The sequence below is a fragment of the Ixodes scapularis genome, unplaced genomic scaffold, assembly GCF_016920785.2.
Source record: "Ixodes scapularis isolate PalLabHiFi unplaced genomic scaffold, ASM1692078v2 PGA_scaffold1__304_contigs__length_218370807, whole genome shotgun sequence".
Taxonomy (NCBI): Eukaryota; Metazoa; Arthropoda; class Arachnida; order Ixodida; family Ixodidae; genus Ixodes; species Ixodes scapularis.
Window position 1 is genome coordinate 138,066,895 of NW_024609846.1, and position 144,179 is coordinate 138,211,073.

At 44.7% G+C, this 144,179-nt stretch overlaps 1 protein-coding gene across 1 annotated transcript; it reads right to left on the reverse strand.

Annotated features, from left to right (window-relative positions):
* Window positions 1–45,909: 45,909 nt before the first annotated feature.
* Window positions 45,910–114,321, reverse strand: LOC8036616 (neprilysin-1-like). The gene is made up of 22 exons (XM_040215082.3): window positions 114,294–114,321; window positions 114,037–114,120; window positions 109,896–109,937; window positions 109,657–109,818; window positions 107,452–107,538; window positions 99,596–99,789; window positions 87,791–87,958; window positions 78,896–79,018; window positions 73,298–73,366; window positions 73,079–73,209; window positions 72,201–72,438; window positions 71,687–71,785; window positions 71,537–71,614; window positions 70,801–70,916; window positions 58,438–58,496; window positions 58,316–58,367; window positions 58,146–58,213; window positions 57,956–58,086; window positions 57,819–57,884; window positions 57,616–57,717; window positions 46,152–46,228; window positions 45,910–46,006 (listed from the first exon to the last, which is right to left on the reverse strand). The coding sequence occupies exons 2-22, from the start codon at window positions 114,107–114,109 to the stop codon at window positions 45,910–45,912; spliced, it is 2,232 nt and encodes a 743-aa protein (XP_040071016.1). The 5' UTR covers window positions 114,110–114,120; window positions 114,294–114,321.
* Window positions 114,322–144,179: the final 29,858 nt, after the last annotated feature.

Sequence of the window (144,179 nt, forward strand, 5' to 3'; positions counted from 1 at the left end):
TTTCCAGCGTCTCTCCTCAAGAACCGAGGCCCAAAGCGGTGTCTTGTCTTTTTGGAATGCCTCAGTGATATGCTGGAGACTGGACAGATCCCTCAGGACTGATGCCACGGTTAAATGACCTTCGTATATAAGGATGCTGTTGAGAGGAGTTAGACGCTGTATGGGCCGATCAGGATAACTCCAGTGCTGTACAGAGCCTTCGCTCAAATGCTGTGGTGGATATAGGCATGGGCAGAAAGAGGGGGTGTATTGGGTGAACTACAGAGTGGGTTCCGCAGAGGACGACGCCTGGAGGACAACCTGTTCGTTCTCACGCAGTGCGTGGAGATGGCACACACGGAGGGGCGAGAGTTACGGGCGACCTTCCTCGATGTTGAGAATCTAACAGGCTGCACTGCAGCAATTGTTATGTAACAAGGGGTATACCCAGGAGAGTGGTAGATCACTTGCAAGAAATCTACACCAATACAGAGGTGGTGGTGGAGCGGCAGGGATGCAGTCGGGGATGGTGGCCATGGAACGGGGCCTAGGCAGGGCTGTCCACTGTACCCCCTGATCTTCATGCTATCCCTAAGTGAACTGGAGGCAGTTCTACAGAGATGTGGGCATGGTTGTGACACGCCGTTCATGATGGACGGACGGAAAGTGCCCCAGACGCTCCCAGGTTTGCCCTACGCTAACGACATAGTACTTATGGCAAGCTTGAGGAAAGGTCTGCAGCAGGGGCAGATTTATGGGTCAAGCCTGGGGGAGGGCAGTAGGAGTTCGGCTGGCGGGGTGGTGTCTGCTGAGATACGACGTTACGGTCGAAACGTTGCCCAGATCTTTGCTGACCCAATATTTGCTGTCACCAAACTTTTGGCTGGTGTATATCAATGATTGTAACTGAAAAAAGTTGACCTTGGGGAGCTTTAAAAAGGGCAGTCGCCTGTCCCTGTCTCCCTCCCCCCCCCCCCACCCACCCACCCTCAAATCTGCCCCTGGCCTGCAGGAGCTTCTAGATGTGTGCACGCGACATGGGGACTGACTGGGGCTGGCGATTCAGCACCCAGAAATGTTCTGTGTGCACTGGAGGAGTCTGGAAGGCGGCCGGAGAGTGTGCCGGTAACGCTGTAAGGGAGGTGCATTCCGTTTGCATCCGTACACCGCGGGACCAGACTATGTAGTGGAGTATGAACATGGGGTGCGTAAGAAGGCGCTGAGAGGTTGATGCGTGCTCAAGGCCAAGACACTCTGGTCACTTAATAGAATGGAGGTGACGCGCATTCTCTGGAAGGCGGCGACGGTGCCAGCCTCGACGTTCGCTAACGCAGTGCCGTCCCTGTCAGCCGGCACACGGGAGTTCTTGGAGAGGTGGCAGCGCTAGGTGCGAAGGCTGGCCTTTGGAGCTCATGGGACGACACTGAACAAGGCGGAGGCAAAGCCTCGGAGAGGAGCGGTGAGTGCGTCAGATGCAGAGGTGTCTGCTCTACACTGGAGCGACAACTCAACAAATGAGGAGAGCCCGTGCGCTGTCAACCAAGTATGGGCGTCCACTGCCGTCTGTCAACAGGCTTGAAGAGACAAGCGTAGGATCGAGGGAGCTGCGTGAATAGGTCAGTGTTGCGGAGACCCGGATGTGGAAAAGGAGGGCAGCTGACAAGCCCACACTAAAGGCTTACATCAGCCACAAGATCTGCAGGGAGCATTTCTTCGACAACACACTGGGAAACTGCCTGCTATTTGAGACCCACTCCGGAACATTAAATATGAAGCAGTGGCGGGTGAAATGTGGAAAGACAAAGTGAACATGATGCGTCCCATTAGTGGAGAAGAGGAGGAGACAGTGGAGCACCTGGTGCTTTTGTGCAAGATGCTGTGGCTGTAGCAACCAAGTTGAGTGACCCTCAAACAGGCACTGGGCTTCGTTGGGTAACCGCCAGAGGGAGACATAAGAGCCAGTCATAGAGTTGGTAGGGGTGCGGCTGGAGCCGCATAATGGGGAACAGAGCGAACATAATTGAGAAAACAAAGCGTCGGCTGGAGAGTTGGAGAAAAAAATCTCGCGAGGGAGCAGGAGTCGGGTACTGCTAAGGCTAGGACGCATACGGCTACGCACATGGCTAGGACACATACGGAGGCAATCGGAAATCCAAATGGATTCCTTGTTTTGCTTTGAAAAGCAACTAATTTATAAATTAAAATAAATGGTTTCAAAGCACATACGCATTAATGTGTTGTCGGTTCCTCAAGCTGAGAGGGCGGGAGACCCTCAGCTTGGCATACTCCAAGTCAAGTATGTCCCTATTCAGGCAGTAGAGTTGGAAAAGGTGGTGCTTCGTGATGCAGGGCAGGCTCCCAGCCTTTTCTTTGACTTTCGCCTGCTCTTTGCAGCAGACACTCTCTGTGGTGGTGGGCATACTTGCACAGTGTGAATTGCAGCAGCACCTGTTTGAAGAAATCAGACACACATTACATTTGTGCACATCTCTATACACTATAGTCGGTGACAGGTCAAGAATGAAGTGGAAGCTCCTCCCACCCCTTCCACTTCAGCGGAGCTACTGGTGGAGAGGAAGTTGTCTCTTCTCCCGCGTTTGCTCTACTACAGTGGAAAGAGGTGGGAGCAGCTTCCACTTTGTTCTTGACCTCGGCAAACCTTACTCACGAGGGCCCTCACTCACCCTCATCTTCACAGGTGAGGTGAGGTGAGGGGAGTGAGTTTGTGAACCAGGAAAATTCATGAGTGTGAGGGTGAGTGAGGGCGGTGAGGGGTATGAGGGCCATGAGTGCGTTAGAAGCGTGAGGGCTGTGAGTGGCGTGAGGGCCATGAGTGCGTGAGGGGTGCGAGGGCGGTGAGTGCGTGAGGGGTGTGAGGGCCATGAGTGCATGACGGCAGTGAGTGGCATGAGAGGCGTGAGTGGCGTGAGGGCGGTGAGTGCATGGGGGGTGTAAGGGCCATGAGCGCGTGAGGGGCGTCAGGGCAGTGAGTGCGTGAGGCCCCCTTCAGTCGGAGCATCTTTCTCAGCAATTTCGGTGTTGATGGCGGGTTGTTCTCTAGCTTTCCCTAGATCGGCACGAATCGCCGAGATCGGGTCTGGCTCGAAATAAGCAAGCAACTCGGAGCGATTCGAAGACGTTTGAAGCGGCTGCATCCAATCAGGGACTCAAAATTTTCATGTGACACCTCGTGCCGGAGATGATGACACCGAAAGACTTGGTTCTGGTTTGAAATCAATCATTTTTGGAAATAAACTGTTTCAGAAAGGTGCATTAGTATTCTTGACGAGATTTAAATGCATAAAAACATGTTTATAACGTGAGATTGTGTCTAAATAGTGCAAGAAAAATAAAATTTTATGATGCTAATGGCAAATTTCAGCAATTGGTTGCTGCGTGTGATCGCGGGCGGCCCGTGTTGCTGGTGTTACGACGTCAAGTTTCTGGGCGAAATTGCCCCATCTGAAGCTGGCCTGGGTGGCGTGATTGCCATGAGGTGCGTGAGGGGCCTGAGGGGTGTGAGGGCCGCATGGGCGGTGAGTGCGTAAGGGACGTGAGGGCAGTGAGTGGCGTGAGGGCCATGGAGTGCGTGAGGGCTATGAGTGCGTGAGGGGCGTTAGGGCGGTGAGTGGCGTGAGGGCCATGAGGGCGGTGAGTGCGTGAGGGGCATGAGTCTGTGAGGGCCTAAAGGGTGAGTGAAGGGCTGAAGTGAGTGTGACCGTGAGGATGAGGGTGAGAAGGGGCTGAAGGTGAGTGTAGCTGTGAGGGTGAGTGAGGGGCTTAGGTGACTGTCACCAACTATAGGTTCAAATGCACGTAAAGGAATTAGCACATCTCTAGTACTGTGTGTGATTTGGTGGAGCATAGAAAAGGATTGTCTCTTCCTTGCTTTAGTAGTCTGATTGTATTGTTCAAATTACTCTTAGTTACTAAACTGACTCCCAGCTGGTATCCACATCCAGAATGCTCTCTTTACAAATACAACTAGCTGGTGCCTTGAGCAGACTTCTAATAGGTTTGGCAACACCCCACCAGTACCCAAGTAGCACGCAATGTTGTGCAAACATTCGCTGGATATTCTGAATGTTGAAGGAACATTAAAACTCCTTTCGGAACGTGCGAGGAACGTTCGTTTGCGAACATCGCCTCAAAGTGAGCTGCTCAACATTTTAGGAATGTTCGTTGGTGAACATTCGTAAGCACAATGTCTTCGGGACGTTACGTTTCTGACATTCGTATGCACGACAGACTTGGAACGTTCGCAGGTGAAGCCAACTTTACGGATATCTCAGGTTCGGTAGTTTTTGGAAAGTCAGCATAAGGGATCAGTTTCATCTTATATGAGCCTACCGAGGAATGTGATATAAGACGTAGAGGGAAAGCACTGGTTCTCAGAACTTGATCATGAACTAGGCACTCGCTGCGTATGTAGAGGGGCAGTATTGAATGAACCAGATTTTTAGTATCTGTGGTTTTGAAAAAAATGTTTCCCAGTTAAATGTGGGATGCCATATGTATCTGTTCGAAAGCTCAGAGTGAGTAATTTGTTATGTATACAGCGAATTTTGAATGGAAGAAGTTGACAAGTAGAAGTTAAATTTCAATAGTACGCACTCAAGCTGGTGCTCAGGCTGGTGTGCTGGGAAAGCAGCTAGCTCGTGCTTGCACCTTCTAAAAATTCCCTTAGATTAAAAAAATATCACCCTGTGTAAGAGGTTTATCACATGCAAAGAATGTTTCCTGAATGTAGCGATAAGTACCCTTGCCATGTTCCGAGGAGATTAAAAGGATGGCCTTGCATAAATTCTCAACATTTTAAAAATGTTGCAGAAGTCTTTCGATGTTCTTAGAACCTTGTTAAGATATTTGAATGGTGACTGAATGTCCTGGTAATGTTCTGTCGTTCTCAGAACGTTCCAAGAATGTTCCTCTGTAAATTTGCAACGTTCCAGGAATGTTGTGAATGCTCTTTGGGATGTTCCCGGAACATCGCATCATTGCCATCACATGCCAATGATAAGCATTTCATTTTGACATTTCGTGTGGTGCCCCGAATGTGCATCTCAAACATCGCGCAAAGAAAATTGATTGGATACGTCCGCCGTACCTTTAGAACTCCGCGTTGCGGGTACACTTTTGCGGCCGACTGTACGTCCAACGCGTACACCCTTTGTAGTACCCGATGCCGACAGCACGAGCTCACGGGTAAAATACAAAGAAATCGACCAAAACAAAATGTCGCCATAGCACAGTCAGCGCCACAAACGCCTGCTTGGGCACATTCTGCCACGCCCTCCTGAACAAAAAAGAAAAATAAACTTGTAGGACAAAATGGCCAGAGGTCGCCACCCTAAGCAAAGCGCACATAAAAGCACCCTAATTTGTCCTATGTCTTATTTTCCACGAGTTGCGAGGCCACCAGTTCGCCTGTATCTTATTTCTTACGACCGAAGTTAGCGCAACTCTGAAAACACGCGCATCCTTACCAGAGTGTGTTGTGCAGCCGCCGTCCGTCGTCGCGCGGTACTAGTACGCCTTCGGGGGCTGCAATATCGCTGTCGTCGGACGACGCCGATGGGTCGCAGGCATACGGCACTACTTTCGTGCTCTTCCTTGGCGGTTCTTCGTTCTCCTCGTCCGACGGCACGCCGCTGCCGCTGCCACTGCTATCAGACGTCGTCATAACCAAAGCACCAAAGCCACAGGTACACACCGAAGTCGCCGCCGTCGCTACGACGCAGTTGCGGAAGTGGACTGGGGGTGGCTGGCAGCCAGGTGGCCAGGTAGTGCGCAGCTAACTTGGCTTGATTAGTTAGCAAACTTCCAACGCGACGGGCATCCGTCAAAGCGCAACCTTCTTCCACGCTGTGGCGCGTCGGCAGCTCAAAATGGTCACGTCAGTTCCGTTCCGGTATAGTGTCGTCACTTCCGTTGCGAGTAATCCCAGAGGGCCTCGCGCTCGTCGGAGGCTTCTGGCGCTTCTGGCTCAATCGGCGGTCGTCATTCCAAGAAATATAATAATCCGATCTCCATCTCTCTACATGAATAGCATTTCTAGGTATGGTGCGGTCCCGGGAAGCTTGTCCGGGGCTTATTTTGGCAACTTCAGATATCGGTTCAGCATCCCTTTAAAGTAAGTGAGCAACGTGCTTACAAACTAGCCTAGCTCCTACTAAACATGACATATAAAATAAACCCCCCATAAATTGAACCAAAGTAAAAATTTGCATTGATTTGAATACCGAACATATCAAGTGCTTGAGAAATAAAACTAGCCAATTAAAATTGCACAACTATTCAGTGATATTAAGCACATTGGATTGAGCCAGATCTCCCTTAGTATATACAGTAGGCTCGCGATATAAGCATCTCCCTTAGTATAAACAGTAGGCTCGCGATAATTCAAACTCGGATATTTAATACTTCTGGTTAAGTCAAACAAATTTCAAAACTTTGGTTGACCCGCTACGTTTTCAATGTATTTATAAGCCGCTTAACTCGAACGGTGTTTTCGTGTAATTCATACTTTTTGTTCTCGCAGCACCATTGAGCGCACTTCTTTCGGAGCACCGGTGCACTGCGGAGAAGCAACACCCATGGAGCTTGCTTCCGCTGGTGTTGCTTTTCCGCAGTGCACCGGTGCTTGGTAAGAAGTTTGTTTAACGGGGTTAAAGCAGAGCAGAACCGTGTATAAACTGTTTTACTAAAAGAGTGCGAGAGATAAAAGGGGAAAGGGCTATCGGCGCTTTCCCCCTTGCTGGAGCGTTAAAGACAGTGAAAGCCCCAGATGAGAGGCTTTGCCAGTGTTCGGTGTAAGCATTGCCCGAACTTTGCTCGTGTTTTGTTCTCTGTTTTAAACTCCCAAACTTAATTAGAGCCACGGGCTTGGATGGCAACAGTCCCCCGGTCATCAAGACACCATTGCTCAGTTATACGGTGCACGAATAACGACAGAAAGCGTCGAATACTGTCCGAGAGCCTGTGTAGCTTGCACGAAATCCGGCAAGGCGAGTGCGACTGCAGTGTCTTTAAGCTCCATCGCTTTCCACATGACCCCGATTTCCGGCAGTAGTGGCTTGCGTCCCTAAATCAAAAAGTCTTTTCCCCAACGCCATCCTCTCGGCTGTGCTCGGTACATTTTGTGAATGGAGTGGGCATCACATTTAACGCTGTACCGTCGATGAACACGGGGTGCGCTCGCAAGGTGTGTGCAAGTCTTCTCCTGATATTTGCTTTCAGCTTGTAACATTTTGGAACTGAATTTATTTTAATATAGATATTTCGAAGTGGTGACATTGACTCAATTTTATTATCTACAGCACTTAGTTGAAGGCTGATTTTCGTTGCCAGGTGTGGCTGGCGATTGTCAAAAATTTAGTTCTATTGCTTTGCCTGAATCCCAATCTCCTGCGCAATACCAGAGAGCCATGAGCCCATGCTGACCGTCACAATGCGACTAGATTCCTCTTATTTTCAAAATTAGTACATAATGTAGCTGGAAAGAAACTTTCAATTTCTGTTGCTTAAAGTTGAAACATGCTCATGCATCACTGTTTATAAACATAGAAACATGCTCATGCATCGGTGTTTATAAACGTTTTATTTGAGGATCCCGTGCCAACGAGTGTGTCTCTTGTCGAGAAGTGAAAACAGCAAAGTCGAGATGGGCCTTTTGCCGGAGCGAGTCGGTCAATGATTCAACGATTCGAAATTGATGCATGAGCATATTTCAACTTTCAGCAACAGAAATTGAAGGCTTCTTCCCGGCTACATTATGTACTAATTTTTAAAATAAGTATCTAGTCGCATTGTGACGGTCAAGATAGGTTCATGGCTCTCTGGTATTGCTCAGGTGATCGTGATTCAGGAAGACCAATAGAACAAGCTTTTCGACAATCTTCAGCCACACCCGGCGGCAGAAATGAGCCTTCAACTCAGCGTTGTTGATAAAATTGAGTCATTGTCAACACTTTGAAATATCAATATTAAGATAAATTCAGTCAGAAAATGTTACAACCTGAAACAGCCATTATCTCGAGAAAACTTGCACGCACCTTGCGAGCGTACCCCATGTTCATCGACAGTACAGCGTTAAGTTCAATGTGCGCTCCATTCACAAAATGTTACGAGCACGGTCGAGAGGATAGCGTTGGAGAAAAGTCTTTTCAGTTTACAGAAGCAAACCACTGCCACCGGAGATTGGGGTCATGTAGAAACAGCCGCACTCACCTTGCCGGATTCCGTGCAAGATACATAGGTCCTCAGACTGTATTCAACGCTTTCTGTCGCTATTCGTGTACCCTAAAACCGAGCAATGGTGTCCCGATGACCGAGGGACTGTCGCCATCGATGCACGTTGCTTGAATTAAGTTTGGGAGTTTAGAACAGAGAAGAAAGCCCAAACGAAGTTAGGGCAATGCAGATGCCTAACACCGGGACGCAAATAGAGGGCTTGACAAGATCTCTTGGCCAACCAGAAGCCGAAAAGAATCTCCTAGCCGTGGTTTGGGATTGGAGGGCAATGTTAAAGAGCACCTCATGTTTAAGAGAAAGAAAAAGCCGCTCACCTGATGTGCATTTCTGGAAACAGGCTTTGACTAGCAATAAATTATTGCCTCAGGAATGAAGTGCTGCTTCAGTAATGGTTCCTGCACAAACAATTCAAGTGTAAGAACACAAGCCCCAAAATGTTCTTGCCATCCTCCTCCGTCTACTTTTTTGTGCATCTAATTAATTTCATCCCTTGGCAAATCCTAAAGATTTCGAAGAGCTTATCCTATGTCTTTCTCTTAGAGCCTAGTTCATGTTGCAGAAACTTGGCTGAGTGGATAAGCTGGAGCGTTCATTGTTCATTGAGACACTTTTTCTTTCACCCCATCCTGTTCTTGAAAGCAGAAAATCCTTTCCCTTGACCACGGTCATTAAGGACTTTTTACAGATCATACACAGGAGGTTGGCATTGCCAAGACAAACTCATGTCTTTACTTTGAGCATGGAATAAATGTATGTCTGATCTACGGAAAGTTCCTGTTATACCAAGGCTCGTACTATTCCGTTGTCAAAGGAGCAGGCATTGTTTATAAAAACTTCGCTTCATTACATTGTTTCAGAGAACAATTGTTCTTTTTTTTAATAGGGATCAATTAATCATATTAGGACAATTGTCAAATAATGGCAGATTCACGCGATAGATTGAATCGCAATTTTCATCCGTGGACCGTTTGTCACGTAACCATCATGTCGGCTATTCCTCCGATTTGCACCTCGTCAGCAGACGCCCAGACTTAAGGGCAAAGTGCCCTTCCATGCCCAGATTTTGAGCGGGTGAGTAAAGGCCCGTTCACACTCTTGCGATCGAGTAAGACCGAGAGAGACCAGACCGGTTTTTAAGCCTCTTGCGACTTCTTAGGACCAACTCCGCTGCATCGCATCCGGTCTTAAGAAGTCGCAAATGGCTTAAAAACCGGTCTGGTCTCTCTTGGTCGAAGTCAGTCGCAAGAGTGTGAAAGGGGCCTCAACAGTAAAAGCGTTTATGGTAGAGCACCAACAGCAGAGCAATATTTTTGGTTTTCGAATGAGCCAAACAAAGATAGTGCACTGTACTTTGTCCATTCGCTGTTTCATTTTGTCGAACCATTCTTATTTTCCACTCGTGAAAGAAGCTGCAAGAACTTTGCCCAGCCGACAAGCGCAAGTTCTGGTACTCCTCCGGGTTGGTGTCAAGAAGCTTTAGTGAAAACTTGCCTAGCAAGCTGCAAGCTTCCCTGCATGTCCATCCAGTTTTCAACCCAGCCAAGATCTTTCTTACGGCTGTAGTGTGCTGAAGAGTGGTGCACAAGCAAGCAGTGCGTGAAGGTATTTCCAAATGCCCCCCCGCAACACCAGGACTTCATCACTTAGACGCTGAAGCCTCCTGGAGCAGGACGATACTTGAGTCATATGGTTAGTAAAGCTAGTAGCGCTTCACGTTAAGCCTGTCATGATGCTTTGTCTTGCTCGGTATATAACAGCAGCACACAATACTTTTTCATAATAGCACAGTGATCGTAGTTGCAAACATCACTTCTGACCTTGGAAAACTGTGCCACAGAGCGATGTTGGCATTTTGCGGAGATGCAGGGCCGGGAATAGGTTCAGTTTGTCCTCGCTGTCATCTGCTCGTCTCCTCCGTATGGATGGGCTTGGAGGACTGATGTTCCGTGGACGTCTTGTCACTTGATCAATTTATCTGCGGATAAGTTCATGTGAATCGGCAATAAGTGGACAGCGGAGTCTGCGGTGACTTAAAGGGGTTATAACACGAAAATTAAACGGATCTATTATTCTTGAAATGGATTGCTCATAGACTACTTAGTATATACACCAAGTTACGCAATTTTAGAGCTCTGGTAATTGCACTGTTCAATTTACGAATTTGTATCATTTTCATCTGGCGACCAGGCAACACTGCCCAAGTTAGTCACATCATGGTGCCCACAAAGCATGTGACCATGAACGCTCTTTCATTCTAGGGGCCCCCATGATCGCCCAAGCTCTCCTCGCCGCGGTACGATCAAAACCGCTCGCGCAACTCGGTAACCCAAATGCTTTTCTCGCTCTCGCCGCCGGCCCGTTGACCTTCCACCCTGCATGCGCCTGCGAGATATTCCCGGGCGACAGTGACCACAACGAGTTCGTCCGTAACTCGCCGTCACTGGAGTTTGTCGCCAGCGGGTCGCAGTCAAAATGAACAGCTTTCAACATCTCTTGATAGCAATCATACTCATCGCTGCTGCAATCAATGTCGAACACTCTGACAAGGCGAGCGATGTCGTAGACGTAATCATCACAAACCGCATGCTTGAAACGTGGAAGGTAAACGAGAAAACTGAAGCTCGAGACGCCAAAATAGCCAAATCTGTCAGTGCGTGCAAGGAGACATCGCGCTGGAGGCTGGCTACAAAGCCAGCCTCCAGTTCTTCTTGGATCCGCCCCTCCGAGGGATTCACATTTGAGTGGATTTATCCACGAAACTATTGCGCCATTCTCAAAACAAATCTAGCAGGGTTACAGGAACATACAATAGGTCCTAGCAGTATAGCTATCTTATATTGTATTTTTGGCGTGTCATTTCACGCCAAACATTTTTGTTGACGTTGCCTGCACGTCATAAAAGTGTGTCTCGTATCCAATTAGACATTGTCGAAAGAACGAGGAAACTGCATAATAATGTCGCACACTGTTTACCTTCATAATAATGTCGCACACTGTTTACCTTAACCGTTTCTTTTTTCTTCAGTTTTTGATCCTAAGTTGTTTTTTCTATATTTATTGCACGTACAGCCCAAGCTGCACATGTCTCCACAATCAGTCGCCATCCTTAAAAATGTGTACAATAAAAAAAATACATGCTGCCATCTCTGAGCAGCACCGCAAACTATGCTCGGAACAAGCTTGGGATGTCCAAAAAGAGCCAAGGGGCGAGGTATAGTGCGCGGTTGAGTTACACCCATCCTAAACGGTTTAGGAACAACCCTAGGTGGACGAGCGAGGCTCGTCCAAAATGGGTTAAGGCGCACCAACACCTTCCACGTTGTTGAATCTTATGTAGTAGTATATGATCCTAAATTACCAGACTAGGTTACAGAAAGTAAAGAGTAAGAGGAGGACGGGACGTCATACCTTTTCATGTTCTCCTTTTTTCGCCAGTCCTGTATTAAAAGGTTTTCATAGTAAAAGTGACGGTTGTATTTTATCTACCCTTTTGTTTCTCGCAATCTCCTGCCTACCAACTCAACCAGCAAAGTAATGCCCCCCCCCCCCCCCCCCAACACACACCCAACCCACAATGGAATATTTTTGGATACAAGATGCCATGAATGTGCTCTGCATGTGAACCAAGCTGAAGGCAAATTTGCGGTCTGAGGGAATAAAGAGTTACAAAACTGACAAACATGGCAGTAGCATACTTTTCACTTTTGCACATGTACAAGAAGCGCTAATTTCTATTAGAAAAGCGGAAAAGCCCAAGGCTATCAGGTTACTCACCGACAGCAACTACCAGGAAGAGAAAGCGGGGGGTCATGATTGTGAGGGCAGCTGGTCTGTAATGCTTGTGCTTTCCTGAAAGTTGCAAGTAAGACTTTTAAAGAAAAATGACCCAAACTATTGCAACAAAATAGTCTTTCATTTCATTTCTCATACCAAAAAGGTTGGCATGAGGAACTTTGCCCAACTGACACGACGCAGAATCTGGTACTCATCTGCGTCGGAAAGCTTCTGTAAAGACGCGTCTACCACGCCGCAATCACTTTGAATCTCCAATGAATCTTTCACCCAGCAAGACCTTTCTTGTGGCTGTAGTGTACTGAAGGCACAAGTGCAAAGTGAGTGGAGGCATCTCCAAATGCCACTTAGCGGGCCCAGGACTTCACCGCCTCCACGCGGAAGTCTCCTCGAGCAGGACCATGCTTGTGTCTCTGCCATGGTTTGGTTTAGTAAGGCTAGTGGCAATTCGCACTAAGCCTATCATGGTGTTATGTCTCACTCCGCATGTAACAGTGGCACACAGTTCTTGTTCAAAGCAGCAAATGTCGATTTCGATCTTGGACAACAGTGCCACAGTGTGGTCACAAACATGTTCGGCTCGTCCTGGCTGTCATTTGCGTGTCTGCTCCTTCGTGTGGATGCGTGTGGAGACGGACGTACCGCGGACATGATCAATCCGTCTGTGGATCAGTTCGTCGTGTGAATCAGCCATCAATGAAGAGTGCTGTTCATTTTGAACTTGATATAAATAGCCCTTTTGCAAAATCCCCCAAGCACGAAGATTTGTGCGAGACTGTCCCTCGCCTAGCCGCTCTGCTTTGAGATTGCACTGCCTTGTCGCTTGCCTCCTCTTAATCCTCCGTTTTTCGATTCCATTACCTGTCCTTATCTATTCCAATGTATATTTTATTGCTTCTAAGCATAGGCGTAGACTTCGGGGGGGCATCGAGGCTCGTGCCCCCCCTGGTGAGATCCGCGGGGGGGAGAGGGGTGCAGGGCAGGGCCCCACCCTCGGGCCCTGCCCTGCCCCCCTAAGATACAGCGGTGTGCTGTAGCTTAGTTAAGTAAGCAGCAGTCGAAGGCATACGCTACAGTGCGAGTAAATGGAGCGAGCGTGGGTAGCCAAATCACAGCGCGCTCGGCTCTTGCATCACGATAGTTGATTCAGAGCTTTGCCTATCCCTATGACATGTGCGCGGCTGTTCATAAACGGCTCCTCTCGACTGTACGCGGGTCTAATTGAACCAACACAAACAGCTAACAGTGCGATAGGAATCTGTAGCAATGGTAGTACTCATACCGGGAAACGACGCGCGAAGCGGCGTGTTGTCCGTCGGCACTCCCATCGAAAAAGGCAAAATAAAGACACAAATACTATATATATACAAGAAATATTGTGCACAGAAGAGAATAGAAACCCTTAGAAGCGATAAAAAATACACTGGAATAGATAAAAATATGTAATGGAATCGAAAAACAGGATTAAGAGAAGGCAAGCGACAAGGCAATGCGATCTCAAGGCAGAGCGGCCAGGCGAGGACAATCTCTTCCACAATTCCTCGCGGGCGGGCCGAGGCGCTCGGGAAAATAGCGAATCGTCTATTAACTGAGCAGCACCTTTCTGTAGGATGGCTAACCCAAACTAAAACCCCTGGATATGTTTGTGTTAGTTCCTTAAGTGGTGTGAAAGTGCCAGTGCACGAGGCCCGTGCAGCACTTGGACGCAAAGGGCAGTGTAGCCCTGAAATGAAAGGCATTTGGAAGTGAGTTGCATGTGTCTCTCGCGTTCATACAATTCAAGCTGAACCGTATGTACGCGATTTAGCGAGCGACGGCAATGAGCGACGGAGAGCTCTCATTGCTCGGTTTTTGGATTTCTAGAAAGCTTTGCTCATCGCCTCGGTCGCTTGCTCCCGTCGCTTTCATGCGGCTTGCCTCGTCGTGCAGCTGATCGAGCGATAGCAAAAAGGGTCGCCATCACTTTTCTTGTTGCTCGATAAATTGCTTACATGCGTTTTATACTTTGTAGTTGTTGGCACTTGCCAAAATGTGAAGCATGCATTTTATTCAGGGCTTTGCCCTTGCTGACTCTCAGACTGCTGGGATAACTTTGGGTTCCAGTGAAATACGACCACGTGATTTCTCCCTTTGCTTGTGAGCTGAGGAGGAAGTAGTTTAAAACACTTTTTTTTTCTGTTTCTTTTGACACTAATCAATGTGCGTTTTTTTTTCTCTCCTAACCTTTACAGTGAAGTACTGCCAGAGGGTTAGTAAATAAGTGCCCCATACACAGAATTTGTTTTATAAGAAGTCAGTGCCCCAGTCGACAGAGAACTCGTTTATACTCTTCGCAAGCAACATCATCAATACAGACTTTATTTCTAAAGGTGCACGTCACGCAATGTTTCGAGTAGTTTCCGAGGACGAAAATCGAACTTGAATCTAACCTCGCACAGTGGAGGCGAATACAAGCGCCATCACACTAATGGGTACCTTCCCTATTGGAAAAACGTACAAGAAACAAACCTGCTGCTTGTACAGTTCTGGTATGACACCACCGTAGTTTCTTTGTGTTACGCATGCAGCTAGTTTGGTTTGGCGTTCTGCCTAACTGGAGATACCGGCACCGCTATGGCTCCGGGTCTGTCTATACTGGCAGCCACTTTGCTTGCCGATATGATTCGGTGTGGCTGGTATGATTTTGCGTCCGATGACGTAGGCGACTGCCGTCGTTCCAACGAAACGCTTATACCACGGGACCACCGGTATAACCAAATCATACATGCAGAAAGACGACCGCCATCTTCCAACAAAAACGTCCATCGTTCACCACCGCTATCGTTACATACACCATACATGTCGAAAAAGAACATAAGCCACGTTTACACGAATGCGACTTAGTCGTATTGAATCCAGTTGCCGCATTCAATATGCGGTCATGTAAACGGCATAATGCGCAAAGCGCATCGCATTTTGGAACGAGGAGGATTATCGGAAGGCGCTCGCTGCGGGAGCGAGTGAACAGCTGAGAACATGGCGGCGGCCAACCTCGTCGGCGGCGCGGAGAGCGGTCCCGCAATTTTTTTCCCGAGAACGCAAGCTTTTATTGCGATCATAAGTAAGCGGAATATAGCGGAGCTGCTCGGTGAGGGCGGCCCCGTCCAAACCTTTGCGAAGTACGACTTGCGCGTCCGAAGGGGTCACAAAGGCTTCGGTGCAAGCACGAATGACACCGAGAGCTCCGAGCACTGTAGAGCACTGCATGGTAGCGCAGAACGAGCAGCTCCTACCTCGGTGCAGTTCCTGGCTCCGCAAGAGCCTCTCGGACTCGGGGTCCGGTTGGTCTGGTCGCGATCGGCGAGGTCTAGCGCGGCGAAACGCGGAGGCTTCCTCAAAGCGTGCACACACACGTCGCCTCTCGTTCAGAGTGAACCGGCGGCCCGGCCTGGAGTCCTAAACGCCTTCCGTCTCCCAACTTCTTCCACAGCACCGAAGACAGCGGGCACGATCTTTACGTTCACTGAATGCGTCGAAAGGCCTCCACGTGCGATGCACCGGAAAACGTGGTGCGGCTGGTGCCGGAACGGAACTGCATAACTTCGAGCTTTGAGTCAACGTGCACGGCAACAAACCGATCGTGACACCAAGCCGCGGATACCTCATCGCCGGTCGACAGCGGCAAACGGCCCGTTGCTCGTATCGTGGGCCGTGACTCGTACTCGGCCAACTTGGCGTCTTTTCGTGGCCCCTTCGCGTCGTCGCAGCCAGCCACAAACCCGACAAACCCACCATCCCGAAACCGTAGCGACCGTAGCCTGCGTCGGAGAAAAGCGAAACCGAAACTTAAAGCTTCCGCCCAGTGGCTTCCGCTGCCGCGGGTTTTCTAGCTTCGCGGCTTCCACTTCCGGTCGTCGCGGAGATGGCGAAGATAGAGCGGTGTGGGGGTTGTTGGCTCGTTTACGGTTACGGGACAGATGTTTTGCGGTTCGTTTCTACTGCGTCTCTGGCTCTCAACTGGACGGCACCTCTCATAGTTCAACCAGGCGTGGTCAGCCTGCGTCAGGCCGGCTCGACTTGTCCGATCGCCGGACCGCAGGCGACTTCCAAGTACGGCCGTTAGGCCTAGGATCCGTGAAACGGTAAGCGAATCTCGTCCCGTTTTCGTTCTACTTTTAAATTACGTTAGGTGCGCTACAGTATAAGCATGCGTGCCAAGTGTTCGTGACAATTTTGAACTAGAATAATTGTGCTTCATTGCGGTCATTTGCCGAAAATGTAAATCGAGCAATGAACGAGGAGCCATGCTTGAAAACGGTGTATGTACGATGTTAACTTCTACCTGGGCGGCTAAGAAAAAAAAAGACTGATTACGGTTGGAAGCGAGGCTGGTCCCAATGCAATGGTAAGCACTTAGAGCGCCTTTCTGAACGACATGTTAGCAATATAGCGATCAACGAGACGAGCGACGGCGAGAAGCTACGAGAGCCGGCGCCGAGCGCCGAAGATTTCTCACTCTCGCTGCTTGCGCCGCTCGGTTCTTGGGCTTCTAGAAAACGTCGCTCATCGCCTCGGTCGCTCGCACCAATCGCTTTCATAATGTGTGTCTCGTCGCGCGGCTGACTGCCGTGTTTATTCAATATAAATCGACCTTTTTTTTTTTTCTTTTTTCCTTTTTCTTTTCGGAAATTGTGACTAAAGAATTTCGACACCTACATTCGCGACCAAATTTTGCGACCCTACCGGAGGCATGAAGCTATCGAGTCACCGAGCCGGCGTTGCCGTAGAGCCGCGCCGCTTCTTGTTTCAAAAAGCTTTTGGTTGCCGAAATGGCTCGGCGCCCGCGGTGGCCGGTCGCGCGTCGGATTTCGACATCGCGCCTCTAGCGTTCCCCTTGCTGGGCAACGGGTAAGGAGAGGAACGCGATGCGCCATGCACTTTACCCTCCATCCTCGCAAACGCGCACAAAAAAAAAAATGTTATTTTTGTTAGTTGCTTGAGGCGGCTCGGCTCGCGTGTTGCTCATGGCGACACGGCGGCTTTGCTTGCGTCTTTGTAGTTTGTCTTCCGTCGCTTCGCACCTTTTTTCGTTTCTTGTCGTCATTTTACAACGGTGTCAGTGAAGTATTGCTGCGAATTTGCGAGGATGTCTACCCAGCTGACGAAGCTTGGGACGATGATAACATGTCCAGAAGTTCTGACGGTGATGAAGTGTTTGGCATCGCCGCGTGATTTAGCTGAGAGTGATGCAAATAAAGGTTTTTTTCTTTCTTTTGCCCAAAATTTCCCCTGTTCTTAAAAATAAAAAAAAAAGATCGACCTATATTTCAATTCTTTTTTTTTTTTTTTTTTTTGTTCTGGGTGGATTCAATAAATAGGGTTCGACCTATTTTCGAGTAAATACGGTAACTTTAATTTTTATTTTGGGTTACGTCGGACGCAACTCGAATGCTTGACAGTTACGTTGGGCGTAACTTTAATTTTTATTTCGGGTTCCGTCGGACGTAACGTTAGACACTCCGTTACACTTAAGGAAAATAGGGGCTGCTGGTTCATCATATAAAGTTATAAACCAACCATTTGTGTTTAATTAAAATGCATCACTGACCTCAAAAAAAAAAAAAAATACTGCTATCCTAGAGTTTATGCTATAGGAATGTAGCGCTTCAGATAAATTTGTTAATTTTTACTTTTAGTCCCTGCCCCCTCCAGATACAACATCTGGCCTAAAGCAGTGTTCCGGATCTCCTTCCAAGACCTCAGGCGGGTCGTCATTCAATCCATGAGTCGGCGGCGTCTCATGGGCGTGTTGCTGGTGCTTACTGGATGGTGCTACCGAGGGAAAAGTGGTCGTGCTTGGGCAAGGCAAGTATGGCCGCCGTAATTATAGATATTGTTTTTACCTTTGCTCGAATCCACTTTTAAGAAATGCACAGTTCGCATGTGTGCATCTCTCAATGTTTTCACAGTCGGCTGTTTTTTTTTTGTTTTTTTTTAGTGCTCTAACTCTGTCAGCGCTAGTTTCTCTAGATCATGCAAATGGGATGCAACACTAAACCACATATGCTCTCGCAACAAACAGTGCTGTGCAGAAGCACAGTGGAATTTACTCTAGCTTTATAATGCAGCACAAAATGGTTGACTCCAAGTATAGCTACTTTTGTGACTCCGTTTAACCAAAAGCTCTGCTGAAACAAACTTGCCGCCTTATAGGTAGTGCAAAAGAACCTCGCGTGCCTAACCTGGAGAAGGGCATTTTTTTTCATAGGTCAATTTTTCCTTAAACCAATACCTTCAGCCTCCTTGAAATGTTAACATTATGTGACACACGGAAGAACAGTAAACTCTTTAATGTTGGCGAACCTTTAATTTTCGCGGCCTTTAATTTTGCAGAATTCAGTGGCTGCGATTATGTCCTCTGTGACCGATTCGAGAAGAAATAGGGGCCACGAAGATAAGGGGGTTTTACTGTACATCGGAGGAAAGAGGAAGTCACTTATGTTTGTATGCAGGAGTAAAACCAACAACAACAATCATGGTGTCGACACTTTGTAAGCCTATCTGTGTCTATTGAATGATATCAATTTTGTTTTAGTTCGTTAAACATTGTTGCCTGTGTACATTGTGGGATGTCGTCTTCAACACGAGCAGTGGTTTTCTTCTCAAGCAGGCAGCATGGACGCGTGCCGCAGCACAACATAGTTCATTTGCGGGTGGTACCGCAGGTTGAAGGATGGTTGGCACAATATGGGGGAATCACAATTCAATGTTCTACCTCGGGCGTAGACAAGATTTGCTTATTCTAAATCATTTTGTCTAAAAATCTGGGATTTGCGATGAATGTACCCGCATGTTTGGAAGGGCCAGACAAGCCTTGTGAGCGCTTCATTTTCTAGCGTCTCAGTCCTGAACCCACTCACGCACCACATGTGTAGATGTTCTGATAGGTCGGAGCACTTATTTGGAAAATGGTGAATGGCAACTGTTATCTTTATCAGACTTCTGTATTATGGTCAAAGTTGGACTGCATATTTGCAATACTTTTTCTCACTTAAAAATATGTCATACTAAAATATGTAGAATAGCCGATGACAAAAAGAGAATGGCTGGGCGTCCTCCAGCACGTGCTTGTGCTTTTCACCCCACTTTGGACAGATGTGCTTGCTCCAGGCTCATGAGGCGCTGAAACGTCATCGAAGGTAGCAGACGGGCTGGTGGTGGAACAACGGAGACTTCTCCCTGCCTTTCTCATGCTGTCAGTGAGCGTGTACCTCTATACTCTAACTTAGCTTAACCTGCACAGAGCTGAGGAGAATAGGCTTGGCGAGTGCCCTTACTGCATATGCTGAGGTAGAATAGCCTAGGTACAGCTGGGGCACTTTCTGAATCAAGAACATTGTGTATCTTACCTTCAAAAACACATCATTTTGGGGGTGCAAAAGGAATTGTAAGGCATATCTTTGTTTGTATTGTCCTATTATGCATCGCAGGCACGTAGCCAGGGGGAAGCTTATGAGGCCTGCCCCCCCCCCCCGATATCTTCCATTTTGCATGGGTCCTCCTCTCCCCCCTCCCCCTCATACAGCGTTTTGTCATGAGAGGCCCCCCCCTGAAACAAAATCCTGGCTACGTGCCTGACGCATCGACTCCAACTTAATGCGGAGTCAACCCACCCTGTTGATAAATTTAATGCCTGCCAGGTAATTTGTTTTGCATTCAGTTAATATATAAGTATTCAGTTAGGTATCCCAAGTCATTAGTCGTTGAGATGCAGTCTCTCTGCAAGTCAGTCATGTTTAACATTCCTAAAACTGCTTGTCAAATAATGGCACTGTCGAGGACATGTACTCGGCTCGAGCGATCGCTGTGCACAAGCTGGTCGTGTGGTTACAGGCAGCAAACATCCCGGTTGAAACGTCCTACCTCGCAATGTAGCTGAAGACTAGGTCAGGGCCCCACTCACAAACGTCTATACTTTGCATCTCTTTTAAGCTGGACCACTTTTGACACTACAAGCCATTGCAGCAAAAACAGTGTGAGACATGATTATAAGCTCGACGTACAGGGGTGGAAGCGCTGCGCCAATTGCGCCACCCTGCGCCAATTCACTTCCCTGCGCCAGCCTGCTCCAAAACGCCGATTTCAGCTTTTTTTGTGTGTGTGCGTTTTCTCTAAATTTAGTGGAAAACGGTCGGCCACTGGCCGCCATATGGTGTGTACTTTTGTTTAGGCGTCAGTGCGGGTGACTCGTGCCAACTCGACTAGGGCTCCGAACCACGTGTAACCGCAGGGCGAGGCGCCGATTTTAGTTCATCGAGAGTGAGATTTCGATCTTGACTACAAAGAGCTTGATATACGAACACATCGGTTTGGTTTCGGGCGTAGTTGGTTGGCGCGGTTGAGCGCGCATGCAGTTGTCCGTGGTCCCGATTTGCCGTGATCGTGGGAGTTGGTGCCTCGGCACCGGTGGGGGGAGGCACTCATTTGATCGAATGACGTTTTGGCGAACGCCCACGTTTCACCGAATGACACTTTCGCGAATAGTCGGACGCCGCGAAGCGGCGTTTTCGGGCGGGTTAAATGGGCTCACATTTTTGTAATGAGCCGCCACATACTGTCGCCGCGAAGCGGCGTAAGCGCAGCGCGGCGGATGGGTTAACACGCGCCCCCGTTATTCGCTAAAACGTCGATTCGCTCAAATGTCGCTGTTTGGTAAAATGTCATTCGCTCATGTGATATGGACCCACCATATTTTGACGCTTAGCCGTTAAGAAACACGTACTATGTTAGTTACGTTTTATTTTTCTTTGCGAACGCAGTTAAGAAACACGCGCTACGTTAGTTTTGTTTGTTTTTCTTTGCGAGCGCATGCACACGCGTCAACATGAGGAAAAATAAACGGTCTTTACTAGTTTTACCTGTTATTTGGTAGCGTACCATATTTGGACGCTTAGCCGTCAAGAATCGCGAGCACAGGCACATCCGTTCTCGAGCTCAATTTGTCTTGTCAAAACGAAACCAAAACCATCATTCTGTGCGCGAATGTGCACGCTGTCGTGTAATGTCTCCCGGCGTCAGACCACTGGCGAAAACAATACCCGCGATCTTAAGCGAGTTGCTTAATTGGCAGTGCTACCCACTTTTTTGTTTCTTTCCTTTAGCGTGGAGGAGTAGGGGTGACATCAGAAATGCCGTGCAACACTCCCGCACTGCCGATTCCTGTCGTGAACCCACCTTAACTTGCGATAGCCACTCTACTCGTACAAGTTTCGGGTATAGGTGTATCTGGTTTGGGGGGGGGGGGGGGGGGGTTGGGTAGGGTAGAGAGAAGCTGGTGGGCTTTTTGTCACGTAAGAAGGCAGCCTGCCCCGCAGGGATCAGCGCCTGATCAGCTACATCTCATTTTCAGTCTCGTTCAAACTGTCTTCTCTTAAAGCACGTCTACTGAGTGCACAAGAACTCATAAGCAAGGGTGTGGCAGTTAAGAACATTGACAAGGTGGGGAGTGGACACCTCCTGCTAAGTGATGTGCACTCTAAACTGCCCAAAGTACTCGAGCGCATAAAAGAAATTGACTCTGCTCTTCAAACTGTAAAAAAAGGTAAACCTCAGTTGTTTCTAATGTACATAGATTCAGCTTAGTCACAACCCTTTTTTTGTGAACATGGAAGCCTGTGGGCTCTTCTAGTCAATGTTTATGCTGCATATGTATTACTGGCTGTGATATTTTTAAGACAATATATTTTTCCATCTAATGTATTATAGATATAGCTTTGTATGTTAAGTTGGCTGTAGGGATTACTGTATTTTATGAACAGGGATTAAGAACATTTGTATTTTAATCAAAACAGGTCAGTAAGGACTGCTTAATTTTGAAACATGTTGCGGTACCTTAATTTTTGTTTTTATGGAGACACGCAATGCACAACATTTTATGGAGTACATAAGGTTGCAATGCTCTTCTAGTCGATGCTTAAAGCTGCATATGTACGAGTGACTGTGGTATTCTAAAGATATAAAATACACATTTAATTTTGCATCTGAATTTTCGTCAAATGTCAGTAGCCTTGTATTTTGTTACTAAACTTGATATGGGGCTTTTTAAGCAGTGATTGAACATGTGTATTCTTTATTAAACAAAAACTGTAGTCAGCGAAGGTAGTTTATCTGATATCCTGCAGTGGTTTAGTTATCTGGATACATGTTTACAATTGGTCTATTAAATAGACGGTTTTGTACTGGCGTGGCTCAAGTTGTGCTTTTATTGTCGGGCCTCCCATATAAAGTCTATCATGACTCTGCCTGCTGCCGGAATGGTTCTCAAAGCCTTTCCTTTGCCTAAATTACCAATATTCCATATTTCAATGCAATAGAAATAGAAAGGTATGTATGTATGTTGCTTGAAAATTATTCTGGGATGTGCATGCATATATTTTTGCTACATTTTCACATTTAGCAACAACAAATCACTTTTAGACACCTGTTTGACCTCCGTGACCTGCTCCAAAACCTACTTCTACGGCTACAAAAATTACTTTGCTGCTCCCGAGCTGCTCTAAAGCGAGCCTTTTACTGCTCCAAAACTGCTCCAAAGTGAGACTTTTGCTGCTCCCAGCCCTGCTACAAAAGGCTCTAGCCCGCTTCCACCCCTGGACGTACCATGGCATCCAACTAGAAGGTCACATGGCTTGCAGCTTCTGCCGTGGTTAACTTTAAACTGAGATAGTTTGGAATAATGCTCCCGGTTTTTAGTGTTGCCCGGCACGGTTAACAATTTGGTGATATAGTGCTGCATTGAAAAATCTGCATTCGTGACTGTATCACCTTATGAATGCATACTAGCTATTAAACTCTCCATTCTGCAGAGAAATGAAATGCACTTTGCTTCCAAGTGCAGCTACTTCTGAAACTTCATGGTATGAAGCACCTTATGGCTGCAAGCTCTGACCGATCTTGTTCTCTGGTCTTCGCAGGCCCATTGCAGGGAGTCACTCCGAGAGCCTCACCAGAGGTTCCTGCCCGTGGTCGTTCTAAATTTTTTTGTTGTAGGTATGCATCCTTCCTGTCTTTCCCTTAATTGTACTCGGGCGTTTTCTTTTCATTGTCGCAGATTTGCCTCAAAATTGGTTCAGCACAAAAATGGATGCTGTACAACTGTATCCCACATATTTTGTTCAAGATAACTTTTCTTTGCGAAAGTTAGATTTTTTTTTATGAAGGTTAGTCTTTTTTTGTTTTTATTCACAAATTTATTTGAGTTTCTATGGGCAACAACGTTATGCCAAGGGCAAGGACAAGTTCACTGCTCTAACTTGTTCTCAACTGATTGAAAGAAATTTTGTGTTAATGTCGTGAAACCTCTTTCCAGCACTTGCTTTGCAGCATGGAAACAAATTATACATGGGACATACTTTTCTTTAGACTGCTTGTTCATTCTGCAGGTCTGCCTTCTAGAGATGTCGTGCTACTGGAGAGCAGGCGAATTCGATTGTTGGTTTTGCCATTGCTTTTTTTTTAGCCGTTGTCTGTTTTGACTAGTTAGCTGAAAATAATGATCTAGTACCCTTTAGTCAGTAAAATAGATAGTGTGTGCTGCTGTTAGTGTCAAGTAGAGATGCACGCTTTTTAGGCATTTTGCACAGAGTGGTACCCATTTTTATTGGTTAGCCTCTTGGTGCGCCAACTAAACTCTTTCTATCCAGACACCTGCCCTTTGCTTTTATTTGGCAGGCTTTGGCAATAAAATAATACAGTGTTATTCCTCGGTGGCTTAAAAACCTAAAGAAAGAAGTTTCTTCATGTTTAAACACAAAGTTTTATAAAGGCAAAAATCAATTAAGCCAGTAGCAGACGACACATAGCCTCAGCAGTGCTTCGCGCCAACAGCGTTGCGTCAAAATAGCGGTCGTCTCCTTTTTGCTGCCTTCTCTCTCCCTCCTTCGGCGCTCTCCTCCTTTTCCTCCTCTCCGTCACGTTTGTCACCACACCCACTGGTTAAACTCTCCCACTATACGGCTCTGCATTGCAGTAGAAGTTTTTTTTATAGTCTTTAGAGTTAAATGTGAATATTTGACAGAAATCTCCCTGGTTGGGGTGAAAGAGGGTTAAATGAATGCATTTGATCATTTGCCTTAATTCGGTACCCATCATTTCAAGGCCTGTGTGGCCTTGTCCTGGGGTGTGTCTATGACTGTGGCTGTGAAGGAGCAGTTTTTTAATAGGTGCACGTACAAAGTATAAAAACAAAAGGATCTATGTGTTGATCACGAAAGAATATGCTAGCCATTCTAATGTAGCTCTGCCAAGTACTTGATTGTGATTTGTTTTTATTTCCAGCTACTTGGTTGCCTCAAGATCTGGAGATCCTAGTGGCCACAAGCTTGGACTCAATCTTCTTCTGTGGTCCGGCCAGGACCATGGGGGAGGTAATCCCAGCAACAAGAGCATCACAGTATCTCCCTGCCTGTGACTTTCGATTAGCATCACGACAAGGGAGTCCTCATGCCACCAAGTGTTAGGTATGCTACTCGAAATAAGCATTCTTACCTCTTCTTGAAGTGAAACAGCAAAAGCACTACTAAGCCTAAAATGCAAAAAACATTCAAATCTCGGGTTGGATGGAGTTCCAATTACAAAAAGGCGTCTGCAGACATGATTCACATGTGAACTTAAAGCCCACGGATGTAGGTTCGACAGAGTCACAGAAATAACTTCCCGCAGATGGCTTCGCTAGTGCTATACACAAACAAATTCTTAAAATAATCATTGTGTTACGTTGGTGTCATCAATCTTATGTACCTACCCCACCCAGCAGTCGGGAGATGTGAAATATAAAAAAATGGGAACTTGCACATTGTCAGCTCTGCAAAGATAATATATTGAACCGAGCATAGCACGTTCAACTTAAGAAAGCAATTCAGTGCAGGCCTAGTTTTAAGCTTCACATATTTGTTATTGCCCTTCATAATGAAGTAAAAACTGCTTAAGTTGTGGCCCACTACAGGCTTTCTATTAGTGTTAAAAAGTGTTAAGTCAGTTTAAACAGCTCGCTCCAAATATTTTCTTGAAATGCATAGGTTTATGGAAATTATTATGTGGATGTTTGCAGACAGTCATGGTGAGACCAATCTTTAGTGCCAAGTGTTCCACTTATTCAGAGTTGGTTGAGTCTGTAAATATTGTAGGTCGCAAATTAAATTTTTATAGTATGCAATGGGCACAATCATCCGTAATGACTAGCTCTACCTAGGGGAACTTCATACGTTTACTACAGCAAGATGGTTTCGCAAAACTAAGTATTTAGTTTATTCAACTCCTGCACTAACCTTATCTCTAGAAACTTTTTATATTCTTTACGATGCTGAGTTAGGATTCTGGAAGTAGTTTTTCTAGAACTACGCTAGACATTTCCAGTTGATAATTTTTCTCGCAAAGCATTCGAGAGAGCCAAACCCTGTAATATACGGATGGAATTCCAGAATGATGCGACTGGCAGTTTGAAACATTCGGCACTGTAACAGTAACAATGACATGTCACTTGCCTATGTAATGCTCATTGTCGCAGATCAAACTGCTTTTTCCGTCTGCACTCATTTTCAGTGGACTCATTCAGCGAACTCGCACCCGAGACTGCAGGGCTGGGTTCTGCGAAGTAATTTGCATGAATATAGATGCAACAGGTTTCTTTGAGCGTGCGTCTAACACGTATTCTTCATATTGAATCTGCTACTGTATTCATGACCATGTCCTTAATTGTATCCACATTCCAGCTTATTTTTATTTTGACATTTGAGTTTTCTTCAGTACTTTTCTCAACATCTGTGCTTGTTGGGCCGTACTCAAGACCATACATCTTGTCTTTCACTAATACATCAATATATAAAACTGTTGATGCCGAGTGAGAATTCAAGGTACCGAATCTGTCGTGCGAGTTAAATAAGAACCAATAAAAGCTCTACAAAGGAAATTTTGTTAAAGGAGGCTGTATAAGCACTAGAATAGCACATGCCATGCTAAAAAAAAAAATACAAATTCTTGTTAGGTATGCAAGGATGACACTGCTGTGCTGTTTCTGATGTGTCACAACAAAAATCAGTGCCATACAGTGTTCCTTATGGAAGTACAAACTGTCGAATTCAAAGCCCAGAAGTTTTATTCAAGAATGTTCCTCAATGCAAATGTATTTAGAGATCTGAGCCACTGACTCATACATGACTATGTGGCGAACATTCATTTTCATGTGCATTATAGTTTACAAGGTCTAGTCTGCATTGATTTATTGCATTCATGCTGAAACTGGGAGGGGTTCTCTGGGTATGAATAAAGATATAAACATTTTTTAAAATCAAAACATTTGAGAACAGACTATACGGCTCTGCATTGCAGTAGTAGTTTTATTTGTAGTCTTTACAGTTGAATGTGAATATTTGACAGAAGTCTCTCAGGTTGGGGCGAAAGAGGGTTAAATGAATGCATTTGATCATTCGCCTTAATTCGGTACCCATCACTTTAACGCCTACGTGGCCTTGTCCTGGGGGGTGACTATGACTAAAATAAGAGGATCTATGTGCTGATCACGAAAGAATATGCTAGCCATTCTAATGTAGCTCTGCCAAGTACGTGATTGTGATTTGTTTTTATTTTCAGCTACTTGGGTGCCTCAAGATCTGGAGATCCTAGTGGCCACAAGCTTGGACTCAATCTTTTTCTGTGGTCTGGCCAGAACCATGGGGGAGATAATCCCAGCAACAAGAGCATCGCAGTATCTCCCTGCCTATGACTTTCGATCAGCGTCACGACAGGGGAGTCCTCGTGCCACCAGGTGTTAGGTATGCCACTTGAAATAAGCATTTTTCTTACCTATTACTAGAACAGCAAAAGCACTACTAAGCCTAAAATGCAAAAAAAATATTCAAATCTTAGGTTGGATGGAGTTCCAATTACAAAAAGGAGTCTGCAGACATGTTTAACATGTGAACTTAAAGCCCGCGGATGTAGGTTCGACGGTGTCACAGAAAAAACTTCCCGCAGATCGCTTTGCTCGTGCTATACCCAAACAAATTCTTAAAATAATTATTGTGTTTCGTTGGTGTCATCAATCTTATGTCCCTACCACACCCAGCAGTCGGGACATGTGAAATATAAAAAAACAGGAACTTGCACATTGTCACTTCTGCAAAGATTTATACAGTAAACAGAGCATAGCACGTTCAGCTTAAGAAAAAAATTCAGTGCAGGCCTATATTCATGGTTCACATATGTGTAATTGCTCTTCATAATGAAGGGAAAACTGCTTAAGTTGTGGCCCACTACAGGCTTTCTATTAGTGTTAAAAAGTGTGGTAGAAAACAAGATTGCGCTTGGAAGACGGGGACATAGGAAGGACAGACACAACAGAGCGCTAACATTCAACTGATTTAATTCAAGAACCTCAGCGTAGAAACGGACTTTGTCACCGCACCACATCTCAACCAATCCGTTCTGCCACGGACCGCAAGTACGCCAACTCCTTATCCGCCAAGTCAATTGACGCCATACTGACACAACTTGTGCCGGAACTATTTATAGTGTCAGCCTCCATAATCTCGCTAACAGTCCTATCTTTGTGCCTCTCAAGAACAGTAGACGAAGCAAATAATTGTTTGCACCCGCAGTCATGACAGTGACACGACAGATCATCACTGCGAGTGCAAACCATTATTTGCTTTGTCTACTGTTCTTGCTAGGCACAAAGATATGACTGTTAGAGAGATTATGGAGGCTGATGCTATAAATAGTTCTGGCACGTGTTGTGTCAGTGTGGCGTCAATTGACTTCGCGGATAAGGAGTTGGCGTACTTGCGGTCCGTGGCAGGGCCACGGATTGGTTGAGATGTGGTGCGGTGACGCGGTGTGTTTTTACGCTGAGGTTCCTGAATTAAATCAGTTGAAAGTTAGCACTCGGTGGTGTCTGTCCTTCCTATGTCCCCGTCTTTAAAGCGCAATTATGTTTTCTAACGTACCGTACGAACTTGCCCAACAATCAGCACTTGTTAATAAGTGCTATTGTGTTTTAAGCAGCTCGCACCAAATATTTTCTTGAAATACATAGGTTCATGAAAATTATTATGTAGATGTTGGCAGACAGTCATGGTGAGGCCAATCTTTAATGCCAAGTGGTCCACTTATTCAGAGTTAATTGAGTTTGTAAATATTGTAGGTCGCAAATTAAATTTTTATGGTATGCAATGGGCACAATTATCCGTAATGACTAGCTCTACCTAGGGGAACTTCATACGTTTACTACGGCAAGATGGTTTCGAAAAACAAAGTATTTAGTTTATTCAACTCCTGCACTAACCTTGTCTTTAGAAACTTTTTATATTCTTTGCGATGCTGAGATAAGATTCTGGAAATTGTTTTTCTAGAACTACTCTAGATATTTCCAGTTCATCATTTTTCTCGCAAAGCATTCGAAAGAGCGAAACCCTGTAATGTACGGAGGGAATTCACAGAATGATGCGACTGACAGTTTGGAACATTCGGCACTGTAACAGTAATAATGACATGTCACTTATGTAATGCTCATTATCGCAGATCAAACTGCTTTTTCCGTCTACACTCATTTTCAGTAGACTCATCCAGCGAACTCCCACCTGAGACTGCAGCGCTGGGTTCTGCAAAGTAATTTGAATGAATAATGATGCAACAGGTTTCTTTGAGCGTGCGTCTAACACATATTCTTTATATTGAATCTGCTAAGTGTATTCATGACCATGTCCATGATTGTATCCACATTCCAGCTTATTTTTATTTTGACATTTGAGTTTTCCTCAGTACTTTTCTCAACATCTGTGCTTGTTGAACCATACTCAAGTCCATACATCTTGTCTTTCGCTATTACATTAATATATAAAACTGTTGATGCCGAGTGAGAATTCAAGGTACCGAATCTGTCGTGCGAGCTAAATAAAAACCAATAAAAAGCTATACAAAGGAAATTTTGTTAAAGGAGGCTGTATGGGCATTAGAATAGCACATGCCATGCTAAAAAAAAAAATACAAATTCTTGTTAGGTATGCAAGGATGACAGTGTTGTGCTGTTTCTGATGTGTCACAAAAAACAAAAAAAATCAGTGCCATACAGTGTTCCTTATGGAAGTACAAACTGTTGAATTCGAAGCCCAGAAGTTTTATTCAAGAATGTTCCTCAATACAAATGTATTTTGAGATCTGAGCCACTGACTGATACATGACTATGTGGCAAACATTCATTTTCATGTGCATTATAGTTAACTAGGTCTAGTCTGCATTGATTTATTGCATTCATGCTGAAACTGGGAGGAATTCTCTGGGTATGAATAAAGAGATAAACATTTCTTGATATCAAAACATTTGAGAACGGACAAAAGGAAGGATCTGAGAATGGTATCTTAGATTCTCCTTTTTCTTACAGTATATCTAATGTTCACTTTATTTCACCTGATGCATTTAGTTTTTAGCGCAGCTGTTAGCACCCGTTTCCGCGTTTCGCGGCGTCGCTGTCGGCGTAACCGCCCAACTAAACTTGGCAGGAAATTGAATTAATGTTGTGGTCATGTGACGTTAAAATTTCCGCTAAGTCTAGCTGAGAAACTGAGTGTTTTTATGGATGACGTGACACGGTCATGCGACGTCATTTTCCCCGCTACTTTTAGCGGAAAAACTGCATTTGTGTTGAGGTCATGTGACATCAATTTCCGCGCTAAATTTATTGGGAAACTTAACCCGCTAAATTTAGTGGGGAAATTTCCCCCTAAATGGGAGGGAGCAGAAGAGGAGGAGGGGAGGGGAAGGAGGGGCATACCCTCCCATCTTCCTCTTCGAGAGCTGTACTGTATTTTCTCATTACAGAGAATTGTAAACGTCTCATATTTCATCTCATGTTTTTTCAACTTTTATATTGCAGGTGCGCTTGCAGCACAAATCTGGGTTGTGCTGATCCTCTACGCACAAGTTAGGAACTCCTGAGTGACAAGAGTGGGAGTTTGGTCTGACAGCTCAAGGGACACCGTTGTTCAGTATTGAATTTTTAATTATCTTCTTTTGAGCAAAGTTAAGCTTTGCTGCATGCAGTTCTTCTAACAATAAATACCTGCAACCAAATTTACCAGGTCACAACATTTTGCCTCTGCTCTTAGTGCTCCTGGTGAGCCTCGGATGAGAGCTTACTGGGGTGCAAACATCATAATTGTTTGAAACCACTCACTGATGTAGAGACTTATTGACATCCAGCATTCCAATGAAACGCTGGATATCCACAAGTCTTTCTTGAACAATGCAAGCGGGAAAGGAACCATACAATCATATTGTATTGGGGGACATTCTACAGAGTGTTTTTTTGTATATTTTACAGATTTTTTTAAAAAAAGCCGTAAAAGCTACATTTACGCAGTCTGTACACGTGAATTATATGGCCAGGGCGGCATAGTATAAAAGGCTGATTTGTAATGATCCGTCGGCTTATTACAGAGATGTGCCAGACTTCTTTCAGAAAACTAGATGGAGGTTCATTCTCGCGTGGTTTTATCCCGCGAATCTGAATATCCCGTTCGTTTTCCACAAAGATATAACTAAACGTGAGAAAACACAAAAAAACATCCTACCAATAGTGACATCGTAAGAAGACCTTTCAGCCGCCAAGTGTATGTCGCTTAAGGGCTGCGCGTCCAGTCGCAAGTTTTCTAGGTATATTCTCCCGCATTGGCACCAGTCGTGACACATTTTTCTGCCCCTTTAAAAAATAGCATGTGCGTGCATAGCTTTCATAGGCACTGAAGATGCGTGAACAAAGATTTTGAAAGCTCCTCTTGTGACGTCCCTCTCTAGGGAAGTGCTTTCAAAGCGCTTTAAAAATGACTCTATGCAGCCTCGATTAATTAAATTAGCAAATAATTTTGATATTTGAGATTCTGGAGGTCAAATGAAGAAGATTTAAAAGTGTTTTCTCAAATACAAAACCGCTTCAGCCTCTCTCTAAGTATAGTATGTTCCTAAAATTTTTAATCAGTGAAAATAGACCCATGGTTCCAATTAGAAACTTGCTAAGCATCATCAAAACACACTAAATCAATTTTCTTTGTGAAGATATAAGACAAGAGCAGCATTTTATGGTGTTCTAAAAGAATGGTCAATTTGGACGCGTTTCCAGACTTCGGTTTCTTACCAGAGCGCATCTTTGCACCTACGGTCCTGCTGCCCGGTGGCCGCAGTGCGAAGCCGCCCCCTCGCCTCCCTCGTAGGATGGAGGGAAGCAAGGCGCACGTGTGTTGCGCGTCTAAGCCCCTGGGGAACAGGACCGTGGGCGCAAAGATGAGCTCTGATAAGAAACTGAAACCTAGAAACTCGTCCAAATAACGCATTTTTACAGAACGCGTAAAATGCTACCCCTGCATTATATCCTTCTAAAAAGAGTTGATTTTGTGGTTTTCAGTGACTCAGCAAGTTTCCAATAGAAACCATAGTTTCATTTTCACTAATTAAAAAGTTAATTAACAAATTGTATTTAATTATCTGACTGATCGTTACGACTAGGTCCCTATACTACGTACGCCTGGCCATATACAAATCGCATTAATTTAGCTTTCACGGCCTTTCTAAACATATATGTAAAGCTTAAAACTAAATTGCCGTGTACAACAGTGAAAAGGCGAAACCACCATGTTGGAGCCATATGGCTCCAACATGCCGGTATCGCCTTTTCGCTGGTATAGGATGTCCAATATTACGTTATCCATGTATGGTTCCGTCCGCCTACATGGTTCCGCCATAATCCACTACGCCGGTATAGGATGTCCCATAATACGACACGCTTGTATGGTTCCGCCTACCTGTATCGTTCCGCCGTAATCCACTATACTGGAGCTGCCTTTTCGCTTGTATAGGATGTCCCATATTACGGTTACGCTTGTATGAGCCTTTTCCATCATCTTTCCATCATCGATATTTTCCAACAGGGTTTAGCAGTCATGGGTTCCACAAAACACACCGCCTAGCTGTCTGGTACCAAGCCGCCACCCGATTTGCAGAAATCGAACTCCCTGATACACTCACCAATTGTCTCGCTTGGCCCCCCTTGCCTCCGGTGGGACCTTTGCCTTTGGTTGCGTGCCCGCAATCTGAGTGCCCGTGCAGTGACAGGTCGGTTCCGTGGCTTCCTTGGCAAAAGCTCGAGGGTCATCCAATGCGGAAAGCGCCTGCGCGACAAGGAACCGCACACGTTCGCTTTCACGCCTACAGCACAGAAAAGGATCACGCTATAAACGCTCCGAACAGAAAGGACTCAAAAAGTAAAACCAGTGAGCGAGCACTCACCAATTAGACTCATATCCACAGCTGGTTTTATGGGCACGCCGGCACCTCGGACACTTCCTTTTTCCAAGACGTTCTTCGATGTTTGTTCCTAAAGTCTGAAAGCGCCCGAAAGTTGCGAAAGTTTTGAAACTCGCTTCGTTTTTGAAAGTTTTTGCGTTTTGTTACGATGGCGATGGCGATGCGGCGATGCTCGTTGGTTCCGAGTTCCGACCAAGTTTATTTGACGCAACGTGAATTTGCTTGTTTTATTCGACTTAAATTAAACCTTTAAGATATAAAAAAAATTGTTTTAAGATTTATAAAATTATTTGTAATAAAGCATGTCGAAGCGCAATGTGTACTAAACTGGAGCTTGGCTTCGTCAGCTTCGTTTCAATTTGACATGGCGGCGACCACAATTGTGCCGTGTACCGTGCTCGACCTATTTGCTGTGCATTGGTTGTCCTGTTATCCACCTCTTGCGATCCTCATCAGCCCCAAGCATGCTGTCTAAGTATTGTGTCCTCGCCGGAAAGAATATCCAGTCTTCTTGGAAGCGTTGCTCGAATGTCGTCGGCACCCACGAACCGACTCGGCAAGCCTCACGTCGTTGCTTGGTTCCTCCGCGTTTCCGGCGATGGATCCCCCAGCCCTGGCCTCAGCCCTACAGGACGTAGCCGGTGAAAAACAATCTACGACAACGCGGTGTCTTTGGAATGCGATTGCTACGATCAGTGGCTCTTTAAACCTCAGTAGCCCCCCTTCAATAGTGAACTCTGCGATGTGAACGCCCTTACCTTCAGTGTCCGGAACTGCTGCAAACCTCCGACGAGAGCGGACGTCTTCTCCGGGCTCCGCAAAGCCCAGAGAACTGTACGCGACTGTACGTGATCCTGGTATAAACATCGCCGCGCTCCGTCGGCCCGCCGCAGCACGTCCGCCGAGAGATCGGTTCGCTCGAGTCTCGTTCTGCGAGCGGCACGCCCGTTTCTGCTTCGAATATGGCTACAGCCGACATCGCCGCTTCGCAGCTCACCAATATCTCTGCGTCCATCCTGAGACAGGACATGAAAATCTCTCTAGAGCGAGACGACCGAGGTGGGAAATGGATCACCCCTGGAAAGCCCCATCTCCCAGTCCGTCCTGCTGGCGCAGCTGCGGTGCCTCTTGACAGTTAGCCGGCGTTCTTGCAAGCCGCACAGCTCCTTGCTCATACATGTACCGACGTGTCGCTCCACCTCCGGCAAAATAACCGTCCTCCGCACCCATCACGAAGCGATCGTCAACTGGCTACTTCGCATCACCAATATCACCTTACAAAACATTTCCCCTCCCGTCCACTCCTACCTACCCCCGACGAGATCATCAATGATCTGGAGTCTTATCAAGGTGACATCCTTCAAGCAAGGAGAGTAGGCACAACAGGTACAGCCATCATCACCTTCATCGGAACCCATGTCCCTTACACAGTGTACTACCGCCGCCTTGAATTTCGCTGCCGTCCCCACAAACCTCGAGCCCATTATTGCAACAGCTGTGTCGAGTACGGACACCGCACTCTGGCCTGCCCGGGCAACCAGCGACGCTGCCCCCCGTGTTCCACCACCCTGGCCCGCCCAAACGAACCCCATCCCTGTACTCCCTGGTTTGCGTTGCTTCAACTCGCAGTGTGGTTCTCAAGCAGGGCACTTAGTCCCGAATAAGCTGCTGCACCTTCACTCACTCCATGAGACGCATCCCTGAACAGTTCTGGCGGCATGTAAAGCGTGGATGCAGGATTCGGTTTATGGCAGTCATTTTGAAAATTGCTACAGTGGAGCACACTGCTTACAGAAAGGATCGTGCTAAGAACTGTAGGGGTGTGCTGGTTGTGGTACTTTTTCTACTACCCTTTTGGCGACGCCACGACCTGGAGCTGGAACCTGTCGCAAGCATGGCAAGGGGCTGCTATACTGTGCATGCTACCTGGCTTCCGTGAAAGCTTAGTCCTATGACCTGCCCAGCGAGCCACTGGTGCTCATTAACACGATTTAATTAAATGTGTGCATACTAGACGTCTTCAGGTTGAGTCGCTCGGAGTGCAGTGTATACCATGGAACCATTTCCAGTGGCCCCAAATACTCGACAGTTCGACGGTACAGTGTGCTCAGTCCACTTGTTCTCAACATGTTTATTAATCGTGATTCCTGCAATCAACTCCACTGCTGTTACGGACGACCTGATACTGGTGCCGCTTATCAGGTGGCCCCAGAAACCACCAGGGTTTGCAGAACAACATCGACAAGGTCTACTATAAACAGCCAGCTAGGCTTCTTCGCACAGCCTGACGACAGTTTTGTTCAAAACGTGCGGAACACTGGGTTTTGTACTTAGCGTGTCCAGTAGACCAGGCCATAACAGACTTACGTGCCTTTCACCAGTGGCGTACCAACTTGGTTTTGAGTGGGGGGGGGGGGGGGCAAACTAAACCCCCTTCCCCTCCCCTCCTCCCCCCCCCCCCCCCCCCCCGGGACCGAGGAGCGGTGCCCTTGGTATCCCTTGGGCGCTGCCAGCCAGTGTTTGCCCTGCCCAGTGGTGGCTGTTTTAGGGGGGGGGGGGCAAAACACATGACTTGCCCCCCCCCCCCCCACTCTGAGAACTGGGGGACAAGCGCCCCCCTTGACCACCCGGTTGGTACGCCCATGCCTTTCACAGCCCTGGTCCTGCCACACCTAAAGTATTGCAGCTCCATATGAGTCTCCTGTGAGGTTGATCTTGTAAGATCAGTTGAAAGTGTTCATCGAAGGGCAACTATACACTATTCTTCGGCAGCCAAGCTCACTCTGGATCACTCACTGCTTTGACATTGGCTAGAATTCTGGCCCTTCAATGGACGACCAAAGTTGATCTCAAGTGTGGCCCTCCAGCGGGTTGTCTTATTATGCCTCCTAAACAGCGTTGTGGAACTGCAAGTTCATGAGACAGCACTGATGGGAGTTGTTTGCAAGAATTGGGCTGGTGTCTTTCAACCGTTTCGTACTGTAGAGCAACAGCCTTCCTTCTTGGTGTGGTTTTCACTGTTCTGGCAATCCTTTATTTGCACTCACGCAGAACCCCCCTAACAATCATCACAAGCTCGAAAACATCTGTAGACAGGAAACTCGCTACCTTCGCTCCCACTGAGGTAGACCAGTGCCTATGTGCTTTAACGTGAATTGCAGACTTTTACTTGATTTCTATTTTGTGTTTCCCCCCACTTTTATTTGTTCCTTTTGCAGGGTACTGCGGGTTTCTTGGTATAGTCTTTGGCCCCTTTACTATAACGAATTGCTCTTAGCGGGATTAGACGATAAAAGCACTTCTAACGCTTTTATCCTCTACTATGGTACTCTTTGGCCCACAACTGTACTATTTTAATTCAACCTAACGAAAAACGGGTTTTATGTCCGTTAAGTAAGAAACGGAATTACGACAAATTGTTTGTAAAATTACGGAAATTTTTTACAGTGTATCCGAATGACCTCAGCGGCGGTTGATTAAATGTTGAGTACACTGAGCACGCGCAGGTGATTCTAGCGAAGCCCGTCCGTCGGTCCTTCCCGAAGCGTTGTTTCAGTTTTTTTCTTTTCGCTATAATTGTTTCTGCTGAAGCGCGTGTCTTTCAAATATGCGTTCTATGCGCTCGGGCCCGTGCCTTCACCTACAGCGAACGCGAAGTACGTAGGCTAAATTATCTAAAGCCATGTTCAGACAGTCGCGTTTGACTGCGTTGCGGCAGCGAAAAACCAGGACATCCCTGCTGTTTATATCGCGTGCCAAGACGATTCCTTGAATTGGATTGCACGCTTCACACGAAGCACAGATGTGCCGGTCACTCGCTTTCGGTTCTCGACACAACGATGTCAAGCGCATTTAAACGCAAGTGTCTGAACCGGCTTCAAGCATCAAAGAACGCCGAGAACATAGTTCTCTGCGCTGCACCTGATGGTTTCTCCAGCAGTACGTTTTCTAAAAAAAATTAAATAGCACCTGTATGTTTGCGAGCGCCTTATTTTTGAAAATTTGCTTGGAATCTTTTACATAGGTAAAAAGAACGCGTGCCGAAAGGCCTGAAATCTTAGTCCTCTTCAAAGTACTCCACTTTGGCTGACACACACTTGTTTGAAGCATTTTCGTTTGAAGCATTTTTTGTCGAGTATACTCAATAAAATGTGCCAAATGAGCGAGTGAAGGCGAATCATATATCCCAAGAGAGAGAAATACTGAAATTCACGGGCATTATCCCAGATATCTCTGTACGTTCGTCCTGTCCGGCCTCAGTCGTGGTCGTCAATGCTTCATACTTCACTGCACTTGAAAGCAAAAGAAGTTGGGTATGACAGGCGTGCAAGTTCGACGAAACCGAGGAGGCCATTTGCAACAGATCTGCACGCAGAACTGACTGATCACACCTTTAATGAGAGCACACTCTTTACTGAACCGCATAATAAAATACGACAAGAGTATATCGTCCGGCGAACATTCCAGTCAACTCACGCCTGTGCGTAGCTTCCTGTGCTTTTCTAGAGATTTGGTTAAATTGCTCGATCACGCCGCGAGCTGCCAGCTGTTTATTACGTTTACTAGCAGCACATGGTAAAACCCGCGACGGAACCAAAGAGGAAAACCGCAGTACTTTTTATCTGCCTCGGGTTTTAGTAGGTGCCTACCAAGGTTACCTGTACTCTTTGGCAAGGTCTGTTTTCTGTCAGTTTAGGCGAACTGAGCCACACGCCTGTTTCGACCGCTTCAAATTTGAATAAATGGAAACCAACGCACAAAGAAAACAAGTTTCAAGTACTTTTTGACATTTTTGAAGTGACTTTCACTATTCAACGACTGCATGCACTTGAATGCTCGATTCAAGAGTTTATAAAACGTGACTACTTCATGCTTGTCACCTGCCAACAGGGTGGTAACGCTCAATGGCTCGAGCCCAGTGTGTAGTTAAGTAAGCCTGTGGGGTAGTTGCAGCCGTCAAAACGTATGATGACTAGGGGGGGTGCTTACTTTTTCTTAAGAGTGCAGAGCTATATTCATTCATGTGGTCGCTCATAACTGTACCATACTAAACCGTATACGTACATATGACTGCAAAGAATTCCACCGTGGCTAGTATGAACTGTATCTACCCATACGGTTCTATAATCAGTGATGTGATTGCTGCGCCAATTGCGCCAAACTGCGCCAAGTGGATAACCCTGCTACATCCTGCTACATTTTTCCATAATATGGGTAATCTGCGCCAAGCCTGCGCAAAAAAAAAAAAAAAAATTGGGTTGCCTTTTTAAACCGAAACTAAAATTAGTACCGTAACTGGGCATGCGTGTGTTATGTCACGCAAGCTGCCGCCCGACACAAAGTATCCTTCATTACTCCTCCATCCGGTCTTGCATGATTGTCTCCCGTTTCGCGCTCTCGTCATCTCCTGGGTCTCGTCTCGTGTCTTTTTTAAAAATATTCTGAACGATATACGCTGGCGTCTGTGGACGCTCCGACGCTAGCGTACCGGGTACCAGCCATGCCGTCATGCTGTGAAATGAAACCACGTTATTGTGCGGTGGGAGCTATTTTGTGAGCTGAAACCCTCACTCCTGAAAGTAATGGCCGTGGGAAAATATGTTTGGTCCCTGCCTTCCAGTCACCGTAGTCGCGCGACGACGGGTGTTGCCGTCCCCACGTCGCTGCAGATATGTCGCTTTCTAAGATGAACCTAAGTACCGTCGTATGTTCCTCAACATTCCTGTTCATGTTTAAATCATAGGTTACTACAAAATCCCTCTTAAACTCAAAGACTCCTGTGTCGAAGTATTAATTACCTAGGTTTCTCTCGGTGGGCTTTCTTTCGAGAGGAACCCCGGTAAGTGAAAAATTTGCCGCGACAGAAAGTTGGGGTGAGAAGTGAGCTAAAGCAAAGAAGGCAACGTCTGCAAGCTGAACCCGCACAGCGCGCTTATTTGTCTTGAGCTCAGTTGTTTCACCAAGTGCTCTAAGAACTTTTTGACCCAGGCTGGCGATGTCTTGCATCAATGCACTCGTGGACTTCTTTTTTAGCTCATATCTTGTTTGCCAGTTTGGCAAGCACGCGCCGCTGGACTGCTTTTGTCGTATGCTCGGCAATTACATTTTTTCAAACAATTTTAGAAATCAGTCGGCGACGGAGCGGAATGGCACGGTTTCGGTTTCGATTGAACAGCCGTGGTTTACGTCGTGCGGCGAAGCACGGGCAACTGCAGGCCTGCCGAATTTGCCCTCACGTGCATGCGAACATGATTGCGCGACAGAGGCACCAGGCGGGACGCTTGCAATTTATTGTTTTTCGTTTGCTTACTTTTGACGGAAATCTGGCACGTCGTGAACCAGTAAAACGATGGCAAGTGATTTTTCGGAACTGCTCGGCAACGCCTATGGCACTGTACACTTGCGGGATGTCTCAGCTCTAAAAACACAAGCAGCGAATTCCGTCACAACACGTCACATCAAAACACAACACAACACAAAGTGCCCTTCGTTTGTGCAGCACTTAAAACAAAAAAGTTTTTTAATATTATTTTCTAAAAATATTTGTTCCGAAAATCACTTTTGCTGCTCCAAAACACTGTCTTCGCTACCCCAAAAGTCACTTTTGCTGCTCCAAAACACTGTTTTTGCTGCTCCAAAAGCTGCTATAAAATGCCTTAGGCCAATCACATCACTGTACATACTAAAACCATACAGAACCATATGGCCCATATGGTACTTTGGCTACAGTAGCGGTGGCGCTAGTGGCGCTTCGAGCGAACTTCCGGTCAAACGCTGTTCCTCAGGAGTAGATTCATGGGGACACGTTTTTCATTCATTTAAAATTCCAATGTCACGCCGATATGCCGCGTCGTGGTGACGTTTTAGACTGCGGAACCAGCAGAGCGCGCAGTTTTGACCAAAGCATTCAGTTACGAATGAGAGAACTCGCAGCACTGTCGCTGCTTAAATCACTTTCACTGGCGAATCTCCCTGCATTTCTTAGTTTATAAATATTCTTGCATAATCTCACACGTAATTTAAGCTCCGACCAAAGCGTCCGTAGCGGCAAACGGGTCGGTTTAATCGGGAAGCTCATGTCGTCGCTGTGTTGGTTGTGCGCGTTGTAGCAGCAGTGGTAGTAGCGGGTTAGCGCTGTAGTTTCTGAGATGGCTATTCCGCACCGAAAAAAAAAGGCACAACAGTTACTGCGTGGTCGGCTGAAGCAGCACGTACAAGAAATCGCACGGGAGTTTTACGGCTTCCCCGGCTTCTCTTCGAAACCATACGAGGCGGAGCGCCGCGCGACCTGCGGCTGAGTGCGACTTGTGCGTCGATGCGAGTGAGCGGCTTTAACCACTTTCCCGTTCGCGTGTTGCTTTAAGATGCTGATGAATGATACAATCAATTTTTTTCTAGCGACAATGGAACAACAAGGACACCTACAGCAAACTCTAAAATATGCAGCGAACAATTCACTGGGAAGAAGAAGCGGAACTGGGTCGCCCACCCAAGCTTCAACCCGTCGATCTTTACATCAGCCTACAGCAGGGGTCTCCAAAGGTTTTGGCTACGGGGCCATATTGGGGATCGGTTGCTGTCTGGAGCCGGGTGTAAGATAGACAGGTGGGGAAACGGCCCATAGAAGTCTACCGCAGCGCCGTGACCGGATTGTGTATTCGTCTGCTTGTGGGTACCCCCGATTTGCTACAGTTGGCGCTGCGGCGAAAGGCAAGAAATCGGATTTGGATTTGCGTGGAACTTTATGGGAGAGTGCGCAAACTAAACCGAAAGCACGGCAGTTCTCCATTGAAAATCCACTAGAAACCATCTCCGTCAGGTTAGCCGGTCGCCAAAGGTCGCCCACCAGGAGTGAGAGTTCGCGGTGCTCCACATAGATGGCGCCACAGAAAAAGAGAAACCCGACGGGGACACAATGCGGTCGCTCATTTGGCTCTCGTCTCCCCACCTGTCTATCTTACACACTGCTCTGGAGGGTCCGAAGATAAATGAGTAAATATTAATAAGAAGGAAACCCAATAAAAAATCCTAAATCAGCTCCCAAATAAAAAATTAATGGTAGTAAAAAAAACAATCTAAGATGGATGAAAACATGTACTTTATTTCGAAATTCAATATTTTGTTAATTGTTAAATGACACCATAACTGGAAGCCAGACAACTCGCAACGCATAAATCAAAGCGTATAGGACCGTAAAATACGGCATAAAGGAACGTAAAGATACGACGGGCGTACAAGCGTAGCGCCCGCTTTTATTTTTTTGCAAAAGCCACAAAACGCTTCATATACATGCTGTCACAAAAAAAAAAATTTAATTTTTTTTTTTTTTTTTTTTTTTACCGCAAAAATAAATTAGGCATTGCCGAAAATTCATTCTGGCCCCAAAGGTAGCGCTTGAGGTCACCACCAGATGCCAAAGCTTCAGCCCGATCCGATACCTCATTCAAAAGTTATAAGTGATCTTTTGAAACTTTCAATGGTAAAATGGAGCCCATTTTTGACCGTTTTTGGTTTCCGGTGCCGTAAAGCCCCATATATTCGAAAACTCCGTCGGCCGCCATTCTCCCATTGAACTTTTTAGAAAATCACTTACAACTTTTGAATAAGGTATTGGATCGGGCTGAAACTTTCGCATCTGGTTGTGACCTCTAGCGCTACCTTTTGGCGGTGAATGAGAGTTCGGCGATGGCTAGTTTATTTTTGCGAAAAAACCCTGTAAATTTGTTTTTGTGGCGCCCTGTATATCGATGCCCCGCAGTCTACACGACAGTGGGCGAGCCCTGCTCTCTTAATTGTCAACGCACCACTTACGAATTAGGGACCACGCAGAAGACGAGGTCAAGTCGCCACGAAGCGAGCCGGAGCCGAAGAGCGTAAATGGAACCCATCAGCGCCTTTTTTTCTCATTCCCATCAGGGAACCAGCCGTGCGGGCTAACAGCGCCATTGTAAAGCAAACGTCTTCTCAATTTCCCCGAACATGACCGGAGAAGTCACTTGACCCACCCCTACTCGACGTCACCGCACAAACCCTTCTTGAACCCATCGTCCCTTAGTGACCTCATGCCATCACCAAACTAAAAAAAAAATCACCGAACTCACCAACTGACGCCACTAATCGAAGTCTTCAGCTCACTGACCTCACGACCTCACGCCCTCACAGAAGTTATGAACTTACCGACATCGCGAACTCACGAACTCTCCGAACGCATGAACTCACCGACCTTAGATCCATCACTAAACCTTAAATTTTCGAGTTTCGGAGCCCTTTTTTGAACTCGCTCATACTCACATCATGTCTGACCGGTGAGCACTCCACCCTACCCCGCAATATGCACCCAGTAAACAATGCTGGCCCCAAGAAGGCTCACTTATGCGCACTCCGCTATCGCTACCCCGACCTCCCACAGATTACTTATACAGATGCGTCCTACCTTGAAGAAACTCAGGAAGGTGCGATGGCTGTCACTTCTCCCCAAACAACCCGCCCTCGTCACTTATTTCACCCGCCTCCACCACCTTTCTGTCAAATCCCAAGGCTTAGCCTCCGCGATAATGTGCAGCACCTCTCCTGGTCATCACATCATCCTCTCCATTCATTTAGCCCATTTAACCTACACACTCGACTGGGTTTTAGGCCATGCTGGAATATAGGCTACACTTCTCCCGGGAGACTAACGCACTCCCTCGCTTACCCATTACCATCCCCCGACAAACGAGCTAGTCCCCACAAGAAACTTTTCAGTAGCTCTTAGATGACTCCTTTATTTTCCAAACTCCCTCCAATGGTCTCTAACGCAAAGATACTTGCCTTGTCCTTCAAGCTCAGATACACAGCCCCCCTCGCATCCTCCAGTATCTAACCCAACCCCCAGCGGTCCCCAATATGCCTCCTACCCGGATTACTTTAACACTCCCCACGTGCTCTGGGATTGCCCAAGCAGCCGTCCGTCCCGCCAACAGCAGCTTGGCTCCTTCTTACCCGATTCTCGACGCCATTCGCTGCAGGAGAGGCTCGCTCCCTTTAAAGAGAAGGACACTGTAGAATGGTAACACGCCCTCGTGGCCCATAATAACCACTCTACAAAAAGTGCATGCGTCTGCTTTAAGGTACAATACTCGGAGTGCCAATCACCGCAATTTACGGAGGCAGCTCAGCGAATGACGACGTCGAAACTAAGATTAGACCATGAAACACAGTCTGAGTTGTGACATTAAGCAATGCAAGCGTGACGTTTTGCATTGCTTAATGTAACAACTCAAACTGCGTTTTTTTGGTCTAAACGTATGTTCAGGCATCCTCATTTGCTGAGCTGCCACCTAAGTTGCGGTGATTGGCTCTCTGAGTGTTGTGCCGGAAAGTAGACGCATGGGATATTTTACAGTGCAGGTCCTGCTGTAAATCCTAAATTACATTCCTTCATTTTTGTCTCTGGAGTTAGGGCCATTTATTTTTATTAAAGTTTTTTTCTTCTCCCCCTCACGAACAGAAATGACCAACTAAGCAGCGCCAAAACCGCAACGAAATGCCATCCGGTGTATTTCTGTACGTATATTTTCGCCGGAACATTTTATTCAGCGCTCAGGGCACCTCCTGTCTTTATCTGTTTATTCTTTATGTCAGTCAGTCTGCTGACATCGAGTACGCTCTGAATTATGATGAAACAAAGTACAATTGCGTACGTATGCATTCCTACTTTAGGAATGTCTTTTGTTTGCACCATTTTACAGGAATTACGCAGCATCCAACAGAGGGCAGGCTTCCGAAAAATGTCTATTGGGAACGTGCGATACACAAAGGGGGCGCGCGGCTCCACCTTGCAAGCAGTGAGGCCTTCAGACACTTTCTATTAAGCTTACTATCGGCAGCAGGTCGGCAATAACACCCACGGCGGCGTGGATATTACGTTGCGTAATGACCAGTCGCATACATATACACAGTCTCCCCATTCCCCGCCTTGCTTCTATATAACTTTCCTCGGCCATATCCCTCGATCGCTCTCCGGACCCCGAAACACCGTGCTCCGGAGCAATGCTTTTGTACTTTGACATTCGAAAAGCCACTCGCGCCCAGCGTTGTTCGGTTTGTGTTTTCCCGTGATTCGCCCGCAGGAGTAGCTTGGAGCTCGGATTCAACTCTGTTCCCAGCAGTGAAACCGGTAACGACAGCAACCCACTGCCATGGTATTTTTGTTTGTTTGTTTATATGTGGTCTCTGTGGTTATATAGTCTTCTATTAAGTGCTTTTGTCGACAGTCCGCGAAATACTACACGTCGAAATTTACCAATGTCAATGATTGACCCTGGTGAGAATAATTTTAATTTTACTTGAAGAATTTTTCGTTCGCTGGCGGATCGAGGGCCTACTATAATGAAAGGATCGCATCTATTTTCACCAGCGCGTGCAGTGGATCTATGCTGTCAACTTTCATCTTCCGTGAAAAAAGAATATTGTTTTTCTTGATCGTTTTGATAACCCTTGAAGCAAAAAATGTGTTGTGCAAGCATTGTGCGTGCATAATGATTTGTTGCCCTTGGTTACAGAATGCTTCGAACGGTTTCGGACGCCTTCCACGCACGACACACTGCACTCCGTGGACTTATCAGAATGACTTCTAGACGTTTAAATGTGCTCGTTGAGGTGAATCTGGATAATTATAAATTATTAATTATCGTTCTATACGATTTTCATGCTTATACACTGCAGGCTATGGGCTACGGTATGATTTACGTTACCTTGGCCTGCGTCCAACGGGTTTTTAATTAAATAGGCTCATAAACAAAATCTATGGTAAACAAAAGTTATCGCTGACTGTTGTTCGGAAAGTTTTGCATAGAGTGGTGTTTGGGTGAGCCTACATCCTTTACAGGCTACGGCCGGCTGCTACGCACGATGTGTGCGCCAAGTGGTTTGGCTAGGACCTGCTCCTCGTACCGAATTGTCGCACACATGCAACTGTGTCGTCTACTGACGATTTGGCTAAATTACTTAGAAAAGAAAATACAATCCGTATTACATCATACTTTTTCCAAAGGGAGTTACTTTAAATTTAAAATAATGCAATAAATACATGCTCAGCAACTAAGCATTACCTTAAGAAAGTAATGCAATTGCCTACCAATCACTTTCTTCATTAAGCTACCCACCTTCAATTATGTTAATGCGATATAATTGTTCTGTACGGTCCGCTTATCTTCTATCAAGGGTATGCTGATTCGCAACTTGTAAGTAACGGGAAACATTCTTGGCACGTCTTAGTCATCTGCGTCAACTTGAACATTAGGGTGCACAGGAATGTTGATCTTTTTCTCTTTTAAAAGGAACAAATCTACGCTATAAAATTTGGCAGGGAAACATACGGTACTAATATATGTTTTCCGTAAAGTTTGAGCTTGATATATGGCGGCAAAGTCGCTTCAAAAATGTTTCAGAAGTGTTGTAATTTGGGCGACGGTTTCTTTTCTTTTTTTTGGGGGGGAGGGGGGGGGGGGCGGTGTTGCTATATAAGTGTTCTGTTCTAATATTTGAAAAATATATTTTTTAAGTTTATTGTTTTTTAAGGCTTCAATTAATGGAGCGAATATGCGTCGGACAACCGACGAGCTTTGCCCAGCCGCCAGCGGCACGCTCGCCTTGTGCGTGGCGCAGCAGCCACTTGTGTGGCGCCACGCGCAGAGCGAAAGCAGTCGGGTGAAATTCACCGCTTTTTCTAATTATATTTAATACGTTGCGTCCAGCCTTTGGGCGCGCTCGTGATCTTAACCAACGCTTTTCTTACAAACCAGCTGGATTGCGACAGTTTGAAGCGATCTTCCGAAGCTGTTGCCATTTTGAGGACACATCCATGCTGTGGTGGGACAGAGTGCAGGTTACTCGTCAAAAACGCATTAGACGCACTGTGGTAAGTTGATCCCAGAACCCTGTATTAGTGTTCAAAGGCGGAAGAATCGAACGAGGGACACAGAAATATGCCCATATGAGCGCAAAATGTCCACTCGTAGTTACGCTTATGAAATATATATGAGCGTAAGTATTTTCTCATTTCTGAGCAACAATTGTATTCCGATAAAAGGTTATACACATGTATGCTCTCTTAATGAAATTGAGTGGGTTCTCCGAATAAAACTATGCCTTAAAAAAGTGTCGGTATATTAATACCGTTGTGCAAATACAATTTATTTAGTCAAATAAATTTTAAGCAAACATTTAGTTTGAGTTATATTTAAGAACTGTCCCGAACCTGCCCGCCTTTTCACTACTTGTCAGGTATATTTAAACGAACTTTTGTCGTCTTGAAAAGAAAGTGGTGGGTCAATAGCCTTGTGGCATTTAATCGGTGGTTTTATTACTAGTTCTGCATTATCTACTGTATTTTATTCATAGTATGTATCTCCTGTTTCACAGTGAGTTTCTCACACATTCCGTTATCACGTAGATTCAACAGGTCACATGCGAAAAACATACTTTTAAGAATGATTCAGAATCACCTCATACAAATACTGAGCACATCAGTTTATTTAGTCTTGGACTAGTAAGTAGAAACATGTAGAGTGCATATTACACTTCACATTTACTACTTATATTCATGCGACTGCCTTCTCTGCACTGGAATGTCTCCAAAAAGATTTTAGAGTTTCTGAGATGTCGGTTGACCCTGAAAACGAAAACAAATGATATTTTATACAATATCAATAATAATTACTTGCGTACCTAGAAGTATTCTTTGAGGCTATAATTGAATTAGACTGCCCATGCCAGCGTTAAAAAATTGTACGTAAACAAATGTCATGAAAAAGTACCTTATTTTCGAAGGGGTGTGAGGGTCGTGCAGAACGATGTCCCTCATCTCTGCCAGCTGATCGTTTTGGCAAAAGCTCTGTTGAACAAAACCGAAGTTTAGTTAAGTAAACCTGCGAACACTTTGTTTTTACAACCTACCCACTAGTCACAATTCACGAAGAAATATTGAGAGTCGCCCCCATTAGCGAGACAAGTGTTCTAACGTCCGAAGTTCATTACGCTAGCTGTAGTTGAAAAAGTAATAAGTTCGAAAACCTGAGGTTCTGGAACGCCAGCATCAAAAGATGTGACGGTGTTTGGTGACCGATACTTTCTGAGCGCCAGGCGTCAAGAGGTGCATAGTGATCACCAGCGTTCCCTCGAATTTGGACATTTTACGCTTAGATGACAAGGTTTTATATTGCATAAGAAAAACAGTTTTTTTTTTTTTTCGTAGACAAATGTCTGAAAGAAACGCGTGAATGGTAATGGGGCCAATGCATGAGACACTGGCTGTGTTGCTGAACTATGGGAAGTTTTCCGGATTGCGAAGATGTCCTATCTACAAAAATGTTTAAAAATTCATTTAAACGCACGTAAAAGAAATATAAATATTTTTGGAATATATCACATATTATACATGCGCTTGAATTATGTTGCCCTTCGATCCCTAGAGATATGTTTGTGTAAACATTTTAGCGCTTCGGCATCACTGGACCCTCGTTTCGGGGCAACACCACCTATTCTTTGTTTCTCCTTAAAGGCGCGATGCAATAATGTTTATACATTCAGTAAATATCCATTTAGATCATTGCTTGAGAATCACAACCTATGAAAATCGTCGTAGTTTCTTTCTCTGCGCAATGACTGCCGCAGAACATAAACTCAAGAAAAACAACCAGCGTTTAATTCTCAACTCTCAAACAAAACAAGTGGCCACGTGATCTAGAGCCGATTATAAGCCGCTAATTTGTATCATAGCCATAGGATAGGGTTGTCAGAGCACAGGGCAATCGCTGAGTTCGAGATATTGTTAGGGTTCGGCTATTCCCGTCATCGCAGCGCTTGGCCACGAGCCACTACCCGAATGCATGTGGATGCGTTGATTGTCACAACCTCTAACCTGCGCCGAGTGCTCACGCAATGCTTGTTTTCACTGTATGAGCCCAATTTAAATATCGCAATTGCGGGGACTGCAAAGCTTGATTATATATTCCTGGCGGTCGTGTTGTTGACAATGCCAACAAAATAATCCCCACAACATCGCCATCATAATTTGCGTCGGGAGGGCTGAAACTCCTGAAAGTAACCGTCCGCTTTTATCCTTTATATCGCGTGGCAACAAAGGAGCTTTTTGGTCGGTGTACTCTGTTCCCCGATATTGTTGTCGACGCCGCCATCTTGGTGCTTAGTACAGAGCAGACGCCACTGCCGATCGTCATGATGCAAACGTGCGGCCACCTCAGCATTAGATGCAGTGTTAGAAAGCTCATGTAATGTCGCTTTGCTCTGTCGCGAGCTCTTTAAACATTTGTGGAGGACGTAAAAGTGGTTCATGTGATTTTAGGTAAAGCTTCAGGTAACTGGCAGCCAATAATTTAAACTCCGATATGGGTAAATGCCGTTAATCTGAAGCGCGGCTTATTTAGTGGCCATAGGTTCCACTATACTGAATTCTATACTAAGAATATAACGCTGTCTAAGCTACTGGCGCGAGTGCGTGGCTTCATATATACCCCTTTCCACAAGGGCGCAGCCATCTTGAATGTCGTCAACCCTGCTATGCGGTAAAACATCGTTTTGATCTCTCCATGCCGCCGGAAGGTGATTACGAAAAATGCGCGATTCACACCTTCTTGTTTTGCCTTACCTATATTTTCTCGCACATTTAGGGTCGAAATGTTTTATTTTTGTTCGTCCCGCATACCAGATACGGAACTGACGTGACTGAGAGCGACAGGAGGCAGAAAAGGTATATTCATTTGCGCAGGAAAGAGTGCAAATGATCTGCGAAATGAAACCCCAGACTCGGGCTGGCATCATTGACAGCGTTTTACACTAAGCATTAAATCGAGTATAGTGCCAGCATGGTTGCCTAAATCCGAAAAATTACTACCGAATAATGTTGCACGGCCACTTTAAAGAAGCCATGAAATGATTGTTTTACTTCCGTTAAAGGCTTCTCAGAATCACTCCCAAAAGTCAATAACCGACTAAACTTGCCTTAAACATTGTTTCTAAGCAATGGCAGTCGGCAATTAAATTCGAGAAGCATGGGCACCATCTCCTCAACTCGGAGCCAGAACAAGCGACTACGTGGCCTGTTGCTTATCCTATGCCATCAACGTTAATCATAGCCACGCGTTTGGGTCGGCAACGAAGAAAACGAGTGCTGACCTCCAGGCATAGTTCGGCTACTCTCATAACCGCAGTGATTGGACACCAGCCACTATACTTTCTTTCGTCTTATGATGTACCGCAGGAAAGGCTACAAGCGCGAGCCCCTTGCTCTGAGGCAGATCTCGGCGGCACAAGCACTCGTGCATTAAGGGCAGCTGCCAATGTTATAATCTCGCGCTTCTAGCCTTCGTTGCGGTTTAACGTAAGACAACGTTACTAAAACACTCAGTTGGGAAACTCCCATAGAGACAGCTTTAAAAAAGTGGCCCCAACCTGTCTCCGAACACCGAGCTAATGACGAACACAACGCCACCATTTCTCCCGCAGCGGCCACTCGAGGAACTGCACGTGACTTCTATTTTGGCTCTAAGAACAGATATAGCGGTAGAGGTTACAGGGGTTGCAGGGGCGCCACCCCTGTCTCCCCAGCGGACGCGCCGCGTTGAACTGCCGAAGCTAAAACGCACCTAGGTCGGGACGCGCTACCTGAAAGGCCCGCTGAGGCATGGTTGGATAAAAATAATATTAATTGTTCTGCAAAACCTTGCGAACTAAAGATGATGAAAACATCACGCGCCCATCATTTGGTACTAAACTCCAATAAATTTCATACAAAAAGAGTCCTTTCCGTTTGTTTTTACGCAAAAACAGGCTTTCAAAAAGCTCAAGGTGACTACAGTACAGACAAACGATAAAGAGTGGCGCTGTTGTCGCATTTAGCTCGGTCTCGGTGGACACCAGCGGCCCAGGTTTCGACGGCGAGTTTCCCAACTGAGTGTTTTAGTAACGTTGACGTAAGGTGTAACGGAGTATACCCGTGCGTCTGCCGATGCATTGACTGTTACGAGCTGAAGTTGAGTGCTCTCGCAGTTCCCGTGTTCATTTCATGAGCCGCGCTCGATTGTCGTCAGGCGGTTAGTTTGGACCGCACAATCACGTCTTGAAGCTTTGCGAATGCAAGACTGCAAGAAATATACCCCTTTTATTCCCGCATTTTCTCTGCGACCAAGAAGCTTCTGAATGAGTGGTGGTCTATGGGAGTATACTTGGGCCAGACTAGGGCAAGTACGCCTCTGTAGAGTCATGAACATTCTAACCCGATATCGTTTCATGACCCCTTAAAAATGAAGCAGGCACTTTGCAAACAATTTGAGTTTAGATTATAGCTTTTTGTCCCGTGCATTTAGTTATCCCTCTGATATGGAGCAGTCTCGGGTTTACAACTATGCTCAAATTACACCAGCTGGCCTGCACCCTCACCAATGCTTCAGTCCGCATTTAGTTTGAAAAATACATGCCCCGATTGCCGCTGGTCATGCGGCGATCCTCTCTTGCCGCCTGTCATCTGTCCAAAGCGTCCTGACGTCATCGACGGCATCCCCGAGCCAGCATATAGTTGCGAGCATGGGAACCCCGCTGATGACGTCACTTTGGTTTGTCTTCCTTTCCGTTCTCGCGTTTTCCTACCCCCGGTGTGCCGCAACGGGCGGGGCTACGTCGAAATTTCACTTGGCTACTACGACGCTCCTACAAATCAAACCGAAAGAAAACTTCAGGTCCAAATTTTTAAGCTATCTACATTACAACTTTTACTATTTGTTTAAATTCAAGGACCTTTTTAGCTGCTGCAGTCGAATCAAAAAGACGCACAAACGAATACACACAGAAAGACAGACTATAAACCCAAAGTCACGGCGCACTCTATCCGCTCTAGTGGGTGAGACAGTGAATGACCACGATCAAAAAGACGACACATGACACGACGTTCTCTTTTCTGCTTTGCCTTATTGGCATCTTGGCTCACAAGGTCGGCTGCTCTCGAACCTAAGGTGAAATAAAGTATTCCCAACTCCAACGTAGTCGCAAGTTGGCAGAAGAGACGGGGATAGATTTTCCAGGATTTTCCGTACGCTCTCTCGCTGACGCTGTTCAGTGTGCTAAAATTAATTTATCCGCATTGTAGTCTAGTCAGAGTCTGGCAATGAACTGTTTTATTAGGTGCGGAGCATGAGCTTATATACTCAGCGCGCTAGTAGCTACAGCGCCGACTGCCGGGATTATGACTGGCCCATGACATCTTCCTCCTCTTCAGGTTGCTTGCGTTCCGAGGTTGGGTATCGCTGAGGTTTCCTCCGTAGTCGCGTACTTCTGCGCTCTGGGGTAGCCGATTGAACGTTGGTAGCTCCTGCGGTCGCATCTTCATCTGCCGGTGACGGTGCGTGTCCAACCTGGTCGTCCCCGGGAGGTGTCTGTTGACTCGAAGTACCGGCTGTTCCGCTCCCGTGGACCGACGGGGCATTTTCAACTGTAGTAGTAGTCGGCAGAAATCGCAAATCCTCCTGGTACGTCTTTTGCTCTGACCATCTTCAGTGGTGACAACGTAACACCTGGGTGCATCTGTTGTGGCTTCGATGACCGCGAGAGTCCAGGTTCTCTGCAAACTGTCATAAACGGTTACGGGGAAACCTGGTCGCAAATCAGGAAGTTGGCGCGCTGCTCGGTCGTATGAAGCCTTCTGCTTGTCTCGAATTTCCTTCAGACGACTTGTCACTACCTCTGTTGGTACGGTTTCGGGTTCCATATGACTTGTGGTAACGGGCAACAGTGTTCTTGTTTGGCGCCCCATTAACCGCTGTACCGGCGACTTAAGGTGGGCATCTCTAGGCGTGTTGCGCCATTCTAACAGTGCTAAACAGAAGCTTACTTTGTCTCGAGAGTACTTGATTTAAAGCTTCTTTGCTTCTTGGACTGCGCGTTCAGCCATTCCATTGGAACGGGGATGGTAAAGACTTACGATACGATACCTTGTGCTCCAGGTTTCAGTTTCATCCTGAAGGAGATATTTTTTAGTCTGCCGAGTCCCTGGAACACATCATCAAAAGGCTTGGCTGCTTCGTACAGGTCCCTGCTCGTAATTGTTGCCATTCGCTTGATTAATCCGAGCTCTTCTGCGACCGATCCGCTAAGCGTAAGGGGTATGTCTTGATCCAGCACAAAGAACTGCGCTGTAGTTGTGTGGGTGCCAAAAATCGGTGGGTGCCACATGGGCCACATGGGTCGGTGCCACATCGGTGGGTGCCACATCTCTTGCATATTTCATATGACCAAAAGACCCATTCAAAGCCACGTTGCATTTCCGCGTTAGCTTATCTGTCAGTCGCCGGAGCGTCTGTTTTGACATGACGCAGCAATCCGCTCCGGTATCAAGCTTACAGTCGAGCGGCTCGTCTTCAACGTGAACCTGGGCTGACGAAAGGTTTCTGTTGGAGACACTTGCCAATCGCAAAGTCTGCAGGAAATATTGTTCTTCGCTATCGCTATCTGCATGAATCTCCCCCACTTGCTTTTGGTCGTGCTGTTTCGGGTGAGTTTTTTTCGGTTTTCGGCATACTTTTGCGAAATGGTTGTAGGCACTGCAGTTCTGGCAGCGTTTTTCTATTGCTGGGCATTTTTTGGTCTCGGTGCGCGGAAAATCCGCACTTCGGGCATGATGCTTCCATACGATTAATAACGGCTGCATGCTTTTGTTCCGCGAAGGTTTGTATCTTTTCGAACTGTTCCTGACCTTGTTCTCGGGCTCCACATATTTCCACGGCCTTTGCGCATTTCGGGTTTTCTGAGATCAGCTTCTGTTGCAGTTTTTTGTCTTTTATCCCGAGGATGATTCGGCTTTGAAGCATACGCTCTTCTAACACGCCAAACTCGCAGCGACTTGCTAACAAACGCAACTCTGTTAGCCACTCGTTATAGGTTTCTCCTTCTCGCTGATCTCGGGTGCCGAAACGAAACTCATTGTATGTCAGGTTCGTGGCAGGTCGGTAGAAGCTCTCGAACTTTTCCATGAGCACGTTAACGTCGTCTCGTTCCTCCTCCGCTTCAAAAACGAACGTCGCGTATGCTTTCCGTGCCTCTTCACCTATCGTCATAAGGAAGGTGGCTGCTTGTACTTCCTTAGGTTTCGTTGTGAGCATCGTTGCAGTCGGGAAAAGCTTAAACTCACTTTTCCAGATGCGCCAGGACTGCCACAGGTCGCCCGCTGTATCCAGCGGTTTCGGCGGTGGAAGCAGCGACGACGCCATGCTATCTTCTTTGTTCTCTTCACCTCGCTTCTGACACCATGTAGTCTAGTCAGAGTCTAACAAGCAACTGTTTTATTAGGAGCGGAGCATGAGCTTATATACTCAGCGCGCTAGTAGCTACAGCGCCGACGGCCGGGATTATGACTGGCCCATGACACGCGTACAACTTCGAAACGGACAGGACAGGGGCATATCACAAGTCACGGAAATGATGACGTGCTTTAAGAAACTTTTTTAAAAAGTCGCGTGGCGGAACAAAACAATTTGTATTTTCACGCACTCGCTTTTTTTGTTAAAACTACGTGATGCACGAACACCCCAACCAGAACTATGGGGCAACAGCAGCACCGGGGCATACAATCTCTGCCACCATCTTTCCCCGCTTCTCTGATTCTTCGTTCGTCCGCGAGGGGACGAGCGACCAGCTGGTGTTCCGAATAGAATGATCAAAGGCTGTGAACAGCCTCCAACCTCCACGGAATGGCATTGCACCCGAAGGGCGCCAACTCGGCCATCGAACCTAAGCCCTACGTCGCACGTCCTTCGATGCATTGTTTGAACACTAGGCCCTAGCCCAAGGCTGATGCAACACTCATGACCAGTGTGTGTCCAGGCTCGATGTCACCGAGATTCGTTGAAGTACTAGTGCCCGGGTCTTCATTATTGTAAACTTTTTTCACGCTTTCGGTCTGAACGCAGTCGACTAGTGAAACCACTCCGAAAGCACAACGTCGCGCCGTTTGCCGTCTTTCTTTTCATGGTTATACGCCGACTAATTCAACCAAGAGCAAAGAGTGCGACGCGTTACTTTGGGTTTATGTTATGTGTGCATGCGTTTTTGCGCCTCCTTGGCTTTGACAGCGCCCGGACGTAAGTAAAAACAGTGTATAGGAGGTGTTGGCTCGGAGCTTGCCTGGAAATGGCTCAAGCTTTCCTCTAATGAGCCGGCATTTCTGAACATGTCCGGTAATCCTGTCATCATCAGATCGGGTCCCGACTGAAACTGCTGCTCTAACCGCAAGCGCCGCGGAGACGAGTTGCTACAGTCTCAGAAACTTCAAAAACCTTTTCTGTCTGGTGCTCATGTACCCCTCACTTTAAAGGCTCGTTCACACAGATGCGTTTGACTTCGTTTGACTGCGTTAAGACTGCTTGCGTCAAGCTGTTGCTATGGCAACTCTTACAACGAGTCAATGAGGAGGCGCTGTGCTGTACGACGCAACGCAGAGCAACGCAGTCGTCACGGCTGTGTGAACGAGCCTTAATGGCGCGTTCACACTTGCGGATTCGCGGGAGTCCGCGCTGGCGCAGAGTGAATCTTGGAGCCGGGGGGTGAAATCTACCTGTCGGTGGTGGAATACTTGGATCAGTCCAGAACCCGTATCCAAATTTACCACCAGCGACGAATCGGTTTCGCCACCCGGCTATGAAATCCACTTTCCGCTACGCGGGAATTCATCTCGAAAATCCTCAAGTGCAAACGCGACATTACAAACAGACATCAAAGGCGTTGTCGTTGTCGCAAAATATCACTGAAAATGTTAGCAGTTAATGCACAGAGTTCATTGATTTTCAATACGCGTTTTCTCGGATTTCGCGGCTGTTGATATTTGCGAGTCACGTTGTCAGGTCATCCATGAACCAATGTTTTATTAGAGCTAGCAACAACCAGAAAGGAGTGTAGTCAGGCTCACTACGAATTGAAAAGGTTGTGGCAGTAAATTAGATATATCTTATAAATGCAAATACCAATATGCTTAAAATAATTTCATAGACCTGGTTAAAGACTCATAAAAATGTTTCGTCGTATAATACTTATAAACAAAAGGCGCTGTTTTCATGGCCCAGAAATGACCTGAGGTCTAAAATTTCGAGGAAGTTGAGTAGCTCGTAAGAATAAAATAATTTCAGGTTAATAGTTTGTAATAGCCTGGCTGAAATCGGTATTTCATATTTCGCATGTCTAGCGCTAATATTTTTATTCACATTTTCTGCAAATTTGTTCTAATTGAGCTCGAGCGAATGCACTCCTCAGTTTTGCTTTAACTATTCTCACGCTCGGCCTACTTAAAATGGTGTTGCTCCCACTACGTTTGATAACTAGAAAACGAGTAGCCCTTCCAGCTCGGATGAATACGCCTCGCAAGTGGGCTCATTTTCGTCTTCTGCGCATGAGAAAGGAAGTAGCGGTGACGTCAGAACGCCGAGCCCTGAATGGCTGATCGCGACCCCCTATATGAGCGTCGTCTGCTCCTTTGCAACGTCGTCTGCTCGCAACGTCGTCTGCGTCTGTCTTACCTTTCCTGCGACTTTCGGAAGTGCAGGTCTTTATGAGCGAGCTCGACTTCGCCTTTCAGAGAGGGCAGACGAAATAACTCGAGCGGTACGTTGTTTTTGTCGAACAACTAGCAGATGCGCATCAAGAAGGGAAGTCAAAGGACTTACTGGCGAGGTGTCCCGAGGCGCCGAGGTTTGTTTGGTAAGAACGGAAAATCAGCGTATTAGTGGCCGCAAGTTCCCTCCCAAATACGTTTTCCCTCCTTTCGTGAGCGGCGAGACCCCTCATTCTTTAACGGCGTCGGCGGGTTGGCGCAGTTAACGTCGTCTGCTTTACGTCTGCTAGTCAAAGCGATGGCTGCTTTACCTTTCCTGCGCCTGTCGGAGGTTCACCGCTTTTTCACCGGCGACAGTCACCGTTGCCTCGGGAAACAAGGAGATAACAAGAGAAACAAATTGACCTCTTAATCTAAAATGAAGTCAGCGATCAAAGTATGATACGGGAAGGGTTCACAAGGGTCGTGCTGGCATATTCCATTTAGCACGCCAGCCGGTCGTGGGCAGACGGTCGCCGAGTCGCGGAGTGCCTGCTAGGCCTAACTGCCGTGCTCGCTTGGTCGCGTTCGGTGGAATCGTGGCCGTTGGAGCTTTTCCCGGGTGTTTGTGGATCCAGCGTTCTTGCTCGTCGTGGTCTGTTTCAAGTACTTTTTACGTTTTTCTTGCTGCTTGAAGTTGGAACGCGTGAGAAGCGCACGTAGAAAAATAAAAGTCCGTTGGTCGTCGCGACCGCGAAGCTGTCGGCCTTGCCGATTTGATCGTAATTAGTGCGTAAGACAGCTTCGGAGCTGTTTTAGGATTTCGTCATAACCTGCGCAAAACCTGCGAAAATTTTGTTTCGTGAATACGAATTCGTTCTTAACTTATGTCTTACGCACATTTTGGCGTAAGATCGTTTCGTGAATCTGGCCTCTGCACTTCCGAAAGTCGCAGGAAAGGTAAGACAGGCGCAGACGACGTTGCGAGCAGACGACGTTGCAAAGGAGCAGACGACGCTCAGATTGGGGGGTCGCGATCAGCCAATCAGAGCTCGACGTTCTGACGACACCGCTACCCCCTGCGCAAGGAGCAGACGAACTTGCCCTCCGCATAAGAAAACTCTCGGCAAACATAACATTTTACGCTCAATAACGTCTCCGATGGCGCTACTTGTCGAAATAAAAAAGCATTTGCGATGCTGCTAATAAAGTAAATGTACTTCATTTTCCAAAGCCTTCAGGAAACTCTCCACCCTTTATGAGGAGATAGACTGGAAGGTGGAACATCCCGTTTTGTTGATTTATTTTATGGTAATTCATGTAATACGTGTAACCTCCCAGTCTTACTAAACAGCTAACAGGGCATTACATAACACAAGAATAAATTTCCAAAAAATCACTTGGTCGCATTGCTTTCAACATACGAATTACTATTATCTTCATATTTGTCTTAATATTTTAAATTACTGTTGTCTAAGTATACTATTTTACGATAAGGAAAGAGGAACATTTAAGACAAACAGACAAGACACGAAAGCCTGTCTTGTCTGTTTGTGTTAAATGTTCATCTTTCCTTATCGTAAATTAATAACCAACACGCTCAACCATCTATAGTATACTATATTTATTGATGATCTAAACTCTACTGTATTTTTTATTTTTATACTTTTTGAAGTTTATTTTGACTCTTCCGTGCTTTCACTTTTATATTCTCTATTAGAGTTTAATTGTTTTTTTATGTCCAGATTTGGAATCTTGATGTTTGTTGTACTTCCTGAAATTTGTCTTGAGGTCTAATACGTTTATTGTTGTAATTAATTAAGTCTATGTAATATTTATACGACGTATGCTCGCGTTTCCCTATTCTGCAGCTGTAGGTGGACACAGAGATTGTCAAGTCGCTATGGTGACTTTTTTTTTCCTCCTACTGCTGGAGAATATTAAGGTTTAATTTCATTTAATGAAGCACCTGATACCTCGCGTACAATTTTTTATGAAACTTCACATCACGTAATGTAGCGTTCTGCATAAGAAAATATATTGTAGAGATATTTTCCTTTAAATTATTTACTTAACTGCGTTAAAAGTATTCTAATCAACCTGCTTTTTTGTGCCGTTACTGCAGCGTTGGGAAGGAAAATGTAAACAAAGTTGTCCACTAAAAAAAAAAAAAACTGAATTGTTTTTTTGTTTTTTTTTGTTGGGGTAGGAAACATTTATTTTAAAGTGGGTTTCAGAATTTCTGAGAAATGAAACCTCAAAAGTGGGTTTCAGAATTTCTGAGAAATGAAACCTCAAAAACGGACATCATGTCTCAAGTGAGAATTCGTAAAAGAAACATCAGTACAGATGGTTTGAAAATTAACTAGCAAAAAGGCGGTTTCACAATTGGAACTGCTATGCAAAGGCTCCCTGCCGCTGAAATTATATGAACCCCAAGAAGATACAAGTTAAGAAAACATAATGTTAGAGACAAGTTTCGTAATATTTAGAAACCTGTCATTTTTGGCAAAGAGCCTTTTTTTATAATGAATTGCTCTAAATGCCCCCCCCCCCTCCAGACGTTACGGAATGGATTAAAAGTTTAAACAACTGTACGAATAATGCATAATTGTTTTAACGAACATTAAGGTTTCAGTATACTTTTTGGTTTTTGAGTAAATATTCATTATACGTATATATAATTTGCTCACATATGCCAGTGAGATGAAAAACAACTTGTCAGGGTTGGACTCATTAAGGCATGGAAGTCGCTGCGGTTCTTTAGGAAACTGCATCAATAGTCGCCGATGCGCCTGTGAAAATAAATAACTGTTATATCCGTGTTTATTTTTTACAACTAAAATAATCTACAAATTCCAAATGTGCATAATATTTTATTACCCCGCATACGTACCACAAAAGCAGTTTCTAAACCCTTAATATCAGCAATATTTTCGTTAAGCGTTTCATTTTCATTGATCTGTTGGAAATTCATGGATATTCAGGTATTGTAAGTCTAAGAAAACAAGCATATAAGCAAACTTACTATACCTTCATGCAGGTTTCCTCTTCTATCTGATCTTTATACAGAGCCCTGACACAGTCCCCGCGTTTCTCAAACTTTTCCTTCGATTGCTCAGACCACCAGTACCGCTTGTTTCCATATTCGTCATAGTCACGTGCTAGATAAAAAAATATAATTTAAGTTGAATATAAACGGAATACTTACAACTTTACATACCTGGACCATAAAATGCGTGGTTAAGTTCGTGTCCTAATATCCACCCCAGTGTTCCCATTTTTACTGACCTGCAGAAGTTGGTGGCAAGAATAAATAAACCCAACGCACGTTCATTAGTTTGAGAGAAAACAGGCCAGATACTCTCTGAAAACACCTTAATCTAAACTCACGATGGAAGTCCAAAGGAGTAGAACGGGTGTTGCAAAATTACTGCCGCCAATACTGGAAGTGAAAAAGCAACAAAATATTAGTATCGTTTGCCTGCGCTATAAAACGCAACGAAATACTTTACCAACTGAGTTCTCCAGTGGCGAGTACTCCGCATTTACTCTGGTCAAGTCATGAGGCCATCTAGACAAAACATATAAGAGCCAACGTGGAAATCCAATTCAGTGTCATTGATCACCACACACAGCCATGGTATTGAACTGTAGCGGCACTTAGTTTAATCACTACAACGTGTCCAACAAATACTACAAGGCGATAATCAAATCAAGCATCTCCAACAACGCAAAGTCACGTCGTCTTTGATTGCGCGTGTCATATCCAAGGTATACAATAACAAGTCGTGCATGCGAGAAAGACGATCGACGCTCTTCCAGGCTGCATATCCGTGTTAGTATAGCTTTTTGCATTTTGCTTTGTTCTGACCTAAGGCCAAACAAATCAGAATTGCTAAGCCTGTAAATCGTAGAATATGTTCAAACAATTTGTAGCTCGCTGTGAATTAGACTAATCAAAATGTTAAACAAAAAACTTTTATGCCAATTTCTAGATATGCAAAACACTAGCTGTCAAGTGCATATAAATAGTGTCGGGAGAGTGTAGCTAAAAGAAATCCGAGAAACCACCGTGCTCAGGGTACAACAGCTGGTAAACGTTCGATGGGTTTTGGAAATGCGCGCAGGGGAAGCACCGTGCTCAGGGTACAACGTATTGGTAAACGTTCGATGGGTTTTGGAAATGCGCGCAGAGGATTTTTGTTTTTTAAAGTAAGGTATGGAGTAGTTTTTTTTCAATCAAGGAGGCTAATCGCTTAATTAAAATCAATTGTGATTTAATGCTTACTAAGGTCTCCCATTATGCGCCCTACAAAATTGTTCTGCCCGCAGTGAATAATACCCGTAATGCACTTATTGTTTATGCATTCCTTTTAATATTTCGTGCAAGTTCATATGTGAGCGGTCATTACTCTCGCTATATGAGGGACAAAAGTGCTCAAACCGTAGCCAACGCACGAAAATATTTGCGTCGTTTAGTCAGCCACGGTGTCCTACACTGTTAGAAAATTCCGTCAATCTACGTGGAAAAACCGAATAGAACATGTCCCGTTTTCTGGAAATGCATACAATGTGCTGTTTGCTTTCAAAAACGGGAACTGTACCATATGCATTGAAATGTGCTATTTAGGCAATAAGTATGAGCTTATCCGTATAAATAAAAAAAGCCTTACAAGACTACAGTTTATAGTCGGTTCAACTGGTTTAAGCGAATTGAACGCGCCCAAAAGTGCCGGATATCCAGCAATTTTTATGGAACTCTATCAGACCGCGGAAGTACAGTGCCCGTGAGCCGTGTTACGCCGCGCGCAGGAAGACATCTCCCACCCGCGCATGCGCAAGCCGCTGCCGGCCGGCGAGGGCCCGCGATCTGCGGAGTGCTGCTGCCCTTTCGGAAGGCGAGTTCGACGTTGTTATCGCGTCGTCAGAGGCGTTCAACGGGGCGTAGAAGGCTTTGTTTTCTAAGGTACGTATACGTTAAGTTGTTCCTAAAGCAGTGTTATTTTACTATCTCTAAGGGTGTCGTATATTCCAAGTTCGGGATGCCCAGCGTGTAGCGTCTCGTCTACCCAGCTGCATAAAGCGAGGCCTTTTATAGTTCCTGATTCGGGGCGGCATACTGCCCGACCCAACTTAGTAGTTGGGCACTAGGAGTGCACAGTTTCCGCAGTACTCCCGCATTATTATGCCAAGCCGCTGTCAACATGCGTGCTTCAGCGCGTCGAATTAAACTTGTTTCGCCGCCAAGTTCAACCTCACATGGTTCAAAGTTTAGCGCTTGATCCGGTGGGGGGGATGGGGCAATTGGAGGATGAGGGAAGATTGGATTAGAAGGCGTGAGCATTGGTCAGTTATGTTTTAAGGAACGAGTATTTTCATAAGGTCGAAAGCGTAATATATTCTCAATACAGCGTTTGAGAAACGGAGCTTGTTTTTAACTTACTTTTTTTTTAAATGCGTCTGAAAGTATAATGGAACACTGGGTTTCTCTGCTACTCGACCGTGTGAGCGATCTTGGCAGCTTGCTAAATATGCGGTGAAATAAGGGTGGCAGCTGCTTGATGCAGAGAAATAGTGCAGGCTTTTGCATCTTAGGAATAGTAACGCATTTTCGTGCGATATTTTGAGTCGCCCGGTAAACTTATCCGCGCTGAGCCAGTAATCAATCATTGTCGTGCTAATACTCGTGTGCGTGCCGCGGATGCTCCGGGCGTTTTGCGTTCTAAATTTATGCCATTTTTTGAGGACTGATATTTCCTAAATAACTTGAGCTTCTGATAAACGAATTTACTTCGAAATTACCCCGGTCGAGTTGAAACCTTTATTGTAATAGGTGGTATTCACTGGACGCCACATCGGAGCTCTCTGAACGCTGCGCATGCTCAGAGTGAACTCCCGCTTATGACCTGAGGACACCCTTTTTATGTAGAGTAATGCTACATGCACGACGTCGTGCAGCTCAACCGGAAGTCGCTATACGCACGACGCGCTTGATGTTCTTTCATTGGACGACCCGAATCCTGGCCATAGTGGCAGAGCTTCGCTCTGCCAATAAAAATTACTGCAGAGCCCTCAAACAAATATTTTCGCCCCATCATGATCTAACCAACCTCGCAATTCACGAGCTTGCTCGTGAATATGCGACCAGAGTCGCGCATTATGCATGCAGCCTCACACATTCAGGAGCATGCTCGTGAATTGTAATTAAATTTTGTATGTCAAGTTCACTTTTTTTTTTTTTTTGAGGATGGGATTTGACTTGTTTTCATCGCTTATCAAGTTCATTCACCTCAACGGAGTGCGATTTCTCCCTGTGAATTAAAGAAAAATACTGTATATATCACCGGAATAAAGCGATAAAATATGTTAACCGGAAGAAACTGAGAATCTCCTCCCCAGATAAAAACTGAAAAGGTGTGCCATGTTTGAAAACAATATAACTCCCGAAGCCCTAGGTATTAATGCTCTCAAACACAATTGCGATCATAAACGTTCGGTTCAGCGTTCCTTTATGACTAAAAAAATCAACTTTTTTTCAGGCAGAAGCATCTTCGACTGCCACTGGATGGCACCAGGTGCTTCGAAGGCGTCAGCTTCCTCTCTGCCATGGAGCGGATGTACACCACATACCTAAAGTACCCTGCTGAGCTGCTAGCAGCGTTGAAGTTCGTTTAGAGGTAACTATAGTGGTGCCTTTCAGTTATGAAAATGTGCGCTGTGAATTTGCTTTGCAAAAATGTATCGTATGGACAGTTCTAATTCCTTCAGGTGGTAGAATTGTCTAGTGGATATTGCATTTCATGATGAAATCAATAGGCGATTTTTTTGTCTGGGAAGCAGCAATAACTGCTAAATACTTTTTGACAGCGTTAATGACATAATAGGCCGTTAGCAATAAATTATGTAGCTAATCTGTTATCGTGTCCTTGCCAACATCCTAAGCAGTTTGGCATACTTTTGAATGATGGTGTGCTCTTCAACGTATTTCCGGCAAAGCCAATTTGGCTCAAAATTAGACATTTCGAAGACTGTAATCGACTTATTTTTCGCAAGAACCTAATTTTCGCGAATCGCCTACAATTTGAAAAAAAAGGTCCCGCGAACGATTCTGGTAAAATGTAAACAGATTGGAATCTATATTGAGATCCCACCGCATCGTGAAAATTAGAACCCCCAAATTATTCCAAAACTTCAACTTTGACCTCAGTCGCGAAATATTGAGCCCTCGAAACATATTTCGTTTACATTATATAATATGGTACAAGACAAAAAAGTTCAAATTCTGTTTTCATTTGGCAATGTGCAATGTTTCCGAAACTTATAGGAACACACCAACAGTTCATTAAATCGTAAAGGTGCTAACTTGTCGGTGGCTGAACGACAAGTATAACATGTTGCTTAATGCAACAATTTTGTGCGCTACGTCATGGATTGATGTAATCTCCAGAGGTAATGCAGTAGCGTGTTCCTTTGGTGAGTACTGTATATATACAGGGCGTTTTTTTTTATTCTTACAGATTTGTTTAAAGAAAGCCATGAAAGCTAGACTTATGCGGTTTCTGCGAGTGAGTTATACGCCAATGGGGACATTATGTGGGTGGCTAATCTTTGCGATTAGTCGGCTAATTAATTAAGATTTGTTAAATAACTTTTTAATTAGTGCAAAATAGACATATAGTTCCAATTAGAAACTTGCTGAGCGTTATCGAAAACCACTAAATCAGTCCTTTTTAGAAAGACTTTCAGCGCGTGAGAAGCGTAGTAGTGCATTTAAGTTACCACTCGTGGAGCACATACAAGGCTAGCTGTCGCTATAAGGCGCCTGCGCGATTTTTCTGTCTCTTATCTAGCCCCAGCCTTGTACCTGCTCCACGAGTAGTAACTTCAGCTCACTGTTGCTCTTTTTACGCGCTCAAAGTCTTTCTAAAAATTACTGATTTAGGGGTTTTGGACGACGCTCAGCAAATTTCTAATTGGAACAATATGACTATTTTCACTAATTAAAAAGTTAATTTACGAATTTTAATTAATTAGCCGACTTATCGCGAAGATTAACCACCCCCCTAATGCCCCCTGGGCGTATAACTCACTCGCACAAACCGGATAAATGTAGCTTTCATGGCTTTTTTTTTTAAACAGATCTGTAAGAAAAAAAAAAAAAAAAAACGCTTGGTGTAGCAGACGCATAACGATTCCTCAAACGTATTGCAGTATTCCCAGGTAGATATTAAGGGTTTCATTCAGCTTGGTCACACTTTCGCTGAGGCATTGTCAATTACATTAAACAAAGTGTCTAACTTTCGGCAGCAATTCACAAAGAAATATGTTTTGTAGAGCAGCATATTAGCGTTAGGGTTAGTGTTTGTTTGGCACGTTCAACAGCAACCTGGAACATGTTGTACCATGTTTTTGTTGAAACTTCGAACTAAGAAAGGCAAAAGCCTGATGTTAACGTGCTGTTTTCTAGACACCCTTCTTCACAATTCGCTTGAAAATATTCGTTGCTCAGATTAATTGGATGTGCTGCAGTAACTGCGTGACCTGCTCGGGAGGACCGTTTCTCTGTAAGTCATATTATTATGTTGCAATATAATGAAAGAATCGATATGAATCTGGTATTCAGATATATTGTCATATAGAACCAATACTAGAACTTGTGCATCCTACGGTGCATGCAGCTTATATTTTAACCCGCCTTAGTATCGATCGGCTTCAAATGCCTGAGCCCTTGTTCTGCAGGGGCACACTAATATACCTGTGACCGGGCTATGCTTATCAGTTAGAATAAGTAATATGAACCAAAAGATATGAATGTTCAGCATTCTAATAATAACCACAATATTCTGCTTAAGCACTTCAGGCAAGTTGTTTTGTAATATTGCATTTACTGGTACTGTGAATTCCTTTTTTTAACCGAAGTATCGTTGGGTACAACTTCAATTGGCAGGCGAGCTGGTTAATATGACATTCTACAAACCGAGATGGAGGCTTCGAAGACATACGTTTCAATTGAGACGGATGTGTTCGTCCTTCTTTGTAGCCTCCGTTTCGGGTTGTAGAATGTTTTAGCGTTGTGTGCTGACAGAAGATCCGAAATGTGTCCAGTTATTACTGAGAACTGATGCCAGTAAGCTGAATCTTTTTTTTTTTGTGTGTGTACAATTACAATTCGTCTTCATGCAAGGATCAGACTTGGAGGCTCATGGTGTGTGCACGGACTGTCCAAATTAAGGGCGTTTGTGTCGGCTTGAAAGTATACTATAGGCAAGGTTTAGAATTTGTCCAGATTGAATTACTAATCCATAGAGAAGTTAAAGAAGGAGCCAGGAACTCCTTAGCTTCTGTTATACATCCTCCTCTAAGAAATCCCACCCATTATTTAAGTGATCTTTTTTTCAGGCAACTTGTGGCAATGAACCCGCAGGAGGGGTCCCGGCAGTCGTCAAGAAAAGTTGCTCTGGTGCGTCTGAAGGCGCAGGGAGCCCTCCAAGAGTTCTCGAAGTTCCAAAAGAAGTGGAAAGAAACTTCGGTGCTTGTTTAGATTAATCTTTCTTTTCTATTGTTAATATTACAATTTGTTGTATAGGCCAAGATGGTTCTTTTCGAGATGTAGCATGTCAGCATAATTTTTGGTCATATTTGTTTTAGGAGACTACTCACTTTGATATTTTTTTTTATGGCTGAGCTGCCCCCAAAATATTTGCGGCACGAACTGTGTTCTTTTTATTGTGTATCTGCTCTTGTTATTTAAAAGAAAGATAGATGTAAATATTTTTGAAGCAGCAAACTGTTCAGTCTTCTTTGCAATGGGTCCGTTGCTATGGGTTGGAACCAAAAGGACCAAGCGTGAACTTAGTTTCATAACGAATTTTTTACAAGTGTTTATCTGCCTTTATCCCCGCCACTACATGTACAATGCTCTCTAAACTTGACGTAGCATGTGAACACTTTCTCATGGCATTCCTGGCTGTTCTATTGAGTATATATGTCACAGATTCATTGTTCTGTTTTCAGGATAGTGCTCGCATTAGATACGACAATTCAAATTTTCCATACAAGTTTGGGGAACATTTGCGCATTGCAGGTAATTATATGTTGCAAAGACGTGCATCAAGTTGCGCCTGCAAACTGCCAGGTCATCCTTGTTTTGCATGTCGCATATAAACTTTTTCAAGGAGGAGCTTGGCATGGTGACATACAAAGCCCGAATGTACTCATGAATAGCAGCAGTAACATAGAATGGGGCGAGTACTATCACAAACAAGACTGAACTTTTTCCGTACGTACAAGAAATGTTACCTGTGTCGTTTTGGACGCATTGGAACATGTGATGTACTTTGTAAAAATGGTACATGTTCTGGCATGGCTTGCAACAGAACATGTGCTGCTGTGTGCCACGATGGTACTTTTCCTGTAGCATACAGTACTTGTTCCGTGATGATGGTGTATGGAACTTGTTGTGGCTGCCCATACAGCAACAACATGTCCCGTACTAAAGAAGTATGGAACATGTTCTTTAGTCCGGTAATACAGTACATGTTGTGGCAACAAGGTTAGCATGTATGTGTCCCGTATTTTGACAGGAGTTTTTCTAACTGTGTAAGATAAAACAATACAAAAACAATGTACGCTAACGCGATTTGCTCGCGAAGCAACATTTTTAGATGTGAATTTCAAACTCAGAAAAATGTGTTCGTCTCTAGCTGGCGCCCACAAATCTTAAAACGAGTCAATAAATTAGTGCCATTATATTATCAAACGTGACTGGACAGTTCAACGGTGCGCGGAAATATAAGTATGGTGTTTTTGCAGTCTTGTATACTTTAGGTATACTTTGCTTATTTTATTTATAATAAAATATAGTAAATATAATATTACCGGACGACGGAAAATCATTATTATTCCTTTAAGTGATCGTTGTGTGAGGTATTTTTAACTCATTGTACGTCTCTTTTTGTCACTCTTAATTTAATGATGTCTTTATGGTGTAATTGAAAAAAACAAACATAAATAGAATTTGGTAATTTGATAAAGGGCTCCTTAAAGGGCCTGTATCTTTTTCCCTAAAGACATAATGCAACCTGTTTTTCAGAAGAGTGGAGATCCATATATAGCAGTGCCAGTAAAAGTGGTGCAAACCTTGGACAAAGTGAAGATGCGATCTTTTTTTGCATGTATAGCCATAAATGTTGGGTTTTCCGTGTTTATCACGAGTTTGCGTGGCAATATCTTAAGAACCAATTGATAAAGCGTTTGTATTTATTTAATCTCATAGCCATGTGGAAAGAAAATATATCATGAAAGCTTCACGCAGGTGATGTAAATATCTGATAGGATACAAGCCCGCGAATTTCGAAAACAATTGTTCAAAATGCCATATTTTTTTTATAAAATACATTGAGTGCAATAAGTGACTTAGGGTGTTCGGTGTATTTCACTCAATGTAAAAAAAAAAAACAGTGCAATTTATATTTGGCAACCACCATGCAGATCCTGACGGCCGAATCCTAATCGTCTCCTCCTTGACTTTACAGCAGGAAAAATAACACACTACAGTGGAAAAAGTCGTAATAGCTAGTCCTGCTCCTTGGGATTGCAAAGCACCTATGGAAAGACACCTTCAGAAAGTTAGATGATATGTCACTTTTTTCAAATTATTAAGCACTTCAAAATCTAGTCAAAAGTGATGTCTAGAGGCTTGTTTCCCTCAGCGAGCGGGTGCGAGCGCGACCAAAAGAGGCGCCCATGTAATGCTTGCATCCAACATAACAAGCCACTGCAGCGTTCGATCATGGACTAGCCACGGTCGTTTACAAGCGTGAGTCAGCATCTCTTCACGCGCGATAAGAAAGCTTCTGAACTAAATAAAAAAAGAATTAAATAAACAAAAAGTGTAGCTAGCGCTGTCCTATCAAAAAGATAGGTGTGTTTTTAACGTGAAACCTTTTTTGGTTCGGCATTTCGGGAAGCCCAGATTAAAAGTGAAGCCTGGATGAAAGCAGGGTTGCGAGGCTCCACACTGATAGGCTGACGGGTGGGAGAGGATGAGTAAGGTGTTTAAAGCTGATTGGTTTACGGGGAGGTCATGTGACCAGGAGGAGTAAGGTAGGCGAGGAGGAGCTTGATCACCTGTGCGCCGTGCGAGTGTGGAGCTCGAGAGTACAGAAGGCTTCGGAAGATCGCTAGGTTTGTCACCGCGATGAGCGTTAGTATAGCTTCCTTCTAGGAACAACTTCAAGGTGTACATATGGTACACGGTAAATCATCTGATGATGATCGCCGTAAATATAGGCGTCTGGCGTCTGGAAACTCAGAGTATCGCTGAACGTTTGTGGTGCTAGAACTTTTCACATAAACAACACAATTGGCAGCAAATTGCCATAAAGTTTCTTTTAGCGTCTTTTTGTTCTTGTTACCTTCTTTTCCCAACATTATTATTCATTAATAAAATTACGACAGCTTAGCGTCTGCGAACAATGTGAAACGGTGCAATGCCGGGCAACCAACACTCGCCGCGGGTAATATTCGATTTTGCTTGCCAGAGGCGCTGCCCAAACTTGAAAGCTACAGCCCTATAGAATTGAAAAAAAAAATTGTTAATAAACATCTCGCGTATTGCGAATCGTCTGGTAAACACACTGGTCACCACACGGTATGTTAAAGTCTGAAGGAATGAAAGGCATTTACAAATTTTTGTAACGCGAAATTAGAGCGCAGCTATTCAGGAGGAGGAGGGGAGGGTACGGCAGAGAGGGTGGTGCCCCTCTTTCTTCCCCACTATATTAAGCGAAGAAATGTTGCCGTCACGTGTGTTTTTGTATAGTGACGTCACACCTTACGTTACCCTCGTGACCCTCATGAGGGTAACCCCCGTGACCCTCGTGAGGGGAACCCTCGTAACCCTCGTGAGGGTAATCCTTGTTGCCCTCGTAAGGGTAACCCTGGCAACCCTCATAAGGGTAACCCTCGTGACAGATAAGTGGCCTCACGTGTGACGTCATTATGGGAAACGTCCCATAATGGAGCGCGCGGTTACGCCGACGCCGACGCTACCTCTCAAGCCGGAAAGGGACGCCTAAGAGGTGCGCTCTAAAAATAGTTCGAGGACGAGAAACCACTAATAACATTTTTGTGATATCTTCGGTCATGTTCTCTTGTTCTCTGCTAAATATTGGCAACATTTAAGAACTAGAGGGTGAGCGCTAGTTTTTGTCAAAATGGCTGTCATCTGTATTTGGTCGTAAAATTTAAGTACGAGGCCGGGTCTGCAACACGTAAGCAATTCTAATTCTGTGCAATACGCGCTATACTTTTACGTCACAAAAGTGTCAAAAAGCGCAATTATTCGGAAGCCGATCATCCACGGGCTAGGGAGCGGAATACTTACATCGCGGTATCACAATCGCTGAAAGTTGTGAATTCAGCATGTTCAATATGCCTCCGGTGTTCTTTGTTGTATTAGGCTTTGACTATCTAAGCTTTACAGTTGCACTACAGCCTCCACTCTAAAGCTTCGTAGACATATCCAAAAAGAGCAAAAGAATGTCAGACGATGTCGGAACATGCGAAGATCGGGATACACTATTTTCAAGAAACGAACCATGCGAGAAAATTGACCTTTAGAAAAATTTTAATATACATGATCATGACTTTATCATGTACTGATTTCCGCCTTATTGTTTTATTGTCAGCAGCAGAAACGTAGTACAAAACATCAGAAAAACCTTATTCTTATTTCAAATCATATGCCATAATTATATTTGTTAGATGTCTGAAAGAGTACTAAACCAAATGGTAACTCCAGAATCGGCTCTGTACGTCACTAACTTGTCAAAAATATAAAGCAACCAAAACAAAACCTTTGTGAAATCTGCCGTAGAACAATTATAGAGCAAGTATTTAATTCTGGACCGAAAGTGCTATTGACGATAAAAAGTTCACTCTGAAGAACTATTTTCTGCTATGATTTTGATTCCTTACTCGGACAAGGAGCTCGCAGAGTAAAAATACATAAACTGATAATAGTTCGAAAATCATGTATGACCCTTATCACAAGGGAAACTCGCAAATAAACGAGCCCTAAAAATATATGTACTTCTCTTCGCGAAATCTACCTATCGAGGGCACTTTTCGCGCATGACCGGGTCCGTACAATTAACCATGTGTTTTCCCATTGCATAGGCACATAACCATCGTAAGATAACCCCTCCCTAGTTCCAGCCAACCTCTTAATTCGAGTCACATTCTCAGAGTTCAAAATATTTACGAAAAATTATTGTGTTAATCGCCTATAGTCACTGACAGAATGAGAACGGCAGGGCGAGTCTTTCAAACGTCCAGCCTCCAGCACGCTCCTTATGCCTTATCACCAGTTCGAAAAACGAAATATTGCATTTTTTTATAGGACGAGATAAATCGTATTGAATCAGAAAGAACCACTGATTTCTAGGTATAGTTATCTAAATCAAATTAATATGTTCTGATTATATTAAATTGACTTAATTCACCATACCTAAAAATTTGTGATTCTTTATCACTAGATATATTTTAAACGCGACAGATTGATTGATCAATCGGTCCGATATCTAAGAACAATACGGAAGAAAGAGTTCAAGTAACCTAAAGTACAGTTTAATCAGAAACTTTTTCGACCTAGCCGTACAAAACAAAAGAGCTCGATTTTATAGCTAGTTAGAAATATTTTCCCTTTATTTCTCATTTGTATTTGCTCGCATAAGGATGTCAAGTAATTGACGAGCGAAGTGGAACACGGAAAGAAACATCAGCGCACCATTTTCCTCTTAAGAGCACTGCGTTTAACACGTGTTCAGTCTCACATAACACTTTTTGCATTCGTTGATTTAAATGCCTACGAAACAAACGCCCATAGGTAACATCAAATTATAGACAAGCGATAAGCAAAAAAAGTATCTGCAGGATTATTCACGCGAGAACTGTTTGATTTGTATCATAGTAAAACTTAATCTGATTCAAGTCGCGAAATAAGTTGTGATTTAAATCATGAATTAAATTAAATAGATTTTTTGCCTGAAATTTCTTGCCTAATCAATTAAATTCAGTTGTTCCGCAATTTGAAACGGTGAGGGCACGCCTGCAGCGGCTATACTGGATAACACCTCTTTACAACTTGGAGATTACAGGTTTTGTAGCATCAAACATTTTCATTTAAGTTAGAGGGTATTCGAATTGCTGATGAGATACATTTGTGTCAGTTATCAGAGGTGGAGGCTGTTAAAGGCTAACAAAGTTTCTGTACAGTTTGTGGAGCAGTGGAACACCTAAACGGCGCTTGATATTCTCAGCAAAAGAGTGCACTTGAGTATTAAATATAGTTCGACGATTTGTGGCTTCTACGTTTGCAGATTAGGTCAGACTGAGGGGACGCATTGGAAATTCTCCGAGGTGTTGTAATTGTTTCTTTAGAAGTTATTAATATAAATGAACGGAAATGTTATTTCTTTAGCTTTATTATAAGAGATCTCTAAGGCAATTAATATCCGATAGCTAGTATATATAAAATAAACTTAAATTGAGATATACTTTAAAAGCTGTTTAGGTGACGAATCAAAACCTTGCTTATGTTATTTTGTTTCACAGCATTTTCCCCTAGCAGGCTCTTTGAGAAAAAGAGCGTTAAAAATAGTTCCCATAAAATTAAATAAAAATAGTAAGACAAAACCAGGTATCATATATTTTAAATATTAATACGATTACTGAATGTACCACTATAATCTGCGTTCAAATTCTACTATCCTTTTTTAATATCGCCCCTCCTCAGCACTCTAATTCCGCGCCAGACATTCATCTCAACATTTATTTTTAGTTTAAGGGGAAAAACTATTGGGTATACATACTCTTTTATCCGGTTAAACAAGGGACTACCCATCTTTTTTAATTTATATTTGGCGTTGCTCTTTCTAAAGCTCAGGTAAGCACCAAGGAAGGAGCCGTTGAGTTTTACATCCCCAACCTGCATAAACCACATGAAAGTCGGTGAAACAATATAAAATGACTTACTGACCGTATTAATGCGAAAGCTTTAACTGTCCTATGGAACGAAGCCGGCGCTTTCTGTAGCCGTTGTCTGTAGCAGCGAAAAACGGCACTTAAATTTCCATTGGCTAAACGAAGCGGCTCCAAAACTCCCATTGGCTGAGCGAAGCGGCACCTAAATTCCCAATTCCACTAAAACACAAAGGAAAGCAGAGCACCGTAGATGGTTCGTCAAATAAGCCAGCGGATTCGCACAAGTTTGAAGCGGACGCGCCTCAGAATTAAAACACAAAGAAGAGCACAGCAACGCAATGCTTCGTCACGGAAGCCGTCGTGAAGCCTGCTGGTTTCGCCGCGCCTGCGCAGCGGGGGAGCGTGATGTCACCGCCGGAGCGCAGTGTGCGAAAGGAAGACGTGGTGCGTTGCTTGTAAGAATGCACTGCGTGTGTAAGCAATCTTAAGTATCTCTGCCGATTTTCTTTTCTCAGTAACATCCTGATGTACCAACAAAAGCTTTGTTTTGTAATTCCTGTCCTTCAAAATGCCACTACACAGGGCTCGCTGAACAGGCACAAATAAAATTGTCAATATACTCACTTCTTGATACACCTTGTTCAAAATATTTTCGTCTTTTATCTCTTCAGGGTATCCTATCTTGAAAACCATATTTTCAAGCTGTAAAGAAAAAGCGAATAATGCTTAGAAGGTGGTGGCAATCGATTCGCGTCTTTCTTTGGCGAACATTACCTTTTTTGTTGCGTTGGCTTTCGTAGCCTCGTCCATCCATGTATTATTTTGAAGGACGCTTTTGAGAGCTTCGCTCACATTTTGCGCAATTGTCTCTATCTGGAAGTAGCAAATGCTTTAAGCCTGAGTCAACGGTGATATATTTTTTTTTTATATATTCGATACACATTTTTAATTGTGAACATAAAACATGCGTTATGCGGAGACTAGTGGCTTATCCGCTTAAAAATGTTCTGCCACTCAGAGGGATTAATATTTATGATTAGGTCAGGTTTGTATGTAAAGTCATAGTACAACATCAGCAAATATTAAAAATATATTGAAGGCAATGCACCTTCGTGACAGTGGAGGCAATTATGCAACATGTTGTTTTAAAATGTGCTGTTTCTTAGATGATTTTAGGATAAGAAAATTATTGTTTTTCTTATTTTCTTTTAAGGAAGGTGTAGCTTTAGCTCGCAGCAAATGTGACCAAACGATTTAAAGTATAAATTAGCAGGGTGTTGGCACTTACGTTTTCTTTCTCTGTTTCATTAAAGTACTGATCAATGTACAGTCTTCCCAGCCCGTAACCGAGTATGGGGTCATACGGGTCGTTCAATACGTTGACGCAATGTCTCCATCTTGGCTCCTCTCCCTGGAGTCCTCTCCACACTTTGTTAAACTCGAAGTTAAGTTTTCTTATATTATGAGAAGCGATTGGACCTAATTTATAAAGAAGCATCCATCCAAAATAGTTGTTCACCGCAGCCCTGAAAAGTAAGGTTTCTTGACGTATTAACTACTTCTGTATAATGCTGCGGTCCCACTACCACCATTATGATTGTTCGGATATTAGGTTTCTTATAAAATCAATTACTAATATTTCAGCGATCGGTTGGAGTTTAAAGTAAATAAAGTAAAATAATCAAATACATAGTTTTTCTCGTTTTTTATTTCATTTTAGGAAGCATCTGTTTTATCAGGATAGTTTTGGTAAAATTGCAGAACAATTCTATATGCGCGTTTAATTTCAAACGACTCATAAGCACGGAGTATTTTTCGTGCATGTAAATCGCATTCAATATTATACATCTGGCCAAATGTTACCTAGATTATCGTTACAACATGTCTATGATGTTTTACAAACCCTAAATAATAATCAGCTTATTATTGAATCACAAATCTTGGTAGGCAGTCATAATTTTGTTTCTACTTTTCTCGGATATAATCAATTCATGCATATTACTGTTCTTGTAAAAATGATCCCGAAGCGAGTCTTGCTATGTCCGGTAAACGCCGTAAGGTACTTTGTTATGTAGTTAAAAGCAACCCGGCAAAACGAAGGAGGATGTAGTGGTACGCAACCTTTAGTTTTTAACTTTTAAAAACTCTTATGGATTTTCCGCTTACGGAGGCGTGGTGTTCAGTAGCGTCATAACATGCCGAAGGAATAGCGGCTCCGGGACATTCACTTCTTCTTCTTCAGTTAAATTGACTGATACATTTTGAAATATGTCCTTTATAAGTTGTAACCACCCTCCCTGGAAAGAAAAAAAAACATACATGTTTACAGCCAACCCGAAAACCTGATTGTCATATATATATATATACTGATGGTGTACAGCTTACTGGTTGTAATACTTTGTTAATATCTCTCAATTTTGTAGAAGGCTGGAGTGTAGGCTCCGGACATCTTGGCTGGAGTGGACAGAAAAAATATATGACTATCTTGCGTACACGGAATTTTATACTTTTAATTGATAGTAATATGTCCTGTTGACAAACTAAAATTACGGCGACTACGTTAGTAAACTTAATATGCATAGTACTTTGACGCTTCGTGTGTTGTGTCATGTTTTTTGACAACCTATAAAGATTCTATGTGCCTTCATCAGGATTGCCTAAAAATTGTTTCTCGGGTGTTTCTTATAAACGTCGAGTGTTTCGTAATGTCGTTGTCGTGATTCAGAAGCTCCACTCTGCTGCGCCAACAGCGACAGACGTGACCACGTATGTTTCTGGCGACAGTGGGATTTCTTTTTCTTTTTTGTCCCAAACCTATTTCCCGCTCTCTTCTTCCTTTCTTATTAATGGGCATTTTTAATTTCGTTTCATTACATTTTTGTTGGTTGGTACTAGTTGTGTGTATTACCGTAAATTTTTTGATCCCTGGTGCAGGCACTTTTTTTTTTTTTTTAAATATATTTTCAGGTTTGGCATTCGCGGAATCCCCTCCACAGATCTCACAAAAAGAGCAGTGCTCAAGCTCCATCTCCCTTGCAAGTTGTGGCGCCACTAATCCTCTTGTTACACGGGAAGGTTCAGCTGTCATTCTGCCAACGGCTCTTGCGAGCCCTAACTGTGATTCCACTCAACTGAACTGAGATGGTGCTAAATCAAAGTTGAAAAGTTGAAAGCTGAGCAAGTTGGTGTAGGCTAAACATAGCGTAGGTAAAACAGCGCAGAACGACAAAGACTGAAAGGAAGGTACAACCAAGACGGGACAGGCGCTGGCTCGCAACTAAAGGTTTAACTAAAAAAAACATCGAAGGTAGGCAGATAAGGCAGCAATCTGTACATGCGCCAACCTTTCTGCCTCATCGTATAGGGCACCGGTCATCCACGAGCCGCATGCTCCAGCCACCCCCCCCTTCTCTTTTTTTTTTTCTACTTCAATCTCAGAGTCAATAACAACCGCTCTTGCGCAGATAGCGTTACCGGCGGCTCGCTGATGCACTGCGCCCAGCTTTCCGTTATTTAAAATCGTCTATCACTTCCCTGGTCACCCTGTCTTTGTGCCCATCTACAAGCGTTGTAACCTCGAAGGACGGCTTGCAGAAACATCTCTTACAGTGCCCTGCCAAATTCCTTCAAGACCGTGGTTCTCAGCGAACATGCGTGCTCCCTGAGCCTATCATTTAAGCACCTTCCTGTCTGTCCAATATACATTTTACCACAGGAAAGGGGGACCTTGTATATCACTCCGGAAACACAGCTCACAAACGACTTTGCGTGGTTTTTTGTGCACTTGCTCTTTGAGCCTCCCCTTTCTGCCTTGGCCCTTACTCTGGAACATATCTGGCTTAACTTCTGAGGGGCGGAAAACACCACAGGGGCGTTGTAGCGACTTCCTACTTTCTTTAAATTGTGACAGACCTTGTGAAGGTATGGGATGACGACAGTCCTTCGCCTCTCCACCAGCTTCTTATAGGGAGAGGTTATTTTTACCTTTTTAACAAGGGTGCGGCAACATCACACAGCAAAGCACGCGGAAACCCAGCGTATCTCAGCCAATCGCACAGCGCCCGAAAGTTCTCATGCACCGTGTGGGCGCAGGACCTGTTTAGGGCCGCGTCCAAGCACGAAATCGCAATGCCTCTTTTGATGACTTTCGAGTAGGCTGACCTATAGTCAACGGTGGCCTTTCTGACTAAGGGCTGCAGGCCCAGCAGGTATGACTGCCGCCAAAACGAAGGGGAAGGTCCAAAAACTGCCGGGTTTTTTCCTTCAGGACCTCAGATGTGAACCTGATGCCCACCCCCCCCCCCCCACACACACACACACATTCGGCAAAAATTTCCAAAACTTCATGTTTTGTTAAGTTTAGCCTATACAAACTAGCCCAGCTTTCAAATTTGGTACAAATTACTTCTTTTACATCGGGCCCTACATTTTCAGTAATAAATTTCCCATTAGTAATCTGTATGTGTTAGTTAACCTGATTGCCCAATGCGTTTATAGCGCAAGGCTGGCTCCTGGCTCATAAGGCAGGGCACGTGCCCGGCGGAACGTTCGGGGGTTTGTGGCCTTCTTGCACCGTCGAGGGGCCATACGAGAATGATGTGCCGTGTCCTACGGTCGCATTACTACCGCCAAGAAAGATTTCTCAGACATTGACTGAGGGTACCGTGTCTTGTGAGGAGAAGAGCTGCGGAACGCCAGCAAAGATTCAGCTTCGAAATGAACAAGATATCGGCAGACGTCACGGAGTTCCTGTGACACCGGGCGAGGATGGCGTTGCCGCGCAGGAAGGACAACGTGACTCCATGAACTCAGCGCATCACCACTCTGGGTGATGTTGAGGTTCCACCGGAGATATGCAAGTCCTTGGCGAGGTGCCGGAAATTCTTTCTTTAACCTGACGTCAGCCCTCCGGAGTTAGTGACTATGGCGAGAAGAGTTGGCGTACAGGATTGAGGAAGTCGATCATCCGAGGTGCATTTCAGAGTTTGCGGATACCATCTATTGCTCACGGAGAAGAAAGGTGTTCTCTATAAAACCCATCGGTGACTTCATGATGAGCAATCAACTGTGCGTTGTTTTTTCGGACAAAGAGGTGTCTTTTGTGGTTCTACCTGAGAGCGCGTATAACGATAAGGCTAGCGCAGCTATTGGAAAGAACTTCAGGCCGGTGGAAATGAATGTTAAAAAGACTAGAGACAGGGTGAAAGAGCTGTGTGAGCAATTGTAACTAACCCAGTTGGACGGGAAAATTGGGAAAGCGGAGCGTATGCCGTTAGAAGTGTTTTTCGGCGATAAAGCCTGCAAAGATGCCTGTCCGTTTAGAGCTATTGTTTCTGAGGGAGGAACGCGGCAGAGCCGGATGTCGGCTTACCTTCAGGGGCGTTTGTCTTCTTTGAGTTTGGGGGATCCTTTTAGGATTGCCGACTAGGGGGAGGCTGTGAACTTGCTGGAGCTGGACGAGCTGAGGAAGTGTAGACCGCTTAGTGTTGACGTTGAAGAGTTGTTCTACTCCCTCCCCTCCAACCGTTTGCTCTTCGCTGTGAGGATGTGTGTTGAGGACAATGGTGAGCTGTCCTTTAGAAAGGCGTGTGGTGGGTCCCTTGAGGGGATCCTGCATATGTTGCAACTTCACCTGGAGTGGATGTTGTTCGGGTGAAAAAATGAATGCTATCTACAAAGGTCGGGTGTTTGTATTGTCTAGTGTGTTGATCCTGTATTGAGTGATATTTACTTTAGTAGAGTTGACCGGAACATCAAGGGATCTCTAGGTTACATCACGATTAAAAAGGGGGTTTGTTATGTTGATTATTTTTTATTGTTTCTCGAGGGTTTTGACGGCCCGGTGTCCTCGGTGGTTGACGGTTTGGCAAGTTTTGGCGAATGTGGAGGGGGCATCAGGTTCACGTCTGAGGTCCCCAAGGAGGGGTCCCGCAGTTTTTGCACCTTTCCCTTCACTCGCAATGCCTCTTCCTGGGCGTACAGCCCTTTGTCGAAAAACGCCGTCTTAGACTATACGTCAATCCACTTGAAGGTTACCAAAAGGGGCGTTGCGATTTCGTGCTTGGACGCGGCCCTAAGCAGGTCCTGCGTCCACACGGTACATGAGAGCTTTCAGGCGCAGTGCGATAGCCTGAGAGACGCTGGGTTCCTTGTGCTTTGCTGTGTGGTGTTGGCGGCACCCTTGTTAAGAAGGTAAAAGAAACCTTTCCCTATAAGACGCGGGTACACAGGCGAAGGTCTATCGTCATCCCATACCTGCACAAGGTCTCCCACGGTTTAAATAAAGCCGGAAGTTGGTGCAACGCCCCTGTGGTGCTTTCCGGCCCTCAGAAGTTGAGCTAGATATGTTCGAGGGTAAGGGCCAAGGCAGAAGGGCAGTCAAAGAGTAAGTGCACAAAAAAAAACATGCAAAGCCGTTTGTGAGCTGTGTTTCCGGAGTGGTATACAAGGTACCCCTCTCGCGTGGTAAAGTGGATATCGTACAGACGGGAGGTGCACAAATGATTAGAGCAGGGAGCACAACTATTCGCTGAGAGCCACGGTCAGAAGGTATTTGGCAGCGCACTGTAAGAGCTGTTTGTGCAAGCTATCCTTCGAGGAGACGAGGCCTGTAGATGGGCACAAAGACGAGGTGACGAGGGAGGTCATGGAGGCCTTTTACATGGCGGAAAGCGGGGCTTAGTGCGTCGGCGAGCCGTCGTTGACGCTTTCTGTGAAAGTGCTGTTGCTTTTAACTTCGTCGATCACGAAAAAAAGGGGGAAGAGGGGGGGGGGGGCGTGGAGCACGCGGCACCTGGATGACCGGGGCCCTATGTGATGAGGCAAAAGGGTTAGCAAGAGTGTAAATTGCTGCCTTATATGTTTACTTTTTTATGTTTTTTTTTGTAATAAATTCGCTAGTTGCGAGTCAGCACCTGCCCCGTCTTGGTTGTACCTTCCTTCCAGTCTTTGTCGTTCTGGGCTGTTTTACCTACTTTATGTTTGATGCTATAGGTTTGTTTCGATTCCATTTGAAACCAAATCAAATCAAAATAAATTATATATAGACAACCGATGGGTAGTGCAGATTTCTGAGGGTAGTAGAAACAACCGACGGGGTAGCACTATGGTGCCTGGATCGCGTCTCCGACTGGTGTGTTTACCGCGACCAAAAAAAGTGGCCCCTCGATTTCTGCCTGATGACGTCACACAGGTGTCATGCTTTCGCCTATCGGTATCCTGGCGGCGTCCCAACAGTTGTGGTGTATGTGGCAGGCTATTGTTCTGCCTCAGGCCACTCTCCAGTGTGACAGTCCACAGAAGCTACGGCAGCCAGAAGTTGCGACGCCGTAACGACAGCGACACTCGCGTATCATTTTTCGCAAAGTGTCCAGATTAGAGCCTCTGGAACATCGTTCAGAATGGGACATGAAGCCGGGGGAGGTGCGGACCGCACTTCTCCATGCCTTGTATCGTAGGTGGTGTCGGTACATGCCGCTCATGCAGTATGCTTTTCGACCCACTTTCAACGTATTGGCGAGACAAGACGCTCCGTAACTGGCCTACGAAATACCACTCCGTTTCACTCGCAAGTACGAGCGCGGCCGGACCTGGGACCCTAAGCGTGGTCAATGAAGCAGCGCCAGAAGGGTGTCGCCAAGGTGCTCGTGTGTGACCCACTAAGCCAATAACCCACAAAAAAGAAGAGGATCGCGGTGCATTTATTGCGCGTTATTCGTTCAGTCGGTGCATGGTAGCAAACCCACGAACACAAGTATCGCTGCGCCGATGCAGCTGCTAGACTGGCTTCATTCGATAGCTGCGATCGGACTTGAAGTGAACCGATGCAAGCACTCGCACTTTTGAAATTTTGTTTCTTAATTAGTAGTACATATAGTTCATAAAACTTTAATGGAAATGTATTTATGGCGTAGAAACTGTAAGCCACATAAATGATTGTCGTATATATTGACGTAGCTTGAATTTCGGATTTGGCCTACTTACTACGTCAAGAGCCGAGCCACTTGATGAGACTTCATAGTCGCTATAATCATAGTCATAAGTTGCGTTTTCGGAGTATATATCAATGTCAATTAGATCAGGAGGAGGCGATAGGCCATCGAGTTTCTGGCAAGAAAGACACAAACATTATTATCAAAGGTCAGACAAAAAATGAAAGCCGTTTAAACTCCCTGTAACACCGAATTGGAGTGCAGCTCTTGAGGAGGAGGAGGGAAGGGCACTGAGGGTTACCTGTTTTCGGGGCGGGGGGGGGGGGGGGGTGATGTGACCTTGGGGGGTCACGTGACCCCCCAGAAAAATTTTTCCCCTAGATTTAGCGGGGAAATTTTTCCGCTAGGATTAACGGGAAAATTTTTCCGCTAGACTTAGCGGGGAATTTTTCCCGCTAAATCTAGCGGGGAAATTTTTCCGCAAGATCTAGCGCGGAATTTTTTCCGCTAGATTTAGCGGGGAAATTTTTCCGCTAGATTTAGCGGGGCATTTTTCCCGCTATTTCCCCTAGATTTAGCGGAGAAATTTTTCCGCTAGATTTAGCGGGAAAATTTTTCCGCTAAATCCAGCGGGGAAAATTTTCCCGCTAGATTTGGCGGGGAAATTTTTCCGCTACATTTAGCGGGGAATATTTTCCGCTAGATTTAGCGGGGAATTTTTTCCGCTGCATCTAGCGGGGAAAATTTTTACGCTAGATTTAGCGGAGAAATTTTTCCGCTAAATCTAGCGGGGAAATTTTTTCGCTAGATTTAGCGGGGAAATTTACCCATAATGCACCGCGCGGTTACGCCGACGGCGACGCCGACGCCGACGACGACGGCGAGGCCGCTCAAGCCGGAAACGGGCCCCTAAGAGCTGCGCTCTAAAAAGGACACAGGTAGTATTAGCATTTGTATCCAATAATAACCACATGCACGGCTCCTCGACCTGAAACCTGTAGAAGATTGGCCCGCCAGATGCGCCGCAAAAGGCGAGGCGGGCCCAGTACCTCGGGCGACCACCGCAGCCCTACCGGTCCATGACAGCAATGGCAATGGCTGGTTTGTTTCCGTGGTATTTCTCCGCTGATCATTCATTATCTCTCCGCTGCTGCTCAGCCGCGCGCGTCCCCGGAATCGCCCGGAGCGTTCTTTGGACTACTGCCGCCAACCCGGGAAGTAGTGTAAACTGAACAATCTCGCCTGCCCCTATGTACGGAGACTCGACGTGGCGGGCCCTACCTTGTTTTTGACCGAGCAGCCGAGACACATGCAACACGGCTTAGTTTTACAGCGGAGCTCTTAGCCGCCCGTTTCCGGGTTGAGCGTCGCCGGCGTCGCCTTCGACTTCGGCGTAACCGCGCTAAATTTAGCGGCAAAATTGGCGTCACATGACCTCAACACCTATTCAATTTCCCACTCAATTTAGCGGGGAGCTTGTATGGTGTTGAGGTCACGTGACTTTGCGAATTTGTTCATAGGTGACGTGACTTAAAGTCATGTGACGTCCTTTTCCCCGCTAAATTTAGCGGAGCCGCTAAATTTAGCGGAGGAGCCGGGAGGAGGGGATGGAAGTGGAGGAGGCGAAGGAGGAGGAGGAGTACGGAGGAGGAGGAAGGGGATAACCTCCCCCCGTACTCTCCCCTCCTCCTCCTCCTCAAGAGCTATGCTCTATTTCGGCAGTTCTTAACAAAGAGATCAATTGCGTGGTGTAAACGGCACGAAACCATGTGCTTTGAGTAGGCTTTACTTACTCAGAATTGAGAGGGAAATATTCCATGTGCCAAGATTCATCAAATACTTTAGAAGCGTATACATCTTACTCTGCGAAAATCAAATGGTCTTATATTTTGCCTAGTTGAAACAGATGGATGAGCACATCCTCGGGGAAAAATAATTTTCACAGGCTTGATATATCGTAAATTGTGCGAGACGCACGTTTTGGGAACATTTCACAAGGAGAAAATGGCGCATTTCGCCGTTGTACTCGTACCATTGAGTGGTACGTTCGCTTGATCAGTTTCTCCCGGCGGCATTATTCCAGTTGTAAAGTTTCCGAAAAAAAATGGTTCGAAGTATATACCATTTAAGCAGTCGCTAAAGAGCTCCTTTTTACGGCAAGAGTGTCGTTTTGGTCTTAGATAAATAAAAAAAACACGTTTACCAAATTTATATCTGCCGAAAACAACAACAAAAAAAACAAAAAAACATCGCGGTTTAGATGCATTCCCCTTATCTGTGCGAGGCACACTGTTAGCAAGTCCCATGTACTTGGTAAATATTTGGAGTAAAAAGCACGCTATTTACACTAATTACCATAAATTTACACGTTGTGTAACGGATAATTCGTTCAAAAATAATGCGAGGTTGAAAAAAACGTGTTTTGGTTCGGTCATACACGCACAACCGTGTAGCCGACCTCGAAAACAGGCATCACCGCCGGCGGCGATCGCAGCATTGCCGGCAATCGAAGCGCCGGAATGCTTAAGGACAAACCTAGAAAGGACCGTGGAGAAAAATTCGCGGAAAGAAACATGTCTCGGAGACAGATATCCACCAAAAGCAATTACACCATGTCGCGGGACGGGGCGAAAACGCGCTTGCTGCCATTGCTGCCATTGCTGCCATTGATTAAGGTCGATGGCAATGCGGCTTCCCTCATGTCGCCATGTTTGTATTTATTTTAGGGGTCTTGATAATTGTGTCTTACACACCACAAATAAATTTAGACGTCTAATTACTCGTTCTAAACAGTTACAATGGATATAAAAAGCGTGCCCTCGATCTGAACACGTGACATTGCAGTTGGTTTCGTTTTGGCTTCAACCCTTCAACTGCAAGCGAAGGTGCCGCCGCTTCCCATGCACCCTCAGAATTTACGGGGCACCGCTGTGGCCAGTGTTGCTGCATCTGTGGTCATCTTTAAAGTAGAGCTGACAGCGAAAATCTGGCCACGGCGCAACGCCGATGTACGCTGGAAGCTAGAGCCGGTTTGCTTTCGTTGTTTTTATTTAATCGGAGAAAATCTAACAAAAACGCACGTTTCACATGGCGCCGGTATTGTTTTGGTTGGACGGCAAGGGGAGAAGCTGCTCGGTTTGCGAGCACATGTAGCGAAGACGTGACCGGAGAAGTGCCCCTGTGATGTCACCGGAAGAAGTATCATTCGTAATCGTCGTGTGTGCTTGGAAAGCGAAGGGAGTCACAGGATTCACGAGATCGCAACCACAAGCTAAGGTTCCCGACAGCGCTGGGTTGACTTCGGCGATCTCGTTCTGTTTGGTGCAACACGGCGATGCGACAAAGAGCTGAAACGTTCGTGGTGTGTGGTGCGGTGCTTGGAGGTAGAAAGCCAGACTAACACGGAGCGCGAATTGGTTGTTGTGAGGTCGAAATTCTGCGGGTTCAGTCCCGTCGTCGTCAGCTGATCCGGTCCAGCTGCTCCGGGAGGACGCAGCAAGCGTCTTTAAAAGTAAAGTTTCCTTCGTTCCGCTTCAAAATGTGGAAGTATCCCGATGCATACTCCGAGTAAAAAGCTGCGGGCGTTTTCAACAAAATTACGTCTTTAAATTGAGCAATGGACTCCGGATTGTTGTCCTAGATCTGCCGTTTTTATGTTTCGTGTTGGACTGCGTTTGCACAGCGACGTGTTTGCACAGCCACGTGTTTGCACAGTAACGCACACCGCTCGAGCAGATGATTCGGTCCTTCAAAAGATCGGTTATACAGATTTTCAGCGAAAATTAAGTCACCACCAATATTTTCCTGTATATCTCGTGCGAGTTTGTTGCGCTCATCATGCGGTGTGAATAAATTAGGGCAAGATTTCCTACCTGCCCACAGATGCATGAACTGAGACCATTTTTTACGTAGTGAACATAGTGCTTTTTTTTATTTTGGAAAGAGGCGTTGGTGCATTTATTACAGAACAGTCACTTGAGAGTTGAGAAATTGGGGAGAGCGAGCAAGCTTTCCCAACTTCGTCCCTTTTCTCTCTAGCACTGCCCCTAGTTTCAGTTTCAGTAGGTATTCCTACTAGCAGGTACAAACTGCTCTAAAGCAGGTAGAAGACAGGGGAAGTCAAGACGGTGCGGACTCCGTGTTTTGCGCTTTTCGCAAGGTGACTGGGTAAATTCTTTTGCAAAATATGCGAAATATGCAAACGATTTTGTTATGCCCGTCGTTTGCGTGTCTCCAGCAAAACGAATAAGATGATCTACAAAGGCGCAATCACAAGGCAAGATTTACGATAACTGCGTTTGGTTCGGTGGTCCGTGTAGTTCTATTTTGCCCTGCTCTCTGCAACACCGTGTCACGACGAAGAGCTGGAACGGTCATGGTTTGTGGTGGCCTACCGGCTGACAGAAACCCGCATCGCCCGCATCGGCAGCGAGTGCACTGGGGCTGTTGATGCTCAAGCCTTTAATCCGCGGCTTGTCGCCAGCTGATCCTGCTGGTCAACGGTGAGGAAGCGGCGAGACTGACATCTTAGGTAAATATAAATCCTCGTTCATCCAGTTGTCCGGTGTCAAAGTGTGGAAGATATCCAACGTGTACTGAGGGCGGGAACTACGAGCGTTTTGCCTTGCTTTTATAACCGAAACCAGAGCAGTGAGATAACTGCCTTTCGTACTCCAAAATGACGGAAGCAATAAGTTTCAACACGTCGAGTACGTCACCGGGGATGTAGGCGAGACGGTGCACACTGTTTAAACGCTTGCAGTATCCACGAGTGGCACCAGGAAAACGACGTCAACAGGGAAGGAGTTCGCGATTCAGCATAATGCAGTGCCACGGGCCCGTGAATTTTCAAAATTCGGAAAAATAACGATATAAAAAAAAAACGCATTAGCCTTACACCAGTGATCACGAATAACACCGGTCACAAACTCCCGAGCGCCACCGCTCCACTCAACACCGACACGACATACGACAACAAACTGCATCAAAACACCCCAAAAGTGAAGGCGTCTGCTCCCGTACTGCAACTAGCGGAAGTGAAGTGTTGGGCGGATGTTTTTCACAAGAATATCAAAAATGCTTTGCGCAAGGATCATTTCCATTTATTATCAATTGACTCCGTAAGTGTGACGTCATGGGTCCAAAGAAACCGTTGCTAGGGTCGTTGTTATGGACAAATACATGTGGCTAGGGTTCGCTACGAAAACCCGACCGTTCAAAAATCAGGTTTAATGTCTTCAAAAATATTTAAATGATAGTCAAGTATGGCATTCCGTGCATCATAAAACTTTGAAGATAAAGGTCACTGAGAACATTTTACAATTTATGTTACCGTTTCAGCGTTCTCCAAAAAAAGTCGGTAAAAAGCAAACTGAAATACGAAATGAAAGACGTTTACAACTTCCTGTGACTCCGATTTAGAGCGCAGCTCTTGAGGAGGAGGAGGGTAGGGTACTGACGGGAGGGTATGCCCCTCCTCCTCATTCGTACCCTCTCCTCCTCCCTCCTCCTTCTTTCACGCTCGAAAGGCACGTCGTCACACGGCGTTTCGGCGTGGTGCAGAAATGTCCGCGCGGTGCATTATGGGAAACGTCCGATAATGCAGCGCGGCGGCGTTTCGGCATAAAAACGTTCCGGCACCGTGTCGAAACGTCCTCGCGCTGCATTATGGGAAACGTCTCATAATGCTCCGCGGCGACATTTCGGCATGGTGACATTTCGGCACCGTAATGCACCTCGGTGCCGAAACGTCTCCGCGGTGCATTATGGGACGTTTCCCATAATGCACCGCGCGGTTACGCCGACAGCGACGGCGACGGTGACGGCGACGCCGCTCAAGCTGGAAACGGGCGCCTAAGAGCTGCGCTCTAAAACGTGATTCCAGGACAAAGGATCACACAAACTTCACATACCCGGAAAAAAGCTCACCAGGAGAAAATTTCATGTTGGTGTTAACACGAGCGCGCACAAATTAGGTGCAAGCATGGGACGCTAAAATACAGCGATAAATCAAAACTGGTAGGCACCTGGTTAGTTGATTACAGTGGAAACAAACTAATCTGTTAGAGTGAATACAGTCCCCTACAGTCTCCAGTAGTCTTTGTACATCTAGGAGTACCTGCAGGAATCCCTTGGAAATAATTTTCAAACTGTTCTGCAGGCACAGAGTGGTTTTTCGCACCAGCTTTACAGGGGGCTCAACTCTCCGGGCTTGTGTCTATGTCATGGCAGCGTGCGCGTGATCTCCTTAATGTCATTCAGTCAGCCTCCAGAGGCTTGGATGGGCGTGGCCGACAGGCTTCTGGTACCCGTTATTCCATCCTTCGGATGCGTTGTTCGTATAGCCTTCATCATGCAGAGTATGCAGAAATATTCTACGTTTCCGGTGGTGACTCCGGTCGTCATAGAAGCAAAGTCAGGTGAAGCGAAGAATTTGCTCTGGGTGCCATAGCAGAAGGAGCATAAGTGACACGGAAGGGGCCGTTGACATATGTGCAATTAAAGTAGTCCAACAGGTCGCCGTTGTCACCGGTAGGCCTTTTCTTTGTGTAGGCTAGTCCTTCGGGCACACGCTGTGGTGGAAAGAACGCCAGCCGTTCCACAATGCCGCACAGCTTTTTAAATTAGTCGCCAGTCTTGCACTTGGCCATAAGGCCAAGCGCTCGTACCTGCAAAACATTTCTTTTAATTCGAAACTCAATTAATGGTTTGTTTACACCGTTTTGGTTCAGTTTTCTTTTGACGTCACCCGGAGAGAATCCTTAATTTCAAATACATTTTCGACTCAGAATGACGGAAACAATTTTATTCTCTTAGCCATTCACTTTGTATTACTGTGAAGCCCAAGAAAACCCATGCTTTAGTAATGAATATACATTGTGCATAACCTTTATGTGCTCGTTTAGCTATGTATTAGCAAGTTATTTCCGGAGGCCCAACAACATTCCAGTCAGATGAAGTGACAAGACGAACCGTTACTTCAGTATAAATCTATGATAGGTGCGGGCACTAAATTTTTATTAACAACACGTTCCATTTTACAATGATAGAATGGTCTCTTTTCGTTTACCTTTCTTTGTGCGCTTTGGCAAAGGTGGCACAAGCAGCAGCCTTAAAATAGTGCGATGTCCATCGCGTCCGCACATTAACCCAGCCCGTGTTTCGCTCGGGTAGCCAAAAAAAAAAAAAGAGGTGAGCTTTTGCCCTGGTCGGTGAAAAGCAGGTTAGCTTTTCTCCTCTAAGCTTTTGTTCATTAAGCTTCTGTCCGGTGGGCTTTTGTCCGGTTACCGAAAAGAGTATGCTAGAATATTGTTTATACGAGCATCATGTCACTTTTCATCTTTAAACTATATTGCCTCTCAACTATTAATTTTATTCTAGGTTAGATATTTGTTTTCTAACAAAATGTCATCAAGTAGCCCTCATATCGTACAATAAGAAGGCGCGGCGAATTACTCCTAAATTGGAGCATCGAACGTTTGAAGATTTTGCAAAGATGTACGCCACTCTGGTCAGGAGTTTCATAGTTTTATAAATCCAAGGCACTTCTACCCCACACTTATTCGTTATGTTTTTGAATGCTAGAGCATCAACTGTTCTAGGGAGCGGGCCGACGTCATCAGCTTTGAAACCGCGCCAAAAGCGGCTCCAAACGGCAGCTAAATTCCTCTCTCCCAATGGAGCGAAATGAAGCCGCGATTTGAAGCCTCCCAGCTTTGAAGCCGCTCAAAAAGCCACGCAAAACTCCAGCGAAATGAAGCCGCGACCTGGAGCCTCCCAGCTTTGTAGCCGCGCAAAAAGCCACGCAAAACTGCAGCGAAATGAAGCCGCGACCTGAAGCCTCCCAGCTCTGAAGCCGCGCAGAAAGCCACGCAAAACGAAAAAAAAAAAAATCCGAAATCTGAGGGATGGGGCCACTGCGCGTCAGTTTCAAGAAGCGCCACCCCATTGCGCTGCGTGCCCGCACCACCAGCGTGCCGGTAAAAGGAATTGACCAGCGCGCTCGGCCACACTCCAAGGCGGCGGCCGGTCGATGTCAGCGCGGCGCGTCCACTTCACGAGGACGCGCGCAAGAACGACATTCCTGCTTTCGCATTCACAACTTACAAGAAAAGCTTAGGTGTACATCGACCCTTTTTTTTAGTAGAGCATGTTGGAAACGGTATAGAACTCTAAATTAACCGTCTTCCATTGCAACAAAAAATAACAAAAACCTTCTTCTCTTGTTGGTACGGCAGCTTTTGTAAATAATCCTATGACCGTTTCGTTGCTTCTAGGATTAAGCTATTCCTTATGTTAATAACGTTACTAAAAATACATTTATAAATGCTGGCACTTAAACTGTCAGGCATTATGAATAATGTCAGGATTCACTGCTAAAGCCATCTTACCGTCTTGGTATTCAGTCCCCTCGAACGGCATGAGTGAATATAACTTTCCTCAATGTTTTAAAATAAAAATAGTGTAAGCTCAATACAACATAGTCATTGAGTAAATAAAGGAAGCTCAACTGCACAGCAGTGCACTGCAGCCAAAATGGGGTGAACTATTTGGAATTATTACCAGTATATCGCATCAGTTTAGCGTCTGTATTTTACCTCCATTTCTCGCCAACTTAACTTGTTTCACTGACTATCTTCAGTAGTGTTGGAGAACACAAAGTAAAGTGTGCCTTCAATATTTTATTTGACCTATCAAAATATTTTTTTCTCTCTGAGCAATATATCACCTCATTGATATTGGAGTGATCCATTTGGTTTCACCTACGTAGAATTCGGCTTTTTGCTTACAGTTAAATGAACACAGAAGCATAGTTTCCCAATTTAATTCAAATTCAAATACGACAATACGTTTCAGATGAATCATTTACATTTTAATATATAAGATGTCTATAACCGTTCGGTGATAGTAGCGCGACTCCCATATAGATATTAAAAAGTAACGTTACCTTTGTTAAGTTTATCTCGAAGTCGAGTATATCTTGAGAAATCTTGGTTGCTTCATTTTCGGTGATTCCCGAAAACAATATAATGGTTTGTGTTATGAGCTTTTTATACGCTTGAAACGTGTCGTTATTACTGTAATCTGGAGAGGGTGCCATCTCATACCTTTCTATCTGTAATGGAAACAACAGCTTTGTCGTATCTACATTTTTTTAATTATATGTCGAGTGCTTGGGGAAAGAACACACAAATCACGTTTTCGTTTATTTATTTTATATAAGTTCCTTAAAAAAAACCATGAGCTAGGGTTTATAGGAAACCTTAAGGTTAGAGACGACTGTAAGACAGAAAGTTTCGCACTATTGAATATACGCGCTGAGTCATAGAAAAGGAGAGAGTTCGGCCAGTCTGTGACCTCGCCGCTTTTCAAGCAGCGCACATCACGTGACGATAATAAACGTTTTGATCGAACAAAAAGTCACCTAGTAACACGACAGAAACGGCGTTTCTTATTTCTTCCGAGTGGTTCTACAGGCGCCTAAACAAACCGCGATTTTTTTATTCATTCGACCCGATGGCCAACGTTAATAGATAAGCTCAAATGTGAACCTCGCCCGGAGGGTTTTTCTGTGTATTCATACAGTGCGGTGAAACGCCATCTTGACGCTATTCTTCAAGACATGTATTCTATAGGATACACTGCACTTAGCGTAGTAGCCGTTTCCAAAATAGTGAGGCGTCAATCGACGGAAAGCGGTCCGGGGGGGGGGGGGGGGGGGGGAGAGGGAGAGAGGAGGGTGCTGCTTGCGGAAACAGTGTATATGGGCAGCTGAGCTAATCTATAGTTTGTGACAGGTTAATAATTCAGGGGAAGCTCCTCCATCCTAGGTTCACTTTAGCGGAGCGAACGCTGGACAGGAGGCGAATCCCTTTTAGTGTTAACTCTGCTGAAGTGGAAAGTGGTGGGAGTAGTTTCCAAACCTTCATCCGCGTAGGAGTTTCTTCAGTGGCAGTAATGTTGTTTTTTTTGTGTGTGTCTTTTTAGGGCACCATGCGGTGAATGTAAAATGTGGTGACCGGCTGATGTGCTGACAGGTCTAGTAACAGTACAAAATATGTTCTACGTTTCTAAAGTGCCTAGATAGAGGACACGGCGCAAAATGCGATTTGGCCGATTAAAGAGACAAGAAACCTAACGAAGGACTGGCACTGTGCGAGGTAAGGCGCAATTTTGTTATGTTTGTTCTATCGCAGCATCGCAGGCAGACAGGCTCTCCGGGTAGCTGGAACGTACTGAACTTTTATTACGGCCAGACAGTCTGTTTTATAGACGTAAGCAAGAGTGACGTAATAACGTTGGGCGAATCACATGCAACCTTTACAGATATAACATTCCTTCCGCCTTTAAAACCGCCATACATGTCATTACGGTCGAGTTTACTTGGCTTGACGACGAAACTCGTACGATTGGTAGCGGTCCGGTGCTTTCCGGGTCCGGCTTCCTCTTCGAAGCGTTGTTGCTGTGGAAGGCGCAGAGGCAGATCCGTCGCCTTGATCTTGCTGAGCAGCTGCAGGAGGCTCGGAGGCAGAAGCGTTGTGTTGAGCGTGCTGTCGATCATCGGGCTCAGGTACCTCGAGGGGCTGCTCTGGGTGTGGAACCGAGCCGGTGCCTTGACTCGGGAGCTCAGCGGCGTGGAACCTCGGAGCAGGAGATTCCGCCCTGGGTAGCTGACCGACTGGCTGGCTGGCTGGTCGTATCAGTGAAAACAGTGTACGAGGTTGACGCTTCAAAAACAGTTCTGCTGGCGTCTTCCTAGTAACCGAGTTTGGTGTATTCCTGTACGCCAACAAAAAATCGTTTACTCGTTCCAGAATAGTCCTTTTCCCCCCGGTGTTTTGATCATGTCTTACTTGTTTCAACAGGGTAGTCTTCGTAGTTTGTACCAGGCGCTCAGCGGCTGCATTCGAGGCTGCGTGATACGGTGGTATCCGGGTATGTTTTTTGCCATGCCGCTGCAGGTAGACCCCAAAGTCCTCGGCGGTGAATTGTGGGCCGTTGTCGCTCACCAACTCTTCTGGGTAACCGTAGGCTCCAAAAACAGAGCTGAGGCACCGCACAGTTTTTTCAGTGGTCGTGCTTGACACTACAAACACTTCAATCCACTTTGAAAAAGCATCCACCAACACAAGAAAGTTCAAGCCCTCCTTCGTTGCGTAGTCGATGTGTATCCGTTGCCATACGCGACTTGGATACGCCCAGGGCTGCAGGAATCCTGGAGGTTTTGCTGGCAGAACACATTGGCATACCTTACAGTGACGAACTCTTGTTGCCATACGCGACTTGGATACGCCCAGGGCTGCAGGAATCCTGGAGGTTTTGCTGGCAGAACACTTTAGCATACCTTACAGTGACGAACTCTTGTTTCAATGTCGCCGTCCAAAGTTGGCCACCAAACGAACGACCTAGCAAGCATCTTCATCCGCGTCATTCCGGGATGTTCTTCATGCAAGAGTGTCAATACTTGCTTTGGAGGGTTAAAGGGACGATAACCCGCTGGCCCCATGACAGACAGCCCTGTTCCAGGGAAAGTTCGTTGCGGCGGACGTAGAAAGGCCTCAGCTCCTCGGAGACGGACGATGGCCAGCCGTTTAAAGTAAAGTCAGCAACCGCTGATAAAACGCGGTCGCGCTGTGTAGCAAGTGCCACCTCTTTCGCAGTTAACGGCGTAGCCGCAAATAAAGCAAAGCATTCTTCCTGTTCTTCCGCAGTTGGAACAGGGAGCAGGAGGCGCGATAAAGCGTCGGCCACTTCCATGTTTTAGCCTTTGCGATACTTTAAGCTATACTGATAAGCAGATAGCGTGAGTGCCCAACGCTGCATCCTAGCAGCCGCTAGTGACGGGATAGGCTTGTCTAGAGCCAAGATTACAAGAAGCGGTTGATGGTCCGTGAACAAGCAGAACTTCCTGCCATACAGGTATCTGTGAAACCGTCGCAATGCGAAAATTATGGCAAGAGTTTCTTTCTCTCCTTGCGCACAGTTTCGCTCGGCCGTGCTCAACGTGCGCGAAGCAAAAGCTATGGGTTGCTCGCTTTCATCTGGCAAAATGTGAAAGATAACGGCCCCCAGACCGTACGCTGACGCATCAGAACTCACTCCTATCGGTCTATTGATGTCGTAGTACGTCAATACCCGACTGTTCAAAAGAAGCTGCTTCGTTGTTTCAAAGGCTTTTGCACATGCCTTTGTCAATTTCCAATGACGGTCTTTTTTGAGGAGCTCGTACAAGGGTGCAGCTGCCGTTGCAAAGTTCTGGAGAAATTTCCCGTAAAAGGTCAACAACCCCAAGTAGGCTCTTAGCTCTGTAACATTTGTCGGCTCTGGGGCAGAAATGATAACCTTTACCTTGGTGTCGGTTGGGCACATCCCTTCTGCCGAAACCTTGTGTCCGAGGTAAACCACGGAGTCCTCGAAGAACCTGCATTTGTCTTCATTCAGGGTAATGTTATACTTCTGTAAGCGTTGCAGCACTTTCTCCACGGTAGCTTGGCAAGTTTTCATGTCGGTTCCTGTAACGGTAACATCGTCAATATAGCATCCGACTCCCGGGATGCCCCGGAAGACCTGGTCCATCAAAGACTGAAAAATCGCTGGTGCGCTGGCGATTCCGGAAGGCAAACACTGATACTCAAAGAGCCCTAGGTGAGTGTTGACCGTCAGCAGGCGTTTGGATTCCTCGCTCAGGGGCACCTGCTGATACGCAGACGAAAGGTCCAGCACACAAAAGACTTTTCCCCCAGCCAGTGTCGCAAACAAGTCTTCGGGCCGCGGCAGTGGGTAAAGATCCATCTTGAGCACGGGGTTCACCGTTACTTTATAGTCACCACAAAGTCTAATGCCCCCTCCTGCTTTCTTCGGCACAACCACCAAGGGTGTAGCCCAGTCGCTTTTAGTGACGTGCTTCAATATTCCACGCTCTTCGAGCCTGTTCAGCTCTTTTGCTACCTCGTCCTTAAGAGCAAACGGAATAGGTCTCGCTTTGCAGAAAACCGGCTGACTGTTTTCCTTAACCGCTATGTGGGCTTCATAATTTTTGACAATGCCCGGCGAATCCCTGAAGGGCTCAGGGAACTTCTTCCGCAACGCAGCTACCTTGTCGGGTGCCGTGACAAGGCACACTGCATTCCAGTTAATTTTAAGGTGCTCGAGCCAACTCCTACCCATCAACACTTGCATTTTCTTATCATCGTTCTGCACAGCAAAAAGCGGTAGAGTTAGGATTTGTCCCTCGTAGTCAAGTTTTACATTCGCCTTGCCAACTACTGGCACCTTCTCTCCAGTATAAGTTTTCAGCGACACATTAGTTTGGTCGCAATGGACGTGGGAAAACTTTTCTTTAAACAAACTCTGAGGCATCAGGGTTACTGCTGCATCGGTGTCCAAAATCATTTCCACCGCTGTTCCTTCAACAGAAACGCTGACGCTGTAACCGGGTATCTTTTCTTTCGCGAAGAACACCACGTGGCTTTCTATGTCATCAGATTCGCTGTCAGTAATTTCTACTGCTTTAACCCGGTGACTCCAATGTTTAGTTCGACACATTACTTGTAAGTGTCCAGTCTTAGAACAAGCCTTATATTTATACGTGCGGTACCAGCAGTTATCAGGCTCATGACGCGCCTTTCAGCAGCGATAGCATGTACTCGCTTTTCCCGAAGCGTTTTCTTGTTTAACTTGGTGCTCCTTCGTTGGCTTGCCTGATTTTCTCTTGTTAACGGCATTTATGGTACCCGCGACTCGTCAGGCGCGTGCATTTGCTTTGTCTGCTTTGCGGCTAGTTCTTTCTCTAAAGCGATTTTGCAAGCCTCTTCGAACGACAGTGGCGCAGTTGCGAACAAAATCCTTTGGGTCTCTTCATCACGTAGTCCGGCCACCAGCCTATCGCGTAAAGCGTCCTTTAAGAAAGTTCCGAAAGAACAGTTCCTCGGCAAGTGCTTAAGTTCTGTAATGAATTCTTGCAAGCTTTGTCCGTCACGTTGATGTCGGCGATTAAACTGACACCTCTCGGCAATTACGGAGTATCGCGGGCTGTAGTGGTCCTCCAGGAGTCTTTTTACTTCTGCATACAATTTCGCGGTAGGGATGTCTGGTACGACAATCTTTCTTAGCTCTTCAAAACGCCTGTGGGCCAAGCACGTTCAAAAACAGTTTCAGTTTTTTTCCTTCTGGTACGTCGTTAATGTCGACGTAATTGTCAAACCGCTCGAAGTAAGACTTAATGTTGTCAGTCTTCGGATCGAATTCCCGCATGCTACCGAGCCTTTGAAAATGCCCTGCCGGTGTCTGCGTCATGTTCCGGCGGATTGTTTCCACTTATCTTTTTTCAGGGTGTTTCGTCTGGTCCTTTCCGCTGGCCGTGCTTGAGCCAGCTGCCGACGAACGATGACTGACGGTTCAGGCCCTGTTGCGCTGCCCGCGCGTCGGGGAATGTGCTGATCCTTCATCCCATCCTTGTCGCCAACTTGTTCTATCGCAGCATCGCAGGCAGACAGGCTCTCCGGGTAGCTCGAACGTACTGAACTTTTATTACGGCCAGACAGTCTGTTTTATAGACGTAAGCAAGAGTGACGTAATAACGTTGGGCGAATCACATGCGACCTTTACAGATATAACAATGTTCATTTTGAATAAGTACCTTTTACTGGTGTCGCTGTATGAGCCATAATTTTGATATTTGGATTTGACAACTTAAGTTGTGCTCCGTTTATTTCAAGACATAAAACATAAAACAGGAGGGAATAGCTTGAGAAAGAATGGCTGCTCGCCCGCGTTTCACCTGTGCAGGCAAGCGTTTAAGCGTAAAAATTATCGCGCAAGTTAAAGTCCCTCTGCTCTCAATCGTCAGCAGACTGTAGTAGGAAATCGAGCAATATCTCTAACGATGTCGCTTTGTGTACTTCGTCGGGACAATTATATAAAGAACAAACTGCCCATACCAGTAAACCAGTTTACATACACATTTGATTGATTGAAACAAATCCACAGGAATGCCGACACTAGTCGAAGTATCGGACTAAAATACCACTGCTGTAACGAAGAATTACACGAGGGTTGAAAAACCGTTGTCGGTAGCTTCGACCCTTGCAACAGACTGGCAGTTTTTCAAGTTTTCCTCTCTGCCGCGCGCTACTGTGGCCTCGTTTCAATCGATCAGGCATAGTCAAACAAATGAATATCCAATCTGTTGAGTCTGCGTTCGTGTGTTACCTGCCTGGCCATACAAGAGTTTCTAATCGACGAGCAGAACAGAGATGTCTAGAATGCCTAAAAGTGATCTACCAACAGATGTGCTTTAGGAGCTTGTCTGTATCCCTTGGTGACCAGTCCTTCCGACCTTTAAATATATTTTAACTGGAGATTATTCTCTCAGTAAATAAGTTTAATATAGACCCTTAATTGCGACAAATTTTTTAAACGTTCCGTAAAGAACGTTTGCGGTGCAGAATCCCACTTTGACCAGATCTAATACAAAAAGGTGTGAAATTTTGCTTTCTTTCGCAGTCTGTTTGTATTGATGATTTAGCCCCATTATAGATGCTCCTGTGTTCGGACTACGCATCCAGCTAAAACCAGGCGTCCAGAGCGAATTCTTCGCGCCACTTCAGACAAAATGTTCCCATCTCAGTGAAGAGGAGTGCCAGTATGTCCTCATGATCGATTAAATGTGACCGCAAGAAATTACGAGTATGACACCTCGGCAGCGTTTATTCAAGGATTGTGAACGTTGCCACTTTCTGGAATTCCTGGAGACGATTTGAGTGTGACCGCTAATGCACTTGTTATCATACTTTTAAGGGCCTTATTAAAGTAAGAATAGGTGGTCGTGACGACTACACAGCTCGGTGAGTCGTTTTAGGTGGCTTGTGAAAGCACTTGAGGGATGTGTTATCAAGAATTTGTCGTCTTCCATAAAGTAACAAATGATAATAACAAGTAACTTTTTCAGAAGTGCTTACCATAGTCACTGCCATGTTTTTGGACGATGATTGCAGTAGAAAAGTCAAGAGGAGAAGAAGAGGGTGAAAGTGCGGCTATGTATTATCGCGATTTGAAGGTAAGCGATGAGTCACGGCGGACGGTTACTGCTCTTCTGGATTCAAGCCGGTCCAAGTCCCGGTGCCAAGATGTTGACCCGAAAATATTCGGCCTCCACGCACTGTACAGCTCGGCATTGCTGCTAGGATATGAGGGAGGGGGATGTTCGCTCCTCGCCTGCCTTGCTCTAATCCAGTGATCCAGGATAAAAGTAGAGTCACCGAATGCGGTCATAATCAGCTAATAATCCACCATAATCCGCCTCTTGACACTTATGCTGTTGGCGTGTGGTACTGATGGTAGTCGGCAGTGCTCAGTTGGATGCTGCTGCTGACCGCTCTCCCGCCCATTGTACGTTATCTATTTGCTTTGTTAATGGTTTCTCTCCTGAAATGGCTAACTAAAGTCTTCATCAAAACCGCAGCACTTGAAGAATTTAAAAAAAATATAACGATCTGATTAAAGAAAGACGTGTTGCATGACGTTGTCCTTCTCGAAAAAAATATACCCTCTTAGCAACTTGCAGTACCTTGACGATTAACATCAATTACTCCACTGGCTGTAACCTATAGCTCTCAGAATGCTTCTGTTCGATTTCGTTTTTCAAGCCTAGAGACGGGCTGACGGGCTTTTGTATTTTTGTGTAAAAAATAAAAAACGTCTACAATTTTCTGTAATGCCGAATTAGAGCGCAGCTCGAGGAGAATCACGGGAGGGTACGGAGGGGAGAGTACGCCCCTCCTCCCCCTCCGTATCCTCCCCTCCTCTTCTCTTGCTCTCCTTCCATTTAGCGGAAATTTTCGCTAAATTTCCCGCTAAATTTAGGGGGTAAATTTTTCATAATGCAACGCGCGGTTACGCCCGGTTTCATTATTCCTATAAGACAAAGCACGCTGTTACGCCGACGCTGACGGCGATGCCGCTCAACCAGGAAACAAACGCCTAAAAATAACGCTCTAAAAAAAAAATAAAAAACTTCTGTTTAGCAATAATTATTGAACTTGCACCCGGCCGCAAAGCGATGGCGTTCAGTAGAATTACGCCCGTTTCAGTCGTTCTTCAACAGCGAAAGGATCTTGTAAGTTTTGTGCACACTTTCAGTTCTTTTTTTTTTTGTCTTTCCCTTTAGTGATTAGTGAAGAAAGAAAACAACTTTGTGAACATTTAAACAGTGATATGTTGATCTGCCTCACATGACAGCAGTTTTTCAACGATGTGGAGGGGCAACTTTAACCAGCGCGGCCTTTGTCTGTTATCTTGAGGTCTTTAGCGTTCTCCACGCAGCTGTAATTACACGACCGCACGCCTGTATCCGTTTAGTACCTGTTGAAATATGTAGTGCACACATTTCACTACTGGCGCGGACACCAGAACTGTTGCGGTATTGGCGCAACACACTTACTCAGATTTCATTCAACATATGGCAGTCGTAAACTCTCGAAGTGGAAGCAATTATTAACGAAAACAGTATTCTTGTAATAAGATTCCCGCGCCCGATATTTGTTCTCAGTGTTTCTGTGCGGCAGGCGTATCTGTTGAAACACGTCAGCGCGATCCACTGCTAGCAAGGGCAGGAGCACTCCTGCGGTATCGGCGCCATTGATATCTTTGCGCACCCATTAAAGGGAATGTACATCCTCCCTTTTAGGGGCGAAGCTCCTTAGGGTTTAGCCTTGTCCGTCCGTCTGTCCGTCCGGCGTCCGTGCTCACATAAAAAGAAAAAAAATGTTTGCGCAGTGGACAGGATTCGAACTTGTGCGGATAGACCCCAGTGGATTTCTAGTCCATCGCCCTAACCACTCGGCCACGACTGCGGGACGAGTAGGGGGCTCTGAGATATGGTAGTAACTCAAGAGCTGGGGCTTCTGTCATAGATGGAACGTTGCATGTAGCCGCTCAACGTCTCTACAGGAGAGGGCGCTGCGGGCAAATGCCTATATAATCGCGTTAAACTTTGTATGCATTGGCTCAACGTTTATAGACGAGAGGGCGCTGCGGTCAATTGCTCAAATGCGTATATAACCGCGTTACATACCACACATTATCTTTCTGACATGGACCGTTGACTTAAAGGGTAACTGCAAAGAAAAAAAAGTTTTTTTTTAAACAGCCTAATTGGGACAAGCATGTCACAAAACAAATGTTCCGCGAAAAAAATTATTTTTTTTATCAATATTTACGCCACAGGACGTAATTTAGTAGAGTCAGAACCTCTCCACATTTGAAACTCCCGCTCTTTCGACCCCCGCGGAAGAGGAGTACGCCCCGCCCCTCACCCTCCTTGCGTTGCGGAGTTGAACGACGCAGCCTCTCGACTTCCGGCAAGATCTGGCAACTACGCCAAGCCGCGGTATTATTTTGGTTTGACGCGGTTTGCGAGCACATGTAGGGAAGACGGCGAAGATGTGACCGGAGAAGTGCCCCTGTGATGTTCCCGGAAGACGGAAAGTATCGTTCGTAATCGTCGTGCGCGCTTTGAAAGCGAAGAGAGTCACAGAATCCACGAGTGCGCAACCACAAGCCAAGGTTCACGACAGCGCTGCGTTGGTTTCGGCGATCTCGTTCTGTTTGGTGCAACACGGCGATGCGACAGAGCTGAAACGTTCGTGGTGTGTGTAATGCGGTGCTAACACGGAGCGAAAATTGGTTGTTGTGGGGTTGACGTTCAACCAGTTAAGTCCCGTCGTCGTCAGCTGATCCAGTCGAACTGGTCCGGGAGGGCGCAGCGAGCGTTTTTAAAAGTAAATCTGCCTCGTTCTGTTTCAAAATGTGGAAGTTTCCCGACACATACCGTGAGTAAAAAGCTGCGGGCGTTTTCAACAAAATTACGTCGTTTTAATGGAACAATGGACTCCGAATTGTTGTCCTAAATCTGCCGTTTTTATGCTTCGTGTTGGACTGCGTTTGCACAGCGACGTGTTGCATCGTGCGGTGTGAATAAATTTGGGCACGATTTCGTACCTGCCTACAGATGCATGAACTGAGACCATTTTTACGTAGTGGACATAGTGCTTTTTTTATTTTCTGTCTAGTCGCGGACGTTAGGTGCACACGGGGCGAATCTCGACGGCCTCCAGAGCGATATGACGAGAACGTAGCTAGACACGTTGGTCGCTACGCGAACGCCCGATTGCCTCCAGCCAAATAGCATTCCTTTCGGGGCGACATGGCTGCTGGAAGGCTCACTGTCGGGATCACGCATCTGACATCTCCAAAAAGTCAGCATTCGCACGCGCAAACAAGCACAACAAACAAACAAAAAAAAAAAAAGCACGCTAAGCATGCAAAGAGGAAAACGAAAGAACCGCGCTATGAAAGCCAAAACCCCGCGTCGCATCCTATCACTTACACCTGCGACAGCTGCTAAACACACACTACTTCACATCAAGAAGTCTCACTCAAGCACCTGAGTCAGCACGAAACGACGAAACACTGATCACTTCGGCGAAACGATTAGTCGAGGTAGGCGAGACAGGCGGGAGCAGAGACTTCGGCGGCCATGAAAGAATGGCGAAGCTTTTGTTTGTATGAATCCAAACGGAAGTGCCCGTCTTGTAAACCTTTTGTAAAGAATAATAACTCTCATCACATGGGTTATTCTTTAAACGTAAAAATATGCCGCTCAAAAGGAAATTACAACATATGACAAAGGTTTAACAACCAAGATCTAAGCTGTCAATCAAACTCTTAGCCAATGAGAACCTTTTGGGATTGACGTCACATAATCACAACTTCGTGGCGCGCGATTTAAAACGGACGAAATAGCCGCAAACTAAAATGAGTCTCACGCAATAAATATTGCTGTAAAAAAATTTTTTTCTAGCGGAAAAATTGTTTTTTGACATGCTTGTCCCAATTAGGCTATTTAAAAAAAAACTTTTTTTTCTTTGCAGTTACCCTTTAAGTGGTGGAGATGCGTTTCCACGGCCTCTAGCTGATCCAGGCTGATCCGCTAGAAGAACCACTGGCTCTGCATTTCACCGACCATAAAGCACTAATAATGAAGTCGAAACGGCAACCCGGAACTTAGCACTATCTATGAGCAATAAAGAAAAAATGAGCACCATCAGCACTACCTATGAACAATAAAATCAGTATCATTAGCACCACCAGAGCTTCGCCCCAATCAACATCATTAACCACGTGGAGATGGGGTCATTTTTTTTCTGAAGGTACCCCCTTAATGCGCGACAAATCCTCTATACTCAATGCCCCCCTAACCCCCCCACCCACTAAACATTTCGACACGCCCCCCTAATTTCGATTCCTGGGGAACCCCTGACCGGCGCTACAGTCATCAAGAGGGACTTCACATTAAAATTGGCATTTACGGATACTTCGGCCACTGGGGTGTATTTACTCGCAAATACTTTAAATGATAGCCTTTCAACCTCGAGCAGAGGACGCGCCTAATTGCAGTTCAATGCACTACCACAAGAGTACCTGAACTTGCGTAAATATGGCAGCGATATTAATAAACGAAGACCAACTGGCGCCAGTGCCCTCTGATAGCGACTGATGAAACGTTCAATGCAGGCCTGCGGGCCAAACTCTCCCCCTATCCATGCCTCTGCATTAAAGAATTTGCTGTGAGAAGGCAATGAACTTATAATATATGTGAGTCTCCCTTATTATTCCTGAACTCATATTATTAAGTCTGGAAGCTTCTTGAAAACATCTAAAATCGAATGATAATATTCAAATAGTTACTTACTGAAATGGCCCGCTGCGATGAATTTCGAAAGTAAGGTTTAAGATTGATACTAAAAATAAACGACATGTCTCCCTCAATACGAATTTTTCGGTAGATGTCAGTCCAGAGTATAGTTTCAGTCGAATTAAGCATCATTGGCCATTTTTTGATGCCGAATGTTTTTAATGTACTGTTGAGCTGGTGTAATTCATCCGCTGCAAGACATAAATATAAAAATAAGCCTCGTAATGTTATTAAAAAGATAGGATGGAAACCACAAAATGTGCACATCATACATCTCAACGAAAGTTCCGACGAAATTTTCATAACCGTTGATTTGCCTCAAAATTGGTACGACACATTATTAGAGACATCTGAACTATGATATGTTTTATACCTAGTGTACAACGCCGTCAAAGCTGCAGGCGCCAGCGTGGGGCTTGATCTCGCAAATCATTTGCTCGAATTCTCACGCAAACGAAATCATACATAAAACCACGCGCACGCGCCAGTAGCATTGATAGCTTTGTATAAGTATGAAACGGAATATCGTAACCCAAGTTACAAGTCACAATATTTGTTTCCAGAAGTTGTTAAATTGTCAAAATTAACCCTCACATATTTTTTATTTCGTTTTCTTCAAGAGGTTTTTTTTTTTGGAAACACTCAAGACATGAAGACAAACGTTACAATCGGGAAACGTGAGTGAGCTTGTGCCCGACGAGTTACAAAAATAATAATGATATGAATAGAATCCTAAAAAAAATGACTCGCGCAGATAAAAAAAAACAGAACAAAACCTGACATGTTGCTCTTTTTATAGTTCCTATCCAAGCCGCACGCTTTTACACTCTCTTGCGTCACCCCACCAGAAGGCGCGGGGAAAATGTATGGTGGTTTCGGTACAACCTTCATTTGCCGTTTTTGCAAAAGGTATTTTGAAGTTGAAAGTGGTTGAGTCGAACGCGATAGCGAAACATATAAACATATACACTCCCACTCGTTCCTAAGCCATGCAAGCGTGCCTTGCGTGGTCTAGGGTTTTCCGGTTTCCGAAGTGGAAAGACACATCGTCATGAGCTCCATAGGAGCGGTTCTAACGGCTACTGATAGCCGTGGTATCTCGGCTGAGCGAAGCAACGAGGGTTATCGGATCATTCTGCCACCATTGCCAATGGGCGTTCACGCCTTAAACTCCGTTTTTCTGCACTGTGATATTGGTGCACGTCCCTACCGCATCGAGGATTTTAAGAACGGTCTCAAGAACGCCGGAGTGCTTGGAGACATCCAGGCGTTTGGTTCTTACCAAATGGACCACGTATGGATGGTGACCCTCAAGTCGCTATTTGCTAAGCAAAGGTTGCTGAATGCCCAAACCTTAGAGGTCAAGGGGCCTCCCCTTGACCTCTAAGGTTTGGGTGTCGGGTGATTGATCCGAACAGATCTGAGGTGAGGCTCAAGTTGCATTGGATACCTTTCCATCTGCCCGACGAAAACATTAAAAAAGCCCTAGAGCCGTTCGGCAAGGTAGAAGTCATCAGGGAGACGTGGCGTGTCAGCCGGTTCGAGGGGGTGCACTCGACCACAAGGACTGTGAGATTAATGCTGAAGGACGGCGTCACCACTGAACACTTGCCGCACCAACTTCGACTGCCCGGATGCACGGCCCTAGTACTTGCACCAGGAAGAGCACTACTCTGCCTTCGTTGCCGAAGGACAGGCCATATCCGTAAGGAATGCCGTGTTCCTCGCTGCGAGAGGTGCCGACGCTTTGGGCACACCAAGGAGGAGTGCCTGAGAACGTACGCAGATGTGGCGCACTTCGTAATAGAGGACGACATGGCAGAGCACGTCATGGAACAGGCAGAAGCTGAAGAAGCGGCAGGTGAAGCCCCTGAAAGCCTCGAGCCACTCAGCCGGGACGGTGCAACCGCGGGCACTTCTGCCGATCCTCCGACAACATCGTTCGCCGCGGAATCGCCAACGGTCACGGCTGTCGCTCAACCAGCAGGCAGCGAGCCAGCACGCCGCCTGTTGCCCCTCGAACCTAGTCCAAAAAGGCGACGGCTCACAAGCAGTATCGGAGGCCCTTGTGGACAAGGAAAACGAAGAGGACAACGCTGACGACATGGAAGCCTTGAACGGCTCTGCAAAGCGAACTATGGAACCACCAGCAACGCAGGAGGGCGGCCAACCGACGAGTCTTCAGGCGACGGTGCAAGAGAGATGGCGGACGGCCCTGGCCAAGAGGATCCGTTACCACGAGAAACCTCAAGCCCCATCGGTTAGTCAAACATCTAGGGACCCGCGGTGAACTGTATGGTAGCCGTGGCTCCTGGAACCTGTGTCACAATGCAAGTAAGACGGACAAAAATTGCTATTTTGTTTGTGTCATGTGCGATCCATTTGGTTAATACTTGCTACCTTTTCGGGGCTGGGTCGATTCCAACAAAGTTAGCATGTCTCTCAGTTTCGCCACCTTAAATGTTCGGGGGTTAAATTCAAGAAGAAAACAGTATCAGTTGCAACGTGTTTTATCTGATGAGCAACCAGATTTTCTTGCAGTGTAAGAGACGAAACTGGAAGCAGATAACGACATTGCTGAAACGCGGAAGCCCTTTCTTGTTCGATACAAAGTGTGCGTGAGTCACGCCGTGGGCTTTTTGGGGGGATGTTTTCTTTTCCTAAAAAAGTCTGTGAAACTATCAAACCTCCATGTAATTACAGACGAGTGCGGTCGTTTTATCTGTTGTGATTTTACAGTGTCAGGCGACCCGTGGCGGACAATATGTGCTTACGCACCTAATAATGTGCGGGAACGAAAACAGTGTTTTTTAGATTCTTGTGCGATTATGTGGAATCCGATAAGTTTGTGGTTTTAATGGGCGATTTTAACTGTGTCTGCAATGAACGTCATAGAGCCTCGCCGTTGATTAGAAGCGATAGTAGTGGGGCACTCCTAAAAGATATTGTCGACTCATGTGCGCTCGATGACGTAGGCACCTTGAATGGAGCAAGGAATGAATATCGATACACTCATTTTCAAGCCTCATCATGCGCCCGGCTGGACCGCATTTATGTGTCCGTTGACATACGGCAAGTACGCGGATATCGCGTTAAACCGATATTTTTTTACCGATCACTGCCTTGTAACCGTTCATATAGGGAACAAACAAAACACGAACTCTAAATTCAACCGGGGGCTTTGGAAAATCAACACCGCACTTCTAAAAGATGAACAATTTGTGGCTAATGTATCCAAGCTCCTAAAAGAGTTGGGGGAAACAGACATCGGCCTAAATGAATCTTGGGAAATTAAAAAAAAAATGTTAAATTGGCAGCAATTGAAAGGTCAAGCAATATTAAGTATCAGCTTAGAGCTCGCGGGCGTCAACAGCAACGAAACTTACAGTCCCTTTACCAGGAAGAGAGTGCAAATCCTGGCGCATTCATTGAGGATATACGATTTGTCAAGTTTGAATTAGAAAAGTTAGACCAAGAAAAATATAAAGGGACAGTTTTACGTTCGTGGTCCGAAAAGTTCCTTCTAGGGGAGCAACCGACCGAGCGAGCCTTGGCTGACGAAAAAAGGTATGCCCTCTTTAAAGAAATTTACGAAATAGAATATAATGGGGAGATCAGCAGTGATAATGATGTTATTGAAAGTGCCTTTGTTTAATATTATAGGCAACTATTTGGCAAAAAGTCACCTCCAAAAGGGTTTTCAAAACTAGACGAATTTCTTTTGCTCGTGCCTCATCTAACTGATGAGACGAAAACATGGCTGGAAGGAGGTATAACCATAGGTGAAGTTGAACAAGCCATCGACTCGTTAGCACGGCAAAAGACACCTTGTCCTGACGGTCTTTGCGTGGAGTTCTACCAATTGTTTAAAAAAGAAAGTAGCCCTTCATTATTTCTTATCTTTAGAGAGGCATACGATAGAGAAACTGCCGCGCTCATTTGCTGAAGCCCAGACAGTCTTGATTCCCAAATCGGATGACACAGTCAAGAGACGTAGCGTTACGGGTTACAGACCAATTACGTTATGCAACATAGTTCATAAAATATTTACGAAAGTCCTCACGCGCAGACTCGAAAGCGTTATATAAAGCCTTATCGGCGTCCATCAAACCTGCGGTATAAAAGGACGATCAATACTAACAAACATACACGTTGCAAGAAGCCTATTAGAATCTCCAGAGGTTGACGGCCAAATGGCCATAATTCAACTCTACTTAGAAAAATCATTTGATCGTGTGCGACATGACGTGCTAGAAAGGATTCTAACACATGTCAATGTGGGGGTGTTATCACGAAAGGCGTAATTATGGCGTACAGAGGATGTACTACTAGGCTTGTACTAAACAACAATGTATCAAAAAGTATACCGGTAATGTCATCACTGCAGTGTTGTATGCGTTACCGAAAAAAAGTAACTAAATACCTTACTCGTTAATTTCAAATAAAAGTAACGCGTTACCTACCTACGTTACCTCAAAATAAAAGGAACGCGTTACCGTTACCGTTACTGATAAAAAGTAACGCACGTTACTGTTGCGTTACTTTTTATTCACGAACTAAAACATTTGCTGTTTCGACGTTTGATATCTGCGTAAACGCCATAGCTAAAATATGTCCATGCGGAAACTTAATTACCCTCTCTTTTAGGGTTTCACCCGAATAGTTACAAGAAAAAACGCGGAAGTATATATGAAGCTGATTTATAGCATGTTGGCACGGAACTTAACAGAAGAACAGGTCTCCCTCATTAGCACAGAAATTAAGACCAGCAGAGATTGAAACATTGAATATATTTTATTCACAACATGTCGAAGTACAGATAGTTGCTGTGAACAAGTTTCTACTATCCTAATCTAACGAAAGGGTTAGATTAGGATAGTACAAAAAACTGAACCCTCTCTCCTCGGAGGATTAGGAGTAGACCTCGGAGGATTTCTATCATTGTGCCTGCCACTGCCCGCGACAGCGTTCGCCGAAGCAGGTCAATGGGCGTGGCGTTGGGGTTTCCGTAAAGCAGGAATGTTTGCCTGTCCAAACAGGACACTACAAGAATCGTCAGGCGACACGACTTCGACGAATCGTTCGGCGCTCTGCTTCCGGTCGTACTGTTTTTTTTTTTGTTTCTTTTTTTGCCGGGGGAAAGTTTTCCCTGTCAAATCTCGCCCTTGCCCTCCACGGCGGCCTTGATCTGCTCATCCCGTAGGTCCGGAGAGCCACTCACATGCTCTGTTGGCTGTCGCTCAATCGCTCAAGGCCTCCTCCGTTTTTGAAGTCCCGAAAACGGGAAAGGGAATGACACGAAGGTGTCATCCTCTTTCCCAGCGGGAAGCGAAACGCAGGCTTCGGCGCAGGAATCTCCCAAATCCACCCGAAGCCGAACCTCTTTGGCCTTCCAGCCAGGCGACGGCGGTAGCGAGGTCAACGAGCCGCGGGAGAAACCAGTGGCAGATGGCGTGTGACGTCAAACCTGACGAGCACCGACGTCAAAAAAAAAAAAAAGTGGCAGCGGCATTTTTTGATTAAGGAATTTCTGACTGGGCATTTAAAAACACAAAAAAAATTAAAATTTGATTTTTTTAAGTTCTAGGAAGTAAATTAACGTAACGTAATATCGTTACACATTACTCAAAATAAATAACGTAAGTTCGTTACCCGTTACTTCTTTGGAAAAGTAACGAGTACGTTAATACGTTAACAAAAAAACTACCGGCGTTACCGGTAACGCCGTTACTTGTAACGCGTTACCCCCAACACTGGCTCATCAGTGAGACAGGGATGTCCCTTGTCGACCCTTTTGTTTTCCTTGTACTTGGAACCCTTCTGTTTAAGGCTGAAGGCGAGTAAAAATATTATAGTATATACTTTAAACATGGTAGAGATAAACGTTTCGACGTATGCGGATGACGTTGCCGTTTTCTGCACTGACAAAAAAGTGTAACCGAAATTGCAGAGGTTACAAAGGAGTACTGTGAAGCAACAGGAGCTGCTGTAAACTGGCAGAAATGCTGTGGATTCTGGCATGGGGATTGGGCCTCAAAACCTCCTACATTTGCAGGAATAAGCTGGAGTAGTACTCCCTCCACCTATCTCGGAGTACCCCTGCAATATTACAAGACTAGTACACCATACTGGACTGAAATGGCAACCGATTTAAAAACAAAGGTGTCATTCTTAAAAGGTTAAAACAGCGAAAAACACGACAGACAAGGTAAAGAAGGACACGGACAGCGCTCTGTCCGCGTCCTTCTTTACCTTGTCCGTCGTTTTTTGCGCTGTTTTAACCTTTTAAGAATGTCATACCAACTCGCCCAGGCTTCAACTTTAGCAAAGGTGTCAACCTGGGCTAATCGCGATTTATCCATATTTGCTCGGGCCACAGTTTGCAACATCTTTCTGGTTGCGAAACTTCGGTATGTGTTGCAAGCTCTCGTATCTGTGCGTACAAATATCCAGAAATTTCATAGGGTATTCACAACTTTTATTTGGAAATCGGGCTGGGAAAGAATGCGGAGGGATAACCTTTTCCGTCATGTCAAGTCAGGTGTGCCGAGACTCACGCATCTCTTTGTGAGGCAGCTAGTTTTGCGATCCCTTTTTCTACGTGACCGGAATCACCCCTTTTTGCGCACAGCAATCCAGGTGGAACTGGCAAACTCCCTAACTGCTATGTTGGTCACGAGCGACTGTACTGGGCCTCAATGTCTCTTCGGGTTTTTGAAAGAAGTAAGAGATGCCACCATGTTTGTACAAGCGCGGTTTTCAATGCAATACCTTGGCGATGTAACGAAAAAAAGGCTAGTTGCGACCTGGTGGAGCTTCTTTTCCCTGCGCCTTTATATCGTTCACTTTACAGCCTGTGTCCAGGACAAGATGTGCTATGTCGAGTGAAGAAAATGTGCGTCCCGCCAGCGGTTAAGTCTTTCTTTTTTAAGCTGCACTGTGGCACATTGCCGGTTAAATTTTGGCTCAGGGAGAAGGGGATCTTTGTGCCGTGGTCTGCTGATTGCCTCATATGTAAGACGCCCGAAACAATTGAACAATATTTTCATCTACTGTTGGGACGCGGTCTTTTTCTGGGACATTCTGCAACGAACGTTGAAAAAAGATATGTGCATAACCAGTGTGACAATTCTTCATTACCTGCCAGTTGAGAAAGGTGACACTGTCCCTTATAACCAATTCATGTTGCTTGGTTTATTCAGCATGTGGAAAACGCGACAAGAGTTCCGACATGCCGACCCGCATATCCAACCTGTACGTAGACACTTCATTGATGTTGTCTCTCAGGTCGAGCCTGTGTAGTGTAGGTCTGCCGACACTGCACCCGACTGGGCGCATTTGTTCCATGCAATCAAAACATGAAAGAGTTTTAGTGAACCCAGAAGTGCTTGGGGCATCTGCGGCAATACTGACATCGCATTTTATGCTGCAATTGTTGTGTCCAATAAAGAAAAAAAGAACGTGCCTTGCGTGAACTAGTCTGTAGAGCGTCTGCCTCGCAACCTGAGTGTCATGGGTTCGAATCCTGCCTAAAATCCTTCAAGTTTATCTTTAAGAGAACTTTATTACTTCATAAAGGGAAATCATTTCAGACATGCGGCGACCTTTCATTGATATTTCATGTCAAGATTCTTAACCGCTTCCGTTTTGCACGTGACATACCGTTTCACGTGAACGTCGTGGGCTTTTTAAAATTCCTGCACATCGTTTTCTCGGCCACACGAGCCATAATCCTGTTAATAAAAAAACGAGGAGGAATGTCGAAAAGTATATCTGCCGTTAAATAAAGTTACTTTTACTTCCGCGATCACTTTTTTGTTTTTTGCTTTTAGATGTTTATTTTGAATACTCACCTCCCTTCATGCACAAGTTATAGGCCATCACAATCTTGTCCTCGAAAGTTTGATTCTCTTGTTTTACTTCTTTGTGACGTATAGTTTCTGTGGAACGCAAAAAAAAAATAAAAATAAAAATAATAATCTAGGTTACGCGTTTGTTTTATTTATGCATTTAAAAATAATGAATATCTTCTTTATCACTTTGTTATATATAGAATACATAAAAATGCATGTTTATTGGACTCATATTAACTGAGTATTTTTTTCCGCATTAGAGCCACGCTTTCCAAACTACAATTCAGTCTGTAACACGACAACATAGATACCTTGGATGGCTGAGCTGGTCCCTTATCAATAACGTCTTACTCAAAGGCTTGAAAAAACGCTATTTAACAATAATTAGGGCTGGCGTGCAGCTAAAAACATTTTATGGATGTTTTTACTGCTTAATTACGGAAATCGATTGTCGAAATGGCCATAGCTACGGTAGTGAACGTCTAAAAGTGTGATGAAATTAGAAGTACCGACAAACCACCTCACGTCACTGCTTATAACACAAAATGGCATGTCCACTCACCCGCTGATAAGATATAAATAATCCGGAAAAGCAAATATTAAAAAGTCGATGCATTAAAACGACAACTTTGATTATAATTATTGATGCTTGGAATTTAGAAACAGCAGCTACCAGACACCTGATTTGTTTAAAAAAATTGCCAGAACGTTTTGGGGACTTAAGCGATCAGATAGCTGGCGATAGGCAAATAGACAGCGTTGAAAAATATTTATCCACCGATTGTTATGAAGGCCGATAGTGTCGGTGTGGCAGTTTTGAAGCACTGTCAGTTCAGCTTAACACCACGCTACCAAAGGCGCTTTGGGGTACTGCCTGTACTACCTCAATTTTACAGTAGAAAAAAAGAATCAAAGAAAGAGAGAACCGGACAGAAACACTTCATACGGTCGCGTAAATCCCGAATATATATCAGCGATCTCACTTTCCTCGGTAAGGGCTATCTGCTTTGTCAGCGAATAAAAAACATTTTGATAAAATAAAGGGTGAAAAATACTCCCCGTGTCAAGTTTTCTAATCACAATCACTGTTGGATGTCGTACTGTGGTAATTTCGGGCCCTTCGAACGCACTAAAACCTTGTGGAGTGACATTTCCGGCGACGCCACGCCACACACTAACGAGGTAAACAATCAAGATGGTGATGTGTTCCCCGAGTTGTCCCCGCCGTCAGCGTGGTGCGACAGAGTGGTCGGACAACAAACCGGCCAACACGGTTGCCGGGTGGCAGCAACATGTTGCCCGACTGTTGTTGTTGCCACAATGTGACAGGGTCGCCGGCAACACGATTATGTCATGTTGCCAGATAGACTTGCTCAACTGCTGCTTCAGTGCGACGGGGCCTTTAGGGAATGCATTAGCATAAAGCGCCACACACGTCTCCCTTTGAGAAACGCTAACACTGAACCCGGAACGAAGCAAATAAGAAAATATAGAGGAAATAAAGGAGAAAGCCAAAAGAGAAAGCCAAAACAGGAAGGTGATGGGGTAGGCGCTAGCATTTCCGAAAAGGAGACCTGTGAGGCATTTCCCAGTGGTCATGCTAACGTATTTCCTAAAGTCAGGGGTTACACTGCTTATATATCATACAAAAAACAGTCTGAAAACAAATTCAAATGGGAGTCACCACGAGATTCGTGCTTCGAATGCTGCATGGCAATGAGTTAAAGGAGAAAACTTGGCACGCGGCATTCCAAACCTCGGATATTGCGGTGACTAGTGTTTGCAGACCGTCTTCTGTATGATGTATGAACAGTGTGACCCCGGCTTGAGGATCCACCAATGGGCCTTTTTTTTTTTAATCGAAAGACCATTTTGTTTTTTGAACGCGTCTGCACGTTACATGTCCGTCGGGGACAATAAATAAAAACAAATACAAGAAATTAAATTACGAGAAAAAATATTTTAGCAGGTTAGTAACATGACGTAAATAAAGTGATGCCTCAGTTCCAGACATTTAAATATTAATATTATCATTTGAAAGTTCATCAATGGTGAGAATAATTACCGGTTTCTCCGCATCCTGTCTTCCTCATCTGTGACATTAATTGTGAAAACTCTGTGGAACCTTTTATGTATAAATTTGACTTAATTCCTTTTCCAGTTTGATCACACACAAAATAGATGTTTGTTGAAGACGTTAATTACCATTAATTTTCTTGGCCACTTCATCCCGTATCAACCACAGGTGTCCATAGCTAGGCAAATAAGGCGGAATTTGGGTCTTATTCTTCCATTTTTTGCAAACGTAGTCATAGAAATCATCACATGGATCTGCAGATGCGTTAATAGCATCACTAAGCTCTAAACCTGCAAAAGTATTAGATACGCTTATTATCCCAGAAACTTGATAAGAGTATCCGTTCACTAATCACGTGCGTTCGTACCCAGTCTTATACAGTCAGCGGTCTTGCACAAATCGTCCTCTCCTGAAAGAAGAAAGCCCACCAGTTTTGCTTTTTAGCATTTGCCAGTACCATTGGAAGGTGAAAACATTTGTTAGTTAATATACGTTACATTTTCCTGGAAACTTTTTTATCGCAATGCGAAACCACAAAACACCCACCACTCTCTCTTTCACCACAAGTGTAAGCGAAACTGGCGCTACGAGCACAAGTATGTTGTCACGAACCACTTTTTTCAGTTCGCGAGCGCGCCCGCATAGCACATCCGCTCAAAGCATTTCGGTCTCCCTTGCAGCTTCTTTCTTCGCACTTATGGCGAAGCAAAGTATAGTTTGGAAATTCATAAATATTTTTATGTTGGTGGATAACCATTATCAAAGTTTAGTTTGTCATCCATGCCTCTACGTTGATTGCTTTGGTATGCACTAGGCAAAATAGTACATTAATATTTCTGGTATAATTTCACCTTCCCCTCAGTTTCGGGTGGCGTGTTCTCGGTACTACATCCGACGCATAAATTATTTATAGCGCCCACGTGGAAGCATTAGTTTCCGACCTCATGACACCAAAAAAAGAAGTTATAAACAATAGCCATGCAAAACATCGACACCTCCGCGCATTTCTCGCCTCTGAAGTAATCTCTTGAGCTATTTATGTAAAGTTTTATTAAAGAACGTTTTAACAGACTGGATGTCATGCAAAAAGCGCTACGCTCAAGAGTAAGGAAAAAGCCGTTACAACTTACACCTAGTCAACATGAAGGCGACGCGTACAAGCATGCAAAACATATAGAAGCATGTTATCTGTAATTATTTATACGTATTAATTATCGAGATTTACCAAGCGGCGCAGCGGAAATCGAACCCCGCACCGAGCGTTCCGCAAGCCTATATCTGCGCTTAGCAGTACTAGGAGGCAAACTGAAGCGTAAGAAGCTCGACTAAGTACGACTCAACTGAGCTTGCGGTAGGGAGCGATTGTCGGGGCGTGAAGCTGGCTTTCAAATGAAGCGTAGCTCCACACGTGATCTCATGACGTCAAAGGACCTGAATAAATCTAAGCTCGTACTGATCATTATAATCGAAACACTTTGATTAAGCAAGAAAAAAGGTAATAAACATAAGTGTTTGTCACGCAAATAAACATTAAAACCAGCCAAACTACCTCTATTACTGATTTGCTTTGCAGATTTTTGTATCCCTGGCGGCAGAAGCGTCATTTGAAATTGCAGACCACCAAAGCAACTGTGCCATCGTTACAAATGTTTAAAATGCGAAAGAAAAAGTAGACGTGTTCGAATTAGGGCTGGGCATTGATTACAATATTTATCTCCAAGCATATTATCTAAAAAGTGGCAAAACTATTTTGCTTCACTGTTTCTTGCTATGTTATGAGTGGCGTACCTCATTTACCTTATTTGAAATTCTTCGCCCACCAAGTGGGAAAGGCAGATGGGGGGGGGGGGGAGGGAGGAGAGAAGGGGGGGGGGGGGTGGGGGTGGCGGAAGCATCTGGCATGGCTAAGCGTAGGATTAAAGATCAATTTCGACTATCTTGTATCGTTTGCCATCCAATGGAAATCTCGGTTACACGGCGGCTTCTTCGCAATAGTCCTCCAAACATAGAAGATGCGGGCACTGAATTTCAATAAATATTTTAAAGTTAATATTCAAAAATATTTATTCACTCTAAATTTCACTCATAAAAAGTTAAATCGGGTTGTCTTGGAATAAAACAGTGCTGCCTCGTAAAATAATAACTGGGCTTTCTATATTTCTTTACGAAATTTTATACTGGAAACCCAACCCTTTAACCATTAAAAAAGCAATTGGGATTAAACAAATATTAAATTAGTCGGAAGGTTAATCAATCACTTGGGCAGCCGTAGTTCCGATGGCTATATTAGCTTAAGTCTTTTTTTTTTCTTATTGTTGTTTAAGCAAAGCGCGGAACCCATCAAATCAGGTAGAAAATCTTTAAAGAAACCTGAATGTATGAAATTGGATTTTATGGAGACACGAGGTCTAGAGTAACAAGGAAAAAAGCAAATTAATTCTATGGAACCTTAGGAGTCCTACCAGAAGTTGCAGTAAGAAACTTAGCTATTTCAGCGACATTAGAAACTTTTTCTTGTCAAAACGTCGGCTGCCACATTTAGAAGTTCATAAAGTCTCTATATAGTATTGTCGTTTTGGTTTCCTCCTGTAGTGGAGCCTGGATACGGTACACTACCGCAAGACTGAGATAATTGCAAGGGGCAGCGAACCGATCAGACGACATTAGCTTCCATTTTGTTCTTCGCCCGAGACTGAGGCAGGAAAAGAGGAAAGTTTCAAGGTAGAAGAAAAATGAACAGTGGAGGACACGTCTAAAGACAAGTTTATTTGGTCACCCTCTTATATACACTCTACGAATTTCATGACAGTTCGTGGAGTGTATATAAGAGGGTGAGCAAATAAACTTGTCTTTAGCTGTGTTCGAGACGTGTCTTCGACTGTTAATTTTTCTTCTACTTTTAAACTTTCCTCTTTTCCTGCCTCAGTCTCGGGCCAAGAACAATATGGTTAACATCCAGCAGCTCGCCTGCGCAATCACTACATTATCATTGATTAGCTTCCAACTTGACATGAATCAAGATTCAATCTACAACTTATATTTTAGGCTTCCTGCACATCCGATGAACTTGCAAATCACCAAGTACCAGCTTTCAGTCGCACTAATACGCCACGGAAGTTCAGAATGTAGAATATGCGTTGTTGTTGTCGTCATTTCTTTTTTTTTACGGGTGGAAATAAGATAAACAACATTCGTGATTTAGGCTAGCTTGTCCAAGACAATTCAGCCGGCATCATTTGTTATATTTGCTCGCAATAATAAACACAGCAATCACAGCCGAACGGTAGAATTACACAAGTTTTTGTCTTGAGAGTGAGCACAAACCTGGCACTTTGAACACTGGCGAAATTAACAAAAGTACGCTATTATTAGAAAACATAACATTTAGTTTGACAAAACTTTATTTTTACATCCTGGAGTCAGAAGCCATGTGCATTGATTCCCAAAAGTAACGCTAATATGCAATCGCCCATTTTTGACGAATCTCGCGCAATTGTATGAGCTACAGATTCATCCGCCAATTTTCAACTACAGATTCACTTCCCAATCCCGTTTAGCCATTTCACCTGGTTCTACGAATTACCTATTCCCGTGTTGGTATCACTCATCATCGTTGTGGCTACGTGGCGCAATGCCACGTAGCCAGAATTTTGGGTGCTATGCAACATAAGGACAGATTTCGAGCATCATTTAGATTCACCATTGCACGCTGTCATACGAAATGTTAATGAGGAAGGTACTTTGATGTTGAAATTAATGATATTATTTCGTTAGATTTTATTTTTCAGTCTTGAAAGTAAATAATATTTATTGATGTTAGGCTATAAACCGTCATGTTTTGAAGGTCTAATTATGCATACATATTATTGATAACTTTACATTACATATATGACAATATTTGTGACGTTAAGCAAAATTTACATTTTCGCACATTGGGGTGGCTCTTCGCGTCTAATGAGTGCCGTTCTAAGTGAACTACGGATGATCCAATAGAGGTCGGTCTTGATACACTCCTATAATAAAAGTTGCAATGCCCGTTTCGTTCTCTTTTCTTTCTAACCTTCACGTCAACCCGATCTATCGAAACTGTCTGATACCGTTTATAAAATATGGTTCTTCGGATAATCGCTTTAGTCGGAGCTTCATTTTGCGAAACAAATTGCTCAAACACTACCGCCATAGTCAAAATTATTGTTCATGACTGTTCAGAGAAAAACAAAGTATACACTAACTCGAGCTCTGGATTTTGTTAATGAGCCGGGCTTCTAGTTTACACAAAATATTGTTTTTGCCAAAAAAAAACAATTATTTGGAAAATCCAGACAGATTTTATATATTGACATTTGCGATTTCTTGAACTACATAGGTAATTGGGCTAAAAAAAGTAACAATAATATTCGCATTCTTTTTTGCAAACCTTCGTGATTTAATTGCTGATGGATTGGGAAATACCTTCTCCGGTTACAAAAATTAAATGGTCTAGCTATTTGCAAATTAATACGCAATACCTTTGGTTTCAGCAGTCGTGGAGCAGATTAGAGCTGACATAATGAAGATCCGTGCAGTCGTCCAACAATTCATGGTCCACCCTTCTGTTCAGAACTGGTGTGGTATCAGATACCGAATATTCGGCGAAAAGCGTTCCTTCGTTTTCAAGGACTGATTAGAAGTTAGAAAAAGATGCCCTAAAATGTAGCAACTTCTTAATATGCTTGACACTTCTGTTAATGTTTCAGCACCAACATCGTATAAAACATGAACTCACCTCTGCGCCTGGTACGTTCCCAAAGCGTAGTAACAGAACGAAATTCACTTCGTCTTCAAAAGACCTCTTCTGAGCGCAACTCTTTTTTTTTCACTTTTTTTATACCAGAATGTTCATGAAATAAATTACTTCTCACCACCTGCAATAATATCCGGTTTCACGCTGTTAGGAAGACGTAGTAAAAGCTCAGGCCTCACCTTTTTGCTTTTTTATTGCTTTTAATGTTGTGAACTGTTTATATTTATTAAGTTTGTTTTAATTGCGGTACTTCCGGCTGACATTAGCCAAATGATTTCCTTAATTATTTTTTTTTATTTGTCCACTTTCTTTTGCATTAAAAAGAGAAATGTCACCAGGATTAGTGAAATTCTGCAACTCCGACATGTCGCAGGAAGTCTATATGCATTTGGTATACTGCTACGATTCATTATTTCGGCCGCGCGTTCTTGGTGAATGAGCCGACGGCGCACTGCCAGTGTAGCGACGACGTGGCTGAAAGGACAGCGTCGTCTTCTAAGCGTCACTGTTGGCATGGCTTGCGGATGTCACCATGCGCACCATACTGGAAATCTATCTAAAGAAATGCGAAAACTGAATGATAAATATGTAAAAAATGCTATTACCTTCGTCGCAAATTATTCTAATTGTTCGGGCCTCTGATAGTAACTTTCCGTCAATATTGCAATTGCAGCATGACCGATAAATATATTCATTAGAAACTTAATGAACACATTTAATAATTTAGTCGGCTAACCTTTACGGTTATTCCGTCAATCGAGCCTGATAAGTAGATGGCGAAGACGGCGCCCGTCAAACTTTCACCTCATTTTATTTTCTAAAAACATCTAAGAAAAATCAAACCCCTACCATTTTTTTTTTCATTAGAACGTAACAAAACTTCGGTAGTAAGACTTTTTTTTACAATCTTTGTATGCTTGGTAGTAGATATGGATATTTTATGACAGCTAAAAGCGAGAGAGGACCCAAAAAACCACTATAGCTAACTGTTTTTCCATTGCTTTTTCCTTTTAATTATAAATGCGGTACCAGATTTAAAATGTATTTTTGCCGCTTTTGTAAACGAAGACACAAGCCCGCGCTTAACGTGAAGTTTGATTTTAGCTGCTTTACACTACATAAGGAAAAGTAAAATATTACCTATTTCAATTACACGGACAGTGCTGGCACTTGATTGGGGATTTTAACGAGCAGCCCTCTCTATCAAAATAATAGGATATCTTAGACGTGGCGCAGTAATTTGAAATCTAAAATTATGTTTATATTTTTTTTCTTTGGGGGGGGGGGGGGGGGAGGAGGCACTGCATTATTGTTTTTAAAATCCTTCTGCGCATACAATCTGACTGCGAAAGGCATCCGCCCCGACTAAATTACTCTACTAATGCGCAGTTCCTACTCGAGTAGCACAGCCCCGGTTCACACGCAGCGGAGGGATCGGTGGGAAAAGATATGAGTTCTCTCCGGCTCCAGAAGGTGGCCCAGCCGAAATGGGCGGTTGCCACCCCCGAGGCATTGACGTCCAGGGCTAGAACTTAGTGCCGCGGTCACTCGGTACCGTGCCCGGTATGGCTTCCTGTGATCGTCCTCATTGTGCACTTAAAAATACGTAATCGTCTACTTCATAATCTTAATTAAAAAAAAAAAAAAAAAAAACGATTGCATTTTTTTTTAAATTTTGCACAGTGCTATCTCTCGCATGTTAGAAAGCATCATTCTCTTTTTTTATTAATTGCTATGTATGTTATGGAAGCTCTCAGGGAGTACAATAGTGCACGTATTGTCAAAAAATAGTTTACTTACTCCAATTACTTTTTCACGTCGAAATCGGTCTTCCACTTAGGGGAAACCACTCTACTACGCCGTAAGCACGAGAATCACGATGCGTAGCAAATCGAACGGCGTGTGAGGGAGGCCGTTTCACCTTTAAAGAAATCACGCGTTTTCTTTCTGTATGCACTAGTGACTTTTACGTCCAGTATAATGATTTGAACTTTAATACCATTTCTCTATCAGAACCTTTCAGATAATATCATTCATCGCCTTTTTTTCTCTCCCTTTTCTATATGGCGAACGAAAAGGTCGAATTGACTGAGCTGGTGTTACCCTAACCGCCGCACATTACGCATGGTTGCTGCAAACGTAGGTACTGCACAAAATGCCAAACGTCACTCTCTGGTAAGAAGCAAACACCGTTCGTTCTAACATATACATTACTGAAGACATGATTTACTCTATAGTATCGGGAGTGGGTAAATTAATTAACCCTTTAAACCATAGCAAAATCAAATATAGATTAAATGATATGTTATTCTTTACTTCCAATGTGATTAGCATTATATTAAAAAAACAAGAAACAAGCATATAAAACTATAGGCTACATTTAAAATGAACTAGCTACTTTCCTCCTATTGAAAAAGGCCAATATGAACTCGGCTTATTGGAAATATTGTATTCCAATGAAGTTGATGGAAACCAATAAAATCTTATTGTTATTCGATTAACGCGATACGCACGATGGGAATTCATATCGGAGCACAATATCCCGATATAGTATGTGGTTACTGGTATACAACAGGATATTGGAGCACAATATCTCGATAGAACTTGCGGTTATTGGTACACAACACGATATCGAAGCACAATATCCCGATAGAACTTGTGGTTACGACACCATATTGGAGCACAATACCCCGATAATGCTTGGTTATTGGAATAGAATACGACATCGCGTGCCTTTTGGTCACCAATATGGACATACTGTACGGCCTCACGATATATAAATATCGGTCGTCGATCACGGGCCCAATATGATATCGCGTGCATATATCTCAGAACGGATACCAAGTTACCAACAACAGAAAACGTAACACGATATTCAGCGTTCGTGAAGCAACATGTGGATATCGGTATGCCCACATGTATGACATCGCGTGAATGATATCGTAAAACTGCACGAGTTACCACACGGCAACACGCGAGAGAAAGATATTTTAACACAAACGTTCTGCCTTGCGAAAACATGAACATTGATTGACAGTGCAAGTATATAAAGCTCTTGGTACGGCACACAGTAGACACAGTCTTGCGTGCTTGAAATGCTGGATAACCACCAAACCATTCAGAATAACTACCTGGTACACCCGCGACCTACCTTTCAATGAAAAAGTCCATTAACGACGTTCTTATGGAAGTGATCGTTTTACAAATGTTTATTGCAGTCGTTGTAATGCAACAAAAAATGGTTTACCGGTGTTCGAACCCAAATCGAACGCGATCCGTGACAATGTCGGTTCGCAGCGCACGATAAAATAACGAGGGTGAATAGGTTTGACAGATCTTACGCGCACATTTCTCGATATTGACCCACCTTTCGGGGTAATCCTACGTCGTTAACAAAATCCACGACCACATGCGAACACATTTCCCCTACCACTCTTTATCTTCATCTCACCGATTCACACACTGTTAAAAAAAAAGAAAACGACGTGGAAAATACGTGCATTTGCGGCGTCAAACGATACGTTACAGCCTCGTTGTTTGAGAAGTCGTCAACCAGCGCGCGCACCAGCTGGAGTTCGGAGGGAGCGAGCCAAGCCGCCTGACTACGTAGCCGGGCCGCCGAGCCCAGTTGAGCCTGGCCAAGCCGCCGTGCCGCCGTGCGCCGAGCATGCGCACTGCTGCGCGCGACCCGTCGAGACGCGAGCATGGCGAGCACGCGAGTCCGACAGACAGTGCTCCTTGCTTGTGAGCTGCAAGCGAAACCAACGCACTTTCAATCGCTTCGAAAGGTACGTATACACGACTTTATTACTTGCAGCATCGAGTGCTTTGCTTTGGTATACACTGATCAAAGTAAACACCGAAGGACAGAAAAGAGACTTGATGTTTTGAAATCGCAGCTTATTTTAAGAGTAAAGCTATACGCACTCCGGAGTGCGCTTCGGACGGAAATGACTATACGCACTCCGCTAATCTCGTATAGAAAGAATGGTCACTGGCAGATTTCTCAGCGGTGGCATAGCATAGTGGTTATGGTGTCTGCTTCGTACGCATGTGGACACGGGTTCGATTTGCGGTCGGCCGACTTTTTTTTTTTTTTTTTTCTGTTTTCTCGAACATTTTGTTTTGTCGAGGCATTGGGCGATATTTACATTTCTTTTATGCGATGAACACTAAAAATTTCGTTGTCGACGAAACTTCGCGGAACTAAATGGTATGGGACCCCTTTCCGGCGGTGCGATCGGGGCAGCGGGGCTTGGGTTGCCGGCTGAACGCCGCGAAGCGGCGTGTACTGGTTAAGTTTTGTAATTAGCAGCCGCATACTGTCGCCGCGAAGCGGCGTGAACGCAGGCGGGGGGCTGGGTTAACGAGCCCCCCAGTGATACACGCGTCGTCCGAAAAGGGTGGCCCGAACGGCATGAGCTTTCCGAGGAGTGCGTATAGCCATTTCCGTCCGAAGCGCACTCCGGAGTGCGTATAGCTTTACTCTTATTTTAACGCTCGTGTCCCCTGTTGAAAGCCTCTAGCTGTGCTCTGTTGCAGGGCTCATTTCGACTGCGTGTACTCCAATGTAACGTCAGTCAGTGTTACACTCGCCTAGCTTTGCTATCTTCTTATCTCATGTGCGAAATAGACGTAGAAACCAGCGCCGCGTCTCTTTCGGATACCTCTCGAGCGCCTCCAGCCCCCTTCCTTCCGGCGTGCTTGCCGCCGCGACCGTTCGAGGCATTGGATTCGCGGGCTCGTTCGAAGAGGCGTTGTTTGAAGCTGACGAGTCGCCGAACTGTTACCGGAGCTTCTCTTTAGGCAAGTCGCGATCGGCGCTCGGCTCTGAGCTCGTACTTTTTTTTCTCCCGGGTAGACCATGAGTGCCGACCACTGATCTGTGGTGCCGACTGACGCCGAAAGAAGTTAAAAACGCTAGCGAGTGAGTCAAATTTTTGTGACGCCGCCCAACCACGCTGCTATCGGCAGCACAAAGCACATAATGTAAAAACAAAAACAAAAAAACGCGTTTCTTATTTTTCTGTTTGTCACGTTTCACCTCAATCGACGCAAAGGGAATCGCGGCTGTACGTCGGTTGACTCATTACTGTGCCTAGATTGTAGATTGTCTCACTGCTCTGGAGCCTTTTTTATGTGATCTTATTCTGATAACGTTATATTTTGCTTTTTCATCTTGGCTGCATACTTCTAGATGACCTTCTACGCATCGCACTCCTTGTCGACATGTCGCGGGACTAATTGGAAGTCACTGTTTGCTCACTCCTTGGTGCACATATTTCTTGTTCAACATCAGTTATCTGAAGGAGGCACCATGAAACCCTAAAATTTGTTCAGAGATACCTCAACATACTGTATTAGAGTGCTGTTTTGTGTGTTGTAGTTTCATACAAACCAAATTGCACTTTGTAATATACCCTATAACTGTTCAGTACAATTAAAGTTGCAATGAAACATTGGCCACAATAGGGGACTCGGCTAACGTGGCCGAAAAATTCCTCACATAATTTTCTCCATGGGTCATTTTGGATGTTGACAAATTTTCTTGTGAATAATGAGTGTTATGCACATATGTTTCTTCTACTTTTGGTACAGGTACTTCAGTTAAATAAGCCCCCGCAAAGACAGCAAGACAGTCTCATGGGGCCACACCAAGGATAACAGTGTTCCTGCTCGAGTCCTGGGTCATGTCACCGAACTTCACTGAACATAATGGTACATTCCCTTTCCTTAACTTTTCCCTCTGAAATGTGTTTTTCTGTTGTTGTTTTTGTAAAAGGGGTAGTACGACGTTTAAACACCAAAACATTCCTAAATGGTCTCTGTACCAGACAATAGAGTGTCTTAGGCCCGCTTCAGACGGGGCAACGTTTTGAGCAATTTTGGGGTTGCTGGTGGGTTGTTCCATAACTTTCCCTAGATCGACACGAATTGCTGAGATCTGGTCTGGCTCGAAGGGGACGAGCAACTCGGACAACTCGGAGATGTTTGAAGCGGCAGCAGCCAATCGAGAATGTGATATTTTCACGTGAAACCCCTGTGGTGGTGATGATGATGACAACTGAGCTTGCCATCATCATCATCAAATTTTATTTTCCTTGCTTTATTTAGATGCACAGTTACATAAAAAAACATGTTTTTATATCTTTAAATTGTGCTGAGAATACTAACTCGTCTTTTTGAAACGGTTTATTTCCAAAAACGATCCATTTCAAACCAGAACCAAGTCTTTAGCTGTCATTGTCACTACCACAGGGATGTCACGTGAAAATATTGCATTCCTGATTGGCTGCTGCCGCTTCACACTTCTCCTAGTTGCTCGAGTTGCTCGTCCATTTCGAGCCGAACCCGATCTCAACAATTTGTTTTGATCTGGGAAAACCTAGGGAACAACCCGCCAGCAACCTCAAAATTGCTGGAAAAGTTGCCACGTCTGAAGCGGGCCTTAGTAAACTGAAATCGAGGGCAGTGGAGCTCTTAATTCAAACCCACGTGGAGAATTTTTTTAGCACACACACACACACACACACACACACACACACACACACACACACACACACACACACACACACACACACACACACACACACACACACACACACACACACACACACACACACACACACACACACACACACACACACACACACACACACACACACACACACATACACACACACACACACACACACACACACACGCGCGCGCACGCACGCACGCACACACACACACACACACACACACACACACAGACACACAGACACACACACACACACACACACACACGCACGCACATGCACACACACAGACACACATATATACATATCAGGGATGGGCAATATTGCAAATACAAGTATTCGAAATATGTATTTCAAATACATTGTGTATTTTGCGTTTGTATTTAATTACAAATTGGGTAATGTATTTCATGTGTGTATTTAAATATTAAAATGTGGGTATTTCAAATACAATTGTAATTAAATACAATTTTGTGGGCGAAAATACATCCCTCAAATTTATTGTCACGACTCAACTTGTTCGCCTAAGATGTGTTCAGAGTAGGAAGAAAACTACGTTCTGCACCGAATGCAGTGTCTCTCAATAAAGCACAAGCGTTTAATGACTTTATGATTACGGTGCTAGTCCAGGGCAAGAATAGTGACGAAATCGACGTTCACTAGCGGACTGGCTAAATAACTGCCTGTGACCACTTGTGGCGGCTTTCCAGCCTGATTTCCATCCATACTTTTGCCTGGAACATTCTAAATGCGCGGGTTGTCCAGATTTTCGTAACTGGTGCGAGTTGCAACAATAAAAAATTCTCTAGATAGTGCTGCGCGTCTTGGTCGTCTCGGTTCTTTGTTGGTCTATAACAAAATGTAATCGACAAAAAAAAAAGCTGTTTGAACCTCTGTACTTTTTTAACCTATTACGTCCAAGCTGATTACATTTTTTGTGATTATATTTCTATAACATTACTAGAGCCTCGCACACTAACTCCTGAGTGTGCGATACAAAATTAAAATGAGATACCCAGAAACCCGTTGCAGGTGCCCTGAAGTCACTGACGCTAATTTTGAGGAATGTATTTGGAAGAGACCAAACACATTTGGTTGTATTTGTATCTTGTACTTAAAGGGATACTGAACCAAAAAATGTAGTGTCCATAATAAGTGGCGCACATCCTTTCTACGAGCCAGCAGCAGCCGGTGTGCGCGAGCACACGCAACAAAAATGACGTCAAAGACTTCCACTCGCGGTTAAATTTCTATAAAATTTTCACCATGTATTTGGATGCCCTTCCTGAGCATGTGTACAAAATAAATCGGAAAAATATTATTTTTTTTTAGAAGAAAATGAATTTTAAAATTTACATGTACACACCCAAATCACTTGCTCCAGCCCTACTGGCAACACTAAGTAAGAGCGGCACACGGAGGCTGCCATGATGGCGCTGATGTTGCCGTGACGTCACATGTTGGTCAGGGTGCTTGCTTTGTAGCTAGTTGGTGCTAGCGACTGTCTGCTTTTTGCTTATGTTATCGGTTTATACAGTTATGTAAGAGCGCGTAATGGCAACTGGAGGAAATTGGTGTTGTGTGTGGAAGCGTCGTTTGAAAACACGGTCTACTAAAACCGTCTATTGTCAGACCCCAAGATATAACAAAAAGTGCCTCCAATTAAAAGGCATAACGTCGATCAGTTTTTCTTGGCGTGCTAGCAACAAAAGCTGCCTTACCATTCCGCTTCGGAAGCGGCATCTGGGTCCACATGGCGGCGGATCACGAATGCAGCCGCCGCTGGCGGTTTTCTCGGAGGCGATGCCGGCGGATCGTATGAGAACGGGTTATCGTCATCTTCCTCAACATCTAGCAGCATATCCTCATCGTTGCTCGATTCAGACGAGACTGATGAGTCAATTTTTATCCGCGGCACGAACACAAAACAGTGACCTGCTGCCAGGCTGGCCAGGCTCAAACTGCACACGTGCGAGTGTTTATACCATATGTGACGTCACGTCAAAATGGCGGACCAGTCGAGTGGCAAGTTAGTTTCGGTATCGGTTTCAGCGTATTTTAACGATTATAAATTATGTAAACAGTTTTTTCATGATTTAACCGCTGCTATAGGCTAAATTTTTAGTACCCTTTCCGAAAATATGTTTTGATGAAAACGCTCAAATTGACGGCGGAGCTGCCCTTTAAGATGACAGTGAAATCTATGGGCTTCGGGCCAAAAGAGAATAAAGACAAGTTTTTCATCTACACAGTGATGTCTGGTGTAACAGGTAAGCGATTAGTTGGTCTAACAAGCACGTAGCTGTCACTTGTAGAGATGAAAAGCCTGGCTTTAGTCTCCTTTGGCCCGAATCCCACGCATTTCACTGTCCTCTTAAGCGAGAATGGAGGTCTTTGACGTAATTTTCGTTGCGTGTGCTCGCGCACACCGGCGGCTGCTGGCTCGTGGAAAGAACGTGCGCCACTTATTATGGACACTAAATTCTTTGGTTCAATATCCCTTTAAATGCTTTTTTGGAAATATAATTAGATTTGTAATTAAATACATTTTTGACGAAGTATTTTGTCTTTGTATTTGAATATATTTGCATGTATTTTGCCCATCCCTGATACATATATATATATATATATATATATATATATATATACATATGCATATACATATATATGCTTTTTTTAGTTTTAACGTATAGACACATAATTTACACACTAATTCACATTCAGAAGTGCTTTTATTCGCACTCTGTGGCTCCCTAGTGTTTGCAATAGCTTCTTGGTGAGCTATTGCGAGCTCTGCAAAGGGACGGGCATCTTCCCACCCTTTGCAGGCTGTAAAGCTGTAGTGCACAGCTCTAGCAGGTCGCACCTCGCACACTATCTCCATCATGAAGCATAGGTGCTGCATGAGTCGCATCACACTGTAAGGCCATATATGGCCGGGTCACAGCACCTGGGACCATTCGTCACTGCACGCAGGTATGGTATGGTGGCATGGTCGGGGCATGAAGGAGGGGTACAACTTGTAAATGCTGATCTTCATCACATTTGAAACACTTTTTTTTTTTTACTTTTGTGTCGAGTTGTCAGTCTTTTAAGGGTGAGGAAGCAAGCAGCAGCGAGAGCAAGAAAAAACAATTAGAAGCCGCTCTTACTGAGAATCTATTACGGGCACTACCCAAGCAGCACCAGAAAGTGAATTTCGATCGGCCGACGGTTGGCCAGTGTCTGGACAGCTTGGCCACTTTAAGTGCTTGGCCACCGGAGACATAAACAAGGCCGGCAAGGGTCCGGCCACAAACTAGCTGTGTTTAGCTTGTCCGCCGGAGACATAAACACTGCCGGCAAGCGCCTGGCCAGAAGTGCTCATTTTCAGCTTGGACGCCGGAGACATAAACACGGCCGGCAAGTGTTCGGCCAGCAGTGGTGCTTTTCAGCTTGGCCGCCGGGGACATAAACACGGTCGGCAAGTGTTTGGCCAGCAGTGGTGATTTTGAGCTTGGCCGCCGGGGACATAGACACGCCCGGCAAGTGTTTGGCCACAAGTGCTGATTTTCAGCTTGGCCGCCGGAGACATAAACACGGCCGGCAAGTGTTTGGCCAGTAGTGCTGGTTTTCAGCTTGGCCGCCGGAAACATAAACACGGCCGGCGAGTGTTTCGCCAGCAGTGCTGATTTTCAGCTTGGCCGCCGGAGACATAAACACGGCCGGCAAGTGTTTGGCCACCTGTGCTGATTTCCACCTTGGCCACCGGAAACATAAACACGGCCGGCGAGTGTTTGGCCAGAAGTGCTGATTCTCAGCTTGGCCGCCGTGGACATAAACATGGCCGACAAGTGTTCTGCCAAAAGTGCTGATTTTCAGTTTCGCCGCAGGGACACCCATAATCTAAACTTTCATCGCGTTGACGAAACGTTGTTATAACGACGGGCAGCGAGAGAAGCATCACGAGCGAGTGGTTGGCAGAATATTAGTGCGTGCATCGCGCGAACACTGTTAGCGCAAGCAAACGATCACCGTTTTATTCAGTTTTTTTTTTTCGTTAGACTTGAAAGGCTATTGTCTTAACTAGCACTGTCGTGTGATATGTTCATTTGGAACATTATACTAGAAGTGGGAAAATATTGTGCCCGTCGTTGTTCTATGAAAATAAAATACGAAAGCAGCGCCGACGTCATCTTCGCGTTAACTATACCGCTCTGTCGCCGCGCGGCACTCTTAGTGCGAATGCCACATCCGCGATTTTTCGGTTACCGCTCCACATATTTACTTCCCAACTGCACTCGAAGGAAAAAAAAAGTTGTAGGCGGGTGCATCGGGCGCAGATGCTCCCCTTTCCTGGAAGACGCACCCACCGTTACCCAGCCAGTGTACCTGTATACCAACCATAAGCCCCCTTCTCTACCTTAAAAACCTATAGGTGTATCAATGCACTCAGCTTAGTAAACCGCCACGCTAGCCATGCACCCCGATCAGCTTGTGCTTGAATCGGATAAGATTGGATATTTCAGACTTTGTGTTTTGGAAGAGCCTAATCAAGACGTCTCTCATATATTGATTAAACTTAAGCTAGTCTCAGTAATGTTTTAATTAGGTGCTAGGATACTGATTTCCTGAGCCAAGGAAAGCTAAAAGCTTCGGTTAAAACCGCAACGGAAATGTTATAAATCGAGCCACACGTAAAAGAAAAAGAAAATGAACATCTCGACCTAGATGTGCAGGACGCTGGTTTTGTTTTTAACAACGTGATTGTTGGCGGGTGGTGGGCAACGCCGTGACGCTATTGACGCTATCGTGGTGATTGACACAAGTGATGCTCGGCCGTACTACACAGTAAAAGGTTTTACACCTTTAAGGGTGTAAAATGGGTGTTGGAGCAACTTACACCCTCGGCTACACCTTTTTAACAACCTAAAACTAGGAATACAACCTCATAGTTTTACCGAAAAAGGTGCTGTTTCGTGTTACACCCTATATTTAGTGAAGAATGTGAGAAGGGTGTAGAAGAGGGTGCTAAATAAATAATGTGAAATGGTTTTGGAAAGCTTATATATGGCTCTGTACATAATGTACAGGTAAGATTTCTGCTTGAAAAGCAACAGTTGTTAGCAGTCTAGTTTCTTATAATGTCAGTTGTAATTCATGCAAATAGCTGATAATTAAGTGCCTCTTTTGCATACAATTTTTATGTTTGAAAGCAAAATTTTATATATGAGTTCATATTTAATTTTCTTACAAATCACTCCATGCTCAGAAATCGGAAAGTAGGGTGAAATGCTCTATACTAGCATTTTTTACAAATATTGATTGATGGAAGTGTACAGTAAGAAAATCAGTTAGTCTCGAGTTTATATCTGGCAACATGATATCAAAATATTGTGAAAATGTTTGACAAATATTCATGACATGCTGCTAGAACCTGTCTCATGACCATGTCAACCCGAGTAAAATATTCATTTGAGAATATGGTTACATGCACAAAAACTCACACATAAAGAGGCAAATCCCATAATAAACCAGGCCGAGACATCCCATAAAAAATGGCCTATGGTCGTCTATGGGAAATTCAATGGGAGGCTATCACCCCCTGTAGCTTCGCATGGTCGGCCTTAAAAATTTATAGATACAGCTACAGCTACAGAAAAGTTTAGGGCCCTGTGTCTAAAGTCTCAGGGCTATGTTTCAATAACAACAACAACAACAATAATAATAATAATAATCAATAAGTTAGTGTTTTAACAGTGTCCAAGGACATCCAATTGTTCTTGCGGGCGCAGTGCAATAGAACGAACAAACAGACGCTTGCGCGCTCGCAGTCGCACACATACACGCGCGCACGCACGTACACACGCATGCACACGCGCAAACCCACGCCCGCGCTCAGACGCACACGCACGCACAACCGGAAACGCACACGCGCATGCACGTGGACGCATCCACGCGCGTGCGCACAAACACACGCACGCGCCTGCACACACGCACACGCAAACAATTACGACGAAGGAAGCGTTGCTTGAGTTAGTTTCGGTTTCGGTTTACACAAAAAAGAAAAAAACCTAAAGTTTAAATATAACCTAAGATTTACTCACTTTTTGTAATGTTTTACATTATTATTTTAGTGAAATTCTTATTGTTACTAATATAATTTATTTTGCTTAGTATAGTTCTAAAGAAAAATAGCAATAAATAAAAAGGAAAAGAGACTCTTGAAGACTGCGCAAGACCATCGCTATCGCAATCAGCTTCCGTTGGGCTCGTTTGAATGGTCGTTGAAATTCCAGAAGCTTTGGAAATCTTCTTTTTTTTACGTTTTAGCCGTTTTAGGGGGTATTTTAAATATCAGCCTTTCGAATACCGTGTTCAAGAATAACAATCGATGACTGAGAGCTGGGAGACGCTGCGTCTTGGCAACGCCCGTAAGTTCAGAACCGCCCATGCACGACTCGTGCAAACGCCGTTAGCAACTTTCTTTTGTTTCTGCGAAGTGGGCTGCCGTTTCAAACTTTGCCGTGTACCGTGTGCTTGCTAAGCTATGCTTGATTCTAACTATCCTTCTGCCCTGTGTTATTTCGTTATTTGAAAAGGGCGTATCTTCTTCAAAACCTGTGGCTCGCTCCGCCGGTGGCAATCAATTCGTCGAACGAGGTTTCATGGACAAATCGTTTCGTCGACACTGCGATGTTTCATCGACAGATCGTTTCGTGGAAACGAGCGGGTGCTCGTTTCATCGACAGATGTTGCTACGTTTCGTCGACTGCTCGCTCTGCAAGCTCCGCCAGCTGCGCCTCCTCGCGCGGCCTTGTGTTGGATGGATGGATGGATGAAAGATGGGCGACTGGGCCAAGTATGGCGAACCAGTGCGCAGCCATCTTGCCTCACCAATTTAAACTACCAAAAATTTTTTTTTGCTTATTATTATTATTATTTTTTTTTTTTTTTGGGGGGGGGGGGGGGGGGGGAGCTCGCTGATTGCACTGATTTCGGAACTTACGATTTGAATGGTTTCGCTCGTGTCTTGTCAAAGCCGGGAAGTTTTGTTATCGACCAGTGTCCTTTCTCAAATTAGATTTTTAAAACATTCAACAATATGCGCAGCTCTTGAGGGCTACGCTTTCGGCAATATACGTGATCGAGGTGTCTGTACGTCATCGAATGCAACCCTTCGCGGGCTGGCCGCCTGCACACAGACTGTTTTGAAAAAGTGGCAGAATCGTTTCCAGAGCAAGCGTATCTTTCCGCGCGTCGCGTCTTTAGGCAGAACACTCAAGAGCCAGTTGAACATAGCATAGATAGTTCACAGTCAAAACACTGAAGCTCTTAAAGAAAATTTGAAAGAATAAACGAGGCCTGTTTGCGGTGCACACAGCCTTCCTACCGTTGAAAATGGCATAAAATCGGTTTTCAAGCTAATTGGCATCTGGTCTTAGCCGCTAGCAATAAACTTTAAAGGAGACTAAGCATTTTCCTACGCGTGGTTTACTTTTACGGTGATAAAACACGGTTGTTTTCTCCTAAAACACTGGGTGTTCAACGTAGGGTACTTACCAGACCGTATACGATTTTTAGTCTTTAGCATGTTTAGATTCTGGATAATGAATAACACAATAGTTCTCCATATGTTATGCCTATACTGAAATTTTGCATGCAGATAAGCCAATATGTGACCAAAGAACATTAGATTTGGAAGCCGCTCTTTTATGAAAAGAGCTACGAACTTGCCCCAGGTATCTGTCTGCTGGAATCGATAAAATAATAATTTAATGTCGCGTGTGGCTCTTACCGACAGATTTCATCTAGTGGTACTACCGCCTCAAGGATACATGACGATGAAACTAGTGTGACTAAATAGTTTTTTCGCGTATAAGCCGCAGTAGCCAGTAAAACACTGCATCACTTTTCGTTTTGAATAATTTAGGGTAATGAACACGCTTAATTTAAATTGAAGTATTAGCGTTGTAATGTTGCAATAAAAGGCTGCAAGCTGTAGTTTTGTTTTAAAATAACCCATATGAAGAAAAAAAAAACAGTGTTTACGCCCTTTTCCGCAACCCACCTTTGGATCGAAGTTTTGCTTTGTGCCTACGCATATTTTTCTCCACCACTTTTCTTCTTCCAGTAACTTTCGGTTCCATAAACGGGCATCGGAACTTGCAAATATCCGAATAGGCCGCGCGTGAAGTCCTGCGCGCTCTTGCTTTTCCATTTGACACGGATGAGAGCGAGATGATAGCGCAGTTGCTCACCTTGGAGAGCAGCTGCACTAGGCATCGTCTTTTTCATCTGTTACAAGCGCATGTACGGTTAAATAGCGTTAAGAGAAAGAATAACAGGGTTTATGTACAATATTTACATTGTTGAGAAACGTTCTGATCCGTTGAGGCGTTCAGTATGTATTGCGTCGTTCGGTATTCGTTGAGGCTATATCGTTGCGCACTTCGTTCTTTGTTCTGCTGCCCCGTTCCTTTCGCGATCCAGCATGTCCTTTTCATCGCTCTCACTCAAGAACAAAGTCTTAATTAAATTATTTTACATGTACCTTAAGTTTCCGGCATTCCTTTCGGAACCGAAAAAAAAAAAGTTTGTCGACGAAACGTTTTACGGTGGTGCTGTCGACGAAACGATTGTCGATGAAACGTCACACTGTCGACGAAACGTGTGTCCATGAAACGCGTGTCCACGAAAAGTTGTCCCCGAAACGTAATTCCACGAAACGAGTTTCGACGAAATGATAGGGACCCCGCTCTGCAGTGTGAGAAAGATTCCCGCGCGGCGGAACCTTGAGCATGTTCTTTGCGCCGTTGTGCGGCGCTCGTCCGACGACGCTTGTGCGGAGCGTTCAAGTGCCGTCTGACGGCAGTTCAAGCATTCAGTCGCCGTCCCAAAGTGTTAATCACAGGTCATGCTAGTTCTGACATCTTGTCCTAACAGCCGCTCGCCACCGATTTGTTTCATAAAGCGGGAGCGAGAAAAACGTTAGAAGAGCGAGCATGCAGCATGATTTTTTGCATAAGCTAATGCCTGTGCGTAGAGACGCGCGGTCGCTTCGTCATTATTCCGAGGGTAAAATCGCTAAAAACAACGGACAAACAACGCCCTGTGTTTTTTTTTTTTTTTTTTACTTGTCCGTTGTTTTTAGAGGTTTCACCCTCGGAAATTAGGTCTCTTCGCGTTTACCGAACCGGCACACTTTTTAAGTTTACGATTGTGTGATGCAAAAAATAAAAGGAGTTTAGATGTCACGTTTTTTAGTAGTGGCGAAAGCCCTTACAAAAATCAGAGCAGCTAGAAAAAACAAAACATGAAAAAAGGCGGAAAAAATTAAAGGGGCTCTCCGGAGCTTCGTCTGTTTATGTTGTTATATTGCATAGTAGGTGCAAGTTAATATGTATACAAAGTTTTAGATTACAAAACCGTTTATTAAGCAGGTGGCAGAAGAAATATATCGGGACTATTTTCTCTTGGAAGACGATCCCCCATTCCCTGCCCATCGCTAAAACTTGACCAATGGAAATGCTGCATCTCGCGGTGAATGCGAACGTTATTATTGCAACACTTTTTAAGCTTGTTGTAAATTAGAGTTTGAGAAAAACGTAAACTTATTGTGGTGCAAGAAACATAGTCCGCAATTATCGCTCCAATACCAGCGAACTATGTTTTCTCCCGCAAGCTTGTTGCTAGTGGGCGATGCGTCGGCGCGTCGGCTCGTCTGCTTCCCGGGGCGTCTGCAGGCGTGCGTTTGCGGGACACATGTTCCTCCTTTCCGTGGATCCCGACTCCGAAGCCAGCTTTGCGATCCTTCCACGTCAACGAGTCAAACTTTTCCTTGTCATCTGTGGAATGCGACTGCGTATTGCAGTAGCAGCGCGACGGTGCGGTGCGACGAACGACGACTGCCGAGCACAAAGTCCGGGCCCCTTGACGACGGTCCGCGCGTGTTCAAGAGTTCCTTCGCGGGTCGGCGGTCGGCCGCGTTGGTGACGCACAGTGACGCCGGAATCCTTCGCTTGCTATTGGCTGACGCGTAAAGAGATGCCCCTCCCGTTTTCCGGGCTCATCTCAGAAAGGGGGGCGTGCCGTAGACTTTGATAGCAATTTTAGTAGAGAAATCCGCCGCGCATGACCGTAATTTTATGATTTTTAGGATCCTTAGGGCCTGTAGATTGAGTTACCGCCATAAATAGATCATCGCATAACGATCCGGAGGGCCCCTTTAACTAATGTCAAACCTGAATATTTGATGGAGTTCAAAGACTACCTTCGTACCAACTCGCCCGGTTATTCTTTCTGTCAAAGAATAATAGCCAATAGTAATAAACAAATAAATGCCAACTATTAATTGGTTACAAAGACGTAATTGGTGCAGTGCAGCCCTACGCTACTCTACTCTTTTGATGATATCAGGTAATGTGTAAATGTATAGGGCAGTTCATAGCAACCATTTATGTCCGACCCATTATATTGAGTTTTTTCTTTATATAAAAGTTATATGAAAAAAAGTGCTCTTCCTAAATTAAGCCGCACCACTGAATGTACAATAGCGTGTAACGGTTATGTATGTTCTCAGCGAAAGAAAAGGATGCATTAAAAAAAGGCCAATCATTTTGTTTCCTCTCTGTTAGAGCTTCTTTCACGTACACGCAAAATGTGGGTGTCTACGTCTAAAAGAGTGGAATTGACATTTCCTGCAGGGCTGGAAGGCCTGACTCAGTTTGGCTAGCAGCTTGAAACCTATGGGAACCTGGGGAACTGAACCACAAGAGTGAGAGTGACACCCGCCTTGGACTTCCTGAGCGATGGTACCATGAGGAAGGGGGAGCTGCCCTAAAGTGAATGCAATAGCAGGTGGGTCGTTCCAGTGAACCGCTATACAGATGATACCAATCAGAAAATTATTAATAAATGTGTTATTAAAAACATGGAATGTGAATGGCACGGACAAGAAGGAGGAGATCAACACAGCGCTGTGTTGTGTTCAGATCCTCTGTTCCCATATTCTTCATGATTTCTTTTCAATAATTGGCTACTAACTAGTCCAATCATCACCACTAGTCAATAAAGGTATGCTGCTATTTATTACTATGCATTAACACAGTGCTTGCAGTTGAATCGTACAGTCATTTATTAATGGTCAAAAACAAACAGGAGGGTGCAAGCTAGCTAAACAGGCTAAACACATAATTTATTAAAGACGGGTTCTCTGAAGGATGACACAAACGCAGAGAAGTATCAAACACAGCTGAGTATTAATGGGCAAAAAATGAATAGGCGACCAAAAAAGAAAACGCAAGAGAAGACATGAAGTCAGTTTTTACAATTCCTCTTCTGCTTGCCCCCACTTTACAAAGGGAATTCCTTCCTGGGCCTTACAACGTTTTACTGTTCACAACCCCTGACAAACCCAAGGACAGTAAACATAAAAAAATAACCTACTAACATTTGGGTAAATGTGGTTGAACAAACAAGAGGGGATGCCTTGAGCTTTCAACCCACGAAATAAAAAAATGCACAACATCAAGATTAAAAAAAAACAAAAACAGACGGACGCATCACACCTGTTTCTAACAAAAATATAGGCCAAGAAGCTTCTTCCACTCAATGGCGAAACACAGGGAAGGCACTAATATATTTCTAGGTTTCATCATTGTTAGTGATTCTTTCAGTATACCCTTGTGGTCACTCTCTTTAGTCAAAATTGTTTCATCATCATCATTCATTAAATCATCATCACAGTTGTGTTCTTTAAAGGGGTACGGAAACAAAAATCGAAATATTCAAGTTTCGTTTGGAAGGGAATCAAGTATGAGGGATAATAACCGTAAATGATAATCGCACGTTTGTATTTTGAACGGCTGGCTATATTTTGCGTTCCAGACGGTGCACTCCAGCAAGCGCTCGAAGAGAAGCGAACGGAGACCGCGATGCGTCAGGGGATATCCGACGCAAACAAAAGCAGAAAGAAAAGATTCCCCGCGTTCGTGGAGTAGCAAGGCAGGCGTGGTTATCAGCTTTGCCCTTGGTGGCGCTGGCAGCGTTGTGGTGGTGTCAATACACCATTCCATTTAGCGCTCTCTGGACGGCACCATTTTGTTGGACCGCAGCGCCCTCTCCACACATCCGGGAAGTTCAGCGGGTTCGGCGGGGTAAAACGAGAGAGAGGGCACGCCGCCGATTCCGCTAGCAGACGACAAACCGGGAGGTTGCCGTTCTCCATCTTTGGGCTGTATCGGCTGTACCGAACACCGAACCCTCGCTCGTGGCTGCCGTTGTGAAGTGGTTCGCGTTCTTAGAATGCTTGTGGCTACTCCAAAATCAGCCTAGAGCTCTCTGTTGTTCTATTTTGCTAAATGATAAACTAGCATATCTTTTTTCCGTTACTTAAATAGCAGTTGAGTCAGCCGGCAGTACTACCCTCAACTACTGCGTGTATTGCGGCAGGAGAGCACGTTTTTATTTAATATTTCAGACTTCCACTCATGGTCGCTAAAGGCCTACACCAGTACGAACGTTTGTATAGTAAAAAAGGTACAGCAACCGGATTTTCTTTTCGCCAAAGAGACCGTCCAATCTGACACAGTTTTCCCTATTTTTGTTTTTTATTTGCACGCAGGTAACAGTGCAATTGGACCCTGTGAGTCTTTTTATCTAGCATAGTATTTCACGATAACTGGCATACCAAAATCTGCGCATCTGCGCTTGAAAGTTCTAAAATGACGCGTTTTTAAACAGAGTTTGCACGCCAGCCGGACGATATCTACAGTCCACTCGGCGGAGCGGACGGCTTGCGGGGGAGAGGGTAGTGCATTTTTTTTCTCTTTTACCCTCTCTGCTATGACCCTAATGGAACGGTCTATAGCGTCAGCGCGTTACAACCGAGCCGTTCGAAGTACCCGTGGCGTGACGAGCGTGTCGCTGGCCCACGTGGGCTGGCCCAAGGAGCACGTAGCTTCCACAACACTGTCAGCTTAGGGCTCAACGGGATGGGGAAAGCAACTTTTGTTCGAGTTTTAAGCGACGGGCTAATCTTCTAGGGGGAGAATGGCTGTTTCCGGTTGCACGAACGAGGGTCCGAGAATGAGGGGAGTCCTTCCTTTCCATCTTCTTGGACCGTTTGGTACAATGCGCGATTTGTGAGTTGAGCCAGATGCGCGTAGGAGACAAGTGATAAGCGAAGCGTGGGTTGCCTGCAATCCCCTGAGACAAATAAAACATGTCACTTGATCTCCAAACAGGAAAGCTTTACATGCTTCGTTTGTGGCAGACCATGATGTTCACAATGGTTCAGCCGTGCAGTGCGATGCTTGGGGCCACTGCTTGCTCACTGTTCGAGAAAGGGGGGTGCCGTAGCACTTCCCAATTGCCCACGGGGTTATGATGTGGCCTGCAAGGAGCTCTTTTGTATTACTTCATGAAGTGAGCTGTGTTTCGTGTGACTCATTATTTCTTTATCACATGCCTCGTATGTGGTGATGTGGCAATTCCTCTAAGTGAAAAAAGTGTAAATGTGTTCAGTAAACATGATAAGCTGTAAATCATGTAGTAATAATATAAGAATATGCAATACCATATATGATTTTTGTACAATTTACAAGTTCTGTTATGTGTATTGGACACATTCCAATGAAATGTTCACTGGGGTCTATACTTCATTTCACCGTTCGTCCGAGCGCGGCGGACGCTACCAGCCAATCCAGCGTCGGGAGAGCGTCATGTGACCTTGTACTCCACATAACCAAAACGTCGCATGATACTCTCCCGGCGACAGATTGGCTGGGGTGGCCCAGCATCCACTGGGCCACCCCAGCAGGTGCCCATTTCATGCCAAGCACACTTTACCAAGGGTGTTAGCACGCACCCTTTATGAAGAGTGCTTGCCTGAACGCCATAAGGGTGTTAGCCCAGGGACAAACTGATTTAAACCCTTAAATGTGTAAAAACTTTTACTGTGTACTCAAGGCTTCTCTTTCCCATTAGTGCCAGTAAGCTTGTGTAAACTGAAAAATATTGTAACTGAAGAGTAGAGAGTTTTAGTAGATCGCTCCCATGACTCCGATAACGATACCCGATACTCCGCCACCGCCTCCCTTGCGCATGCATAGTATCGTTATCGGGGCTATCGGAGGTATCGGAACGATCTACTAAAACTCTCCATTGTTGCACTGTCCCTTCACCTAAAGTTACTTCTTTTTTTTTTTTTTACTGCTGCACTACCGGGGGATCTTAATGGTGGGACAACATACCATCCCTAAACCCACGACGACTGGAATGGTGGTCGCAACCAGCGTCGTAAGACTTAGTACTCAAAAAGGTCCAATAAATATTGAGCAGACTTGCAGCAGCTTCGCGTGTCATTACTATGTAAAAGATTCTGGGGTTGAGTTCTCAAACTTGACCTCCCGAAACTCTTGACAGTCTTCTGAGGAACACCCAGATTTTCTGGCAGTCTGTGATAAATTATGTATTAAGTGGATAACTACAGCCACTTTTGGCCAGTGACTGGCCGGAAGTCAATGGCTAGTGGCTGGCCAAACGTGAATGGCCAGTGGCTGGCCGAAAGTGACTGGCCAAAGCTGAATGGCCATTCTCTGGCCTAAAGTGAATGGCCAGCCACTGGCCTAAAGTGAATGGCCAGCGACTGGCATAAAGTGAATGGCAAGTCACCAGACGAGGACGAAAACACTGCTATTGCCGAGCACTTTGGCCAAGCTTGGGCCATCGAAAATCTGGTTGGCCATAGTACACTTGCCAGCGATGGCCCATTCACAACGTGCTGCTTGGGTAGGAAGTGCCGAGTATAATTAAAATGCTTCTAAAGGTGAATTAGCATATAAATCATGTGCTAGTGCCTCAAAAATTAAGAAAAGAAAAACAATTTAGATTAGGAGGACTTAAAGGACTTAAACCAGAACTACACAGTCTGTAAGTTTGAAATTTGACACCTGAAACCACTCGGCCACCACACAATTTTATTTCCAGGTTATTCATCGAGGTATATGAATTTTGTTTGCAGCTGTCAGCTGCAAGAGAGATTGCCTTATTTTCGTTCACTTTACTATTCCCACCAAATATGACAAGTGACCAAGAATAGAACCTCATTTGTCGGCCGAGGCACTGTGCTTGCACACGAACTAGCCTGTCTTGCTGGGCTCATATTTTGTTTCATCACCCGTTTAGGATTCTGTTGTCGCTCATCAAAAGAAGAAAAAAAAACTTACTAAGTCTTACTTATTCTGGTGTGCAAATACCCTTGGCAGTAAACTCTGCTAAATGGGGCAAAATATATATACTTTTTTTTAGCAAATATGCATTGTTTTAGCAAAATGAGCTACACTATTGGACTAAGGTGGAACAGAACGAGCCTCTCCATCTGGGTCTGTTTTTATCTCTCGCAGACACTATTTCCTGCTTTTTGTGGTTTGTATCAGATCCGGCCAAAGCATCTGTGTTAGACTAAGACTGGGTTCATTAGGATATGTGCAGGTATTCTTCGCAGCAAATGGCTGTCAATCAGGAACACGTGTTTGTTCTCGGCCACCAAGAGCCAGTATTTTCAAGGCGAGCTATTGCCCGCCTTTATGAGTTTCAGCATTTGTCAAGGAGCGCAAAATCAAAGCCTGGGGGTTGGCCATTGCAAAAATGTTGACTCGGAAGCGCATAAGGAGGAAGCTTTACAAAAGTATCCACCTGCCTCTACAAGTGAAACCGAAACTAAAAATGTGGGTTCCATTTGAAAAAAAAAAAAAAAAAAACATTGTTGGCCCGAATTAGCTTGGGGGCGGCACAGAGAAAACAAGCCACGGTACGAGTATGCTTGGTGCAGGCTTTTGTCGAAGTGGTTGATGACTCTGTGTTTTGTAAAAAAAATCGTTTTTTTTCTTAAAGTGTGGTGGTCGAATATTCAAGGATGGGCATTGAGTCGGGGTGTTAAGGTAAAAATTTCATCCACATGCCAGGATTCATGTGATTGTCCGCCTAGCGAGGGGTACAAGGCCTTCAAAAGTTTAGGTTCGCAAAAGGGGTGCGTCAGTATTGACGCCTCATTTTATATCATGCATCTCATTTCAAAACGCACTATAAATGACATGCCTGAGATTTGTTTGGGTGTAAGTCCTCTTAGCAAGTATATGGTTCTGTCTCAAAAAGGTCTGATCTGATGTTGACCACACCTCAGGTCTCCACCGATGATTCATCAGGACGAGACCCAACCGGGACACTAGGGAGGAGCGGCTTAAAGGGGTACTCCGCCGATTTTTGAGCTACCTCAACTAACTATATTTTCTGACTCCCAGGCCTTTACCCTTTCTGGAATGCTATTTAATATCGTGAAATTCATAATAGTTATTGTGAAATCGGCAAATGAAAATGATGCAAAAACAGACATTCAAATATACCCGCCCTTTTCAGGGCCGTGACGTCAGTGGAAGTTCAGCTTGCCAGTCGGGCGAGCAGTCTAAAAAATAGAATATGCCAATTATTTGTTCCGTGCTGGAGCGCGGGGACTGGAGCGAGCTTCCAAGGCATTCATTTGACACCATGAAACTGCTTCAAATCAGTTGGGAAGAAATTCTACAGTCCAAAGAGTGAACCCCTGCACTTCCAATGACGTCACTTTTTCATTGTTGCCAGTAGAGACTTTCAGTTGGAAAAACACGGTGAGGACCAAAATTGTAAATTCAATAACTTCGTGAAAAAAAATTATTTTGACCTAATATTTGGGATACTATTTTGGCGATGTTGTTTGGCGAGTTTAGCAAAATTTCAAGCAAATCGGGGACCATGAAGAAATCGGCGGAGTACCCCTTTAAGCAAGGGAGGCTACATATACGACAGCTTCTTGTGGACAAGAAACGAAAATAGATAGATGGTAAGTGTTTCATTTGCTATGCCTTTTGGCGTGTACATTATGTTTGTTATGTTTCAAGATCCCTGCAGAGTTCAATTTCAACTATTGTAAAATACCGAGCATGCGCCCAGATCACAGAATCATCTACCCTCTGATTCGGAACGATCCGCAAATAAGCAAAGGGCATACCAGACACCCATCCACCTGTTTTGAGCCATGCTCAAAATATTAAAGACCGACGACCAGTTTGCGCTTTCCACACTTCCCTCGCCTCCTTCTCTCGGCCCTTCTACCCTGTCCACCGTTGCCCGTTTTCTCCTCCCCCAGGGGGAGGAGGATCTTCTGCCTTGCAGAATCTCGTGTCTGGTCGTCGGCCTTTAAGAGAACACATCCAGCGCCAGGTGCTGTGGCGTCTTTGCCACAATGGCGCCGGTTGCAGAGCTGACAGACTCGTGACTGGCACAAGCCATGGCATGGCCTTTGGGAACCTGGGAATCGAGATTAAGGAAGTAGCGCAGAAATTGGAGGCGAGTGGTGAAGGTGAGCAGAGTTAACAGAAAACAAGGATGAAGGGAGTTCGTCGCATGAGGCATCTATGTCCCGTGCATATAATTTTAAATGTGCTGTAGTTGGCTATTCAAAAAAATTGTCACTTGGAGGTAAACTTCGACTGTTTGCAGACGATGTTGTTTTATTTACAGAAGTCAATGAAATAAGTGACCAGATTCTACTAAACACCTGCTTGTCCAAGATGGCGCACTGGTGCGACTCGTGGCAGATGTCATTGAATGACAAGAAGTGTGTTCGAATGCATATAACTCGTAAATTAAGTCATCTTTCTTTCGATTATTCCATTAATAGTACTTCACTAGCCGAAGTTACTTCTTATAAATACTTGGGTGTTATTATATCGAATGACCTACGCTGGAACACTCATATCATGTCTACTGCGCGCAAAGCACTATCCAAATTATGGTACTTAAGACGAAATTTAAAACATGCCTCTTCCGACGTTAAATTGACAGCCTATAAAACTTTCATATTACCCATCCTAGAATACGCTTCGGTGGTTTGGGATCCGTTTACAAGTACCAACATAAACGTCCTCGAAAATGTTCAAAGAAAAAGTTTACGCTTCATTCATAATAAATTCCAGCGAAAATATCCCGTCTCTGAACTGTACGCCCTTTCTGGGGTGAACTTACTAAAGCATAGACGCATGTTTACGAGAATAAAGTTTCTATTTGATTTATTAAACAACCGGTTCAAAATCGATACCTCTAAATATATTTCACCCGCACCTCAAGATTATCCCATGCGAAGTTATCATTGCAAAACGCTCAAAGAATTCAACTGTCGGATTAATGCATTTAAGTACTCTTTTTTCCCAAGGACTGTTCACGACTGGAACTCCCTGCCAGGCGATATAATAACAGCATCACCAGAGTCCTCCTTTTTTAATAAACTCCAAGATTTTTGTGATTCTTGTATCTGATGCTCATTTATTAATTTTTTTTTTTTGCGATGAATAGTCTTTGTATAACGCTGTTTGTGTTTTTGGATCAGCTAGAACGAATATCCTTGTGCTTGTTACCTGTTGTTTTTTTATTATTGTTTTTGTGTACACATATGTTGTAAACCACTCCTACCACGTCTCCTGAAATAGGAGATAGTAGTATTAATAAATAAATAAATAAATAAATAAACTAATCGCAAATCTCTTGCAGTTTCCACGGCCCACAAGCCAGCAGGCGCCAGTTCGTTCTTGTTCAAAGGTGACGATTTAGATTTTCTAGATTGCCCTGAAGCAGCAATACTGAAGCCAGACAAGCGGTACGGCATATTTAATTGACAGAACTCAGAACGACTGGGGACGCTTTCACTGAAGCTTGTTTTGCTGCAATACACGTGTGTATTGCAGCAAAACAAGCTTAGTGAAAGCGTCCCCAGTCGTTCAGAGCTTCGTCAATTAAATATGCCGTACCGCTTGTCTGTCTGGTTGCAGTGTTGCTGTAGGCGACAAAACATGTGCCCAGTTTTGTCACAAGAGGCATATTATGTCACGCACATGTAATTTTGAATTTATCTGGCTTAGTGTGCTGTAGGTGGCTGGTCAAAGAAATTGGTACTTGGACGCAACTAATCGCAAATCTTTCTGGCGGTTTCCACGGCCTAAGAGCCAGAAGTCCCAGTTTGCTTTTCCTCAGAGGTGAGAATTCCAGATTCCCGATGCAGGAATACTGAAGCCAGACGACCGTTACTACAGCATTTTTAGTTGACGGAGCTCAGAACGACTGGGGGCTCCTGCATTGAAGCTTATTTTTCTGTTATACAGGCGAGCGACATTGACGTGTGCCCAGTTACGTCGCAAGAGGTTATCTATATCCCGTTCATGTAATTTTTTTAATCTTTCCGACTTAGTGTACTTTACGGGGCTACTCAATGTAATTGCTACTTGAACGCAACTAATCGCAAATCTCTCTTCCAGTTTCCACGGCCTACAAGCAAGCAAGCACCAGTTTGTTTTTCCTCAAAGATGATCATTCCAGATACTCTAGTTAGGTGTGAAGCAGGAATAGTGAAGCCAGACGAGCGGATAGGTATATTTAATTGACCGAGCTCAGAATGACCGGTGGCTGTGGAATTGAAGCTTATTTTTCCGCAATCAAACACATATAATTTTGAATCTATCCGGCTTAGTGAAGGATTGCTACTTGTTGCGAACTAATCACAAATTTTTATTTTGCAGTTTCTATATGGCTACAGCTAGCAGGTGCGGTTTTCATTAAAAGGTGAGGATTTCACATTCTGTTTTCAAACATCAAGTTTTTGAATGAGGGTCCTAAACAATTAACTTTCTTTTGCAGTAAATGCCAGATTCTCCAGTTCAGGAATATGATAAATATATTTGGTTTGGATAAGCCCAGTGTTTTGCTTCTTTATTCATAATTTGACAACAGCAACATTTTTTTAAATTTATCACTCAGAAATACACACAAGAAGAGACTGCGTTGCAGAGAAATGTTGCGCTGAACGTGATATTCCAACTCGTATATAGTTTTATTGGTAGCCGATATAATATATTGGATTCCAATATCCATAATACGCTGAGTATATTGGAATCGTAAACCATTATTGGATCCCCATACGACACATGGGGATCCAATAAGGGTTTATACGGTATTGGATTCCAATATTTTCAGCGTATTATGGATATTGGAATCCCATAACAAATCCTTATTGTAATACAATACAATAAATGTAATGTCTTCCAATACACTGTCTATATTGTATTGCAATACAATAAAAAGATATTGTTTACCGATATCCATAATACGCTGTTTATATTGGGGTTTTCCAATATGGTAGATTAAATGATATGTTATTCTTTTCTTCCAATGTGATTAACATTATATAAAAAAACAAGAAACAAGCATATAAAACTATAGGCTACATTTAAAATGAACCAGCTACTTTTCCGGTGTTTTTTTGTTTTGTTTTCTTTTCTTAAAGTTATCTTAAAAACACGCGCGAAAGCCTCGTGAGATTTCTCGATGGGGAAAACATAGGTGTTAAGCTTTAAATAAATGCAGCTGCTGCTCCTAACTGAGGCTGCCTTTTAGTACCCTATTGGTAGAATTAGCACTAAGAGGCTTAATTATGATTCTCTTAGTTAAGGGTGTATCTCAAAACGTCCCATTCGTATTTGAACCGTGCACGTTTCGACCCATTCTCATTTGGTCCTTCTCGTTTGAACCTTCCCATAATATCCGAATCGTGTTTTTCACAACTGGACCGATTCTCATTCCGCCTGTTCGCTCTACGACCGAATGACACTAGTTCGGCATGCTTCTAACGTCGTTATGCCTTCGCGGCTTTGTTGATGATACCTTACCTTAGTTGGGCCCCCAACATACCATCATATATATGTTATGTGTAGAGGTACGCACTGAGAATCGTACATTCACGCCTGCTTCCCTTCCTCTAAGCAAACGAAAAAAAACAGTGAACATTTCATTTGGAAACTTTGTTCGAATAGAAATAGGATACATAATAGCAGTGGTTCTCAACCATTGATGTTTCGCTGACGCCTTGTAGAAAGGCGGAGATGATGGAGAACCCCGTTCAGGGTGAGGGGCATTGAAAGGTATAGGTTATCATGATAATGATTTAATAAATGAATATCACTAATTGCTAGTGTAAAGTATACTTATCTTATTGACATACTCACGAGAGTAGTCTCCCGAAAATTGGAACGTTTCTTTTTAACGTGAAGAACGACAAATATTATTGCCGTGCCTGACTGATGAAACAGGGCTTCGCGGACCCCTAGGATGTCTTCGCAGACCCCCTTTTGAGGACCACTGCATTATATAAGTGGTGGCATTGTCTCAAGCCAAGAGACCTTAAACAACGTGACATTTCGGAATATAATCTAGTTGCTATAAAAAGTTGGTCTGTTTTATTGCCAGCTAGTAGCTTTTCACGACGACCTCGACACACTGCTAAAATCCTTAGCAGAGAGAGTATGCCTCTAGTGTGGCACACATACAAACAAGCACACACACAGATACACACAAAATATATCAATGTAATAATATTACCCCCCCCAAAAAAAACGATTTTGGTATAGAAAGAGTCAAGTGCGACGGGGCGGCGTCACGCGCATGCGTCGAACGCTTGGTGAGATCGGTCTATTGCTATTTTGAATTTCGAGACATACAGTACAGGCTAAAGTCCGGGTATTTAGAAAATGCAATGTGTCAGCCAGATATTTTGGAGAATGGCTGTTTTAAGAAAGGCCAAGTGAGAAGGTCGAAGCGAGAACGGGCTCAAATGATAACCATCCCCTAGTTAGATGTTAGTCCGTTATGATAACAATTGCGTTTTCATGTTTTGCAACTGCCTAAGGAACGTTAAAAAATTGACGAGCCTTTACAAGTCTAAGAAATTGAATGTAAAGGTAGGTATAAAACAGATCTTGACCGATTAAATATTTTCATAATTGCAGGGCAGATCACATGCAATGTATGGCAGAAACGTAATGAGACTGGCAAAACTGTGCAGGAACAAAAAGATTCCTCCTGTGCCCGTCACGCGGCAGTTCAAGTAACATCTGCCGTAAACCCGGCATACGTTTTAAGCCGCTATTGCTGCTACGTGATTGTTGACAGCGTTTGAAGGTCCGTTCAAATACTTAAGTTAGCTTACGACCAAGTTTTTGTTTGTGTGTGTTTTTCTTACGACGAGAAAGCACAAGGCACACTTGCGCCATCTGTGAGGCGACCCTGGAAATGCATTTTCCTAGAGCGAATATTTTGCAGCATCTGCGAGATCATATTTGCGTCCTCTCAATGAGAATTGGTAGTTTATAACATTCTAAGTTTTTTAAAGCATAACAAAAATGGTGCGCCAAAAAAATGCGGAAATGTTAAGTGTTACACGATTAATGCTACCAGTCAGTACTCTCGTCCCAAGAAATTTTAGACGTTTTAAGGCACTCGGTTGTAAGCAATCGCCAGTGTGTGAACCCGCCTTTAAGTGAAGTTGTGAATTTAGGGTGAGTTACAAGAAGGGGTTGGCAAAATTTTGAGCTAGGTTAAATTATCAAGGTTTGTGTGAAACTTGGTGACTCTGCCACTGTGACTTATAAAAGGTTGCACGGACTTCACGAATAACATACCTGTAGACGTGGTCGCATTTTTGCGCTCCGCCAAGACGGCGTTTTGCTTAAATAAATTGTTTATACGTTCCGGTACGTGTTGAACCAGTACTGTTTCCACAGAAAGCAAGGTTGTGTCTTTCACACAGTGGTTCATTGCCCGCAAGCCTTTCCCCTAACAAAAGGGCTGTTAAACCCGGACGCACAAACCTACACGGGAAGCAAAACGCTTAAGCGCACTTATTAACAGGCAGGTCGTTTCATAAACTGGTCGAAGTGCCGCGGACGCTTGTCTCGGGTGCAGGGTGCACCGGCGTAGACCGGGGATCAGGTTTCAGTGGTTGTGGAGCTGGCTGCGGGAGTCCCGAGCGCGCCATAGTTTAAGGCACAGACGTGCACAGAACTTCGGGTGAGCCCCCAGCAGTGGTACACGTATTCTTGGTATCCAGTGTGATCTTTCGCTGCGCTTGTGTTCGCGAGCCCCATGTGAGTTGTATCTGGCAAGTTCTCCGTTCATCTATTGGTTTTAACGTACCTTATGCTCACACTCCGAGGGACGGTTTTCCCAGTGAGGCAAGTCCTTGCGATGCTCGCTGGAGTCATTGGAGTCAGTTTATTTTCTTCGACCATAAACAAACCAGAGCTCGCCTCTCAATGTTTGGGCTCTAGCCAAGGGACCTGTCCTTGGAAGATTACCTTTCGTTCTCCTGGTGGTGTTGCCCGTCCAATTGGTTGAGAGTGCTTCGGAGCCGTACCCAAGGAAATTCTAACTAGTCTGTGATTGGCTGGGACAGGTTTCGGCGCAGTGTCAGAACCCACGACCGGAGGTTATGACCATGAAATCGCCG

Excerpts from the sequence above, each read along its gene's own strand:
- LOC8036616 (XM_040215082.3), bottom strand. The coding sequence starts at position 114,109 with ATGAATTGTTGGACGACTGCACGGATCTTCATTATGTCAGCTCTAATC. Across the intron at positions 109,819-109,895 it reads CGCTGACTGTATAAGACTGG|GTTTAGAGCTTAGTGATGCT; the intron begins GTACGAACGCAC and ends ATACTTTTGCAG. Across the intron at positions 58,497-70,800 it reads TTGTTTAACCGGATAAAAGA|ATGGCCTCATGACTTGACCA; the intron begins GTATGTATACCC and ends TGTTTTGTCTAG.